At 40.6% G+C, this 137,976-nt stretch overlaps 9 protein-coding genes across 18 annotated transcripts in view; 2 read left to right on the top strand and 7 right to left on the bottom strand.

Moving 5' to 3' along the window:
* Positions 1-6,335: 6,335 nt before the first annotated feature.
* Positions 6,336-8,656, bottom strand: inab (internexin neuronal intermediate filament protein, alpha b). The gene is made up of 3 exons (XM_041036001.1): positions 7,595-8,656; positions 6,859-6,983; positions 6,336-6,621 (listed from the first exon to the last, which is right to left on the bottom strand). The coding sequence occupies exons 1-3, from the start codon at positions 8,639-8,641 to the stop codon at positions 6,336-6,338; spliced, it is 1,458 nt and encodes a 485-aa protein (XP_040891935.1). The 5' UTR covers positions 8,642-8,656.
* Positions 8,657-11,509: 2,853 nt separating this feature from the next.
* nt5c2b (5'-nucleotidase, cytosolic IIb) lies at positions 11,510-32,578 on the top strand. Of its 2 annotated transcripts, XM_041035634.1 has the most exons (19): positions 11,510-11,707; positions 12,679-12,760; positions 13,359-13,478; positions 17,971-18,044; positions 23,082-23,199; positions 23,560-23,655; positions 23,741-23,832; positions 23,943-24,000; positions 24,613-24,706; positions 25,996-26,049; positions 26,208-26,291; positions 26,451-26,492; positions 26,662-26,769; positions 27,452-27,518; positions 27,598-27,768; positions 28,057-28,108; positions 28,446-28,506; positions 28,734-28,910; positions 29,247-32,578. In XM_041035634.1, exons 3-19 carry the CDS (start codon positions 13,378-13,380, stop codon positions 29,511-29,513), a joined length of 1,716 nt encoding a protein of 571 aa, XP_040891568.1. In that variant the 5' UTR covers positions 11,510-11,707; positions 12,679-12,760; positions 13,359-13,377; the 3' UTR covers positions 29,514-32,578. The 2 variants fall into 2 exon arrangements, with proteins under 2 accessions (XP_040891568.1, XP_040891567.1); XM_041035633.1 differs by lacking the exon at positions 12,679-12,760.
* Positions 32,579-36,987: 4,409 nt separating this feature from the next.
* cnnm2b (cyclin and CBS domain divalent metal cation transport mediator 2b) lies at positions 36,988-72,053 on the bottom strand. 7 transcript variants are annotated; one of them, XM_041036197.1, is made up of 10 exons: positions 70,556-72,041; positions 46,273-46,416; positions 45,287-45,428; position 43,942; positions 43,219-43,386; positions 41,725-41,818; positions 40,573-40,635; positions 39,149-39,151; positions 38,403-38,581; positions 36,988-37,269 (listed from the first exon to the last, which is right to left on the bottom strand). In XM_041036197.1, exons 1-10 carry the CDS (start codon positions 72,039-72,041, stop codon positions 36,988-36,990), a joined length of 2,562 nt encoding a protein of 853 aa, XP_040892131.1. The 7 variants fall into 7 exon arrangements, with proteins under 7 accessions (XP_040892131.1, XP_040892134.1, XP_040892130.1 ...); XM_041036200.1 differs by lacking the exons at positions 39,149-39,151; position 43,942 and having other exon boundaries at positions 36,988-37,071; positions 37,135-37,269; positions 43,219-43,388; positions 45,291-45,428; XM_041036196.1 differs by lacking the exons at positions 39,149-39,151; position 43,942 and adding an exon at positions 40,446-40,482 and having other exon boundaries at positions 40,623-40,657; positions 41,731-41,818; positions 43,219-43,388; positions 45,291-45,428.
* A 1,243-nt stretch (positions 72,054-73,296) lies between these two features.
* as3mt (arsenite methyltransferase) lies at positions 73,297-77,913 on the bottom strand. The gene is made up of 11 exons (XM_041035219.1): positions 77,715-77,913; positions 77,487-77,535; positions 77,065-77,192; positions 76,821-76,971; positions 76,328-76,464; positions 76,157-76,226; positions 75,927-76,008; positions 75,711-75,842; positions 75,032-75,171; positions 74,805-74,927; positions 73,297-73,855 (listed from the first exon to the last, which is right to left on the bottom strand). The coding sequence occupies exons 1-11, from the start codon at positions 77,729-77,731 to the stop codon at positions 73,748-73,750; spliced, it is 1,137 nt and encodes a 378-aa protein (XP_040891153.1). The 5' UTR covers positions 77,732-77,913; the 3' UTR covers positions 73,297-73,747.
* Positions 77,914-79,079: 1,166 nt separating this feature from the next.
* wbp1lb (WW domain binding protein 1-like b) lies at positions 79,080-94,272 on the bottom strand. Of its 2 annotated transcripts, none has more exons than XM_041035793.1 (4): positions 93,937-94,272; positions 86,569-86,671; positions 84,497-84,658; positions 79,080-82,725 (listed from the first exon to the last, which is right to left on the bottom strand). In XM_041035793.1, the coding sequence occupies exons 1-4, from the start codon at positions 94,021-94,023 to the stop codon at positions 81,905-81,907; spliced, it is 1,173 nt and encodes a 390-aa protein (XP_040891727.1). In that variant the 5' UTR covers positions 94,024-94,272; the 3' UTR covers positions 79,080-81,904. The 2 variants fall into 2 exon arrangements, with proteins under 2 accessions (XP_040891727.1, XP_040891728.1); XM_041035794.1 differs by lacking the exon at positions 93,937-94,272 and adding an exon at positions 88,513-88,664.
* A 421-nt stretch (positions 94,273-94,693) lies between these two features.
* poll (polymerase (DNA directed), lambda) lies at positions 94,694-100,085 on the bottom strand. Of its 2 annotated transcripts, none has more exons than XM_041035791.1 (9): positions 99,997-100,085; positions 99,181-99,325; positions 98,706-98,859; positions 98,400-98,517; positions 97,888-98,226; positions 97,541-97,714; positions 96,648-96,776; positions 95,811-95,979; positions 94,694-95,708 (listed from the first exon to the last, which is right to left on the bottom strand). In XM_041035791.1, the coding sequence occupies exons 2-9, from the start codon at positions 99,293-99,295 to the stop codon at positions 95,347-95,349; spliced, it is 1,560 nt and encodes a 519-aa protein (XP_040891725.1). In that variant the 5' UTR covers positions 99,296-99,325; positions 99,997-100,085; the 3' UTR covers positions 94,694-95,346. The 2 variants fall into 2 exon arrangements, with proteins under 2 accessions (XP_040891725.1, XP_040891724.1); XM_041035790.1 differs by having other exon boundaries at positions 94,695-95,708; positions 98,706-99,003.
* A 171-nt stretch (positions 100,086-100,256) lies between these two features.
* Positions 100,257-102,873, top strand: dpcd (deleted in primary ciliary dyskinesia homolog (mouse)). Its single transcript, XM_041036353.1, has 6 exons — positions 100,257-100,358; positions 100,954-101,034; positions 101,142-101,266; positions 101,436-101,569; positions 101,736-101,838; positions 102,386-102,873. The coding sequence occupies exons 1-6, from the start codon at positions 100,295-100,297 to the stop codon at positions 102,488-102,490; spliced, it is 612 nt and encodes a 203-aa protein (XP_040892287.1). The 5' UTR covers positions 100,257-100,294; the 3' UTR covers positions 102,491-102,873.
* A 2,290-nt stretch (positions 102,874-105,163) lies between these two features.
* On the bottom strand, positions 105,164-108,370 carry fgf8b (fibroblast growth factor 8 b). The gene is made up of 5 exons (XM_041036330.1): positions 108,312-108,370; positions 108,170-108,206; positions 107,377-107,557; positions 105,710-105,816; positions 105,164-105,460 (listed from the first exon to the last, which is right to left on the bottom strand). The coding sequence occupies exons 1-5, from the start codon at positions 108,368-108,370 to the stop codon at positions 105,164-105,166; spliced, it is 681 nt and encodes a 226-aa protein (XP_040892264.1).
* Positions 108,371-134,498: 26,128 nt separating this feature from the next.
* The window catches only part of slc2a15b (solute carrier family 2 member 15b), a 12,834-nt gene continuing 9,356 nt past the window's right edge, over positions 134,499-137,976 (bottom strand). The window contains exons 10-12 of the mRNA XM_041036418.1: positions 137,407-137,482; positions 136,029-136,156; positions 134,499-134,726 (exon numbers count right to left, since the gene is read on the bottom strand). Coding sequence (XP_040892352.1) covers positions 134,499-134,726; positions 136,029-136,156; positions 137,407-137,482 — 432 coding nt within the window. The remainder of the gene's footprint in view (positions 134,727-136,028; positions 136,157-137,406; positions 137,483-137,976) is intronic.

Here is a 137,976-nt window from a genome sequence, read left to right as displayed (position 1 = left end):
ACCATTGGTGTTCCTGAATGTACACTACCCAAAAATTATTCCAGTTGTATCTACAGGTGCCTGAAGAAAAAAGCCAACAAAAACACAAGATTTTCCAAAATATTCTCAAGTGGTTTGAAATTTCCAAAGGGCATGTGCATTTTTTACTAGCTTCATCTCCACGGTGACGCTTTGTGCCTCCAGTGCATGCAGTGCAGCATCAACAGCAGTCTGCAGAGCTTGTCTTCTGCAACTTTTAATGTACACAACGGTGCCTCAATTAACCTTTCTCCTTCTCCACCTTTTGATAAAGCCTCATCCTGAAACCTAAAAATACCTATAGTGCCTTTTAACATTTCATCAGATGTTTCCTTGTATAACAGTGTGTTTAATCACTGGAGGAAGTGATCAGTCACAATTTTCCACAGTTGCAGAAGGAATAAGATTCACTGCAGAATGAAAAAAAGAGAAGAGTCCTGGTGTGATGTGTTTTAAATATAACTTGTACAACTTCTCTGGTAGTTTGCAGTTGTACTGTAGGTATTTTTGTATTTTGGTATGTATTACACAATCCATGTGTATGTTTCTTTGTACTTGTTAAAATCCCTTGAAAGATGCAAAGACTTGGCTCTGCCTGCATTCAGGTGTCAGTCTCTTCTAAATACAACAACGGTGCAAACTGGATACAAATACAGTATTTGTATTAAACACTTTGCATTTACTAATATTGCCAACATTTCAAGAACCTGTCAACATGTACATGTATAATATAAAATTGAATATTGATAAAGTGCCACATCTAGCTCAACTGATCCTTGAGAAGAACAAAGAGAAAGAAAATCATGGAGCACATCTATACTAGATTAAGTCAGTTAACCTACGCTCTATAAATCCAATCTTTAGACCTAAATCAGATTATCTTCAATATTGGAAATATTTGAAGAACAACAGTGTCCACAGCACCACATCTTTTTTTGATTAGTGAGATGGACTTTCTATCTAACATAATGCTATTTCTCAGGTTAAATACCCCAAATAACACTCCATCCATCCTCAGTGAAGTTCAAACAGAGGTCAGGGAGAAGGATACAACCTTCCTCTTTGTTCAAAGAATAATATCTTCCTTCAGTCTGTCTGTCGGCCTGTCTGGCTCTGCTGGCTCTGTCTCGTCTATTATTAGCAGCAAGGAAAAAAAACACAGCGATGGCTTGGTTAACAGAGAGCAAGCCACGTCACACATGGGGCCTGCCTCAAAATGATTCAGCACTTTCTGCCAGGCAAGGACACAGTGTGAAGGGGTAATTTTCTAATGCAATTTTCTCATCACAGAACAGAACAAAGAAATTGGTGACTTTGATTGTCACCAAATTATTTTTAGTTGCTGCTGCCACAGGTTTTACAATCATGCAATTTACACGTAGGTATTTAATTGTCTATAACTGCTCTCTTTATTTTTGTTCTCTGTCTGCTTGCCTCTGTATCTGTGTACAGCCTTTGCCTCTCTTCAGACCCCTTTGTCTGCCTGTCTGGACGAGAGCGGTCTTTCCCCAAGGCTGCTGCAGCACAGCAGGATGCTAGCAACAGATTCCAAGGCAACAGCAGCAGCAGCAGCAGCAGCAACTCATAAATTAACACTTTGTTTATTGGTACAAAGACTGAGATGTGTATAACCACCTGTCACTGAGTCAAGTGCGAGAATGATTCCTACCAACAATGCATTTAAAGGCATTTAAAGAAATAGTCTGACATGTTGGGAAAATAGCTTTTTTTGATATCAATTTCATCTCTGTACATCAAAGTAGCTCAGTGACATGTTTAGCCAAGCTTTCTTCCAGTCTTTATGTTTATCCAAAACACAAAGACTGGAAGCAGCCTGCTCTGTTAGCTCCGCTTCCAAAACTTCATAGCAGAAATTCTGATTTACACGCTCTTTCTTCTGAAATGTGTCTGAAAAGAAGACATTGTTTAATGAGTAGTTTGGTGACACATTGTTTTACTGAAATACTCCAAGACAGTGCATTGGATGCAGGAGTGCTAAAATTTTGATTTTATAACTATTGTCATCTGACAAAATCACCACACGTAGGCTAAAGACACAGACTGTACATAAAAATGTGAAAGACTTAAAGACGATGGCGTGTGTGTGTAAAGTCACCCACATTCACACTTTAAAATGTCTGCAGAGCCGACACCTCGATCCTGTGAGGAGGGATGGCTTTGATCCGCAGACACTGACAAACAGGTGAATTTATGGCCATGACCTGCTCGCTCCACAGCGTGATTCTCATTTCCACCACCATCACAGCCCCACACAGACACTTATCACCAGACAGAACATAAAACTTGCTTCTCCCTCATTCTCCTTTATCCCTCAGGATAGAGAAGGGAAAAACATCCAAAGGAAGGATTGCCACAGTCAGAGAGGAGTGGGCATGTACAAGTGATATTTATTAACCTCTCAAATGTCTTTACAAAGTAATGATGTGCATCCAAACACTGTTGAAACCCATGTAAGTTTATTCAACATTTCCAAAGACACCAAATATGTCAGTATTTGGTGTCTAAGTATTTAATATTTCACTTACAGCAAACAAATTAGGTCTTCAATGAAGAGTTGAAACAAGTCTTAACATCACGTATATGTGATGCTGTAAGTTAAATGATGGCAGATTTTCCAACTTGAAAGCTACACGAGGTAAAAACTTTTCTGTCTAATGAATTTTAAGGCAGGTCTTTCTATTACTGCATAAACACTTTTTACATAACGCTGTGGGTGTGTTAAGACAAGAATATGTGCAATCATTATAGATTGACACACTTGAGAAATCAGCGAACTGCATCATATGCTGATTGCATTGGGACTGAAGGCTAAACATGCTCTGATAGTTTTCAGTAGCGATAAATTTCAAATTAATCCCAGCTCGGACAGAGCTTCTTAAAGGAGGTGATATTTTATACAGGATGGTAGTTGGTGCTACTTTGCATATGTTTTTATAGCCTCATAATAATCTCATGTGTTCTCTATGGTCATGAACAAGGGGCAGGGTGGCTAAGGTGAGACTTAAAATAGAAAGTTGAAGCACTCTTCGAGTTTGAAGCAAGAGTAGGGAGGGCTGTTTCATAACAGGGCTTTTACAGTGGCACTTCACTGGATGGCTCCCAACACACCTTCAACTCAGCAGCATTGCAGAGGTATAAATCTTTGAAGAACTGCAACCTGCGTCACACATACATACCCAACTCCAAGGCTGTCCCACCCCACCCAGTTGGTGCTCAAGAGGAGAGATAGGATAATCAGAGCTGGGCGATCCACAAGGCCCAGGGTCTTGTGGTCTAGGACTCTGTGTGTATTTAAGTGTGTGGAGCAGCGGCAGAGGTACAAAGGTCAACATACAGTACAGCAGCAGGTAATCCATCATATCTCTAATGCACATCTGCACTGTGGCCCTGATAAGCAAAAGGGAAAAAAAGGATCTCCAAGAAAGAGGTCAAGGTGACATAGCTTTTCAACCCGCACTGGTCCAAGGTGAAGTTGACTTTTACAGATACATCAAAGCATCACAGATATTTCCCTCATTTCATGTCTGAAAACATGAGACACTGGCTCAACACTGACCAGCACAAGCAAAACGACAATGTGGCTTTTCTTCAGCTGCAGACTCTACGACATCTACTGCATCATTTCAAGGCTGCAAAAGAACGACAACCCAGCACTTTGAAATGTAAATGGTTTTCATAGCAGGTGCTATCGTTTCATATCCCAGTCGTGCTACAGAAGAATAGTATGTTATAATCATGTGCTCGTGTGCTATCACACAAATTTGTGAATATTGTTTTATTCATCCTGTAACAAATTCCAACTGACTGATCATCATTGATCGATGGTGCAAGAAGGACAAAATAGCAATACCACAGTGTGAGATACAATAATAATAATAATACACAATGAAATCATGTGCACCTCAGTTATGTCAAGTCTTTATTGATATGGTGTCATACAGCAATACAGAAGTAGTAATAACAGTAAAGAGAATAGCATGTCATCTACATTCAATCCCTATGCTTTTGTAGTCATGGTAGCACTAATAAACGCTAATAAAGAGATAATAAAGATGAAATACCTCACTGAACAGAATCATACACATCAAACACATGGCCAGAAAAAAAAGCTGCTGGTGGTTTAAGGCATTTTACATCCTACAGTATTTGTTTAATGGCTAAATCTTGCTTCTTGGTTTAGGACTGGTGACATACTGATATCATATTTTCAGAAAATTCTTGCTTTTGCATGAAGTGGTGTTGCATGTGCACTTAGAAAGGTTTGGCAGTGCTGTAGTAGTTGTGAGATTTTTTTTTTCAGACACCCATGAAAACTCTTTTGGTTTACAGTGGAAAGATAAAGGCTTGACAGTTGCAACCATGAACCATTCATCCACTGTTACAGCTGTTCACTATAAAGTGATGCTTTTAATTCTAAGTTCTTGTACTTCTGAGATTTTTATTCTGCTTGACACTGGAATTCAGTACTCCATAAAACAAAATGCCCAAACTTTCAGGTTTGCTAACCCCCCCCCCCCCAAAAGAAAATTCCAGTTATGATAGGCCACAGTGTAGAGATACAAACACACTTGCTACAGTACTAAGATACTTATCACAAGCCTTAGGTAAAACACCAGGAAGCCAATCCAGAACAGTCTGCTGCACAATCAGTAGTCTTTTGTTTTCATTCTTAGTGTGAGTGCAGATGGTCAGGGCGAGGCTCGCCGTGACCAACAGCAACAGAATAAGATAGCTGTGTTGGAGTTGGCAGTGCACAAGCAGAAAAGCAAGCTACAAGTCGTTCATACTGGAGGATTTCTACTGGTGAGGTTGTACTACAACAGACGTTTTATACAGTCATGGCCACAGTTAAGAGAGAGGTCAAGTTGTTTCAAACACATCGTGGTCTGACACGCTCTGACTGAACTTGTGATGTATTTTGAGTTTTTGTTGGCATGGTTTTCTTCAGGCTGAGTGATTATGATATGGATTCTGGGACTGAAATGTGCTTTGGGCATCATCAATGGCACATGGGAAAATGTGTTAAATGTGCATACAATTCATCACACCCAGATGGATCATACAGAATCTGAGACAAGAGAAAAACTCTTCCTCTTACTTCTCCTATCGGCAGCATTTTTGCTTCAATTCCCTTTTCCCCTTTCCTAAGATTTATAACAGCAGTCTACAAGCACATGTCTATTACAGTCAGTAATGAGTGTGAATGATGATGCTCAGCATTGTCAGTGGTGAGAAGGAAGGCACTGGCCAACCTCTGAACTCAAGCATGCAAGCATGACATCTACACACACCATGCAAAATTATGCTCGATAAATGTTTGGGTTTTTTTGTTTGCTTCAGGTCTTCATCTCATTTAAAAAGCTAAAGTAATTCACTCTCGTTAATTAAACTTCACTGGGAAATTAAAAAAGGGTCAGTGCTCTCCTGAGGATGTTCATCCTCTTTTATACTGTTGTCATGCAGAGCTGACTTAACCACAGTCAAACCACGAACACGCTGACTGCAATTAGAAATGTTGTGCAAGAAGAGATTTGAGCAGACACTTTGTTTAGAAACTCCATTTTTCTGAGGAGACCAAAAACTAATGGCTCAGTAAAACACTATTATATATTACTGTTTATTTTGGCTGCTTTTGTGTAGTTGTAGACTGTGTGCTTTTTCACTAAACTGTCATCATCATGTAAGGTTTTATTTGTGTCGTGTGTGTGGATGCAGAGAGAAAGAGAGAGAGTAACTGATACCGGCTGATGTGTTCTGAATCTTTTGTCCTTTAAGTGCACACAGTAACACTTGCACACACATGCTTCCTTTGGAATGTGTTGAGAGTATTTCACAGCTCGTGGTAATAGTGCATGACCAGAGTTATTATCCACTGTGTGTTGGTATTACATATTGTTCCTGCTACCTAAGTGCTTGTTGTTGTTTGATATTGAGTTTGTGAAAGAGAAGAAGAGAGAACAGATGTACTGTGGTTTTGTCAAGAGTGATGGTTATGGAGTTATGATGGGTTTCCTTTGGGGAACATAATTGGGGGGAGGGGGGAGGGGGGGGGGGGGGGGGGGGTACAAGGAAGAATAAACCAACATAAAACAAACCTATAAAGCCTGCACTGTATTTCGGATGTTAGAAATTAGTTACTATGCTTCTAATAAGAAGGCAAAGCAGGGCTATCGTCTGAGAGCCCCACAACTGCTTCAAGTGTTAACGCTCAAGGTTTGTTTTAGGATGGGAGAAAAGAGAGAAGTTGCAGGATAGAGGGAGGCTTTAGGGGTCAAGAACAGGCTTACAGCAGGCTCTTAGTTTTTCTGATTAGTGGGAATATCATTGGAGTCTTGCTGCTTCTCCATCTTCTTGGTGGTGATCACTGTCTCCTCATAAACTGCATGCTGGGACACCTTGCCTCCAGATTTGCTCTGCTGCTGCTGCTGGTCCTCATCCTTACCCTCCTTCTTGGAGCTCTTGCCAGAGCTGGTGTAAATGCGGGTCTGGTAGTTGTAGCTTTGCCCAATACCAGAGCTCACAGAGGGGCCGGGATAGGTGATGCCTGTCCCAATGCGGGTCTCCTCCCCTTCCAGGAGTTTCCTGCAGAGATGATGATATGGGGAAGTGTTTAGAAAGAATAAATAACAAGCTATATGGGAGGAGAAGACATGTAAAGAAATGGGTACAGTCATTTAACAAGGGAGGGTGAAAATGTTCCCCAGCAGAAATATCTATTTGTGTTTTTAAATCAAGCTCTTTTACTTTCACATTATATATGTTATTATAATGAACAATAGGAGAGTTGTCTTGGAAAAAACAAAAACAAAAATGACCTACCTGTAAGCTGCAATTTCAATATCCAGTGCCATCTTGACATTCAGCAGATCCTGGTACTCCCTCAGGTGACGAGCCATCTCGCTCTTAGTGGTCCTCAAGTCATTCTCCAGCTCTACCATGTTTTCCTAAGGACATCAGGTCAGAGGTCAACGTTTTTTGAAAAATATTTTTGGCTTATTTACAGACGCAAAATGCTTAAATGCTTAAAAAGATAAATAAATTAAAATAATAATAATAATAAATAAAGTCTACATTTCTTGCAGGCGAAAACTGCATCATCCCATTCAAAGACCTTCTATTGTTAACCCGTGCTTTGTGTCGCTGGGAACTACGAATTGTTTATGGGCAAAATGGGCTGAAATTACTGTCATATAAATACATATAGATTATTTATTTATTTATTTTTTGGCAGTTCTGAATCACAAGCAGCACTTGAATGAAATGATTCATTTGGAGCACAGACACTCGGTGGGCGTTGTCAGACGCAGCTGCTGAGCGGGCTGTTCCAGGGGAATGAATTTCAGCACCACGGACAGAGCCCGAGCGATTTTAGTTCGTCTCTGACATTTATAGTTCGTCAAATAAAATAAATAAGTAATAGTTTTTAAAAAACACTATACGGCGTATTCGTTTCAAAGTAAATAAACTTTTATGATGCTGAAAATAAATGGCTGAAATTCTATATCATGATCCTTTTGATATGCGGTTAATCGGTCATTAAAAATTAAAAACAAACCTGGTAGTTTCCAATCTCCACATTGTGCCTTTCCTCCATCTCCCGGAGCTGCTTTTCCAGAGACTCGTTGGTTCCCCTCAGACTCTCTATCTCGATGGTCCTGGACTGCAGCTGCCTCCTGAACTCGTTCACTTCTTCCCTGCTGGCGCGGATGGCCTCGTTACTCCGGTTGGCCTGCTCCGACAGGTCCGCAAACTTGGTCTTGTACCACTCCTCGGCGGACTGCAGGTTCTTGGACGCCATGGACTCGTACTGGCCGCGAATCTCTTTGAGGGCGGAGGTGAGATCCGGCTTGGACACCTCCATCTCCACAGACACCTGGGCAGCCTGGATCATGTCTGTCAGCTCGGCCACCTCCTCTTCGTGCACCTTCCTGAGGAAGTTGATCTCATCCAGGAGAGATTCCACCTTCTTCTCCAGGTCCAGGCGCACCATGGTGGCATCATCCACATCTTTCTTAAAAGCCTTGAGGGTCGCCTCCGCCTCCTCCCGGGCTCGGAACTCCTCTTCGTATTTTCCCCTGACTTTCTGAAGGTCGTCTTCAATGTTATCCCTCTCGATCATCAGCTGGGACTTCTCCCCGTTCAGTTCTTCGAGCTGGGAGCGCAGTTCCCGGATTTCTTGCTGGTAAAGCTCGGCCAGGCGGGACGGCTCGGTCTGCCTCTGGCGCAGAGCGACCAGCTCCGTCTCCAGCACTTTGTTGTGCTGCTCCAAGTTGCGCACTTTCTCGATGAACATTGCAAAGCGGTCGTTAAGACCTTGCATTTGTTCCTTTTCATTGGTGCGGATGATTTTGAACTCATTGTTGAGGACGCTGCTCTGTGTCAGGTCGAAGGTCTCCAGTGGCATAGGCGAGAAGGAGCGGCCGGACTTTCTGCTGTAGGAGCCCAGGGATGAAATGTTGGTCCGGGATAGAGAGGAGGACCGGTAACCTCCCCGTGAGGACACGTTCATCGGTGTCCGCGATGGAGAGGCCGCATAGCGGGGAGAATCGCCGAAAATCCTCCGGTAAGAGGAGGAGGAGAAGACGTCAGATCCGTAGCTCATCTTGGCTTGTATGGAGACAGGGCAGACCAGTGGGCGCGTCTCCTTTTTATAGGGGGACCAACCCAATCACTAATTAATGCCCGCTGGTAACATCCGGACCGATCCGTTCCAGATGCGTCAGGTAGTCCGCTGTTTATACGAATATATCACTGATAATGCGCTAGAGATGGATTTTCTTATGTGACAATTATTCTACATTAATCCTGATATTAGTCCAGATGTGCGCAGTTGGCACAGGTCTTCGTGTGGAGCAGATGGAACTGTCCTTTTTGGCGCAGTGGTGATGCGTCAGTGTTTGGTCGCTTGTTGCACATTAAACAAAAAAAATATTATACTGAAATGTTCCACCAGAACCAAATCTCAACCGCGATCACCAGCCTACTTTTCTATAGCTGATAAAACTATGAAAAGACGAGATGCACCTCTAACATTTCTAAAATAATCCCAACCTAAATCCTATTTCACATCAAGTCACGTACAAGTGTGCAGTGGTGATTTTAGGCAGAAGGATGGCGGTGCACTTTTCCTTAAAAATTCATTTTTGCAACTAGTATTTAGTATCTGGTAATACTACCTTAACTAATGTTCTCTACAACACTGAAGTAACACTATCCACAAAACTTCCTCTACATCTGCAGATCAGCTGACTTATGAACTTAGAAGTTCTGTTTAAAAATAATATAACATACCTTATATAAACCATTGATTAAAATTCCTTCCGTATCCAACAAATTATCTTAAATTAAATTCAAACTTACTCTTAGTAGTTTGCAATCACTTGTTTTGTTTGTTGTGTGGTCTCAGATCCTTTGGAGAAACAGCTTCCCACTGACAGGCCGTTGCTGCCCTCTGCTGACAAATCACAGCACACTGCAGGCAGACATTAATATTTAAAATGTGCAGTCTGTTAAGTACATGAACTACATGACAACCTGAAGTACACGAAGGCTTCTGGAGGTTTGGATGAATGTAAATGTAATGACTCATGAATGGATATGTATGATGACTCAAAGACGTATGGACCAATTTCCCATGAAAGACACGTGTATAACAAGTCATCCCTATCAGAACATTCTGGAGAACATTCAGTGGAGCCTCAACAGGCCAGGTGAAGATAGATGTCAAACCTCAAAGGGATTTTCTCACTCTTATGTGTCCTATTTCAGGCCAACAGGAGTATCAGAATTTAGCTGAGGAGCTCTGGGCTGAAAGAGCTGTGTATTTCAACCAAACACTTTATGATCACACACAATGTTCCAGTTTAGTCACTTGAATGCCCCAAAACTGCCCTTGAGATATTTTGCCCTTCTATCAAAATCTGTGCTGATATCAAGAAATGTTGTAAAGTCTGTGTCACAATGAAATGTCGCCCTGGCAGAAGAGGCACGTAGTTACATGAAGCCATTGTCTATAGAAAACACTGTACACTGAAACCTTTCAGGACAAATCCTTGTTTGACTTTGTGCTGTGGAATCTGGAAGCCATGAATGAAAAATTGTTGCAGCCAGGTATTATTATGCTACTTTATCTCTCTCATGCATTACAACGATTCTGCTCTGATAATTCTGCTCAGATGTTGGTCTTTGGTAAAAGATGGGATGTGATGTTTTTTAGTGTTCTTGGTTGAACCTAACCTGAAATATCTCATTGATGGAAGTAAAACACATTTCTTTTGTTTTTGTGTTTGTTTGTTTTTTTATATAGTTGTTTTTTTTGTAACAATGCTGTCCATTTGGACACTGATACATTTTCAGCTGCTTTGGCACTCTGCTCCAGCAGATTGTGTCTAAAATGGAACAGTGACTGAAGTGAAAGCGTTGACTTTTAGCGCAGAGGCTGGCCGAGGTTGTTCAGATTCATGGGGTAAATACAGTTATAGCCTTTTTATGTACTGTATAGTCCCTTTCATTTTCAAACAGTATGGAAGGACAATGACAGGGTCTGCACTGTTTGCTGAATATAGTGTCAAATTAAAGTTGAAAGTCACCACATTAACCTCAGAGTCACTGGTTCACTCCAGACATACACAAAGACAGTGTCGTCCAAAGACTCATGGGCTGCACTGTAAATACACTTGCTCAAATGGCTGTCACTGTGTAACATTACTGTATGGTTCTATTAATGCAAAGTTAAATCACCTCATTAAAAAGTCTTAAATTCAATCTACTCATTCTCCTTTTTGCAAAATCCACAATCTTTGAATATTCAAATATTTGTCATTGCAGCAGTTTAACTTCCCAGTGTTTGTCCATTCTCAGTGTGTAACAGAGGTTTCAAGTATCCACATCACACAAAGTCAGCTTGAAGATGAGCACAGACCTGCACAGATGAATGTAAAAAATAATAATAAAAATAATAATAATAAATAATTAATTTAAAAATCCTACATCTTTCTGCTCAGGGAAGATCAAACATCCCAGTGAAGTAACAATAAGCAAAACACATTTTTGCTTTGAAGTGGGTTATAAATAAAGGATCTGAGTACTTCATCCACCGCTGCTGATATCCATAACAAAGTAGATACAACATTTTTCCCCACATAATCTACACCTGTCATCTCAGCCTTTTGAAGTTGGATTATAGACAATTTTTTTTTTCATGTATATTAAATTGAACGAATAAATGTCAGTAATGTAACAACATTTCAGCTGCAGATCCCTGAAGCACTCCTCCCGCTGAGGCAGGCTTCATTCTTGTGACCTAATGAATAGATGTAGGTATTTCTCAGCACTTTGATGGAGTCCACTGGCAAGATGAGAGTCACGTGGTGTGTGCCACGTCGACGGATAGTCCCGCCTCCTCGTGACAGACAGGAGTAAACACCGCCCCCCAACAGCTGGCAGCACAGAGAGAGAGAAAGAGAGAGAGAGAGAGAGAGACAGGAGAGATCAGGCAGAGCAGGCACAGTCATCTGCTGCTTGGCTTCACAGTGTACACATCACCTCTTTGACTGCAGCTTTTTCTAAGAAAATTCACATTAGAGCTTTTTTTCTCCGACTTTTTCACAGCTCAAGGCGCATGCTCAGACTAACAGACGGTGCAGTTGTGTTATTCAGGAACTCGGAGGTGAGTACAGTAATGCCAGTCACAGCTAAGCGCAGAGAAATCTGCCCTGGCTGTTTGTGGCTTTTGTTGTTGTTGTTTCCCCCCCCCCCCCCCCCTGCATCAAAGCCAGCTAACCCGTTAGCTGTCTTTGCCCCCCGACCACTTTTAGCTGTCCTTCTCACCAGTGTCAGAGAAGACAAGAGCAGGACAGTGGCTGCTTTGAGCGGACCGTTAGCTAGCTTTTACAGTTCGGCAAATATCCGGACGTTGTGTGCGAACAAGGGTTTTTGTTTGCTGTTAGCTTGTAAAGATACTTTCGCAATAGCTTAAGCTGGGGTCTCAGCGTCCACCGTTTTTTTGGTTCCGTTCAATCGCCTTTTAGATTCATCTATTTACAGGTGAATATAATATTTTAACATAAACGGTATCCTAAAAATGAGGGACAGTTAACGCTCCGTGTAGTGTTGTTGCAGCAAACGTCGATCCACTCTCTCCCAAGACTGACCCGAGGCAACAAAACCTGTTATGTTAAGTTATGTTTAACTTTTGCTTTCTATTGCAGTTTCCAGTGTAATTGCGCAGCTGTAATGAATGTTTAGCTGTGAATCTTTCCAAACCAGAGCTCCCTTCAGACCCCATTGGACCCATTTCACACCGTGGGCCAAGGTGTTATGAAGGCATTAGCAAAAATAAATAAATAAACATGCAGCAGAATGGTTGAAAATAGGTCTACTCTCTATCAAATGTGTTATTTCTGTCAAAAAAAATAATAATACTCATACTATCATGGAACATGAGAGTTCAGAGTGTTGTTTACTCTTCTGTAAAGCTGTAAAGTCAACATTAAAGACAATGCTTTGATACTCTAATGCAGTGTCTGTGTGGCTCTGTTGTCAGTGCTCCTCTGCCTCAACATGCGAATCTCATTTGCATTTATGCTGGCACTAAAAGAACCAGTAGGCTGACCTCTGCCTTTCCTTCCTGCGGCCCAGCCTCTCCAGTGACAGTAGGAGAGTTACTGAGTGTCAGCATGGAGAGGAAAAAAAAAACCATACTACACTGGCTACTGAAAAGGCAAGGCCAACACTTGGCTTACTCTGCACTTACTCTGCACACAGGAGAAATTCATGAGACTTCTCCTTTGGTCTAAGCTTTTTTTGTGTTTGACTTGATGCAAACAGGGATTTCATCATATGTTATTTTTGTAAAAATAAGCCTTCTAGCATAACAACCACAGCTCATGTTAAACTGTTTCATGTGCTTCCAATTCAGTCTTGCTCATTGCTTTGTTCCTTTACTTTGCCCTGTGAATGAGAGGGGATGTTTTTGTGCCAGGCTGTACTGGCACAACACTGTTCATTAGACAGACAAGGGTTGATCTCAGTCATTTGTACTGCATGAGCCCCACTCGTCTGACCTTTCCCATCCTCCACTCCCTTACCATTTCCTCTAAGCTTGAGGGCACCACAGGAAAACCCCTGACTGACAGATGACTATCATATTGTTAAGATTTACTGTGTGGTGACAGTTCATATCTCCTCACTGTCAATGTTAGGCACAGCAGAGATATGTTTTTACTTGAATTACATTTCGATTATACACTAACTCTTGTATATATATATTTTTGTTGACAATTGAGCCCCTCCATATGTGTTGATTCTTTTCTCCTCAGACACTGAAAGTTTTTAAAGATGACCACATCATGGAGTGACCGCCTGCAGAACTATGCAGACTTGCCTGCCAACATGGATGGCCTGGCAATGAAAAAATACAGGAGAGAGCCCTACCACAGGTAAGAAACACATGTGGAGGTGGTAGGGAAGGACCGACACATTTCTGGTTACTGTAGTCATATCCAGCCGGGATACACCAGCATTTTTTGGCATAAATTAAGGGAAAAAGAGTTGGCCTTTTATCACAAGACTGTCATCCAGAGATCGATTTTACACAAGGACAGGACATAGAGATGCAAAGCCTGCGGTAAGAGCACATCATAATGGATCATTAGCGTAGTCATATATACAAAACACAAAGGAAAACAGGCCCACTCGGGGGTCCAGACACCGCTAAACAAGAACTGCCATCATTACTTCCTTGATTGAGTCAGATGTGATATCTCCTTTTAATCACCAATCTACTAAACTAACACCAGTTTGTCTATATTTAAAGTTAACCACCACAGCTTTCCTTGAATATATAACAGGGGGTTGGGCCATATGGGCTATGGATATAAAGTCACTTTGCATGACTTTGCTAATGTCATCATAACATGGTGAAATGTGACTGATCAACTAAATAACTTGACTGTTATATATGTCAACACTAGGGCAAGGACTTGGACCCAAATGCACGACCCCACAGACGTAATCAAAAATAATAGTTTTTATTCTAACAAAGTGGCAAAACAAGGATCACCCATAAAGGGGAAAAAGGCACAAAAACAAAAATACAAAATGCGAACGCAAAATCACTCTTAGCGAGGAGAAACAGGGATCAAGGAGCTAAAACCAAACAAGAAACAAAGTAACAAATACACAACCTGAGGATACGATGACGAGAGGCAAGACGAGGAACGAGACAAGGCAAAGGATATGTGGCAAAGGCAAGAGACAGAAGCATGAGAGAAAAACGACCTAACAAGAACACAGGGAAACGACGAGACTTAAATACACAAGGTAAGGGGCAACAGGTGAAACCAATTAGGGCGGGGCAATCACAAAGGAGGGAAACAAGACAAAGACAGGAAGTAGAACAAGACAAGATACACGAGGACAGTGATTTCAAAATAAAACAGGAACTATAAACAAAACTTAACAAAGTAAACAAGAGTTCAAAAGTCCACAAAAGAGTTCAGAACATAAAAGGATTCCCCAAAACAGCCCCCTTAGGGCTAGTCATGACAATATAGTTTTTAGTTTTACTGGTTTTTACTCGGACAGTAGTGAGCCAACATTATCGTAAGTTTCTTATACTATTCTAAAGGCAAGGCACTTGATAATCATTAATTATTAAGGATTTTTGTAATACCGCAGGTTGTGTTTATTTGTGTTATTGCTGCTTTACATTCATATTCCCGCTTATTAAGTGTTAAAAAGCCTTGAACAGGCCATTTCTCTTAGTTTTATAAATCTGAACTTGGTTATAAAAGCAGGTTATGCACATAAAGCCAGTTGTGTCTTGGGTGTGGTTTTCTGGCTCTTATGCAAACTCCTCTCAGTCTCATGGCAAAATGTCAGCAGACTGGTAAAGTCCATATGCAGAACGATGCTGATTACACTGTTCTGACCCTAAGTTGTTTTATTAACTTCTACAATGGGAGACCACTGATACACAGCCTTGTTTCTGTATCTGTTGACTGGAAACGCTCTGTAGACATACTGGCGGATGTAAAGGGGAATTTACTTCTTGTCAGAGTTATGACACGCATGTTGTTGTTCAATGTTTAACACACCCTAAGCCATGTGTGTCCTCTGGGTACTGCTGTTCTTCCACTCCATTATATAACACGCTGTGCTCACAGGGTTTATGAAACTGTCATTCATCTGTGTGTCATGTGCTGACATAAGTCAGGACACACGCAAACAATCACACGTGCCAAGATAAGAGAGACACAAAGATAGTGCTGAGCTCACTGAATGTATTTGTGACAGAAGTTTAGATTCACTGAGGCTACTTGATCTTTTTAATTGATTGATTGATTTTTTTTTAAATGTAAGACAACCATAACGCTGACCTTTTGTTCATCTCACAGACAGACAAAGACCAAACTTCAAAGTAAGAGCTCAGCTGAAGCAATACAGCCTGATAGCGAGAGCTGTGTATCACATAGCTGAGGGCTGACGACTCTGCCCAGCGCAGATAAACTTCCTATCAGCCGATTCACTGTCTACATGAGATTAGAGCTCAATGGAAAAAATCTGTCAGATTGTTTCACAGCTGCGCTCAGATAGAGTAAAAGTCGTGAGGGATTCTATTGGAGGTGTGGCACGGCCCATGTGGGCTATTTGAGGCTCTGCTGTTATCAGCGGGGACCAAAGTCGAGGCTGACTACAAGTCACCCCCACCCATCCACACCCACTGTCAATATGGGTGAGCTTAGGAGAGGCACGACCCTACTTATCATTTATGGCTGTCCTTTGCTACACCTCCTACAGGCGTCAATCCTAAGGTCACATTTGAAATGACAATAGCACAACAAAATAGAAAAGATTTAGATTGAAATCCCTCACTGGAGAGGGCTTATGTCCAGTAATAATCTGTACTGAATTCTTAATATTGAAATTTAAATAACACTGGAATATTTTAATATACATATTTCACGATTTCAAAAACTAGCATTCTCCAGCAACTACTTAATATTAATTCAGTTTCACAATCAGATGTTAAATGATCTTTTTTTCCTCCGTATAATAAATTAATGTAAATTAAAAAACGAAATGAGATGATCTGCTGCCCCAGTGAGATTCATCAAAACCTTAAAACGTAATCCTCTAATCGATAATGAAAATAGTGGTTGCAGCCCCACTACTACTGTACAGTGATATTAGCAGCTGTCGCTTGGTTGCAGGGGCTTGCTTGATTCTACCTGACTTGTGATTGTTCTGGATGTCTTTGAGGGCCCACAAACAGCATGCTGCACAACAACAAACCTGACTGACAGCACACAACAACAGAGAATGACGCGGAACGGCCACAATCATTTTTGCAACAAGTGAGAAAATTTCTGAATGGCAAGAAAGCAAAGAGAGGGAGGGAGGGGGGGCATTGTTTGTGGGCCAGAGCTGCCCTGTGTTGCTGGAGCAGGTCAGACCAACGGAGAGTCAAACTGAGGTTTAATTTCGCACAGAATGCATCGCCAGACGTCTGCTGGGCAAAGATCTAAATGGGAACTTGTTCACTATGGATCAGCTGCCAGGTATTTCACTGCTGATTTAGAGATGGGTAAAGATAAGAAGGGCATTGAGACAGATTAATGATATGTTACCTTGCAGAGTCAGTGTCTGTTATTTGAGTTATGAGCTCATGAACCAGATTATTGTGCTAGTTGTGAGTGATGTAACCTTTTTTTTTTTCAGTGTGACTTTTTCCCCCTTTATCTTCTTACATCTTATTTCTAGCTTGACCAAATATTGACTTGTGTGGAAATATTTCAGAACACTGCTACAGATTCAGCTCAGTCGCAGATGTTGAAGATAAATTTTGTAGGTCCGTGCCAGCAGTCGAAGTTAAGCTACCAGTGTGTGTGTGTGTCTTTTCTGTGGAAGCCGTGTCAGCCAGGGTATGCAAACATTGTCTATCACTGTGGTCACAGTGGACCCCCAGTCTCCTGACTGATTTACGAGTGAGGACAGTAGAGCTGTTTCCTGGAAGATTGTCACGCTCAGGTTGAGTTTGTAGGGTTTCACCATCCCCAGGTTTAGGGTTTTGCTAACATCCTGTGGTTTTACCAAGCATCAGACAGAAGGCAGGTGGTTTGACATCCCTCAGTGATTTTAAATTCTTGTTACCTGAGTTCATTGTCGTGCTTCACATGTGTGTAATCGTATAGTCCAGTTTTAATTACACTTACTGATACATGATTAATTGAAACATTTATTTAGAAGGTTGTGAGTACTTCCTGTTGATGTCAAATGCAAAGAAATATTTTGTCTCTCAATCTGACACCATAAACTGTTAAGTACAGTTGTGATATTCAGTGTTTCACTTTCACTTTATGTCCTAGTATTTTCAGGCGTTCTCACCACTGACCACCCAAATTGTTACACATCTTTAAAAAATAAAAAAAACTTTTGTCATGTAATTGTTTTCATTATTTAAAATAAAACTAGCGAACTATGGCAAAAACATGGGTGAAAACCAAGCTGTCCCTCTAATTGAATGAATTAGTGTTCAGTCATTGCTTTACATGAGTTCTATGTTTTTTCCCCTCGTTAGGTTCATATGGGTTCAACTTGTAATTATATTTTCATCGGCTCTCAGGCACAGTGTGAAATCAAACAAGACATTAAATGCCACCGATTTTGACTTAAGCAGAAAACTGACTTGCTGATGTTAATGAATTTTTTATGAAAGCCCATAATTTCAACTGTGATATCCAGAGTTATGAATGCAGGTCATTCAGCTGTGGACTATGTCATGATATCTTAAATCTTCTTCTTTAAATTGCTAAAAACTACTCAAACTTGAAAATTTCAGTTTTTTTTTTTCTGCTGAAATAAATGTGAATCCAGTTGTTGAAGATTGTATTGCAACTAAAACGGTTACCTCAACTTGTTTTTTTCCAGAGTGTTTGTCAACAGAAGCTTGGCAATGGAGAAGATTAAGTGCTTTGGCTTTGACATGGATTATACTTTAGCAGGTAAGTTGATACACATCATCTAACCTATCACCACTAGTGCTAAAAACAGTTTCTTTTGGTTTCTGGCTTCTAATATTAAGCTCATCATTAAGACATCACTGGTGTTATTTTCAACAACTGACAGGCTGAATAATACATTTCTAAATTCAAAAGACAATCAATATATTAATTAATAATTAAAATAATTGTTATTTCCAGCCATATGCACCTTCACTGTCAGAGTTTTGGTATGCAGGTCACTAGTGCTGCATAGCAGCTCCTCAGTTTACATGGATAGTCCTTCCTTTTGTCGTATTGATAATGCAGACTTATCAAAAGGAGCATGTGTCACTTGATAAATTCACACTGACTGAGCTAAATTATAATCGCACCTATGGAGGTACACTGAAGTGGAAAGAGGGAAACAACCTTTTGTGAATATCAGAGTAAATTTAAAAAATGAAGGAATTTATTTACTGATTTGTCACCTTTGGAGTCTGAATAGCAAAGCTTAGTTGTTGAATTTCCTTCGCCCTTGTGAGTTTCACGTAGATGTTAAAGTCTACCCTGTTCCGTCTTTTCAGCTCTATATTTGGCACCCCCCCCCCCCTCCCCCACCCCTCACAGAACTGCAGCTTATTGTCAATAAAATATTATTCAGGTCAGTGCCAGTGACACGTTGAGCACACTATAACACTCACATAACAAAATGTTAAGCATATATCATACTGGTACATACTGTCAGTTGCACAGAGGTCTTTTTCCTACTGACCAGTAACCAGGCCAGAAATATCCAGATTTTTTTATGCCACTTTACTCTGTGACTCAGCTCCAGTTTTTGGCCTCGCCATATCTATAAATAAATCCTACCCTCAGCTTTGAAAAGCAGTTCACGTTTGTTTGTTGAGTTCACCAGTGATGTCTCTCCTGAGAACGGGGATCACTTGTAGTCCCTCTCTGGCCCTGCTCCACTATCACGGTTTAGAGTGCAGGAGAGTTTATGGACGGTCAGCTGTTGACATGGCTCTCTTTATGGGCGCTCATAACTGTGTGTTAATGTTTGCTAGAAGCGTGGCTATCATGTATCGTTGGACGGTGTTCCGTTCGACCACAGATATGCTTCATCAGTTCCAGGGAGCTGGAAGATTCACAGAATATGGCTGCTGCTTAACCACAGCAACTCAGGCGACTGCAGTATTTCTTTTTAGAGGGTGTTAAAAAGTTTTCTTCTGTTATCTTAAATATTTACAACTACAAAAGAAACAATTTAATTTAAAGATCAGGGAGAAAAATCCTTAGGTAGAAATTGTATAATTACAGCTAATTTGCTTCATTAAGACTGTGTGGGTGTTGTTTAATCTGATTTGACTGACAGTGCTTGCACCAAAAGCAAACCACCCCACAGCCATCATTACATTTTAATTCAAATGCTGCTAAGTCCTCACTGGAGCCCAGAAATGCGTGACAATACAATTTTTCCAGCTGAGCCCCGCCCGCTCCAAACCAATGAGAAAAACACGGACAAAATCACAGAAACCTCTCAACTGAAATAATCAAATCTGTTTGAACTTTGACCGAGACTTTTGTGTTCATGTAGGACTCCACAGCTCATAGTAAGTTTGAGGAAATATGTTTTGAGAGCTTTTGATATGTCTGAGCATCTTAGTTTGTTGTGTGACGCATATCTTAGAAAATGACTGATCTAAACTCATCACCGTATTCGTTTCAGGTTAGTAACTGTAAGCCCTTTGTGCTTAAACACTTCAAACTGTTACATTCACAAAATGTAGGATTTTGTAAACTAAATCAACATTGTGTGAGACAACATTGCCTCATCCGTTCTTTGTACTTTTACAGGGAACACATAATAGCCTTTAGAAAATGTTTCTCAAACACACATTTAGGCCCAGATTGCACTGAGAGCTACACACAGTTTTGTCCTAGTTTTCCAACAGACTTTTGGCTGGAATGTAGGTCCCTGAGGCTGTGCATTTTTCCACAACATGCTTGATAGTGTCACAAATCTGTGACAAAGGCCTACATTTGCATACCGGTGGCCACAGATAAATTAAGATAGTTAAGGTGGTTAGTTTTTAATTTAAATTTTTAGGTCGCTATGTGACATGGTTTAGATAACTTCTCTGCCTGGGATACTTTCTATGATTTGAATTTAGGGGTCTAATAGCAGGAGGGTGGGGGTTGTTTACATGTAGGCCTGAGGTGACCCGGCCTATAAACTCTGGAGAGACACCACACACCTCAGCAATTGGAGCAGCGGGATATAATTATCTAGCAACAATGTCGTCAGGGATACAAGGTAACAGATCCCTGAAGCTAAAGCCGTTTCTCGCTTTCTTCTTAGCTCGAAGTAGACGGTCGCATGCGTGTGTGTCTGCGCGTGTGTCTGCGCATGTGCATGCACACTCTGACAGCGTGAGAACTATGAGAAAGGGCTTACAGCAGGGGAGCAAGGACCCCTGTAAAACAGAAATGCAAGAGAGTCAAGGACGCAGTAAGCAACAATAACACCACTTCCGGAGTGCACACAAACGTTGTAAACATGAGCTTTCAATTACATCTGTAGATAAAGTGTGCTTTGATGTCTTATTTACTAAAACATGGGACCGTCCATGACTGTAGCCTCCAGTGTGGCTTTCATGTGAAAACAGGTCTACAGATCACTCCACAGACCACCGCTCAAGCAGTGACATCTGAAATAGTGAAGAACGTCTAGAATTACTTGTGAAAAGAATCCACTGTAGGCCATGGTGTCATGTGTCTGTGTGGAGTTTTTAAGAGGAAGGCGGGGTGGGGGGTTGTTTGTCAAGTTGTTCCCATGTGAAGTGGTTTTAAAGGCACTGAAGTCACCTCTCTTACAAAAAGAAAAGAAAGAGGGGGGAAAAAAGGAATTTTCAGTTATGATCAGTGTTTGGTTCCACCGTGCTTTTTAAGGCCTGTCAGTGTTGGAACAGTTTGGTTATTTCCCATAAGAGATTTTCTGTATTTTGAGGAGAACCGAGCTCCCTCAGAAAAAGGTGACTGTCAATCAAATATGGTCAAACAACGCCCTCATAGTTTTAAATGAAGCTTATTTACTCAATTTGAATTTTAAACTTTAAAAATTTCAAAGCTTTGTCTCTGGTTTTTACTTATTTATTATTAGCATAATGAATATTAAATTAATATTAAAGGTTATAGAAAAACATGTAAGGTGTGAAACTTAAGTTTTGAGGGGCTTTAAATACATGTTAATGAGATCGTTTTAGTTTAGTTTAGTTTTTAAGCTTATAGACAAACAGTTAAACTGTGAAAGTTTTGAAGAGCTTTACTGTTTTTAGGCCTGTACTTACAGTAGTTTCATTCAGCAGAGGAGTTGTAGCATAGTCGTTAGTGCCTTAACTTTGGCCAATATAGCATTACAGGAGTTTTGTCTAATTATTATGTAAGAAAACAACTCCCTGATCCTAAATGACCAGCCTGACTCACTTTTATATAACCTAAATTGAGACGTGATTTAACGTGTCCTAAGTTTATAGGTATGGGTGGTAGTACCACACTGGTGTCCCAGGGTCGCGTGTTCAAAAATCCATCCAGTGAAGTGAAGAAAGAGAGAGTGATGATAGCAAAGGTGACAGGGAGGCGAAGCAGCTCTTAAAATAGGTTTCTTTGTAGTGCCTCAGAGCTTCAAGAGGAATATGACAAGGAGGAGGAGGAGGAGGAGGAGAGGCAGTTTAGTTGGTGTATGCTACTGCTCTGGGCAGAGGGCCCAAACCCTCAGTTTGCTGGGAGACCACAGCGGGGGGGAGGGCAGATTGGGAGGTTTGGCACGGGGGTAGGAGGGTTAAACTGCAAGAGGTTACGTGATTATAATGCAGAAACAAGCTCAGGCTTACAGAGTAGGGTTGTCAGCAAAAGGACAAAGCTTTACTGAACCCAAATTTTCCTGTAACTCAGTGCATACTCATTATGCTTCTGTGTATAACCCAGCATTTAACCAACAACCCAGCAAGTGCACACGCGCACACCTTTTGCAGAGTAGGACGCAGATGTTTTCCTGTTTGTCCTGCAGAACTGTTCCCCCCACTAACTGTCCTCTATCCAAGCATCATCAGCCAATTTTTCTTCCCCTCCTGGGGCCTCTCACCACCCCACAGGGAGTGTAGAGTGCAGGCAACAACACAAGTGCATTCTTTGTTTCGTATTTATAACATCTGACATATTCTTTTCCCAGTGTCAAATAGCATTTTAATCCTCTGCAAGCCTTTTCTTAGCCTAGCATCAGCCTGTGTTTTTATTTTCAGAGCCTAGCCTTTCCTCAGTTCAGTGGGTAGATATCTGGCACAGGCGGCGACAGAGGGGGACGCCCACCCACAGGGTGGGGGGGGCGGGGGGCACTCATACATCTCAGCAGGGCTCATTAAAGCCGCTGCTGAAAGTCGAACAATTTTTCTTCTTCACACCTGATCTTATTTCTTTGTGGATTTGTGTGCGGAACATCTAGGCCCTTGTTGATAGCAAGGAGAGGGAAGGGTAGTGTGTGTGTGTGTGTGTGTGTGTGTGTGTGTGTGTGTGTGTGTGTGTGTGTGTGTGTGTGTGTGTGTGTGTGTGTGTGTGTGTGTGTGTGTGTGTGTGTGTGGTGTGAGGTGGGTGAGGGGGGGCTGCAGAGTGAGAACATGTTGTTAGCAAAATAGCGAGACAACACCACAGAGTCTGAAGTAAATGGGAGAGCGACTGTATGTCAGCTGTGTAACCACCCACAGATAATGTTCCTTAACATTATCTGTTTGGCATTTTTGCTTGATGAATGATGATGATGAGATTAATTGTCTGAGGATAAGATAATTGATTGACTAATTGTTAGTTTACAGTGACTAACAATGGCTAATGATAAAGCACACACCAAAATTATCAGTATTATTTTCTGTCTATCATCACACACCAGGCTTATTAAAGCAGGACCAAAACAACTGTACAGTTGTTTTAAATATTGACACCAAAGCACCACGTGTTTTTTGGTCTTTTTATAATCTCGTGTCTATATGTGTGTTTCATTTTCAGTGTACAAGTCACCGGAGTACGAGTCACTAGGCTTTGAGCTCACAGTGGAGCGACTGGTTTCCATCGGTTACCCCCAGGAGCTGCTCAGCTTTGTGTACGACCCATCCTTTCCCACCAGGTCAGACCAATCACACCCTAGCACACGGACATCGCGGTGGCAGTCAGGTTAATTAATGGCAAACTGCTGCTTCTGTTGCCTCATCTCTTATCATTTTAGTCCCTTTAACCTTCTGACCTCAGTGGATATACTAAGTATGAGGGACTGGGTGAACGAAAGCCCATCACCTGTTCAGAGCTCAGTTCCACTCTGACTTTATTTGGTGGGAAAAAGCTCCCTGTCTATCCTGATAAAAAATGCAATCATATCACACGTGACACCTGTTAAAATACCCATGTTATGATGAAAAGATAAGGTAGAAAAGTTAATTTCATTCTGTTTTGTAGACTTAAACAATCTTTTCTTTCCTCCTACTTTCAGGGGCCTTGTGTTTGATACCATGTATGGAAACCTGTTGAAGGTTGATGCCTATGGTAATATCCTGGTCTGTGTCCATGGATTCAACTTCCTCCGAGGGTGAGCGATAGTAAATCGTAAACACCGTCTGTAAACTTTTCAGTTAATGTACTTCATTCTTACATTGTATGTTGTCTTTTCTCAGCCCTGAGATCCGTGAACGGTATCCAAACAAGTTCATCCAGAGAGATGATACAGAGCGCTTTTATATCCTTAACACACTCTTCAACCTGCCAGGTAAGGTCTCTGAACACTGAGCAGAATACCACAGGACTGGTTAAGAGAAATTAAATAAGTAAGAGAGAACTTATTTTCATCCATCCAAATAATAAAGTTTGTCTTCACAGAGACCTACCTCTTTGCCTGCCTAGTGGATTTCTTCTCCAACTGTGACAGATACACAAGGTAAAAAAACTCTTATTTACATTACCTGTCATGCAACAAGTTTCTGGGCACCGCATGGTGACACAAAGACAGTTGCAAGCCAAACTGGGTCAAGAGCAACCCCTACAGCATGGGAGGGTGCAGGTGTCTCAGCTGCTAATCTCAGCTAATTGTTTTAAAATGGAAATTAAATGTCAATTCAGTCAAAGAACCCGTCGGCTTTTCATTTTCTGTAACAACGATTAATTCCACTACTAATTGTATAAAAGCATGGATTCTTATCAAAATGAGACAGAAATAAGAGAAGGTTTCACTAACGATTTACAGATAATGAAATCTTGATTTAACTAAGATATAATCTTTTAAATGTTACTGTAAGGAGATGTAATAATGGCCTGTAAATTTGTTGAGAATGTAATCTGGAATGACTGCATGTCCTTTGTCCTCTGAAACCTGGTTGTTGGTCTTTTAGGGGGAGAATGCTTTCCTGTTTGACTGGGGACCCCTCCAACAAGGGAAGGCTATCCCATTTAAAAGCAAACAAAAAACAAATGTCACGTTTTTGAAAACCTTCTGTAAAGATGTGGCCTGTGCGACGGCTGTGTATGTGTGTGTGTCTGCTCCTCTCCCCAGCTGTGAAACCGGCTTCAAAGACGGCGACCTCTTCATGTCCTATAAGAGCATGTTCCAGGACGTCCGTGATGCCGTTGATTGGGTCCACTTCAAAGTAAGACACCTTTGATGGCTGATGATTTTAACCTCAGAGATAAGATATTTCTTTAGAAGACATTAAGGTAGCTTTCAGGCCTGTAGTTTGGTTCATCTGAATTTTTTTTGCCTTTCAATTCTGGTCTGGTTTATGTTCACGCTGACTTTCCACTAACTAACCAAGAATAAGCTAAAGCTGTATGCACTGACGGGTCACTCACTGACTGACTGGGCACTTTGTAGTGATGTCCTGCATCATCTCGTTCCTAATACGTACCTGAACGTAGAAGGAATGACAATAAAGTTATCTGAATCTGAATCTGAATCAGCGCTACATGCAGAAATCTTTGGTTATCAGCATTATTAGTCAAGACTGCAAAAGACCTCATATCATAGCATATCTTAAATAGTGATGAACAGATCTAAATATTATTATATTAATATTCTTCACCCTATTTTTTGGGAAACTGCTCAAATAAAGTAGGTAAGTCGGACACAAGCTCAACACACCTCAAGGAAAAATCCATATTTCCAACCACAAAATCCTGTGGAAGCTTTTTTTAGTCTGTACCAGAGTTTGGTTGAAAGTTTTCACATGAGCATAAACAAACTCAGTTTCATGAGCAAACACACCAAGAGTTCAACTGAACCGAGACCAAATAAAAAAAAGTGCACTGGGACAATGGATCAGCACAGGATATCAGGATATCACTCAGCCAATATCAAACAAACTTTGCATGTTACATTGTTCGAATCAACACTAACCGGATGTTGACAACAGATCAAAGGTCAGGAATCGGTCACCAAAATAACAAATAGAGGCTATTAATATCCATGATACTTAAAACTGCATTGCAAAAAAAAAAAAAAAAAATCCATCTAAAACATTTGTAGTGGACATATGTTTTCGCTGTCAGGCCAATAAAATCAAAGAGCAGGGCTTTGGGGACGTCCCTCTGGTCCAGTGGTTGGGAAGCAAAACTTGTAGGTGAGACCTTCCCAGTTTGACTCTGTCCAGTGACCTTTGCTGCACAGCACAACAAGTTGTGTTTAGAGTTGTGTTTCATTATCAACCGACAAACATGTTGCTTAAACATCACTGCTATTACACATCCTGTGTAAACCACAGCTCAAAACCACAAGTTCCCACATGTTCTGTGGGGGTGGTCACTGATAATTGTTACTTAACTTGGTACTGAATGGATAGATTTGTTTTTATGCCTCGAAGTTAAGACGCTGATATCGTTATGTAAACGTCTAAATGTTGATCTGCAGTGTTTAGTCTCACTCCTCCTCCTCGCATTGCAGGGTACTCTGAAGGAGAAGACTGTTGAGAACTTGGAGAAGTATGTAGTGAAAGATGTAAGTAATTAATATTCATTAAGGACGCCACAAGTGTATGAACCCAAACACACACACACACACAGTATCACACATTCTTGTTGTACTCTTGTGTGAAGAGGCTGCTTTTGTAAAGATGCCTTGAGCTTCAGTCTTTTCTTCTCCTCTGTTCCCACCAGGGGAAGCTGCCTCTTCTCCTCAGCCGAATGAATGAAGTAGCCAAGGTTTTCTTGGCTACCAACAGTGACTACAAATACACTGATGTGAGTATGTGTGTGCAGTGGTGGTAGATGCTTCACTGTGTTGGGAGAAAAAAAAAAGATCCATTTGATAGAATTTCTACTGTTGGCAGCACTAACAGCTGTATTCAAAACACTGCTGAGCTTCAACTGACTGTCAGCCTGTGTGTTGTGTTCTCACAGAAAATCATGACCTACCTGTTTGACTTCCCCCATGGCCCCAAGGTAAAACGCCCCCCACCCCCACACACACACACTTTCCTTTGATCGCACCTTGAAATGTGTTGAATATACAGGTGAAGGTGAAACACGTGTTTCTATGTTCATATGTATAACTCTCTGCTTGTGTTTGTCTGTGTGTGTGTGTGCATGTGTGTGTTTGTATCCACCACAGCCTGGTACCTCCCACCGGCCCTGGCAGTCCTACTTTGATCTTATCCTGGTGGACGCCAGGAAGCCACTGTTCTTCGGGGAGGGTACGGTGCTCAGACAAGTCGACACGGTGAGCAGACAGAGAAGACATTACTAATAGCTGCGTTGCATGTTAACACTAACATATCCAGACATGTCACGGCCCAGTTGTGTGTTTGCTTTTTAACCTGATGACAGTCTCGTCATAAATGCAGAAGAATCGATTTAGTGCATGTGCACAAGGTGACGTAACATGTCTGAACAGGATTGACTTTTTTGGTCATGTTTTCTCATGTTTTCGCACCTTTTGTAATAAATTGATTCTTTTTTTTTGCATCTGAAACCTCCTCTATTTTTTTGCCTATTTTATGAGACAACCTCCCGACACTACCTCTTGAAAAGCCTGGCATCAGGAGCCCAAACACTTTCACAAAACAATAGCAGCTTAATAATCTGACAAAAGTAAAAGACAGATTTTTGAGAACTTCTACTCTGATTTAGCTTCACTTGTGATTCAGTTCAGAGTGGCAAAGGCTGAATTGATGTAAATTGGCAAAATAAAAAAATTGTCTCAGGATCATGACTTATTATGGGTGGTTTTAATTCCCCAGGATTGCAGGTTACAACTGTTTAATTTTATTTTTAATGTTTTAATGTTAAAACATAATTTTATGTATGGCATGAATTGCCAAATAATTGAATAAATTTAAATAATTTTATTGTGAGTAGGTTCAAACCTCTCTCCAACCTGTCATATGTTTTCTTTATTTCAGACAACAGGGCGTCTTAAGATAGGAACCTACACAGGACCTCTGCAGCATGGGATAGTCTATTCTGGAGGTAGGACTATATTTTCTTTCAGTCATTCATTCTTCGACGTTGCGATCAGCTGTCTGTAGTAGTCGTGATTGTCGTTTAGGTTCATCAGACATTGTGTGCGACCTCCTGGGAGCCAAGGGGAAGGACATAGTGTACATCGGGGACCATATCTTTGGAGACATCCTCAAGTCCAAGAAACGTCAAGGCTGGAGGACGTTCCTGGTCATACCTGAGCTGGCCCAGGAGCTGCACGTGTGGACCGACAAGAGCTGTGAGACAAACACATAAACACAGAGCTGCACACACAGTGATATGTGGAAATACTAGTTTGACTGCATGTACATTTCCGTTCATGTTGCATTCAGCAGGGACCTGACCCAAAACAGCAGCTGCAGTGTCAAACTTGCAAGTTTAAAGAAAAACAAGGCAGTTGTACTTAAGTTAAATTCAATAAAGATCATACAATCAGTTCAAAGTCAAAACTCAGACTTTATCCACTGCAAATGTTGCACATAAGTGGTCAGGAGACAGAGATTCACTCTCTTCTCATGTTTTCCAGCTTTATTCGAAGAACTTCAGGGCCTGGACATTTTCTTGGCTGAACTCTACAAGTAAGAACTGTGACCTTTATCCCCGCCTCCCTTCCCTTCCCTTCACCAAACCCCACCTCCTTACTCAGCACCATCTCCTGCACCAGTTCTGCTGTCACTGTTTGCACTCATGCGAGCACGTGTCTGAGAGAACAACAGGGTCAATAGGGTAAAGTCTAACGGGTCGGTCCTCGCATGCCGCCTGATTAGCGGGTTCATTGATGTTATTAATAGCCTGGCAGGCCTCGCTGTCGCACCTCTTTGACACGTTACCTTTCAGCAGACTGGTATCAATACCCTCCCTTTCCCCCAACCTTTCTCTCGACCTCATCGTCTTTCTCTTCCCGTCATTCCTCAGACATCTGGACAGCAGCAGTAATGAGAGGCCAGACATCAGCACTATTCAGAGAAGAGTCAAGGTACATCCTTAATCACCTCTGTTTCTATGACAACAGGGGACCTGTCCACATGCTTTTAACACTGGCTTCCAGAGACGACCTAGTTATCTATGCACACATTTGCATAGTATGTAATCATTGACCAGTTCTTTCAAGTTATACTGTACTGACTCCACCAACACCTGTAATAAAGATACTACACTGTTTAGGGTAAAGCTACTAATCCTTTTATCCTTCCTGCCCTTTAGAAAGTGACACACGACATGGACATGTGCTACGGCATGATGGGTAGCCTTTTCCGCAGTGGCTCCAGACAGACCCTGTTTGCCTCCCAAGTGATGCGCTACGCCGACCTGTACGCAGCCTCCTTCATCAACCTGCTGTACTACCCCTTCAGCTACCTCTTCAGAGCTGCACACGTACTGGTGAGTATCTGAATGTAAAGTCAGGGAGTTGAAAGATTAGCGGCAATACTTCTACTTCACTGCACTCATACAGATATAAGTGTTGTCTCTTCCCAATTAAAATTCTAAATCTTCACAAGACTTTTGGATCTGTAGACATTTTCCCCAAGTCACTGGTCATCATGAGTCTCATCCACCTGTCTCGTCCTTCCTCCTCAGACCATAGAACATCAGACCTCTGTTACTGATGTTATAATATTTGCCCCCTTCATGCTCAATTCAGTCTCATATTCGAAGTTCTGTCATTAGCATTGCCAAGTTGCTATTGTCTCACATTTTGTCACCTCCTCTCCCCAGATGCCCCACGAGTCCACGGTTGAACACACCCACGTGGATATCGACACAGAGTCTCCTCTGGCCACGCGCAACCGCACCCACTGCAGCGACTGCAAAGACCTGGAGTGCAAACGTAACCAGCTGACCCGCTCCTTCAGCGAGATCAAACCTCCCAACCTGTTCCCCCAGACCCCCCAAGAGATCACTCACTGCCATGATGAGGATGATGATGAGGAGGAAGAGGAGGAAGAGGAGGAGGAAGAGGAAGAAGAGGAGGAGGAGGAATAAGGTGGACATAGAGAAGAGAGCCACGTTCCTGCTCCTGCCTTTCTATGTTTCCCAGTAGAGTCGGGTAGTAATCTTTCTCAAAGAGAGGCAGAGAGGAAAAACATCTTCACTGTGTGTGTGTGTGTGTGTGTGTGTGTGTGTGTGTGTGTGTGTGTGTGTGTGTGTGTGTGTGTGTGTGTATGTGTGTGTGTGTGTGTGTGTGTGTGTGTGTGTGTATCAGTACTGTATGCACACAAACAAACACACACATACACATACTGGAGATTTCTGAGGAAAGTATGAAGGACCAGAAGTTAGACAGATCATGACTATGAATTTTAGGTCCTTCAAATCCAGCTTTTCCAGCTTTGTTATAAAAAGAACATTTAATAGTTTTTAATTTATTTAGTTTCCATATTATTTTTCCATCAGGCAAACAGAGCACACACTCGTGTAAACATCACACACTATTTTTCATTGTGTTTTATAAGCTGATTTTTAAGACCTGCTGGTGGAGTAAGTAGACGTACTCTTTAATCCACCAGATACGGTCAGTAAACTGTAGTTTTAATCACAACAGACTGGCCGTGCTGACACGGTATGCACATTATAATCAAATGAAATCAATGTTTTAGTTATGGTGTCAAAAATAGATGCACATACTGTATCAAAACAGACAAGTTTTTTATGCAACATGGGAACAACATCTAGTTTTTCATCTGTTTCATCTTGTCCGTTTTCTCGTCAATATAGAGGAGTCATGTGTTCTAACCTGTACGAAAGGGTGTGTGTGTGTGTGTATCTGCCAAAGTAGGCTCACGCAGACCGTCGCATCCTGAGTGACAGTAAGCTAAGAATCCACTGTGTGAAGCTGAAGCACAGGAGCACTGAAGCACAAGCCAGCATTAAACCGATCAGTAACCAGATGCAGTTTTTGTTTTACGTTTGGTTGAGAGAACGTGGTGCACAAATGGCTGTTGATATTTTGTTACCAAGCAACAATGAGGATGGAGTACTGTAACCATAATTTATGCCGATAGTCTGTATGACAAGCCTGAGCTACAGTAGTGTTTCTGTAAATAGCCACCAGGTGAATGTTTATTTTGCCCTGTAATGAGTTCATGGCTTAAGGCCACGAGCAGCTAACATGCAGTATTTTCTCAGCTTGGTTATTTAGGAAGATGAAACTTTAGTATTGTATTTTCAGAGGCTTTTATTTTGATAGGGGGATGTAAAATACAAGTACAAGTTTTGACCAGTTCAAGCAAACTTAAAGACGTGTGAGGTGATTTTTTTCTTTTGTCAGGTGTGTGATAGGGGTGTGAAAGTGGCCTCTATGCAAGGAAGTGAGGCTTTTTAGCATGTACAGTATAAAGCTCAGTTCAGTTAGTCTACCTGGCTTCAGACTGTGATAAGCCTGTTCTGTTTATGTGTGTGGAGGGGTCGAAACATGTTGGTGGTGTGGAGTGTGGGGAGGAGTGTGTACAGTATTCTTCAGTTGAACACTGTCAAGTGACCATTTCATTTTAAGTCTTGGTTGAAGCTGTGTTACTAGTTGAGAACTGGATGAAGATCTCTGAGTTTAAGCACTTGAAATGCCCTTCAAAATATGACTTCAAATCTCAAGTATTTCTTTCTAACATTAAGCACCCATGAATGAATAAGCAACAAACAAAGGTTAGGTATTATTTATTAAGAGTTTAACTCTCAACGGCTCAAGTTTATCTGCCCTGTCAGGACTGTGTGGATGTGGTTTGATTTCGGTGACAGTATGTACGTTTCCACCCACCTGTTTTTATGCAAAAAAAAAAACCCTGAGTGGAAAGAACAGATATTTGATAAAATGTCAAAATAACTTTAAAAAAAAAAAAGCATCAAACAAAAACATCTGTGCGGAGCAATGAAGAGACGCTGCAGTTCTTCAAATTACTACACAAAACAAACAGACGCAATGTTTCCATCACATTTTCCACATCATTTTTGTGGTTTCAGGTTTGACTTCTGCTCTTCTCTTTGCCTCTGAAGAGCAAGTTCTTCAGAGGTTTAATTTAATTGCAACAGTCGTGGATGGAAACGCACATGAATTCACATTCACATTTTGGAACTTAGTTAAAATTTGTGCTAAATTTAGATGGAAACTCGGCATGTGACCAAACAACTCACCAGCTGTCACCAAATCTGGATTCAAATGTTGCTAAATCCTGATTGGTGCAAGAAAGTATCTGACATTACATTTCTAACAGAGCCCCTCCCACTTCAAACTAGCCAGAGGAGCACAGAGGAAAAATAAAATAAAAAGAGACTCAGATATTTCTCATGTGAAATAACCAAAAGCGTTCAAACGTCAGAAAACTCTGTGTTCCTGTAGGATCTGTCGCTCACAGTGAGAAGCTGATGGAGAAAATCAGCTTTGACGTGTCCACGTGTCCAAATGCATCAGTGTTAGCATTCGAGACACCAGGAGAGCTACCTGAATTTCAAACATGGTTACTTGATCTTTTTTTATTTGTTTTCTTTTTTATGTCAGTCTTGTGTTGGCCCGTTCATTTAGGCCACAAAAGGGAAGGAACATGCCGTCTGCTTTTTTTGCATCATTATTTTTGGTTTGGCTTGATGTGATGTGATGTGGAGAGAAGTGAATGTGTTCAACTGCGACTTTATTAACGATTCAGTGGATAAAACCTTTGTAGGACATTAAGAAACATTCTACAACTCTTTGTCGTCCCCACCTTTTTTTTTTTATTACAAATGAAATATTTGTATTCTCAGTTTTTACTTCTGTTTCTTGAACATAGAATAATGGATATGCTACATGAGGCAGCTGCACTGCTAATACGAAATAGTCGACTGTCTTTTCTTTGCATAACTTGCATATGCATGTGATAATGAGAAAGCATATCCTTTCTGCCACGGTGGCTATGGTAGCATTGGTTTTACTTCTATGTGGACCGCATCATTTTTAGAAAAATCATTTTGGACATTTGTCATTGTAGTTTACACGAGGAGGCAAAAAAAAACTCTAAACTTGTAATAAATAAATAAATAAATAAAGCTTACAATGAATGGAAACGTGAGTAGCATGTTAAGTAACGTAACTACAATGTTACCTGTAGTCAACACCATGAGGTTATTTTTATTTTTCTAAGCTAGTTTTTAAATGGTCTGGATTTACAGAACTGTAAATAGACCTTTCCATTTCCTTTTCTTATCATTTTTTTTTCCAAATAACTTTTTTTCTGTGTGTGTGTTAATTTTTATACCGTACCACAGGAGTCTGTTGGTCCGACTAACTAAAGCCTTGTGAACAGTTGCAGCTCTTTAGTTTTTTTTTTTTGTTTTTTTTTTTATCCATTGTTGTGATTCCCTGAAAGAATACATGTTAACCACAGGTGCCAAAACTGTCACCTTTCATTTTCTAAACTATCTTCTGTTTGTATGCATATCAATCAATTTATGTTCTCCTGAATAGTCTTTTGTTTGTTTCCAGAAATTACCCTACAGACTGTACATTGAGGTAAAATACATAAAGATGTAGAATAAAGATAGTTTTTCATATTTCTTCTTGATGCTCTTTTGTTCAAATCTTGCTTCTGTGGATCAGCAGTTATCTTGAGGATACTTATAATGGACAGTGTTCAAGGACAGTGATGACAAATCATTATAACTTACCCATCAGGGGGCAAGTCATTAGCAACAACTTTTCTAATCTTTCTTAATTCACTGCTGTTAAAGTTGGATGACATTATAATTTAATGGAGGGAGGGAGAGTGTGCTACAGTGACATTCCCTGACTCAGTATTTTGCCTCACGGTCGACCATCAAATACTGAAAATATACATAGATTTTTGTAATGTTACAATATGTGGTGTATTAAAATGGTGCTATTATTGAATAATAACACAAAAATATTTTATTTCTACATATATTCTGGCCTGTCAGCAGCCTCTTTGTTGACATGATTCACTGGATTGTGATGCTGCTTTTCTGTAGCTTTAAGTAAATTTGCTACTGGTCATACCAGACCAGTGTAAGGCTGTAGCAACAAAACCCTTGAGTGTATTGAACTGAATGAGGCAATTTTCTGTTGCTTATATACTCAACTTTAAATTTGTTAGAGGAAGATTGTGTTTTTTCTTCATTCAAAAGTTGCACAGCGTCACATTACATCACTATTGGTAACTGTATCGCTTATTGTAACTAAAGCATGAATGAAGCCTCATTAGAAAGCATTCAGACGCAGCACCGCTTCAGATTGAGAACACCGAGCCACCAACTGTCTTGTCTGTTAATCATTCACTTTTTTATTAAACCACCAGCTGGAGGAGGCAATGGGAACGTTGTCTTCAGGTACAGGAAGCATTATGGACAGCACGCGGGTACAGTAGCAGCATTGGGATGCACAGAAGACCAGTTAAACACAGGCTTGCAAAGCATTCACATAAATCGAAGGCTGATCATTCAGCAGATGACGGCGTGTGGGAGAAAACAGTATGCATGTGTTCTGTAGCACAGAATATTAAAAGAGCTCAGTCACTGCTGATGCTTCGCCCAGTGTTTTCTATTGTGCGTTTGGACTTTTGAATTGTCGCCATGCTTCTCGCTCTCCTGTCAGGCACTGAGATCCACTGGCTTGGAAAGCAGAAGAGTATGAATTTCACAAGCTCAGTTTTACAATCTGATCATCATTCATTGCTTCGTCTCTGGAGTGATTGTCCCTGCAGAGCAGAGCGGGCCCTGCTGCATAGGAGCACTTTCAAGTAAACAATAAACAACAGCAAACACAGCTGCAAACAATGCAGACGTACTCTACGTCTGGTTATACAACAGGGACGCCCCTCGTGGCTTAACAGATGGAAGGGCTGTGTGTCTGTATGTGTGCTGTTTACAGAGACTGTTACATACACACACACACACCGATGCGCACGCACACACACACACACACACACACACACAGACAGTGAGTTACATGAGGAAACAGCGACCACCAGTGGCTACAAACCGCAACTGCATGTTAAAAGAGATTCAGCTTTAGGACATGTTTATGTTGCCTGTAATGAGGCAAACTGCCAGGATACAGTACATATAGTGTTAATGAACAGGCCTGGAAGTGGAATCAAAATCATTTTATAGTCAAAAGAGTTAAAATCTACACCCCAGTAGATATGAATTAAACAGAGGTATGCTAGTCTAAGGAGGAAAAATTTTCAAGCACATCGTAAAACTCATTCCTGTGTTTATGAGGTAAAATAATAAGGGCAGGAAAGTATTAAAGAAAAAAAATTAAAGGAATAGTTCAACATTTTGGGAAATAAACTTATTCTTTTTTTTTTTTGCCAAGAGTTAGATGAGACTGTTGATAACACATGTCTAGACATTAAATATGAAACTGGAGCCAGGAGACGTTAGCTTAGCCTAGCATTAAGACATGGAAAATATATGGAAACAGCTAGTCTGGCTCTGTCCAAAGTTTAAAAAAAAACAAACAACAAAAACACTCACTAGTTACTTCAGGAAGTCAATGCAGCTGGCCAAGAAATAGTCTGACACATAACCAACTGTAAAAATCCCAACTTGGCCTTTTCATAATTTTTTTTTGTATGGATTAAACAAACAATATGTAACATGCAAATAAATGTAGATGTCAAAAATCAATAAGTTGTAGTTTTACTGGGGGTCAGTGTTCTGGACTAGAGTAGTTTGAATTGTGATCTGAATTAACTCAAAAATTATTATTAATCAGTACTGGTTATAATTTACACTGTGTGGGAAGCCGAAACAACTAAAGTCTCTTTCACATTAATTGCTGTCAGAACTGAGTGGGGCAGGCTATAATCTGAAGACTCACATGGGGAAAAAAAAAAAAAAAAAAAATCAGTCATTCATACACATAAACAGTGGGAAAGCGTAGCTGTGTATCATTCATGGACACGTTTAATGTCGAGGTTGCTTTTTGTGACGTTGATGATGCTCAACATGTTAGATGAGGTCATTAATACTGTGCAATTATCAAGTTTGATTATGTGTAAAATTGGCAAAAAAAAAAAAAAAAGACACATAACCTCCACATGCGTAGGTGCTGTGTCGGCACTTTTACATACCCCGCCATCCAGTTAAACCCCACCCCAACCCCACCCTCCCACTCCTCACCCAAACTACACTGTGGTGACAAGTCTAGGCATCATAACTCCCATATGAACGTATACTAGACGTGTTTGAGGTCAAAGGATGCAAAAACATGAAAGAGACAAAAAGAAAACAGAGACTGACTAAAGACAGTTTTGCTTGTGGATGGCTGCAGTTTAGCATTTTTCATAAACAAATATACATATACATACAGTACATACATACAAATATATCTGTCAATTTATAATACAGTGATTCTTTTATTTATAATCATCTCTTAAATAAATCGCGGTTCATTGCACTTTGTTAAAATAATTAATTATATGATTTCTCTTAAAGGCAATAGTGTGATTTTTTTTTTAAAGGTGAAAAAGATAGTGTACCATAAGCCTGATTTAGGATAATAGTAAAAATAACAAGATCTGTAATATACATACTGTATCTGTAAAAGACCCTCACCTCCTCATATACATGAATGGATGTTCATCTCCATATATGTAGCATGTCCTATTAGATATGACACGTGTGCCCCCGTGCACACCTCTGTGTACATGCTCGCACATGCTCGTATGCCAGTTTATGTCATATCATGTCTCCACGCGTACATATATACATACAATATTATAAAATAAATAAATACAGGAAAACATTCTTGGTTCGTGGTTTAACGGTTTATTTCAAAGCGGTTTTTGGTGCAGTCTTTGACCAACCGTTGCTCTCTGCGTGTTTGGGTTTGAGTCCTCGCTGATGGGATCAACAGTCGACTGAGCCTCCCTGAAAGATGCACAGGTGGGGAAGTTTGTGTTGCAGTAACATTTGTGTTTGTGTGTGTGTGTGTGTGTGTGTGCGTTTGAATGTGTGCAAAAACAGTGAGTGTCCAGTGTAAGAAGAAGGGACCAAAGTCTTTGGCCTGAGGAGAAAGTACAGCAAATGTTGTATTATGTGGTGTGTGTGTTTGTGTGTGTGGTGTGTGTGTGTGCGTGTGTAGGGTAAAGGGATGCAGGGTTTGCATGTACTCTGTCGTCCTCTAGTCCAAGTCACCGCTATGAAAGTGTCAGATTGTCCCAAAAAAGAAGCTCAGTCACAGGTACTGTCCGAGAGCAGCCTCAGTAAGAGGGTGTAGTACAGCAGGGATTCTGACAGCGTTCAGGTGGGGGGCCTTCAGGGTGACGCAGCACCCATCTTCCCCACCGCCCCTCCATGAAAGGGTCTCACTGACTGACTGACTGACTGGGGGCTACTGGTTGGAGCAGAACCCTCACTCCACCCGCCTCCACTTCCCCACGTTCCCTGATCTCCATCCATGCCACCGCTCCGTATGTGTCCAAGAGACAGGGTGGAGGGTCTGGGTCTCCACCGGGCTCGGTGGGGACTAGATGGGTCCCTCGTTGTGGGCGCTGTGGTTGCTCCTGCTGAGGCCCACACAGTTCTGCTGCTGGTTGAGCAGGTGGGACGTCTCGTTGGCCACAGCGATGGTCACAGCAGGGGTGGTGCTAGTGGTGCTGGCTGTGGTAGTGACGACGGTTGGGGTCTCCACTCCATCGTGGAGTTCCGTCAGCGTGAGCTCAATCTTAGTGAATTCACTGTCTGTGGACTGGGGCGTCTTGTCCATCCGTGATGCCATCACGGCGTTCTGGTACTGTTGGCGTGTTACCTAGGAAACAGCGAAGATGGTGGGTAAACATGAGTCTGTAAACAGTGGTTTGATAAACCAATTTGCCAATAAGGACAGCTGATATTGTTTTTTATTAAACAACAGTCAACCAATCATTTTCATCAGAGTCCATCACGATTGTTACTCCTTGAACATTACTATATAAATATATTCTATAAACGTTGTAATAATTTTCTAAATACTTTAACAATCTTTCAATAAAATCAATAGTGTTTCCCAACTACTGCAAAGCAAAAGAATCTTGATGATGAACCACTGTATTTTTCCTTGTAAAATGTAAAGGTGCTGTGGATCTAGAGAGCCTCTGAATGAATAAAGAAATAAATCAGTGCATACATCAAATCAAAGCAATTCACTGAACAATGAAAAAAAGAATTGACTGGTTCCCACATGAGTCATCTCTTCATCCTGAAAGGTTCAGGGAAACACTCATGGACAAAGAGACATGAGGTTTTAGCCTATTTGTGCCACAACAAGGCTCCAGAGCTAGTTAGATTCATGTGCGTCTCAGCAACAATCAAGTTAAAACAATAAACTGACTAATAAAACAGCTATTCTGGCCTTCTGGGGGCAGCAGAACAAATGCACAATCAACTTATAAAGTTGTTCTGATGAAACTGTTAGCAAACAGTTGCTTATTTACACATCTGGTAGAAATGGGTAAGCATTGATTTGTCATGATTCCATCCATCTAATGAATGTAAGTCCGAGATTCACTCTCTTTTATCTCTGTTTTTGGTCTCCACCAACCTGAACCCAAACAGCACTAATGAGAGCTGAAAGTGTGAACCAATAAATTAGATTATTGCAGCTTTAAATTTACCAAGAAATTTTTATTGTATTCTCTTTAATAAAATTTTGTTTCCTTTGGATTCGATTGGTTTATTAATAAATAGATTTAATTTGTCAACTGTCAGTCTTTTTTCTAGTCTTAATCCCTGTTTCTACTGTCCAAAAACATCTATTAATTAACACCCTAAAAACATTTAAAAGACTCTTCAATGCTTCAATAACAAGCATCTCCGTGTTGATATTATACATACACATCGGTCAAACCTTTAATGGTATTTATACACACAAGTTATATTCTGCTCACTCGTGTGCGTTCTCACCTTTATATACTGCAGGTCTGAGCGTGCTCTGACTGAGTAATCAGGTACGTAGATCTGCAGGAAGGAGTTGAGCTGGTTGTTGCTGCTGCCCAGAGTCGGGGTGATGGCGTCTATGCGATCACCCCTGTTCAGAGAGTCTGAGTGGTTGAGTCCAAATGGCCGTGGAGGAGATTTATTTTCTGTATGGAGGTGAAAGAGAGGAACATGAAAAATGAAAAAAAAAAAACAGACGCCAACTTGATTCGAGTCTAGACAATGAGTGTGCATAGATATTGTGCCATTTAGTTCCCATCTCCATGGTGCAAAATTAGTCAACCCAATTCAGTTTTACCAGTGAAAAATAGTATAAATAAATGAGACGTAAAGTCCTATAGAGTTGACATGTTACTGCATCTTGCACCATTATTAGGGAACCCTTAGAAAATTTAGACAAATTTGTTATGTATCATCATGTCAGACAAGCTGGAAACACAGAAAGAGGAGCTTGATAAGACCCGTTCTTCCCAAGAACAAGAGCAAAATGTGTGTGATGATTTCTTATGGGCAGAGCAGAAGAGTGACAGACATTTGGCAGTCTTTAACATCTCTATTGCTCATATATAATATATCTTAGAGTTTATATGACACATGCTATTGATACATACTGTTGTTTTGTCTGGTAAGATGCTAATCATCGCAGCTATGAGAACAGGACGTTATCTATTTGGCCATATTTTGGTTACAGACACTAAAGCTCTGTGATGTACCTGCTCTAACCTTCTCACAGTTTGTTGTGAAATTAGCTGAGCTGCACAACAGCTTCGTCAGCACCTAAGATCCTGTGTATTGGTGACATTTTTCCAGGTCAAGTGTGTGATATTAGCACAGACGCTTGCTGTGACGATGTATGGAAATCTCATTTCAACGTGAGTCTTTAGGTGAGGGGAGTCTCATACAGTCGGGAATGAGACCGGTGGTCTCCACAGATGCGGCTTCCTTCTATGAGCTACAACACAGAGAACCTGTTCGTTTTTTGTGTGTGTGTGTGTGTGTGTGATTTTTTTTGTTATTTTTTAATTAAAGCCAGATTATGTTTTCCACTTCTTAAAGAAGCCTAGTGAAAATCACACACAACAAAGTGGAAACGGCTTGGCCGAGGCTAATGCTACTACGCTGACTGGAATGTATGTAATCCCGTGTTGGAATATGTGTGTGCGTGATACGGAGTGAGACGCACAAACAGCGCACGCGTGTGTGTGTGTGGACTGAGCGCAGTGGGCCAAAGACTTGGCATGTGAACTCTTGTGGATTAGTACTCCACTTTCTAGGGGCCGCAGGGCCCAGGTCAATACAAAAAAAAAAAAAAGGCAGCGCATGTCAAGAATACACACATAATGCCTTTACGTACACACGGATACACACTCAAATGTATGTGTAGCACCACACTGGACAAAACAGAAACACATTAAGAGGTGCATTGTGGGTCACTGCTAAAGACAGAAAGAGAGCGTATTTGTTCAACTGCATTTCCGGATACATGTGGGTGTGTTTGTGTTCGTGGCAGCACGTCCGTAGTTATGTGTGGAGTGTGTGCGCTCTGTGTACATGCGCCTGTGCGTGTGAACATGTGTGTACGTGTGTGTCTTTGTATGTGCGCTCAGTGGTGTCCGGCAGGGGGCTGTAGCTGTAGGTCTTGTTTATGTAGTCGGAGGGTTAAAGGTTAGGGGCGAGCGGGGCGGAGCCTGGGTCCGCTCTGGGGCCTCCAGTCTCCAACACCATTCAGCCACTTGACTAATGGCTCAGGGGATGAGGGTGTTAAGTCTCGATCTGAATCTGTTCTCCTCTCTCCCTCTTTTCTTTCACCTACACACACATGAATATACACTACATGTTGCATTCAAGTACAAACAGACTTTCAGGCGTGCACACATCAACACGGTCTGCCACAACGTCACCCAAAGCAAAAAAACAAACTACTCATGCAGGCAATGAAGATTAAATTGGTAAAACACACTCATGTATGTTTACATAAAGCATGCGGGTTAAACTTTGCAGACAATCTACTATGCAACATTTTGAATTCAGCAAAACGTTTTTTGTTCTCAACTGTCAGATTAGTCAACAGGATGATTTTAGTGTTGGTATTAGATGTGAAGATGTGTGGATGTATAGACAGAAAGGGCCACTGTACCTGGAGATCCTGCTAATGATTCAGCCCTACTGACCACAAAGGTACGAGACAGGGACAGAGGGACTTGGGGAAGAGATGAGAGAAGGAGCAAAGAAGGAAAGAAAGAGGGGAAAAAAAAGTCTGTCAACAGTGAAAAATAATCAATTCATGTCCACAAATTGTAAACTTTCTGGGATCAAATCTGCTAGAAAAGCATCAGAACGGCACGTGCAGATTATAGCCACCTATTTCTCTGTATCTGTCTTTACTGCCGTATTGAAAGGTTAAATCAAAGACAATGCACCATCTACTGCTCCATCATGTTGAATCATTAAGTATTTGATTCCTGATTTCTGCCTGCTGGGCGCCTACGCACACACACAGCAAAAGGTTATTCTACTTTTTCACCAGTAGGTGTCTCTCAGATCCCACTGCCCAAGTGAATCAGAATAGTCGAGAAATGCTGAATAGTATTGTAGTTTATGAATGAACTGAGAGGACTGAGCGGATCACTAGGTGACGCTTTCTCATGATGTCACTGCAGGACAGCCTGGTCGGTCTCACAACTGTTGTTCATAAACATTCACTGAAGGAAATTTAGGCTTTTGATCACTGAAGCTCATAAACTGATGTGTGCTTTGCTGGCTTGGCAGCGTGAGGGCAGACAGTGGACACGTCCATTTCCACAGGATTTAAGACAAAGATGAAGCTGAGATTGATTTCACATTGCATTTGGCTTTCACCAGGATACAGCAGTAAAGTTAATTTGATGTACATTGCTGCTAAATGATACACAAAGTAATATTTACTGTACAATGGGAATGTTTGCGACTAAAACTGGATAATTAAAAATAATTAAAATTATTATTATTAGGCTGATATGATATCTGAGTTTTGCAGCTGATACAAAAACAGTAAAATCCTGTTAAAACCCTGCAAGAACTTCAGCTAAATAAATTCAGATATCAGCAAAATCATCATGTAAATCAGAAACTGTCCGATCAAAAAATAAGCGAAACAGAGAACAAAGCTAAACAAGTATTTGATGCTAGTTTTTGGCACTTGACAGTTTTTTTTACTCATGTGTAACTGACAAAGCATTTCATGGAAAGGAACATTCAAAGAAAGTGAACAATCATTAAAAAGATAGGATGTATCAGTCAGAGGTCTCACCTGGAGAGGCTGTCAGAGACATCATCCCATAGAAGGAGAACGGTCCCGCTTCAAACTTCATCCCCTCTTTTCCTGCCTCCACCTCCACTTTCCCCTGTGACAGTTAGAAGCAAGAGTTATCTCCAAACACTAACAACTTCACAACACATTACATCTCAAATATATCTTCATGTCCACATATTAAACCAATAATAAAAAGTTGGACCTTTCTATCTAGGATTTCCGCTCCAGCTTTGTGCTTTGCATTTCCACTTTCACCCTATTCAGAATCTCAAATATATTTATTCACCCTACCCTTCCTCTCCTTTTTACTACTTGCAGAAAATCCGTACTCTGTTTAATAGCTCCCAATCTGCTCCTAAGCCTGGTCTCAAGGGCAGTGACCTTGCACTTGTCCAATCTGGACCGCATTTGATCTGAGGCTACTACACAAATTGACTTAGTGGACTGATAGGGGAAATGTAAGTATGTGAACGGTGGTAATATGTTTGGAAAAATCAAATATGTCTTCCAGCTGTAGTGTTTTCACAGTGGAAAAACAACCAAGACTTTTAGCTCCAATTCAGCGCCGATGATTTGGGACTTCCCTGGATCTCAGACCTTATGACAGACTTCATACATTGGGTGGGAAGACTCTAAGTTGGCACCAGCAGCATATTCAGAGACAGAGCAGACACTGGGACCAGTTTTCAAAGTGTAAGGCTACATGAAGGTCAGCAGCACTTGTTTTGATCTGCTTTTGAATAAATAATTGTAACTCTATCGCAGGATTTCTGCAAAGACAGGACAGGGAGAAAGGAGAGGGATGCGTATACCACTACTGTTATTCTGTTGGTGTTTATATTTAAAAAAAAACTTACATTTGAGGAAAAATGCATTAAGATTTGTTAAGAAATTTCCAGTGATATGTTCAATGCTTTTCATGTTTTCAGTTTCTTGTACACTAGCCAGTATGTAAGTGTTCTCTGTAATAGTGTATCTCTTAGATCAGACATTTGTATTACTAATGAGCTGTTTATCTTCAGCATTGTTGTGTGTTTTAATCCAAACTGCCCTGCAGTACAATCATACCACGCATACCTTTTTAGGATACGTGGCCCCTGTGGGAACAAACCCCTGCGGTACAGCTCTGTTAGATCGATGGCTATTCTGTGAAAAACTGTGGGACTGAGGAAAAACAATAGCTTGTGGTACTAACAGCAATGTGTTAGTACACTAAAATGTGTTTTGTGTAATTTATAGTGTGGTTTAGTTGTGTGCAGCTGTAACGATAACACAGGATTTAAGTTGTAAAAGAGGAAAGAAACGAGGAGGAAAAACCCACGCAGCATGAGCTACATGACAGGAAGAGTATGAGCTACCAATACTGCTGTTTAATTAATGATAGTTTGTTCAGTTTGTGCTGAGAATCCTTTTAAATTCAGCCCACAGTGTGTCCGATGTTGGACGTTACCTTGGAACATATCTGCTCTGTACCTCATCAAGTCCACGCACCTGCAGAATGAGGATGAAATAATCCACGGGCTTGTTCCTGTGGAAGAGGTAGTGCTCTGCCGCCCGCTTGTTCTTCTCATCGTATTTCAGCTCCTGGATGACGTTTGGGTGCTTCAACAAGCGCAGCAGAATCTTTTCGGACATTTGCACAGGTGCGAATGGTTCGACCTCTGAGGAGAGAGGGAGAATGACAAGGGAGGAATATTAAGCATAAACTATATCCCAGCAAATAATGGATACACTTCCTTTTACATAACGAATGAATTCCAATTTTCAAAATAAAATGCCAATCCTTTCTTGCTCTAGTTTGAGACTTTACTGATTTTCTGCTTTGTTTAATTATAATTTACATGTTTCTTTTGGGTATGAATGAAACTTATGAGTGGTTCAAATCTGTTGTACGAGTTATGTATAGATAATTTGTCTTTCTCCACAAGGGAAAAACACTTGTTTACCTTAAGAATTATAATGACTGAATATGAAGTATCATATATGAATGAATATGAAGTCAACTGAAACAAAAATAAATTCTCCTAAAAGTAAATCCTTTTTGTTTTTTCTGCTTTTATTGGCACATTTTAACTTTGTAGGTTATAAACTAGAGTTAGGAAAATTCTCCCACTCCTCTCACTATTATCACTTGACTGTTGCCCATCGAAGCCATGCACCACTTTGCTTTAGCAAGATGTTATTTTGCATCTATGTTCATATTAAACCTTTCACTCTTTATTTCGGTTACTGCTCTGTTGTTGGCAGATGTAGTCTACTATTAATATTGTCTAATATTGATTTCTGAAAGCTGGATCTGAAGCTCTGTGATGGGAACTTCTTTTTTACTCGGGTGTCATTTTTTGTGAATGAAACATGCTCACAAACTGTGGAATGAGGTGGAACGAGGTGTCATTTATGCTCATCATAAAATTTTACAAACGCACACCTCCTCATAAACAGGTGCCGTTCAACAGGTTGAAACAAACTTTCATATGAGCAAAACGAAAAAAGAAAAAAGCATGAGAAGTTTGGGATAAGTGTTCTTGCATTCGGTCCAATATGTTCCTTCTGTTTTTTATTTGTGGAGTTTTTATTTACTCAAAGTCTACAGATCTTGTATGTTACTTCACTTGACTACATCTAAAAAAAAAAAGAGAATCAGAATGACCACTGGTTTCAACATTTTGTCGCAGCCGTAGTTTCAGCGGTTACTGCATACAAACCTCTCTGTACATACGAACCTAACCAAAACTTTTAAAAGATGTATCCTGATCGTGACTGGTCTGCTTCAACCACCTAATGGGCCAATCAGCTCCTTGAACTCAGCGGCGGTGATATGTGTCAGCTGGCTGCTGGCTCCACCACCAGGAACTAAACTCCCTAATAGTCTTTAGAGGAACTTAATCAACGCTTAGCTGCTAGGTCAAAGTTCTAAAGCAAATCCATCTGCAGTGAGGCATAGTCAACTGCTGCTGCTGCTGGTGTAGTAGTACTTGGATATTCTTCTGCCTGTTCAGAAATCCATTTCCCAAGGGAAAGCGGGTGAAATATTTCACATTTTACACTAAGTATGTTGACTTGTGTGAGAACCCCGATCATTGGCCAAAAATGCTGGACGTGATGTCACTAAGGAACGAGTGTAAGCAAACAGGGTGGTGTTTTTAAAGCTGTGAGCTAAGATCTCAACATGTATCCTTCAGTGCATGACATGCAAGCAAATAGACGCCTGCTTTTTTTTTTTTTTTTTTTTTGGATCCCTGCACAGTCTGCAGAGACATCCCGTGCCGCGCTCCCGAAAGGCCTTCCACCTCTTCACAAACACACACACACATGCATACCAACACGCTTGTTGTGAGTCCTCACACAACTCACTCCCTTACACACACACACACACACACAAACACACAAGCAGATACTCATTCTACACACATACTCACTCCTCCCTACACCCACTTGCCCAAAAATTCAAAGCCCATACGGGCATATGCACACGCAAACAGCTCACACACACACACACTTTCCCCACAGTGAGGGGCTGAGGGCACACTGGGGGAAGTCAAGCAGCAACGCAGCCCACTTGCCTGTTGCTAGGAAACGCAGGGTAGCCAGCAGAAGCTGAGGTGATATTTTAACCTTCATTTCATTGTCGGTAGGCTTGAAGGCCGAGAAATCCTGCTTCCTTTCTCGATGGGTGATTTTCTTCTTCGTCTTGTTGTCAGCTGAGGAGGGAAAATTAAAAGTCAGGGGCAAGACACAAACTGAAACCTTTTCTATAACAGTAAAAGGTCAACCCATACCACTCCACAGACACGGAGCTCGTCGTCCTGGGTCATAGGGTGACTAAACTTGAGTTACCCAAAGCTTATTGCTTTTTCCAGAAACGTAGCTGTGGCGTCCTTCTCAGAACTAAAGGAGAGCTATAGGGGGCTACATTGTTAGCTTACCACATTCTTAGCATTACTTAAAGCCATATGTATTAGGGCAACAAAAAGACTGGCACGTACTCCATGTCTGCTTTTACTGATACCATTAGGGGTGTAACAGTACTGTCAGTTCAAGGTTTGGTGTGAAAAAGTCAGAATGAAACCAAAGTTTGACTGTAAAAAAAAAAGTTTCTTATTTATTCATCCTTGGATGTAAAGTGATAAGTTTCACCACACATTTTTAAAATAGATTTCTTTGTAGATTTTGGTACAAAATAAACACTTTTTTTTTTTTTAATGGAATTGAAATTTTAAAAAAAGTCTAAATGCAAAAGTCCTCCTCAGAAGACTGAGACATCTCAAACTGCTTGTCAACATTTTCAGACAGCAGTTAACCTTTGACAGTTCATGTGTCCGTGTGTTAACTTGTTCTCTCTTTTCTCTATACCCATCAGTCAAAGAAATCACTTTTCAAAGTATATATATTAAAGTTCCTCTCATTTTCCTTCCCAACTGCTGAACTTGGATCAGTTTACAACAAGTCAACTGGATTTTAGCCTGGGGCTCTTACTTTGACAGGCTGGTGACACCTTATCTTTAAGTCTAAGAAGTATTCAGTAGCTTCATGAAGGGAACCTACTGTACAAGTCAGTCTCGTCCAGGATCTCTGACTTGATGATTTCTTCGATAACGTCCTCCAGGGTGACGATACCCAGAACCTCATAGAAAGGGTCTCCCTCGCCCTCGTTGTTCACCCTCTGAACTATGGCCAGGTGGGATTTTCCTAGCAAAACATACACACACAGATAAACAAACATAGGCTATAAAGTTAGGGTCATATAACAATAAAGAAAGTTAAATATAGGTCAGGCAGTGATGGGGGAACAAACAGGCGGGGACACACACGACTATTTCCACCTATAACGTATCACAGATAAATACTATACATGGTATTTTATACTAAGAAAATGAAAAGGAAACCTAAATCACTCATCTCAGATAGTGTTGTGGCTGCTATGACACTGAGGCTGTAGTATGAATTAGAGTCCAAATCCAAATCACACACAGGGCAGGAGACACAAAGAGATCTAATCTCCTTATCAGTTAAATGAGCAGGGATGCAGAACAGGGTAGTGTACAAGTGTTGACAGTGCCAGCATACAGATAGAGAGAGACAGACAGACTGACAGAGAAACAGGCCCAAATTTCATCATTTGAACCCCCTTAGCCCTCCCTCCTTCCACATCTGTGTTCCCAGGACCCTCCTGTGTGCTGTACCATCTGAAAAAAAAAAAAAAAAGAAACAAACTGCCGTGTATGCAGAGAATACTGTCAGGCAAAACACTAAACAAATTCTTTGCCTTTTCTCAGCTTGTGATCATTTAAAAGGAATTTTCCAGAGGCCCAGGCTAATATTAGCCCCTGCAAAATGAAGTTTCCATTCCGCCCCGGCGATATTCTCACCGAGCGAAGGAACAGACCGGGCGAAGCCTCCGCTGTGTGATCAGATTGTCTCGGAATGGGCCGTTTGCATGCAGATACACCTGTGTGTAAATAATGGAGGGCATCAGTGTGCACGTGTGCATGTACGTGTATCAGAGTGCATGGGTGCGCGACCGTGTGTGTGTGTGTGTGGTTATTTTTGGAGAAACACAGGTACATCACAGAGTCAGTGCTCAGATGCTGTTTCAGCTAATGTTGGCTGCTTTGGTGCAGACAAGCACAGGCTGAAAGGACTTCTGGGCTGATCACCAAGAGTGTTTTATTGCACTGCAGCTCACTGCTTCCTCACAACACTATGACAGCACACTGATGTGCAGTGTACAGAGCCTGAGAGTCTGAATGTGGGAATGTTGTGACCATTAGATGCAGAATTGATGCTTTCAACAAATTTACTCAGGTTACTCCTAACAGGCTGCAAGGGTACCATCCCCAAAGAGAGGTATTAATAATGTAAACACGGAAATCCACTAATACAAAGAGTCTGCAAATGGCAGGCAGCACTCCTGCCAGTCCGGCCCTATTTTCAAAATGTCCAATAACAGTAGAAACTACTTATTTCTATTAAGATGTCAATGACAACTTCAGCATATTGCTTTATCACTGAGGGGCTGGGTTTAACTAGGACAAGCACAAATGGAGCCTTGGTAGGTTAAAGCAATCAGGCCGCTGAAGTCCTTGAGCAAGCAATTACTCTAAACTTCCCAGGGAGGGAATAGCAAATGGAGTGGCCAGCACAGCACAGTGAAACAGATCAATGATCACTTCCTTCTCTCTAATGGCATCCACTCCACTCACATCAGGTTTATAAACAGCTTCTGAATATAGGCTTGTAGGCAAAAAGTGTCGACCTTAACGTGTGAGCTGAAATGATCTGAGCGTGAAAATCCAGAAAATATCAAGATATTTTTGTATCAAATAACATCACAGTCTTTTGTATTTGTTTGTTTGTTTGCCATTTAAAGGAGTGGTGTGACATTGTGGGAATCCATTTATTCTCTGTCTTTCAGCTTGACAGTTACCGTCAATAGTTGGCTAGTTTAGCTTAGCATAGAGATTGAAAACAGGAGGAAACAGCAAGCTTAGCTTTGTCCAGAGGTAACAGTCTAAACAAAAAGCGAGCTTTGCACTGATTTATTTTAATACCTTTTGTATGGATGTAGTATTTTTCTATTGTAAAACTGCAGTTCTTACCTTGTCCTTCATCAGAGGAAGAGGGACAACCAATCGGAATGTGTGTCAACATAACCTCACCTTTCTGACACTAAACGAAACCCGACCTCCGACCTTCATGTAAGCCAACTGATAAGATGCGGAGGGGATCACACACAATCTACTCTGCTCTTCAAGCAGCCATGTGCACACATACACTGAGCACACACACGTAACAGCACAAGTCACTTGTTTGACAAGTTAAACTAATCCCATCAGGATGTTTGTCCACATCAAGAACACTGTCCCTCACCTCCTTCCACGGAGGAGGTTACTTGGGGAAATATTAGAGATGACCTATTGTAAGAGCTTTAACAGAGGCCACATAGGTCACTGGTTAAAAAAAAATGCATGATACTCAGGAAAAAACTGAATGGGAAGCTTTTGAAATGACAGAGAAAAGCATGTTTATGCAAAGTTTAACAGTGTTTGTTCTAGAGTCTGTCCCATGGGCTGCAATGTAAGGACAGCAATTTCACAAATTCCATGGAACAGACAGCAAATGGAAAATCATACACCCACTGTTCATGTTATACTGTTCTGTATATTTTACACAGAAGTCATTAGGCATGTTTTGAGAAAATATTTTTCTAAGTTAGAGCTGTGGCTCCAGGGACGACAATGTTGGTCAGTTGGTCAGCCATTTGGTTCCAAAGAGAAATTTCTCAGTTATTAGATGGATTACATTTTGTGCTCAGAGGACGAATCTTTAAAGACCCTTGGTTTTTCACTAAGTGCCACAAGCAGCTCAAATTTATTATCCGTCCTGTGACATAAATTCACATCTTCTGCATGGGCTGGGACAAAGTTTGGTTTATGACTAAATACCTGCAGAGCTAATGACATTCCCAGCGCACTTTATGTGTTTACTTTCAAATGTTATCATGTAACATGCTAAACTAAGATAGTGACCAGGCTAATATTACCTGCTAAACATCAGCAGGACCATACGAATGAATTTTAGGTAAATGAACATTAAAAGTTGCCAGTTTAAGAGTACTGTGCTCAAACTGTTCTTCTGGTGTTGTTGTCTACACACTGAAAAAAATGTTTCGTTGAATTTACTCAATTTTAATGTTGAAAGTGGTTGCATTCAATACATTCATCTAAATCCAGACATATTTTTTTAAGTTGGCTGTACTTAATACAGCCAACTGCTTAAATAATTTCAATTAAATTATTTAAGCAGTTTCAGCACAACAATTCTGAGTATTTGTTACTCTGATTTCCTTAGTAATTCTGAGCCCATGTTTAATTTACTTAAATTCATTATGTAATTCATATATTGTGGTTAGCTAATTTGTTATTGTGCTTTAAATTAAATTGTTTTATTCTACATATGTAAAATCTTTTAATTCAATTCACAATTTTATTTAAAACAGTCAAAATGCATATGTAGATGTGGGGGTGGTTGAGAAACCCTGTATACAACAGTGAGTTGTGGCAGTGTGGAGCAATTCCCAATTCCATTTTGTTTGAAAATAAAATGGAGTCTTGTTCAAAAACTCCACAGTAAAAAATGCACATTGGGCCAACCAGAAAGATAAAAGTAAGCAAAAAGGGGGGGGAAAAATCTCAAGAGCACTTCTCAAGAAGAATCAAAATAATACAGAACAAAAGAATTCGCTCTAAACTGCCTTTCTGGTTATACCCTTAAAGTTTGGGCCCATGGCAGGAGCTATAATCTGGAGCTGTGTTCAGGAGCTGTGCTTCTCTCCTTTAGGCTCCGGCCACCACAGCCTCCTCACTTTTATACTGGTGGACTGCACCAAGAAATCAATATCAATTATCTCTTCCAGCACACTTACAATACTCCCAATACTAAATAACATATTATCAAATAGAAGTTCAGTTAAACTTACTTGAAAAACACATATTTCTTTTTAAACAAGATACTTACACAGGTAATTTCACCAAAAAAGACAAAACACCCCTCCCACTCTACCACACTTGGTTTCTTCCCCTGTGAACCCCCCTATTTAACCAAATGGACCGCTCCAGCTCAGGTTTGGCTGTTCCTGGTCTGACAGAGGAAGAAGGAGACAGGTCAACACAATTTAAATTCAATAAATCAAATACACGATCACAGTGTGACTTCTCTCCTTCACCCCCTCCTCCAAATGTTCATACCACACACATCACCACCAGCACTTCACACCAGGATCAACATTCTGATAAAATCTACCTGAGAAAGAGCACATGTAAGGCACATGTGCCTTACTTTAGTGCACGGGGTCTCCCTGTGACAGTAGCATAAAACAATTTAATCATTTTGATTCTTCTTGAGAAGTGCTCTTGAGAATTTTTTCCTCTTTTTTGCTTACTTTTATCTTTCTGGTTGGCCCAATGTGCATTTTTTACTGTGAAGTTTTTGAACAAGACTCTAATTTTGTCAAATAAAATGAAATTGGGAATTGCTCCAGACTGCCACAACTCATTGTTGTATACCGGGTTTCTCGGCCACTCTCACATCTACATATGCATTTTGATTGTTTTAAATAAAATTGTGAATTGAATTAACATATTTTACATAATGTAGAATAACAATTTAATTTAAAGCACAATTTAATTTAAAGCACAATAACAAATTATGTAACCACAATATATGAATTACATAATGAATTTAAGCAAATTAAACATGGGTTTAGTTAGAATTACTAAGGAAATACAAAAAAGTAACAAATACTCAGAATTTTCGTGCCGAAAGTGCTTATATAATTTATTTGAAATTACTAGTACAGCCAACTTAAAAAATATGTCTGGATTTAGATGAATGTATTGCGTGCAACCACTTTCAACATTAAAATTGAGTAAATTCAACGAAACATTTTTTTCAGTGCAGTCTATCTAAAGTTTAGTTCTGCTTCTCTTAATACTACAGACACAAACACACACACACACTCACACTCATCTTCCACACAGTAGCCCCACTCCAAATCGTTTTGTCTTGCAGTCCCACAAGATGAGTGCATACTTTCCAGTTTCCCACAAAGACAAAATACCACACGAGCGACAGAAAAAAATGCAGCTTCTGTCTTCCATAAATATATTAGGAGACAATGACAGCCTGTTTATTCATAGCTCCTTAGCTGCTGTTATGGCAGTGGTTTTTGTGAGGGGGGGGGGGGGGCTGGAGGTAGAGTGGGGAGGCTGACCCTCTGGACCCTCTGGAGCCTGGAACTTGGCAGAGGGCCTCGGGGAGAGTGTGTCCTTGTGAAGACCAGTCGTCTGGGGTCCTATAAGCCACCACTGCTGCCTGACATCTGGGGCTGTCTAGCTGGGCTGAGACTGAATGCATGCTGGGTAGTCCAGCACACAGGCACACTGCACACATCAGGGTCGGGGGTCAATTCACTTTCAATTTCATCCATTAAAGCAGCATGTTTTCTTGGTGAAAAACTGGAACGCTTCAGTCATTAAAAGAGTCTTGTATGCAATTCCTAAAACATTTCTGAGAGTAACAGCTGTGTTATTAGCCCTGTAAATGGCAGTTTCACTTTACATTTGTAATTGAGTGAAGTCAAGGCACACATACATACACAGAGGATTATTTTGTTTCCCTTAACAACAAAGCGGCAGATGACTAAGGTACCAGGAAGTGCTTAATCTCACTGAGGAGACAGTCAGGGACCATAACATGTTTGTTTAGTTAATGTGTTTCAGTGTTTTATTAAAACACCGGCTCTGAAAGGATGACGATGCACTGCAACAGATCCACTGCACAGGGTCATGGCCAACATTTTCAACTCTTGCATTTATTCATTTATATATTTCTTAATTTTTCTTAGGGTGAAAATATTAAAATTATAAAACAATCAAGTTTAAATAAAAGTCTACAGCCATGCAAGCAGCTCAGAGATGCTGGGCTTAGGTGCAGCAATGCTAACATGCTGATGTCAAGCAAGTACGTTCACCACCATCTTAGCTTTCTGCAGGTATTTCGTCATACACCAGAGTATTGGACAAATTAAAATTCTGACCCGAAGATGGCGCTAGATGAAGTTAAAGGCTCACCAAAATGGTTATGCGGGCAACATCGCTGTTAAGAGATTTCCCTCAAAACCCCATGGTGGCGCTAGAGTCAGTGAGCTAAAACGTGCGCCAGACAAAAACATCACATCTGTGTGGAGTAATACGGAGACTGTAATGTTCCTCGAATTACTACGAGACGAAAATAAATGCCATATTTCCTTCATGTTTTCTACATTGTTTGACATGGGCTCTTTTAACTCCTCTTCTCGTTATGCTTCCTTATTCTGCCAAAGTTTAATGGCACCTGGCTAGCAAATTGGTGGCCCCAGCTGTTATTGATGACCCATTTCCTAATATCCGGTTGGATGGAAACTGGCATTAATGGGGCTTTTCTTCTGTCAAGTTTCTGGAAATTCAGTTAAAATTTGCACCACACTTGGATGGAAACCTGGCTAATGGTAGCTACAGCCATGCTACCCTGGTGTGTGGAGGCTCCAAAGCCAAGCCTGAGAACCACTACTCAGGCCTTCAGAGACTAAGCCGTGTGCTCTTTTCCACCATTCCCAGCTTATTTATGGAATGCAGCTTTGTCATATTTTTCCATAGCGCAATTTTCCCCTATAAATAGCCACGTAAGGCTCGGAGAGTTGGGTTGGGAGTATGAGGGGTCAGTATCTGTTCTGGACACTCATCATTGCCCCCCTCCCTGTCTTGCTCTCCTCCTATTTTTCCAAATATTTGAGCACTGACAAATATAGTGCAATGTTAGGGTGATGGGAACTCATTGGATGGTCTTTCTTCTAAATCTACCTCCAGTGAAAAAAAGAAGCAGAGTTTCCAGGCATTCTGACCCATTTTTCCATTGACATGGACAAAAACTTTACCCTGATGCTGGTAACATGTCGACTATTCAGAGCTTCTTCATTTAAATAAACATTTAGTCTGAATACACAGGCAGTAAAATAACATAATCAGATAATATTTGGCCGGTATTATCTGGAGAGCAAATATGTCTGTCTGTATGATTGTGTGTATAAGTGTTTGTATATCCTCCACAAGTATTCTAGACAGATAAATAAAATTCCTGCTGAAATTCCTGCTTTTTTTCTTGACCTTACTCTCATGTCAATAAGAAGACATGACATGGAAGAACTCAAGAGTGAAACAGTTACCTGTAGACGCTTGAAAAGAGCGAAGCATTTTGGGGAAGCTGGGGTTCACCTGACCAACTGCCCTGAGTACTCATTAAGATATTAAATATCTAATATCTGACTATGTTAATGCTAATACTATCTAATGCTTGTTTACACATTGTCATTCAGCTTTACCTGGAAATTTTACAAAGCATTTTTCAAACATACTGAAACATGCTTCTATGGCCGAGAAGTAAGCAAATGTTACCAGGGCTTTTTTTTCTTTTTCACTACAAACCTGTTTCCTGATAGGAAATTAAATCAATCAATCAGCTCTTTTGCCACAGCAGACTAACACAGTGTTGAGACTTATGAGGTGTGGCCATCAGCTCCTCTGTGTGTCTCTGTGAAAGATGGAAAATGATGAAACCCTTCTCTGCGTAAACCTGCAGATGTTTACATGCATCTATCATTCCTGTCTTCCTGGTTAGTTGATATCCCTTGATATTCCAGAAACCTGTGATGAACAAGGACACTTTTGGCGTAGCTACACGGCGGCAGCATGCCATTAAGTGTAGTTTATCAGCAACAAACATTATTCTGACAGCCATGCAAAGAGGAAATCTGAATACAGTAAGCCACTTTCTCTCTATTCTCACTTGAAAGAATACACAGACAAACGTTATGGTACAATGGGACTAAAGATCCAAGATAACAAGATGTAATGATGTTTAATGTTTAATGGCAATAATGTTCCTCAACACAGAAACACAGGAGTCACCTAGATAAATTACCAATGCAATAGCATTATGTTACTGGAGCTTTGATAATTAAAGACAGCTTCTAGTCTTCATGTACCTTGCATCTGGATGAAACCGTGAGAAACACTAGTGTCAGAATGTTTGTGCTTTTTCCTGCACAACACTGTGAGAAATAGCTCTAGAGCCCAGACTGTATAATATGTAAAAATCCTTATTTCCCAACATATGCAGTGTAATTATCGACATGATGTGGAAACACACTCTTATGTCCAAGACCACAGAACTTCATTTTCTTGCTGAATTTTCTAACAGCTGAGAAACACAGACATGAAATTCATTTGCACACACACAAACATACAATTCAGGCAGAGATAAAGAAGACTGACCAACCTAAACAGTCCTTGATAAGCAAACACATGAAATTACAGAGGACATATTGTATGTGGTGACAATGATGTACTTTATGCCATCACATTCATTACCACTGTTACAGGTGCAAAATTTTACTGCTGACACCAAATGTGCCTGTGTGGATACAGCCTGGAGGCTGAAATGACACTGCACTGGCCTAAGAGAGCCTGTTTTACATCTGTTTGAAGTATCTGATGGACTGAAAGATGTTAGATACCTGAAGTGCCGTAACACTCTGTAATGCTCCCACGAGCCTCTGCAGTGACATTACATTGTCTGTTCTCTTATAAAATTCAGCTATAATGATTTACAGCACCAAGGGAGATTGATTCTTATTTTAAAGGGGCTTATATGAAATGTAGTCGCCCCACATGTACTGAGACAGGGTGGTCCTGTACAAACACAGTCCTGTGCCCACAAAGTGATAAGCTCTATACACTCAGTGACAACAGAAATCATCTAGTTCATTGTGCCTGAAAGCAGACAGCAGATAGTGTCTACCTGCTCACTTATTCTAACTTTTTGAAAAACTTTATTTTAACTCTAGGCAGCTGAAATGCTCCCTAAAGTGGACTTATTTCTGTGTGACATCAACCACTCTGGTGTTTGTGTTCAGTCACTGATGCTTTGCTCCCTTCACCTTGGATGGCCTCTGGGTCAAACAATACAGTTAGCATGATATGGACTAAAGAGGGTAACGCAGAAACGTTAAGTCTGCTCACAGCTCCGAACCATCATTAAGAGGCCTTGGTCACAAGATCACTCTGCTGCTACTAACCAGTGGTGTTTCACTACACACACACACATACAGTACAGCCACACACACACACACACACACACACACACTGCTGGAATGACATTGTTGTTCATTCAGAGAAGCAGCTTGCTGTCGTAGCTGGCTGCGTTTGTTGTTGAAAGGTCCCCTGGGTGGAGATTCCTTTGGGCCTCAGTCATAAGGAGAGGCATCAATGGGAAACTAGTGGGGATAAATGAATGGGCCTGTGGTCAGGTGCTGCTCTGTTATGTGAGTGAGTGTTGCAACTGCTGAATGGTGAGCACATCATACAGCGATGACAGGAACTGGGGGTGTTTTAAAGAAGCAAAAACACATGAAGGAAGAATTCAGCTTGTTTTAAGTTTCTGGGTGAAAAAATGTCTTTACACAGCATTTCTTTTAGTACAGTTTACACCAATGACTTACTAAATACTAAATATTTCTCTAAAGCTGGAATTAAATGTGATGATTACGTTTCACCATTATTCTCACTGACTTCTGCTATGTTTATTTTGTCCAGTTTGGAGGTAGCTGTAGGTCGGTATTAGTTAAAAGAATGTGTGCATGCCAACAGAAAGCAACTCACATGGTACACACAGTCTATCAGTGACAGACATACATAATACTTACATAATACCTACTCTTACTTACTCTCTTTAAAGCTCTCTGTGAAAACTTGACGCAATAGCGACACCCAGAACATAAAGTCAGAATGCATAAACTGCAGTTTGTTGCACTTTGGATAAGGTGTGCTATCTAGTGCTTACAGATCTCATCACATTGACAAACGGTAACAACTTTAGTTTCTTTTCATTATTGCTAGAAAAACAAAGCACTTCCTGTGTGCCAATAAAACTTTGTACCAGTGTACTATCGACACTACAGGTCAGAATAAGCAAATCTGGAGGGTCCTAAGTGATGCCAGAGGTTTAACAGTTTAGGAAATACACTTCATTTCTGAAAATGAGACAAGAAGATTGATATCAACACTGAAAAAAATGTTTCATTGAATTTACTCAATTTTAATGTTGAAAGTGGTTGCACGCAATACATTCATCTAAATCCAGACATATTTTTTAAGTTGGCTGTACTAGTAATTTCAAGTAAATTATATAAGCACTTTCGGCACGAAAATTCTGAGTATTTGTTACTTTTTTGTATTTCCTTAGTAATTCTAACTAAACCCATGTTTAATTTACTTAAATTCATTATGTAATTCATATATTGTGGTTACATAATTTGTTATTGTGCTTTAAATTAAATTGTTTTATTCTACATTATGTAAAATATGTTAATTCAATTCACAATTTTATTTAAAACAATCAAAATGCATATGTAGATGTGAGAGTGGCCGAGAAACCCGGTATACAACAACGAGTTGTGGCAGTCTGGAGCATTTCCCAATTTCATTTTATTTGACAAAATTAGAGTCTTGTTCAAAAACTCCACAGTAAAAAATGCACATTGGGCCAACCAGAAAGATAAAAGTAAGCAAAAAAGAGGAAAAAAAATTCTCAAGAGCACTTCTCAAGAAGAATCAAAATAATTAAATTGTTTTATGCTACTGTCACAGGGAGACCCCGTGCACTAAAGTAAGGCACATGTGCCTTACATGTGCCTTACATGTGCTCTTTCTCAGGTAGATTTTATCAGAATGTTGATCCTGGTGTGAAGTGCTGGTGGTGATGTGTGTGGTAAGAACATTTGGAGGAGGGGGTGAAGGAGAGAAGTCACACTGTGATCATGTATTTGATTTATTGAATTTAAATTGTGTTGACCTGTCTCTTTTGTTGCACTTCTTCCTCTGTCAGACCAGGAACAGCCAAACCTGAGCTGGAGTGGTCCATTTGGTTAAATAGGGGGGTTCACAGGGGAAGAAACCAAGTGTGATAGAGTGGGAGGGGTGTTTTGTCTTTTGTGGTGAAATGACCTGTATAAGTATCTTGTTTAAAAAGAAATATGTGTTTTTCAAGTAAGTTTAACTGAACTTCTATTTGATAATATGTTATTTAGTATTGGGATTATTGTAAGTGTGCTGGAAGAGATAATTGATATTGATTTCTTGGTGCAGTCCACCAGTATAAAAGTGAGGAGGCTGTGGTGGCCGGAGCCTAAAGGAGAGAAGCACAGCTCCTGAACACAGCTCCAGATTATAGCTCCTGCCATGGGCCCAAACTTTAAGGGTATAACCAGAAAGGCAGTTTAGAGTGAATTCTTTTGTTCTGTATTATTTTGATTCTTCTTGAGAAGTGCTCTTGAGAATCCCCCCCCCCCCCCCCCCCCCCCCCTTTTTGCTTACTTTTATCTTTCTGGTTGGCCCAATGTGCATTTTTTACTGTGGAGTTTTTGAACAAGACTCCATTTTATTTTCAAATAAAATGGAATTGGGAATTGCTCCAGTCTGCCACAACTCACTGTTGTATACAGGGTTTCTCGGCCACCCCCACATCTACATATGCATTTTGATTGTTTTAAATAAAATTGTGAATTGAATCAAAATATTTTACATATGTAGAATAAAACAATTTAATTTAAAGCACAATAATATATTAGTTAACCACGGTATAATTATATAATGAATTTAAGTAAATTAAACATGGACTTAGTTAGAATTACTAAGGAAATCAGAGTAACAACTACTCAGAATTTTTGTGCTGAAACTACTTACATAATTTAATTGAAATTACTCAAAAAAGTAATTTTTATTACTTTGTAATGTAAGTGCTTATATAATTTATTTGAAATTACTAGTACAGCCAACTTAAAAAATATGTCTAGATTTAGATGAATGTATTGTGTGCAACCACTTTCAACATTAAAATTGGGTAAATTCAACAAAACATTTTTTTCAGTGAATCTCATGTCTGTGCACTACGTACAGAGCGAGTCAGGAGGTGTTTAGCCTAGCTGAGCAAAACGATTTGAAGCAGGGGAAAACAGTTCACCTAGCTCTGCCCAAATAAAACGACTACCAACATCTACTCAAAAAGAAATATAAAAAACTACAATGTGTTGGGACATTAAATGCATTGAACCTTTTTCTTGATTAACAGTGACTGTGTGCACATCCCAAAGTCGTCACAGTGATGTTGACAGGTTTGGTACCATTGTACCTGTCACGTGTCTCTGTGTTGTCATTAGTTTATGCCAAATCTACTCAAACATTTTTTTCCCTTTCTTTTCCTGTAAAATGTTAAATATTTTTGATGACTCATGCTGAATGTGGGGGCGCATGCATAACTAATACATAATGATGGAGGAGGTTAGTTAGTCGCCCAATTCACCAGCTCATTTATCATCATGTCATTTCACATCACAAAAACCCACACTTGACCGTTAGCTTGAAGGTGTGTGTTTGGATGTCAGCTACCAAAAACTTTGCTCACATTCCCCAAAGAGTGAGGGTGAGGTCTAATTTCTTTCTTCACCTCTTCCTCATCTTCTGCCCCTTGATCTATCAGTACAGGAGAGCAAAGTGTGGGTGGAGGCCAACAGTCCTGTACAGCTCCATGTCTGTGTACTGCACCATATTTGCTAAACCACGTCCACTCTTCCAATCATATTTGAAGGATGTGATTTTAATCCCTCACATAACTATTCAGTTTGAATCAAACATACATTATAGACAATTCACTGCAAGTTTAGACTAAATGCTTCTTTACATTCTGAAGGATTGAACTGAAACACAGGTAAAAAGTATTCATATGTGTGTTCATATTTTACTATGCAAATGTCGCCATAGAGAAAAGAATAATTCTAGGTGAATTTGCTTGTACATTTGGCACGTTTAAAGTTAAATAAAACAAGATTTAGCTTTCCTGCCAGGTTGCTAGTAGAAGCAAACTGTGTGTGTAGAAGGCACTTGATTGTTTATGATTCAAAGATACATAACCAGTTTAATTCACTTCATATTTTTGTAATCTTTTACAAGCCCATATTAAAAGTGTAATACTGTATGAAAACAGCTGTGCAATAAAGCACTGAGATGTGTAAAATGGATACACCCACTAAGCATGTATTTCTTTTTTTAAATGAAGCTTGAATTACCTGCGTGCAGCAACAAACTTTAGGAGGGAATGTGAACAAAATCATCAGTAATGATCTGTCACACAGCACCCTCACTACTACAGCTGAATCATTTGACGCACTCTACACTTGTGACACAGAAAGAGGAAGCTAACTTAACACCTGAAAACACGCATTTTTGGCACAGAGTACTTGGAGCTTTAAAACTCATAATTAATACCTCAATAAAAACAATTAGCCGGGGCGAAATCCTTAAAGCTAGAATGAGCTAAGTACTCAATAAAAAGCTCCCGTGCTTTGTGCAATAAGCTTTGAGAATGTGGGTTGAAACCTGAAAGAATGTCCTGCATCCTTGTGTTGTTGTTTTTTTTTTTTTTTTTTTTTACTACATCACTCATCCACACAGAATCATCAAGTTGCTAAGGACAGTGATTAGACTTCTTCTTTATTTATTCTCAAACATGGCTTTATAAATCGTCAAGATGATGTCCAGTCAAACACTTGGTGTCATCCAGCTAGACAGCCCCTGTTTGGTGAAGATATTTCATAGTGTGTTTGTGGTTATAGAACTAACTGATTTTAGTTTTCACCTTTACAAACTGTAGCTTAACACATTGGTTAGCATATGTTAATATATCAGCATTTTAATAAAGTATTAAAATAAGTTAGCGGTTAAATCACAGTTTAAAATTCAAAAAATCAAACATTAAAGTGATGATTAATCACGATTATAACCGGTCAGTCCACTTGTCTGCCTACGTTTGCCTTAATTAAAATACTGCAACCCTGCCACAGTGGAAAGATGTGAACAGCCTGGAGCAAAGACTGTCAGTCAACACCACATGGTGTTAATGCATTTCCTGGAAATGATCTGAAATAATTCCCCTCAAACAATCAAGGTCTTGACCCTGTAATGCTCAAATGGCCATAAACACTGAGAGTCCCTTCTGATTACTAATTAACCATTACTCATAAAATTGCACTAAAACGCTGACTAAAAAGCAACTAAAATACTTTATAAGCCTAAACACACACAGCAGAGTCGCACACTAAAATCACCATCTGCAATGGAAGCAAACAGGACAGGAATAATAATTCAAGCTGGAGGGTCAGCTGCAGATGGGGTTAAGACTTGGAGGCTGAATCTGGGTCTGGAGGGTCAGCTGGAGCAGTGGCAGGGGCCTGCAGCCCATAGTGGGGCTCTACTAGCAGTTTCCCCCCGTGCTGTTAGGTGGGAGACACCAGAGAGGGAAAAAAGGGCAGGCATACCAAGAGAACTGACTGACCTAAAAATGCATCTGTGCATTTAGAGAAGAACCACATAAACAGATATCTGGTTTCCACAGAGTTTATTTCTGCATGTGGATGTGGCGCAAAAAGATTTAAAACAGTGTTTTCAAACTGCTTTTTTCCTTGTTTACACTTACATAACACGTCTCATCTGTGTCACATGTGAGAAAGTAACCTGAATCAGGCCATTTTTTTTTACCACGCAGTGTAAGAGAAGCTGCTAAAAGAGCTACATGTGAATCCAAGTGGTTATTTAAGATATTAATATGTACTTTGTCTACTTTATCATTTTGTAAAAAAAAAAACCAAAAAAAACAAGAAAGAACAAAAACATGAAAACAATTAACTGAAAGCTGTGATGCAGCTTATTTATTCTTAATATAAATCTTTTTTTTAGTTGTTAAATGAGGTCTATTTCAGGTGGATTTTCCCTTAAATATCACTTTAGCAGTGTGAGGGCATGAAGTGGTCACATGTACTTTTGTGAATTACACTTCATGGCCCATTGGGTTTTGCTAATAAATGCTTAGGGGTGGCTGGTGCCAATTTCTCAGAAACCAAAACAGTGGTGTGAGAATTTTCCAAATGTCCCCAAAAATGACTGATTAGTTTCCCAGAGACTTCTAAAATCCACCAACTTCCATTAATAATTAAATCATAAGGCATCTTTTAAGAGTAAGTATAAAGTCTTGATGCTCAATCCTTTTTGTTTTTATTTATTATTAATGCGTTTTACATGGCCAGCTGAAATGAAACACTACCACTGCTGAAGTCTCAGAAAAGTAGGCTCCATCAGCTGATTGTAAAAAGCGCTGGTGTCTTTCGGGCCTGTGAAGGGCCCGTCTCGGGCTTTTCCTCCTGCCAGTAAATGGAGAGACGGACAGTGTGCCCGGTGTTATCAATGAAGCCAGCCTCTTGGCTCTCCAAAAAGTGCAGCTTGGAAGGTGTCCACGGCAGGGCATTAGGCCTGGAGGTTTGTGTCGTTTGTAATTTATAACACTGAGGGAAATGGGCAAGAGGACAATATGGAGAGAAGAGGGAGAGAGGGAATGTGGGAGGAGGGGGATGGGACTTGCTGCACAAGCAAGTGGCTCTGCTTCCCTGAGTGTGCTGCACAGAGCCTGGTTACCAGGCTGACCAAGCTGGAGGGCTTTCTGTCCCTCTGTGAGGCACAGCCTGAATGGGCCTTATTTTTCCTTTCGCTCAAGTCAGAGTCAGACATAAACTCGATAAAGATATAATCGTGCATACATACATAGTTGTGGAAATGCAGAGTAAACTAACTGAAAGAGGAAAGGAGTGTCTGAGTTCAATTCTTAATTTAAAAACCACCCGTATGCACTGTACATGTCTCACAGCAGCTAGTAGCAGCTTTACTGTACATCACAGACTCAGAGGAAATGCCAGTAAATCAATGTTTACTGCTTTCATGAAGAATAGTATCCCTACCTCCTTGTTTCATTATGGTACTCTACCTCTGGAGCTCAGTAACTTAACCACAGACACAGACTTCTACTGTGAGAAAAATGGGCCTGATTTTCACAGGTAACCTTGTATTTTTACAGATTTGCACATTTTCAGCCTCTGCTAATAAGACATAATTATCACTGTAACACAGTGATCATCATCATCATTCTTCTCCTCCTAATCATCATACAGGGACACTAATTGCAGCAATTTCCCTTCATTTCATAAGAATGACATAATGCACAACACCCAAATGACCATGATAATATCTTAAAGACATAACCACAGTGAAAACAAACACGTCTGACATTTTCCTCTCATCAGAGGCATAAGGAAAATGGCTTTGTAATAAAGACTATATTACTGATTTTTTAAAAATCTGAATCAACCTTTACTGCACTTCATTTAGAGAGACTAGATCTGCCATTAAACATAAAATGAGCATCTTTAAGATGCCTCAACTTGATGACATTACAGATAAAGTTGCTTTGTGAGACATTTTGATGTTAACACTGTGGACTGAACGGGACTGAATTAATTTTCATCGCATTTTTAACTGTATTTTCCTTTAGAGTAATGACATTTGCCACTAGATTCATGATTGCCGTGGGCCATTCAGTCAGCACTGTGAGCATAAACATCTTCCACAAAGCCTGAGACCACAAAACTAATAAAGCAATCTTTAATGCCATCACTATATCAAAAAAAAAAAACTAATCTGACCATTTCATGTGTTTTGTTTTTATTTATAAAAGAATTGTTTAAACTCAAATTTAAAAACTAATGAAGTTGCTCACTGAGGTGACTTTTTTGTAAATGTGCAGGTCATATTTAGTCTGTGTTCCACAGCTGTTTTGGTAATAATGCTCCTATCATGTCAATTATAAAGCCTAAATACCCAGTTAACACCTCGGTCCTTCATAAACAGGTCCTGTGTGATCTCTGTTTTGGGAAACAGCTTATTAAAAGGAGCGTGGGGGTGGCTGCATTCTCAATTGCGTAATAACAAATTTTGCTCAGTAGTGCATGGCTACAGATCCTAGGCAACATGTGCTGGAAGTAGACTCAGCTCCTTAACTACATCCACAACACAAAACTACCCAAAGCCTTTCTTCAGGAACAGCCATCATCAGAGGCCACCAGAAATGAAATGAGTCACTAATGAGACTACGGTCAAGCTATTAAGAAGAAAAGATGTGATCTGACATGTACAACTGTGCCGGGGGGGAAAAAAAAGTAGCCTTTGAAATGTGTGCAATATAGATATTTTAATCACTTGACACAATAGGTTTTACTGTTACGATTTTACTGAAAGAAATTCTGACCAGAAGTGACCTAAGTAATACAGTAATACCGCTATACTCGTTACAATAAGTGCCTCAGATTTATCCTTCCTTTATCTTAGCAGGCATTCATAAAAGCCCATTGTTGCTCTACTATAATCAGCCTTTAGATACATCACTGTTTCATACAACTAAATCTGTCATACAGAGGCAAGAGGGCAAGATCACAGAGGTTTAGATCAAAAGAAATCCACACCATTTGCTCTTCAAAGTGATGTTTCATTACATGCAATCTTCAAGGCAGCGGGGACCCTTTTGTGATTTGTGATTTTTTTAGACTGTAGCATGTTCTGTTTTCTGTTGCACCTTTTGTTGGTTGAACACAGGTTTGCCAAGTGGGGCAAATTTGAAGGCTGAATCATTTTCTAACTATTGCCAAATATAGCGAGCTGACACTGTGAACGACACTGTGAACGACAAAAGCAGGAGTTGTAGGGCAGTGCTGCGCAATGGCAAAGCCTACCTGAATACAAGCTAGGCTACACACAGACCAAATATTTTACCTCTTCACCTAAGGACTCACAGCACTGGAAGGCAAATCAGTCCCACTGCACAAAGACGGCTCCGGTGTTTTTGAGTTAAAGTTGTAGTACGGGGTGCCGGGAAGAAAATAAACGTAAAGAAAAGTAATAATGCCAGATCAGACAGACTTTGGGAATGCACTGCACCCAGATTCACACTCAACTGTTGTACTAATCGGGTCTTAAAAGCCTACTCCATGTTGTACCAGAATCTGAAGAATGTAGGCCAATTCAAAAGCCAGTCCTTTAACACAACAAACACAAAAGTTCAATCCAAACAATATCTAAATCACCAAAAGTCAATTTTGCATTTACATTATAACTGACTAATATTTTGAATAAATGTGATTTATAAAATATTAAATCACATGTGGAATTTCTAGAATTAGCATACTCTATAATGCCGCTATGTTCAACACAAGCATCCTATATTCCTACTATATTAATGGATTTATTGCTTCACACCCTTTACTACAAACAGCATATACTGTACATTACTGCTAGGGATTTCCTAAAGCATACTAAAAAATGTTATTGATTGATTTTCTACCTTCAAGTCCACCACTACTTTTCATTCATGTGTATGTGTACAATCAATTCATAGAGACTTTGAACTCACTTTGAATCCATCACAGTAAACATTTCATCCCCTTCATTTCTTTGTCAACATTATATTATTGTGGTACTGACAGTTGATTGAAGGGAGGATGCATTTCCACTTAAGTATATCATAAAAGTCTGAAATTCTGGAAACGTTAAATGTTACAACATCTGTAAAGTTGCACTAATCAGTATTATTCTATAACAAGTGAATTAAATCACTACATTTAATGTGGAAGGAGTCACTTGTAGTGATGAACCCGGAAAGAATTATCACCCAGCTCTCCAATTCCACAGTGTTTTGGCATCTTTGAGCTTGTTTTGATTTCTGACCAATGATTTCCGCTTTGATCAGCCTCGTTTAAATCAGACAGCTGTTTTCAGTGACAAAGCTCAGACGAACCCACTGTACGCACACCTGCCCTGCACCAAGCAGCAGACAGACACAGTTAGCAACTAGCTGGTGAACAAACAAGGAGGAATGTTCAGCAGCTAAACCACCAGATATCTCCCCAGGTTTGAATGGAAGTTCAGTATCGACTTACGTTTACCAGAAGGGCAGATGAATGACTCCAAATAAATACTAATGTTGCTACACGTCTGCTGACTGTGTAAATAGGAAATGATTTGCAAATACATTCAACACAACAACATTGTAGGGTGATGATATGCCCATGTGGGTTTCAGCTGGTTCAACTGCTTCAAAGTCACAAAACAAAAAAGAAAAAAAAACCTGCAGCTTTAAACTCACCAACAGAATTAAAAAAAAAACTATCCTGTTAGCAAACACATTACTATACACTGCAGGCCTAACTGTAACAAAATGTAGAGACAATGAAATTGTCTCTCTGTTGGATCACCTACAGTACTTCCACAGACTTTCAACAAGCCTCTGCAAAACTATGCTTTGGAAAAAACTCTTGGCAGTGAAGTAAATTATTCATGATTTTTAGTAAACGAGCTAAAACATGCAAAACATCTTGTGTGCTTCTTTAAATTCAGAGTCAAGAGCACAACAGAGAAAGAGTTACCATACAACAGGTTGCTACAACAGCAGTTTTTGTTTTCTTTCATAAAGTGCTGCCAAATGGGTTGTATTCAGTGCATATGAAAACACTTAAACAACAGAAAATTCAGGTGCTACTTACAGAGAAGAAAGCTTTTATATGTTTACATAAACTAACTTTGTAGTGAGGCTTAAGTGCAGGACAGGTACTCAGATAAATGAGCACAGAACACAACTGATGTGATATTTAAAAAGAACAGTAAAATAAGAAAATACAAAAATAAGACATCGTCCTTTTAAAATGAAAATGTGTTAATGTGCTCACACACTATCCTATACTGTTTGTAACCTGTACTTGCCACATTCAGTACTCTTGTATCAAAATGACATTCCCCACCAGAGAAAATCTACTACTAATGCCGTCTCCTGTAACATGAAGTATAGTGAAAAGCAGACAACCTTTGATTCGAGGTAATTAGTTCTGATAAAGTGAGCGGCTGGCAGGAGAACTCTTGCTGAGTTCAAAGGGGTGTCCCTCATCAGGAAACATTAAGTGTTCTTACCAACATGATGCCATTTAATCCCAACACTTGTTGCAGCATTAGCACCAAGGGTTACCAGGCAAACACTCCCAACACGCTTTCTAGACATTTGCTATGATACGCTCCACACAAACACCCAGAAAGAATAAAACCATTTAAAGCAAAACACAAAACTGCCGTAAGTATTTCAATAAGGCCAATAGAGAAAAAAAATGACTTTCACTTTAAGACAAAGCACTGAGCAAAGAGACCGTGAAGGCTGTTGAATCTGAATTAAGCATAGATTGGCCTATATTGCAGCAATCGGGGAACTAGTTCATGACGTGCCAGGCCTCATGTAGGCTCTCTTACACTGGGGACCTAACTCTCAAACGGTGAAGCTTATGTGCGTTGGGCTATAGAACACTAGCTGAACACTAACGCTCACAGACCTGTCACAACATATGACACCTTATGTTTCTCACAAGTTTGAGATAAGAAGAACTGAGTTTATGTGTCTGGAGGAAGGAAAACAACTGGGGGGGAATAAAGCATTCCTTGCTTTGGCTGGGTTATGTCCCAGTTTCCCCCTGGACTCCCATATACAAGTTAGGCAAGTGGCCTGCCTTCCCCAGGGGCAGAAAGCACAGTGTGGTGGAGAAGAATACCTGTGCATAACCTGATTTGAGCTCTGCAAACATCCATACAGTTGATCTCTTCCTCCTCTCACAAGGCTGGCCACACTGCTGCATGCGAGCGAGTGAATAACTTTTACTTTCAGGAATATCACACATAACTCGAAGTCAGAAGGGCAGCTAAATTCCTGTTTCTGACTCAACTACTTGGTTTGGTCCCAAATGGCACGCACTGACCCACTCATTAACCGGTAAACCTGCAGCTTGACAAGCAGCCCCTGGATGACAGTAATTGTTGCAATCGCAGGCAGAGAGCAATTAATGAAGGGGGTCAGAAGTTTCCAGAAGGGTGTCTGCCTAAATTAAAAAGCTCCCGCATGAATCTGACTGTAACCCCTGACCTAGGGCCTGGGTCGAGCCATGTAAAGCATAAGCATGGGCACACAGTAGAGATCAAGATCTGACTTCTGAATAGGTTTCTTTCTATTTCTGCTGTTAGTGTTCAGAGTAGATTAGAAGCCTTCATGAATGGAAGAATGAGTATTACAGTTATTACTCCTAAAAAAATCACAACTGCACAGAGAAAACACTTTGTCAGGAAGTTCAGATCCAATGCAAAGCAGCACCAGCTGCTCCAACACAGTCCCTAATATGAGCGACATATTGTGGGGTTGTTCAGGTTCTGTAACAGACTCCAGACGACTATGCAGCTCCGCAAGCGGCATCAAATTAATTAACAATGACTTACAATACAAAGCACTTTGAACTGAGTGTGCGCTGCGAACAGAGCCAGATTGACAGGAAACTTTGACCCCGCAGCCCTCCCTACAACAGTCGCTTATGACCTCCACGAGAAGCTGAAAGGCGAATTCCCTCTGGCACAGGGCCAGCCACAGAAACACTCTGCTTCAGAACTACACCTATAGGATGAAGTTTGTTGGCAATATAATGAGAGCCTGTCATGTGTCTGTCTTTTACTGGCAGAAAACAGAATTCACAAAATGGCACTAACTCCAGTAAAAACAGAAACATTCCAATTAACTTGCCAGCTGATTTTAACTTCAGTCAGAGATGGACTACGTGTTTTATATAAACATCAGGCAAATGTGACTTGTTGAGCAAAGATTCATTTATGATTCAGACTGGCATTCAACAGCTATCAGCCAAGGCTACATGATTTGGACAAATTAACATCAAGGTGATCAGAAGTAAAACTTATAGAACTTATAGAATCACAGCTGCTAGTGTGCAGGATAATGCTAAAGATTTGTGTGTAGTAGAAAACACACCTTTCTGTCCATGCTCAGTTAAGGACTTTAAACAGAAAGTGTGCACAAAGCTGGATGACTGACAACATTAACTCTAATTTAAGCATCTGTTACACTGACTCCATCCTGCACCAGGACCCAAGGGAAGTAAACATGAATGTCAGGTACGAAGCCAGCAAGTGTCTGGGTTAAAGAAAAGATGACCTGATGCACTGGGGCATGTGGCAGGAGAAGGGGCAGCAGAAGCACACACACGTTTGAGACCTAAACAACACCTTGGATGGAACCGAAGGAGTGTCTCTTGAAAACAAACTGATTTTGGGAATTAAGTTCATTACATAGGTGTGTGGTAGGACTATAAGTCTTGCACACAGTCTACAAGACTATTTTCAAATGTTCTTCCATACAACATGACTTGCTCCACTATGTTTAACAGCTAATTTAGTTTACAATACTCATGTCATGTTGGCTCCTTTAAGAACAATAGACCTGATTTCCATATTGTTTTTTTATTACAATATGCCTCTATTTTAGAATAATATTCAGAATAGGTGTTTTTTTGTCAAAATAAGTGATAACAATGTGCTTGCACACTCAGAGATCTCCTGTCAGTCTCTGAATTAAGGTTTCAGCTAATGGCAATTATTTTCTTAATTCATTTGCTAATTGTTTGTTTATAAAATGTCACAAAGTGCATTGTTATTCCCCAGTGTCCAAGGTGTCGTCTTCCTGTTGCTCATTTTGTCCGACCAGCAGTCAGAAAGATACTAAGTTTAGATACACATAAACACACAGGTACAAACAAACCTAAAAAAGTTCGACATAGTCATTAACACCCACTGAGCATCTTGAGCATCAGATGTTTGTAATCAACTTTAACATGAAATAAAATGTAATAAAAATGAGGTAAGAGGTACAGCAAGGGTGATATTCTGTAATGTTATTGTTGTGGTACTATAACATGGGACAAAGCTGTGCAGTCTTCCTTAATACTTGCTTTACTCAGAAAACTTGTGCATGTCTGTAAATAGTCAGCTGTGATGAAAACAAACCCCCACCCCACCCCCAACTAGTACATTATGTAATGCTAATTTGGCATGGAGAACTACACCTAATTTCTGGTAATGGAGCTCAGTGATTTGTTCTCTCCCCCCCCTCCACACAATTAATCCTATTAAAATAAAGTGAATATTCTAATGAGCACGCAATGCATCAATCATGCTTTTTTTCCCCATTTTAAGTCTTAATAAATCAGCTGCTGAACAGGTGTGCCTATGTGTGTCCCTCCTATGTCTACGTATTTGGCCATAAAGGAAGAAGAGATTTGTACCAAATTTACAAACACTGCCAGGAAAATCTCAGTCAGAGGCAACAATAGAGAGGGGAGGGGGGGGGGGGGGCTATGCAAAACATCAGGTAAACCGTGGGTGAGGTAAACATCTTTCTCAAACACCATGCGCATACACACACAACACATGGGGGGCTCGAGGGTGTTAGAGGCTGTTATTCATTATCCACACGACTGCATTCCAGGGCTGGGCAAAAAGGAGTTATCGCCACCATCACTCAGAGGCAAGCACAAGAGAGGCAGAGAGGGATTTAAGCAGGTTCGCAAACATGATGCCCCCACCTGATAACCTTAGCACTGCCGTTGCACCATTCCCACATGTCCTAATGCATTCACAGATCAGAGAGAGAGAGATGGAGGGAGGGGGAAAGAGTAATAGAAAAGTAGTAAAAAAAAGGGGGTGAATGAATGAGAGGAGGGCAAGGTAAGAGGAGGAAAGCAAGGCAGAGAGCAGGAGGAGAGAGAGAGAGAGAGACCGTGTGAACATTAACACTGAATGGAAGCGATGGAGAAAGATAAGGACGCCTCCTCAGCCCCTTCACAGGAAGTGACCAGTGAGGCTGTGGCAAGTGCACCTCAGCACTGATGTGGCTGCTTCAGTGCTTTGTAAGGCAGGCCTGACAAGAAGTGCCAAAACAACCCCATCCTCCTCCTCCTTCTCTTTTTCCTTCACTACCTGGAATTTCTTGTGAAATCTTGAAGGGGACAAGCATTCCTCCTCCTCCTCCTCCTCCTCTCTTTATTCCTGAAAATCAGGTTTTAGACATTTTGGATTCTCTTACATATCTATAGACCTATAGAACAGACAGAGCAGCACAGGCATTCAGTGCAGATATAAGGGAAGAGCTGTGGTTCCAAGTATCATACCACCTGACATACGATTACATAACTCACCTGTCTATCCTGCCTCTTCCAAGGGGGAAGGGTGGACAGGTGAAAGGCCAGCCTGCTTGTGCAATCAACTTTATCACTTGAGGGTCAAGAGAGCTCTCTGACACCTTCTATGGTGAGCTTTTCAGAATAATGAACATAATGTCATGTTTAAGTGTAAAGACATGATGTGATTCTACTGAAAACGTTGCACACTTACAGTAAATAAAAGAGAAATATATGCGGTGTAACCAGCTGTCTCACCTTTTTTAAACTCCTCCAGCATTGCATCCAGCTTGGTGTCATTGAACACAAAATGCAACGGGTGGCTGTAAAACTTAGTGATGGTTTTGAGCGGGGTGCAATCATCCGGGTCCACGAAGGCCAGGTCCTTGACGAAGAGCAGATCCACTATGTTGGACCTCTCGCCCTCGAAGACCGGGATGCGCGTGTAGCCGCTCTTCATGATCTCGGACATGGTGTTAAAGTCCAAGGTGGCATCCCCGGGGATCATGAAGCAATCTCTCAGCGGAGTCATCACGTCCTCCACGGTCTTAGTCCTGAGCTCGAGCGCGCCCTGGATGATGTTCAGCTCCTCCTTCACCAGGTCGTTGTAGGGGTCCGTGACGCGCAGCATCTCCAGAAGCTTCTCCCGGTTGTACACGGTTCCTATCTCCTGTCCGAGCAGGTAGTCCAGAAGCTTGCTCACCGGGTAGGAAGCCGGGAAGGTGAGCAGCATGAAGAACTTGGTGAGGAATATGGTGTTGGCACCGACCGCGAGGCCGTGTCTGGAGCAGATGGCCTGGGGCACGATTTCTCCAAAAATGACTATTCCAATGGTGGACATGACCACCGCGATCAAACCCGAACCGGCGATATCATCCAGCAGGATGGTCAGCGTGGTGTTCACCAACACGTTCCCCAGCAGAAGCGAGCAAAGCAAGTAATTCCCTTGGCTCCTGACCGGCTCTATTTTTTTGGCGTAATTCTTCTCCCTTTCCGTGCCGCAGTTCTGGACTATCTGGAGCTCCATGGGGTCCAGAGCCATGAGCCCCAGGTTCAACCCGCTGAACATACCTGACAGGCAAAGCAACATGGAGATGAAGATGACCTGGAGCCAGAAAGGCAGCAGAAACTTTTTCTCCTCCACCACTATCACTTTGGTATCATCCCCATCGTGGTAGATCCAAGTGTTCTCCGTCCACGGGTCGTGCATCCCGGCCACGGCCGGTGTGGAGGTGGCGATGCAAAGGTAATACGCTTTACTCCTCTCCGTCTTTCGCAGAGGTTTGACCTCAATTTCAACTATTCCGGAGGTCTTTCGATTCAGGATGATGTTAGGCAATATAATTATATCCGAAGTCCTAATGCCGCAGGGATGCAAGCCGGACGGGTCCTCTTGGCTCTGGTTATCCCCCGAGGAGCTGTCAACGCTCCCTACCGCCCGGCTCCGCTCATGTTCCGTGAAAGCAATTTTGGACCAGGTCTCGTTGTTGATGTTCTGCCCGTACACCCTCAATTTCACCCGAGAGCGCTCACTCACCCGCAGGTACCCCTTATCCATGAAGGAAATGTCGTCCGTGTCCTCCAGTCGGAGCCCTATGATGACGGTCTCCTCGGACCCTTCCTTGCCACTTGTCGGGGCGACACAACAGCCAGTGACAGTTAAGAAAATCATCGCCAAAGCTCGGACCCGGTTAAGTGACGCCATTTTTGTAGCAGTGGGTACTTGGGATAACGGCTCTGCCATATTGATAACCATTGGCAACCAACCTCCTGAATGAAAAGGGCTGTTAAAAATCAGAGCCAGTCGGAGTCCGCCTTCATCTCCGCCGAGGGTTGCCGTGACTTGTGCATCGGGACCTGCTCGTTCCCACTACGTGTCCGACACTGATGACTCGCGAGCGCAGGCTTATGGGCCAACTCGTGCCTCCCCTGATGTCCCCGAGACAGGCGACGGCGGCGACCAATCAGGAGGTGCCGCCGGCCAGGGGGCGGGGCGGCCGCAGTCTCCTTGGCGAATCAAATTCCAAAACAAGTGCACCTCATGTTAAGAGACGGACAGGACTCTACTCGTGACTTCTTTTTTAACATATATCCCACTACAGGAGATAACCAGTGTACATGATTATGTTAGAGTTTGACATATCAGTGAGGATAGAGACACTTTCACAATATAATCCAACACAACTGCAATAAATACAACCACCTAATGTGACATTTATCTTCAGGCAGTCAGACGGGAATTTTCTTTATTCATTTTATTCTAATTTCACTGCGTAACACACTTTGTGTAAGGGCGTGCTCATGCATCTGTGTCTCACTGGAGTAACTCGAAAATCTTTCGCTTTTAAGTCGTGATTCCCGAACTTCCCCCCCCCCCAAGATTTGTTTTATGACCCCTTAAAATAAAGCACGACCAACTCGTGATCTCTCCTCACAGGTATATTAATGCCTTTAATTTGGATGTGGAGGAGTTGCAAGGAGTTCAACCAAATATTTTTTTCGTTCTCAGATTGTTTGAGAGATTTGAAGAGGCCCAACGATGTGACAGTATTCTGTATTTCAGCAGAAAAGGCAAAATAAAAAAAAAAAGCTTAACTTACTATATAATAATTAATTATGTAATAGTATATACTGATTTCTTATCCCCTTGATCATCTTTGATCACTCAGATTTATCTTGGGACCCCATAAGGAGTTCAGATCCCCAGACTGGGAATTATTGCCATTACAGTGTGTAGTGATTCAGAGACCAATACTGAAGGCCTATTTTAAATAAAATATGCATTTCCATTCATTTGTGATATTGTTCCTAGTTTAAAAGCACTTTATGCAGTGCTGGTGTAAAGACCCACAATATGATATGCACAAAAATGAAAAAGGGACATTCAATTGATTGAAAATATTTATTGTCCTTTTATAAAAATAAACAGATAATTAACATTATAATACTAATAGTAGTTAGAAGAGCAAATCTCACACTAATGCAAATCTGTCTAAAACAATCAGTTAAATTAGAGGTATTCTAAGAGAAGTAGTATTATTTGTTTGACAAGGGTGGAATAGTCAGGATTCAGATGTTTAAAAGTGCAGAAAATACACCAAAGGATTATGTACTGTCCAATATTGATTGCCAAAGTCTTTTACTTATGCATCATTATTGTATGAATAAATTAAATTTAGTCTTTTCTGTTTTTCCCCCAGAAGAGACTGAGTGGGAAGTGTGCGTAGAACATCCATAACACACATTTATGTCTAAGCAAGATTCATTTCAAAAGCTGAAATCTCAGTCATTTAAATGAATGTTAAACATTCAGGTTAACTGAAATGAAATGTTAGTAAGTGTCAACATACTGACACTGCATGAGGCATAATTTATTCACTACATCTGAACTACTGTTATTATGCATACACAGTATGATGCTGGGCCTGCATTTCTCTGTTCTTCCCACCATCACTTGCAGCAGGCAGCAGACTGTGTGCTGCAGCACCCCCCTGTGGCTGAACCTGGACTTTGCTTCTCCAGCTGAAGGACCAGCTCGAAAGGATCTACAATGCCTGCCTGTACCAACAGTTCACAGAGGTAGAAATCATTAGGAGTTTACAACCCACATGTGGTTTCCTAGTATTACATAATAACTGCACTTCATCCGAGACAATTGCAAGGAACATAGAAAAGATTCTTATTTTCCAGCATTAAACACCAATTAATAAGATGAAAATCCTGTCTAAGAGGAGAATAAAAGTTGTTGTAAACTGAGCTTTTAAATGAATGTTTACCCCTGGTGTACCGCTCACTGTCTCTTATCAGACACTGGTTGTTCATTAAATCAGCATTTCACAGTAGCTGTGCTTTAAAGAACAAGACCAAAGGCTTTTTATTGCCATTATCACCAACTAGCCATGTGGATTGGAATAAAGTATCTCAAGCCTAATTTCAGTTCAGAGGGTTGGTCTAAAGGTTAGACCAAGGGACAGATTTTGACAAATCACTGAGATTTTTATTTTTTTTTAAATCTACCTCTTCTTTCCAAAAAAACAAAAACAAAATGAAAATCTCTCAACAGCAGAATTGAAGTGTCATGACTGATCAAAGGATTAGGGTAGTCATTGAACAATGTATAGTGGTGTTTGTAGATGCATGTGTGTGTGTGCACAGAATGACCATGAGAGCTGATAAGATGGCATTCCACTAGCTGAGAAGAGAACATTCCTTCCTGTTCAAGGTTCCCCAGCATGACTCCACAGTCTGGTTATGACTCCAAGACAGCTGCTTGACCTTGTGCGTGTGGATGTGTGCGTATGTATGTTTGAGTGGGTATGTGAGTGTGTGTGTAAAAACTTGCAGCATGCTTCCTTTTGCACACATGCGCGTGTGACTGTGTGCGCTCTGGGCTATCTGGGTGTGTCGCACACTTCAAAGTGATAATACATACATACTGACAACTAGTGCTCAAAGACAAATCGGACAAAAATATTTTCACATTTAAGAATTTAGTTGTGACACTGACCTTAGGTTTGACTCCACAGGGCCCACAGGGGCCTCCAGGTGGCTGGAAAGTGAAGTCCTCCGCAAATCTGGAATGTGTCAGGATGCTCGCCAGCTCTCCATCCACCTCCACCACTTCATTGACCTGTGAAATACAACCACATTTGACAACATTTAACATACAGTGCATGTTCAGAAGACATTTAACAGCTTGAGCTGTACTGCAGGTACACTGCAGGATCTACAGACCTTGAATGTGTACTGACAGTCAAACTGGAAGCTATCATCTACTCCAGTAATGCTCCCGTTGTATATGACCTGACAGGGCTTGGTGTTAGTTTTAGGGACCTTAAACAGGCGGTAGGTGGCAGAGACAAACTTGAAGTTACCTGTATTGCCAGAGCAGATAAGAAAGCATTAAATGAAATACAACAGTCTATAATGTCTTGCATGTCCTTAGGACCTTAACCCTCAGGCTGGGTTTGATGAATACAATTAGCATTTAGTGATAACTAAAGTTAAGCAGAAGCCGCCTTTAATGTGTGTGAACCAGAACTAAACATTAACTAGAGCTTTGCTTGGAAATTTAATCTAATTTTAGCTTTATAAATCTAAATATTTGTAATGATGTGTCATTGTCACATTTTTTTTATGTATGTAAACCTAAATCTTATTATTACAGTCAATAATGAATACTCAGCAAAGATCACAAAATGAAGCATACTTAAAAATAATAGCACATATATTAAAATTACACAGTTTTGTATTTGGTGTTTATATACATAAACGTTTCGTACAATTTCTTGTATACTAACTGCCAGAGTAGTCCACAGACAATATTACTGTGGTTTGTGGTTTAGAAACAAGCACATAAGGCAATACACAAAAAGAAATAAATAAGCCACAAAGAGAGGAAATAGCATCAAACCCAGAATGTCCTGCAGTTCTTTGTTGTCCACAGTGATGACACTGGCTGTAACCAGCCGTGGGGTGCTGAAGCCCACTTCCTCAGCCAGTCGCAGCAGATCCTTCCACCAGAGTGCTCCGCCAAGACACTCGCCTGCCAAGACAAAAACACACTCTGATACTCTGGCAGGTGTGTGTTTGATTGTTTTTACGGCAGTAGGATATTAATCTGACACACCCCATAGCACTTTGTGATTTTTAATTTCCTCTGTTAGTCTTCCACTGCTGTAGACGTCACTGAAGTACAGTTCACCACCGTCCTATTGATCAACAGAGGGACAGTATATGTAGTGAGTATCAGTGCAAACACATTTAATGGTTTTTTTTTGCCTTTTGTTATGGTGGTGTTGTCATTTTTGTGAGATTTTATTAAAAAGTGAAGCCAAAGCTCAATCTATAGCAATGTACCTTGAGTACACTGTAGGCTTCAGCCAGAACTCGCTTCTTGTCTGGAGAGAGATTCACCACACAGTTGGAACTGTGAAAAGTGATGGCAGAAAATCAACATTTCAACACAATTTCTATAGAATTGCATAACATTAAAATAAGAAACAAAGAAAGCCAAAACAGATATCGTACATGATGATATCGAATGAGCTCTTTTCCAGACCAGTCTCTGTTAGGGCCTCGATGTAGCCCTGGACAAAATTGACATTGGGCTTCTTGTAGCCAAACTCTTTCATGTGGTAGTCCACATATCTCCTGGCCACTTCAAGCTAGAAGAGAACACAAGCTATCAAGTCTCTCTGTTGGGGCCACATTTGATTTTTTACATCCTTGTGGTTCTGTGCCTATATTTGGTTGCTGTTTGCTTAGCTTACAGCAGCAAAGCATAATTTATTGACCGCACAATGAATTTCTAGCAGTACACACACACACACAGGCAGAATTTTGTCTTTCAAAATCCAGACTGGGAAAGATGTTGCAAACAAGCCAGTAACAGCCTTCAATGATGCCCCCACTTTGGGCTATTTTTGAGTTTACCATACATCATTTAACCATTGGCATGCAATACATCAAAATGCTAATGCAGTCAATCAGTGAGCCATACTGTGATGTTGATGTACAGCACCTGATCCTCAGTCATGTCAATGCCAGTGACATGGCCATTCTCGCCCACCAGCTGACTCAGCATGTAGCAGTCCCTCCCACTTCCACTGCCCAGGTCCAGTATCCTGCAGCCCTCCAGACACTCTGGCACCACCAGACCACAGCCATAGTACCTAAAACAAAACGGAAACACAATGGAGGTATCTGTGAATTAGTTTGTTGCAGTGTGGATACAAGAGCAGAGAGTGCAACAGCAGCCTACAAACCTGGCAGTGACTTCAGGGTGCACTTTCTTCAGAGCCTGACGGATGAAGGCAGGGATGGGCTGGGCTGGAGACACACAGGCGTTACTCTTCAGGTCTGAGGTTTTCTTCAGCACCTGGCCATAATAATCCTGCTTGGGCAGAGACAAGCTAGCAACAGTTTCTCCTCATCACCCAGCGGGATGTCATTAGTTAGCACATTGTAGGTGGGTAAACAGTGCAAAACTGACCAATAACGGGCCACTTTAAAGCTGTATTTAGGTCTGTGAAGACTGGAGAGCCACTGAACAGCACCACTGAACTACACCACTGAACTACACACTCAAACATTCTCCGTGTCTTAGCTAGCTAACTGAAGCACGTAAGCTAGGTTATAGCGACCACCCTGACACGTATCATTAGCGATGAACGTTATTCATTATTACCTTGACGTCCACGTGAACGGTGCTGTCAACGAAGCCTTTTGCACGTGCACTTAGAAAACAGAAGTTATTAGTTAGCGACAAGTTAGCTTCAAATTACACGTGCGGTAGAGTGCTTAGTTAACTATTTGCTAACTTAGTTGTATGTTTAAAGTTATAACGTATAAAATGACTGTTACTACCTCAAGTTAACGTTACGATACAGAAAACACGTTGTTAGGCAGTTCTTACCTGTTTTGCTCAGCCATTATCTCGGGTGTTTTAAAGGTCCGCAGTATGTAAAGGGCGGCTCTTCTCTGCACAGTGCTCTGCTCAACGCTAAAGGTCGCTTCCGATTCGGCAATTGAGGGAAAAGTTATGGGAAACTTAACTGAGCGACCCGATGCTCTGTTTGCTGCTCCTCTGACTGTTGTGAAACTGTGTTCGACATTTCACGTAAAGCGCTTTAAGGCCGTCAGAAACCAATGTTCACTCTTGTGAGACCTTTATTCTGTTTGTGAAAATGCAAAGAAGGGAGACACTATACTCAGACTCAGAGTCAAATCTGAACTACAGTATACCGGAGCTACTGGGGCTTCTGCTTAACTTTAGTTATCACTAACTTGCAGCAGACACATGCAAGAAGCCTCTATATGGCTACAAGAAATGTTTACAGGCTGTTATTCCTGCCATTATGCAACTTTTTTCTTTTACACTGCAACACTGGACATTAAAGAAAACTACGGAAGAGGATTAGGGCCATTAAAAAAATATTTTTTAAATAAAAAAGATTTTTTTCGGGGGTGTAAGAATTCTGATTTTTTTCTCAGAATTCTGACTTTTTTCTCAGAATTCTGACTTTAATTCTGACTTTCAGAATTCTGAGATTAAAGTCAGAATTCTGAGAAAAAAGTCAGAATTCTGAGATTAAAGTCAGAATTCTGAGAAAAAAGTCAGAATTCTTACACCCCCGAAAAAAAATCTTTTTTATTTAAAAAATATTTTTTTAGTGGCCCTAATCCTCTTCCGTAGAAAACAATATTCTGGTTCTATAAAATTGGTTAATTTGCATTTATTTCTGAAGATATTCTGAATTATGGACTTGAAATTCAGGGGTGCCAACAATTTTGGCCAAGACTATAAATGACCAAGATGTTTTGATTTTTTTTCAAAAGGTAAAAGTAACTTTTCTTCTTTTGTTTTGAGGTGAGAAAGACGAGATCTTCGTGACAATCAGAAATGAAATGGAGAGATGAGGACTTGTACAGTAAATTTCAACCAACAAAGGACATGTTGTTCTTTTTTTTGCATTATTCACAAATAGAATAAGTGTCTCACAAATCTGTTTTCAGACAGTACTGAGGCTTTACCTAAAATTTCAAACACGAATCAGAGAACATTCAACATTGTGTCCCGTCATCGCAAAAAAATGAACACAACAGAGTGAACAGCTGACTTCCTGCTTGGCAGCACACCCTGTCCCTCACTGACGGAAAAAAGTGTGCGACAATTTTTTAATTTTTTCTTTTTTTTTTTGGTGCAAGTATTGAGAAATGCAAGAATACTTCTTCAGTCCGTTATGATGTCCATTAAACCACAGACACAACAGTTGGCGTGAATTTTAAAGAGTATGTTTATTGAACATACATCCATCTTGGTAGTTGTAATAAATGGCTTATGATCTGAACATTCAAAGAATATGTGCAAAACCACCTTACACACACTGGTGAAGAAAGAAAAAATGTCTTTGGCAAGATGCCCCTGATTTTGTTAACAAATTAACTACTGTAGCCTATTGTTAGTCACATGTACCCTTCACACATCTTCAGGATAAGAAGTTAAATCTTTTCTCTCAACAGAAAAATATAATAATACCCATAATGACAAAAAAAAATCTGTTCATAATAATAAAGCTAATGATTTCATAAAAACAATGAAAGCAACTATTTGGTTCACGTTACAGAATATTGTACTCAATTTGCAAATATAAAGTGGTTTTGAAATTGTATACAGTTTGAATAACTTTTAGAGGATTCAGCCGATATGAAAAAATAGCTCATCTCCGTACTACATGTACCACATTTACATTATCTAGTTCACAAAAAGCATTAACATATAAAGCACTTTACAGTGTGTTCAGGCTTTGATACAGAAAGTTCAAATGTTACAGTTGAATTGTGCTAGAAATTTTGGGAGACATTTTCTGTTAGATTGTTTTAGTGTATATATATATATATATATATATATATTCTCAGAGAGACCGATGGCTATCTTGTGCTTTGCAGACATTGCAATGTGTGCATTTTTGAGGGTGCTCCGAGAAAAGTCTGAAAAAAAAAACAAAAAACATTTCCAGTGGCATGTAGAATCACTACTTAAATTCAGAGAGTTGGCAAACGAAAAATTGTACCTAGCTTAATTTGTGTGTTCATTATATGATCAGCGGCATTTTTTCGTGGCACATTTATCACCAGTCAGCACCTACTATTACAGCTCCTCTAAGGTTTGGATTAGGAGGTTTGATTTAAATGAATCTCTTAGAGGTATTTCACGCTTATGAGTCTTACACAGACGATATGTTAATGGAACTGATAACTTTGATGATTTAACTACTTTTTTCTCAGTGGTTTTTGTTTTATATCTGTGACGCAGAATTACACATATTGCTTGTTAACTTGTTGTTTCTCACATCTTGTACATCCTATAATTTTTTTTTATCATAAAAAAGCATGCTTTTCTGAAATATCCTGTTGTGCAAACTCTTTGTTTTTAGTAGATATTCAGATATTAAGAATAACCAAGGACAACTATCAGACTGCTGTTTCATGACATTTTTTGATTCTTTGATTCCTCCTTAATTTTTTTTTATCTAAACCACATTCATTTTTATCTCTTCTCATGCCTCATTCCCCAGTGAGGTATTTTTCCACTCACTAAAGGCTGCAGCTGTAAATGAAGTTCTGTTCTAAAACTGCCCTGTGGGGTTAAATACTTAATATTGTAAGTACTGTGCTCACAAGTTCTTCTCCTCTCAGATTAAATAGCACAAAGGCAGACGACTGGCAGGATCACCCCTGGGTAAAAATCAGTTTACTGAAATGTTCTTTCATGGACTCTTCAAGAAGGTGTTATTTATGTTTAAGTAATGAATACAAAAGCTGAAGAGTGGTAAAAGTTGTGCTAATATGAAAATCCAACATAAAGACTGTAAATGTTTCTCTATTTTTTAAAACTGTATAGCTGGTGATGGTGGTAATCTATTGAAGTGACTGACACAAAGGTTTGAGGTCTGATGTTGCTCATAGCAGTTGTAACCTCTAAGAAGATCAATATTCGTTTCTTGGTTTCAGTACCTGCTTTCTGATGGTCTCTCAGTTTCACTGAAGCTTAAAATTTGTTCATCAACATTCTGCATTTTTTGGGTAGGCACATACTACAAACATTCATTCCATTAAGTTTAAAAAAATGACTGTATACAAAGTGAATCTGTTGCATTCCCTACTAACAATTCACAGAGGTCAATTTCTTACAGATATTGCAACAAAACACTTGGAAACTAATCACGTACTGCAATTTAAGACTGAATTTCTGAAAAAAAAAAAAAGCATTTTGTTTTGATTTTATAGCTAAAAGCTTCATTTATAAAGATAAATACATTTTGTGCAAAATACAAACTGCTCACATGAATTTCTGTTAATGCACTTATACTCCTCTGTCACTAGAGGGGCAGATAGAAAGCAACAAAAATGGACACAAGGCAGAGCGGTTTTTAATTGCTGAAAAAAAGCACTTAAGAAGCATGAGCCTAACAGGATGTCCCATACAGTCTTGGTCTGGTGTCCCTGTACAGTATCAGCTTGCATAAACACACACTGTGGTAAATTCCACGTTGCACTTATTCAAAATGTCCCTGCTCTGTGTGTGTGTGTGTGTTTTTTTTTTCTTTCTACATAAACAACGGCTTTGCAGAATTGTTGCAAGAACCCAGCGAAGAGAGCTGGTTTCATCCTAGGCAGTCAACACCCTGTTCTGACATCACAGCTTCAGTGATCAAGTCTTTGACTATGTCAGTAGCTTCCAATCATATGAGAGGGATATCTGATGGATTGTCTGTGTGTGTGTGTGTGTGCGCGTGTGAGAAGTCTCAATTCCCACAGGCTGTTAAAGGGCTCTTACTGCCCAAATATGACCCAAAATACACAGGTTAAGGCCACTGTTCCAGTGTGGGGAGGAGCAGGCTTTCTCAACCTTTGGATCTCACCCATTTTTAGTTGAGATTCCACTTCCTGCTCCCACACCTGTTTTATCTAAGATGTTCATAAAAATACTCACTTAGAAAGCTTTTAGACATAAAACACTTGCTCAAATACAAAAGCACATGCCTCCATGTCCTGTCCTAAGTGCTCTCCTTCCCTCTTTGACAGAGGTGTGTCAGCTGCGTCTCAGCCCTGCGGCTCAGTGCTGGTGCTGTGGTGTGGCCCCTCCTGCTCGTTGATGGTGTGGAGGAGGAGGCACACAGGAGGGTGGAGTGAGCCGCTGCCTATCTGGTGAGCCGACTGAGGAGGTCCTGAAGGCCCACGTGTGGCCCGCCTCTCCGGCCCGCCCGGCACCTGCTCCTCCTCTACGCTGAAGGAGGCCCGATGACCACAGCTGTCGCAGAAGTCGCCCGCCTCTTCCCCCTCCTCCTCCTCGTCTCCCTCGCGCCCCAGCAGGCTCTCTAGCTCCCTCAACTCCTTGCCTTCCTGGCCTGTCCCTCCTGCTCCACTACAACCGCTGCTCCCACGTGTGCCGCACACACACACCTCAATCCCAGAGTCCCCAGTGAATCGCCTCCTCCTTCCATTGGGGAGTCGATCTTTGTCCTCAGAGCAACCCTCTGACAGGTCCTTCAGCAGGGGGTCCTTGCAGGACTCTTCCCCATTTCCGCTTCTTTTCTCCTGGCTGGTGAGCCCCTCCCTATCTGACAGCAGTATCATGCCTGAATCTTGTTCTGTCTGCATGGGCTTGCTGTCAGGCTTTGGTCTAAAGTTTAAAGTGGGAGGTTGTGGCTCCTCTATGCTGGGTCTACAACACAGACTGTCAGAGACTTGGGGCACTGGAGTGGGCTGGATGGTTGGACAGTGTCCCTCCTGCTGCTCAGAAGCCAGTGGACTAGAAGCCACTGAGGATGGGCCTGTGTGTAAGGCACTGTAGGGAGGGGGAGGAGTCGGTGGCCGGTTGACCACCTCTTCATAGTCAGGCAGGAGGTAGTTTGGCAGAAACCCTGAAGAGAAGAAGGTGCAAAAAATCAGCTCTGAGTAGGAAAAGCATACATTTGCATATGAGCTGATAAAAATGTACATAAGTAAATACGTTTTGCAAGGCAAGCAACAATTATTTGGGTTAGTCTTTCTTAAATAAACATGACTGTCTGATCTCCTTCAAATTGTAGTGTGACCTCGCTGAACTTCCTAGGCCACTATTCAAGCATTCCCAAAGCAACAGGGGGAAAGTGTGACAAAACAAGCTAATTTCTGGGTCAGTTCTGTGCTGACGGCCATTGCAGCACTGTGCAAGATGGTGTTGCAACACTGGCAAGGTACCAAGAGAGCAACGCTGGCCGTTTCCTGAAAACTGGGGCATGCAAACAGCGAAGGTTCTGACGCTGTGTGAAACCAGGGATGGATCTCAGTGCAAACATTATATCTGAGCCAGGCACCACCACTATGAGTCAGGAGCCACCGCTCTGCCTGTCACTAGTTTTATATACCTCAGTTTGATGGAACTGGAAAATATTGATGAGACATTATACTTGCAAAAAGACTAAAATTACCACCTCCACCAACCAGTCCAGTTGCAGTTTACATCCATGTCTGTCCAGACTCATATGATATATGTAGTGAAGACTTTGAAGGAATTCAGTGAAACGTACTAAATTTATTTTTGTCATAATTAGAGAGTGGATTTTTGAGATAAATGGGGTCACTGTGACCTTTGACCTCCAAATTCTAGTCAGTTCATCCTTGAGTCTAAGTGAACATGTGAAATTTAAAGAAATTCCCTCAAGGCGTCCACGAGAACAGGACAAATGGACAACGGACAACCTGAAAACACGCAGCTGTCGCAGCGCTGAGGCATAAAGAACAAACAGATGTCAAATCAGTTTATCTACACATTGTCAACAGATGTGCACTGGTTTGAAATGAAACTTTCAGGGTATCAGTATATGCTATTGTATTACTACCAGGGTAAGAATAGTGTGTTCAGTGAGGTGATATGAAGCAGAGCCAGCTCTGGCAAGTTCAAATGAGAAGCAGGACCTCCCTAAAACAAATCTCAGACTTAAAGAAATGATAAAAGTACTGTATTCATCAATTAAATGGACAGCTTTATTTTTTTACTCTGTATTTACTAATGTAGGGCACTTAACATGCATTTATAAACAACACTGATAAATATTGAATTGACTACTACTTCACTGACAACTTGGTACTGGCCGATTTATTTAAAGCAGCAATAACTTTCTTTTTTTGCAGATATTTGCCAAAACATGCCGTAAACACAAAATTGACAAATTATCACCTCATAAAGTTGCCTAAAGCAAAGAGTTGCCTATTTACACATCCAGTACACACAGTAACATTAGCATTCATTTAGATTGGAGTTTCTGTCCATCTGGCAAATGTACAAGTCCAATAATCACTCTCCTTAATGTTTTGGTCTCCACCAACTCCAGAGGGAGATATCTGGCTCTTTAGCAACTAAATACTCCTCTATGTTCAACACCTAATTGCAAATGTTTTCTGTTTGCTGTTGATGCTGAGCAGATTCGCATACAGAGCTGCAAACTTAGAATATTTTACTCGATGTGGGTGGAAACAAAGGTTTCTCTCTGAGAACAAAGAGACTAAACCAGAACATTAAAGTTGCAGGTCATAAAAAGAAAACAATGAGCTGAAAGACAAGCTGCAGAGTTGGGTAATAATTCTCTGTGGGTTTGTCATGTGTCAAATGTCCAACATAAAGTGTTATCATGAGCCGGTGGTAGGTCTTACTGAAGTAGAAGGGCACAGAGGGGTAGTTGTGTGCTTCACGGTAAGCTATGAGGTTGATCTCGTGCTGCCGTTGTTGCTGCTGCAGCCGGTGTTTGGTGCGGCGATGGTGGCACACACAGCAGCAGCTCAAAATGAAGATGATTGCCCACACCAACCAGAACCCTACAGCAGGAAGAACCAACACAGACATGTTGTATTTACAGAGAGGATAAAACGTGTTGTTTGATATTTTTAAATAAACTGATACGGTGATGAACACATTTACACAGGAAAAACTGTGCTCAACGATATTCATAATGTTTAACTGTACTAGCTTGTAGTGATGTAATATACAGTCCCTGCTGCTAACACAAACATAACACTGCAGATCAAATACTGCCAACATTTGGTTCTAACACAGTGAAATATTCACATGGCTATAGACTGTATGTATTGCATTATGCATTTTATGAGAGAATTTAATTCTATGCTGTTTAAACTTAACCGTCATTGAGAGGTCCAAGTTCATTCTTATCTCTGGGACAAAACACTGACAGATTTACAGTCTTTCCCAATTCTTTCTTTATGGAGCAACCCCATATATGACACCACAGCTGTATCACATGCTGAACTCTTGAGTTCTCTGGTTTCTCACCCTGGGAGACATTTGTTCATGTTTGTAAATGTTGACTGGATTGTTTTAGTCCAACCTAGCAGGAAAATAAAAGCCAAAAAAAAAAAGAAAAATAATGGGAGCCATTAATTTCAAAATGTTGAAATTTTGGAGGACAAGAGTAAGAAAATACATTTAGAGAAAACTCATTTACACAAACACTCCGACAAAACATTCCAGCGCAATTTGATTGTTCAAGAACATTTTGAGCTTTTTCAATATGGCACCAAGTCCTGATTTTCTTCAAAGGAATTATTTGTGAAACTCTCCTATCTAGAGTCCAGTCTAAACAGCAGCGGGGAACCAAAACTGAGTCAGGCTTCAAAAACAACCCAGTTTGTGTTTACTGTGTGTCTGAAATACACAGGCCACTACGTTGACACAGAAAAATGTGGGGAACTTCACTTCAAGGACTACAGGGCGAGGCAGACTGTGTCTCTGAGAAAAAAAATATCTAAATAATAAAATAATATCTAATCTAGGGGCCCTATCTTACTGGCAAAAAGTGGCGCCAAGCGCGACACAAGTGTCCTTGCTAGTTTCAGACCACACAGTTGTCATGTCCCGTCCAGCACCCACATTATTTAAACAGCAAATGCACTTGCGCCCATCTGAGCACCAGTGGGCACGTTGGTCTTTAAATGAGGTGGGGTCAGGTACACTGCAGATCATGAGGCAGTGGAAAGCCAACATGTGATTGATTAAAAAAATCCTGGTCTTAAGTCAGCGGTGCAGCACTTCATCCTCATCCTGAACCATGTGCCTGATGCTGTGACCTTTCTTTCGCCATTGAACAAAGGAAAAAGTATAAAGCATCAGGACAACAATTTTTTCTTCAACCTAAACACACATCACATAACTATGTGTTGTATACATGTCATGGCTAGATAACATTTCTGTCGAGTGCTTTCAACAAGCCATTTGTGTATGTTTCACTGCCATCAGATGGTGCTCTTTTAAATACTCTGACTGGTTAATCACCATTTCTATAAACCACCTTATCTGGTCATGAAAGTAGCCCTTTCGCTAGCTGTTCCATAATTTCACCACAGTTCGTCGTCACAGAACAACACGTAAAGATAAGTGTGGATGACACAATATTTCAGAACATAAAACTTTTTCTTCCATTTCTCAGGACCAGGGTTCTAGTCTACAATTTTCTGCATCACCCTCTCTGCAGCTCTGTATTTCAACCCATATGATCTATCCTATTACACTTTTCCTTGCTCCTGGATCTAAGGTGAATATCACTGCAGATAATCACTGTAGTTCAACATCACAAAGGGTAATTCTTCCAAATCTTGTGTATTAGTGCCTGAACAGGAAGAGAGAGAGAGAGAGAGAGAGAGAGAGAGAGAGAGAGAAAGGGCGAGAAGGGGTAAAGAACAAAGATAAGGAAGGAAAAACAGGATATACTTACACCACAGCTCATAGTAGTAGCTACAGCACTGAGACTCTCCGCAGCAGTGTCCAGACTCACAGATGTAGCTCTGGTTGTTCACACCCTCACAGTGCAGTAGGCTCTGCAAGACAAGCAGAAGAAACACTTTAAAAGGAATGTATTATCAACATCTCAACTTCTAAAATAAATAAAAGATTGTAATTCTGGGGAAAAAGAAAGAAAAACATCAGTTCAGTCAGCTGTTTTTAGAAGCTATATAACAAATTAAGTCGAGATCATCAGTGTGTAATAAAGGACTGAATAGTGATTTTAACATAAATACAACATATTACACACATTATGTTTCTTTCTGCCACTAACTACACAACCCAGTTAAGTGTTCACCGAGCTGGGGAATGATAAAAAAAAAGGTAAACTAAGGCTATAATATTGGCATTTTTGTCAGTGTTTTTGAAAAGAGTCTATCAGCATTTATGCGTTTTTGTCACAGAACATCTGCATCATTATTTCTCGATCTATCTCATTTAAGTCCTTACAGTCTTAGGCGTCAGTGTTTCAGTCTTAAAGCTCAGTCTGGTACTGATAAACCCCAGATAAAAACATACCAACTACTAGAATCCATAGTGTTCCTTACAGCCCACATGACCGAAGGCACTTGAACTGAGCAACTAACTGTCTTTGCTGCAGCACCGTGTTCTCCTTCACGTGGCTATGTAGCATTAATATAGCTGCTACGGCATCTGTTTAAGAATTTCTTAAATTCTTGTGCCCGCACAACTGTAAAATAAAAAATTAAAACAAGTATCTACTATTTTCACAGCACAGGCATTTTGAGTAGTGAAGGCAACTATACTTTGTTTTAGGGAGCTCTGGAGCTAGTTTGTCTTACTAGCTCCAAACATTTTTTTTCACACTACTGAAATGTGCAGTGTCCCAGTTTCATATGTAGCATTTCTAAACAGGTTTAAGTAGTATGCTAAGTAGTGAGTACACACTGGAGAAACAAAAACACTGTGTAATCAAAGATAGTCAGTTTTCATACTATTTTTTTTTTTTTTTTGAGTGTGCTGAACACTGCTGTCCTACAATGCAATGCAAATGGGAAATGGAGACACTATTCCAAGCTGCAAAAACGGAAAGTAATTTGGCAAAGGTGTTGAAAGAGGAGTAAATCTTTGTCTGTTTGCTATGGTAAAGTATCTTGATTTCATATATTCTAACTGTAAAAAAAACAGTACACTATAAAGATTAGCATATGCTACATCTTGTTTACGGTTAGTTTATAGTATAGAATTTGGATGCTGCAATTATTTTTTACATACCAAGCCCTGGGCTTTGATTCAGAATAATAATGATAATACTGCAGATATCTAGTAGACAACATTTATACTTAGCTATGGATCTGGAGTAAACAAGTTCTAGCCACTTGTGCTGGTAAGCTGCTAGAGTTTCATCAGTGTTTAAGGCCCATATCAAGTGCAGATTTTTGAATTGCAGCCAGTTCAAAACCACTCAGTATGTTGCCCAAGATCTAATGCACAATTTAAACTTAAAAGTTTAGCTGAGAACTAATGAGAAGTTGGAAAATGTCAGAAGGCATAACAGTCCACTTTCATCCAAAATCAATAAGGCACTAGTATCCACTGCAACATTCTGTTACATGCTTTAACTGCCAAAAGACCAAACTTGCAGCTCTGCCTGGTCAAAAGTTAGCATTCCTAAGCACAGTACTAATTTCATGCCAATGCAAAGTTAAGTTGCAAAGGACACAGGCTAGATGGTAATCAGATCAGATAGATCAGCAAAGAGCCAAAAGACAAGGGAGCGCTGTAATCAAAATCCTCGCAAGAGAAAGGTCTGTGGATTTTTCCAGGAAGATCCCTCAGATGTTTTCTTCTAGATTGGCTTAATGATTAGCTAGCCATAGTTCTATGTACTTTTTTCTTTCTGTCTATAGATTACCAGTGCAGGTCCCAGATTGAGAGGCATGATGATCCAGGGTCCAAAAATCCCAGACAAGTCCCCTGCACCTCTTGGGTCATTATCCCATTAAAGAAAAAAGTCAAACAGCTCTCAAACATACTCTGCCTCCCTGCCTCTCTCTCTCTCTCTCTCTCTCTGTCCACCGTACCCACCCACAGCCACACACAAACACACTCCCTCACCCCACTCCAATCCAGGCCCAAACAGTGGACAAGGATTGCTCTACGGAAATTTCCAAGCAGCCGCAGAGAGCGAGCTTCTAGCTGGGCCCTAGGTGCATGATAGTAAGGCGTGCAAATCGGTGAGAAGTGTGTGCTGAGGCAGAGAGAGAAGGGCAAGAAAAGCCCTGAGAAAGTCAGACACAGAGCAGTAACACAGGAATGATTAGTAAGATGTGACACACCAGATCTGCACAAACCAAACTGCTGACATTACATGTGGACACAACCTCAAACCTGACAGATTAATCATTTCTCATCAGCTGTTTCAGCTTTATCAGCATGACATTTTTTTTAAAAAAAACTCCAGCCCAACACAGAGGGATTTAATTCTCTGTAATAAACACATGATGTTCTGTTCCTCCACTCTGTCTCTGATAACTTAAGCTGTTTTCATTGGCTCACAAACTGTTCTGCACCATATGCTCTCCACTGGGCAGGCTGGGCCCTCTTTGCAATTCAATACAGATAACCATCTAGTTTGTTTGGGTCTTCGGTCTGCGCTGCATAAAGATAACCGTGTACTGAAGGAGGCTGGGATTTCACAAACGGGCCTTTCATGCAGAAGAAAGTGCTCTGTGCATCTGATCTTAAACACGCATGTGACCACACAAATTAAAAATAACTTGTCTTGCTGGAAAAGTGACAGTCAATCCATCAGACAGCTGAACCTGAAAAATATCTAGGTCATCTGAGACCATTTCTAACTGTCAGTACTTACCCCTCCTGACAGACAGTGACCAAGTAAAGAATCTGGACAGACTAGATTCCTCTGTCTCTGACCCAAACGGGCAACAATGAAACTATCCACCTCTCTCATGCTGTGCTGCCAGATTAACGGCGGGTTTGGTTACCGTCCCAGAAATGATTGCTGCATTAGAAAATAATCAGCCTTAATAATGAGAAGCTGTTGAAATGAGCAGACAATGAGAACTGTTCAATAATCCCCTGGTGACTATAGAATACTGCTCCAGGAGATAAGTGGCTACAGTTCTTAGTTAATTCTTGACTGCACAGTCAGAGTTGATCCACTTAGTACGGGCGTGCAGGACTTGGCAAGTTAGCCGATGCACGCAAAGACCTCGTTGACCCCTTCTTTATCACCCTGTCCTGCAACAAAGAAAGGTGCTCTTTCATAGTCATCAAGGTTACGTGGAACAAAACACTCCTGACGTATCGGTACCAACCGTTAAAACTACACATCCCCAAAGGAACGTCTTCTAAATTTCAACAGCTGAGGAGGACAGTTTAACCGGCCAGTGAGCTGATGCATTTTATCTCAGTTACAACACATGTTTGCCAGCAGCTAAATCTTCACTTCAGGATACAAGACTTAGACAAACTCCAGCTGTAGCTACTGAATAGCTATAATCTAGCTTTGACACAGAACTGTTGTTGTTCAATAAGAGTTAACACTAAAATTGTCAGCATCCTGAAACCAGAGGCCTCAGGCCTACCAAGACAAGATGAGCTACAGCGTGCAAGATTTATCATTTACTTAAAGCAGCTACAATCAGTATTGTTGGCTGTACATCGATAGCGAGGCCAGCTTGACAAACGCAAATGTCTGTGATCGACTGAGTGATGAACTGACTGGTCAGCCTGCTGAGTGTTGGAGTTTCCCCATATTCCACTGTTCTATCAAACTTAACTGGTATGAACAGTTTCTGTTAGGTCATCAGGGTATTTAGAGGCAGTGTTTCCAACTTTGCCTTTGTCGTTAGATTTACTTACTTTTCAGCAACTTTTTTTTTTTTCAAAAAAGCACCTACAAACAATCTTAGCTACTTTCTGTAGAAGAGAGTAGCCAGTGTTACCCAGTGAGCGCGGCCTCGGGCTTTCCCTCTGCAGACACATCATTCAACCGACCACACAGCAGCTGACAGACATGAACGAGCCTTTAACTTTCTTTCTGAGTCATCATTTTACAAGTAAATATAGCCAAAATCACAGCACAGGCGTTATCTGTTATCTAACTTATGTGTATGGTGGGTTATCAGGACCACACTGTCTTACAAAAATCAGGAACAGTGGCAGACTGGAAATGGCTTGGAAGTGACTGCTGTTTTAATGGGAAGTTTTTCAGCCACTATTTCATACTTGTTCCGTTGTCTGACTACAGAGACAGAAAATCATGTAAATGAGAACAGTTTTACTGGGAATTCAGCTGTATTAAAATACTGTCCATGTGAGCAGAGAGAGTAGGAGAGAAGCAAACAGATAAGGGGCTGAAACTGGCTGAGACTAGGCAGAATGCAAATGTGATGCACTGAAATAATCAATATGCTAATTAGTGTATTATATCATCTAGCAACATTTAACGACTTTTCAATCAGGCTATAGCTTCTTTCCATTGAATGTAGTAGTTTACAGTGGTTCCACGACAGTTTTCAACTATGTTGATGTAAATTTTGCACATTGATCATAACAGGTCCAGCCATATACTAGGTTTTGACCTAGTAGTAGTTGTTATAATAACAATTAGGGTTGCAACTATTAATCATTACCATTATTAATAAATAGTGTGATTATGTTCTCAATTAATCAGTGTATCTTTTGGTCTCTAAAACAGGCAAAAACTGTGACAATGTTGCACAAAATGACGTCTTTAGATGCCATTTAACCCACAAATATTCAATTTCCTATGATGTAAGACCTAAGACAAGCACCAGATTATCTCATTTGAGAAACTTTACAAAATCATAACTCCAAATGAAAGAAAATGTTATAAAATAACTGTGCTGGAAGTATAAATGAGTGCCAGTTCCTCATTTCACTTTAAGAGGGTGATGATATGTCAGTGGTTTCTTTTTGGGACAACAGCCCCTGAACAAATCTCAGTGGCAGAATTCATATCAGCTGGAAAGTCCAAAATGGTCAAGATTCGAAAAAAGCCCAGCGGCAGTCTTCCTGAAAGCCCTATGTCAACTACACTGATATAGTCATATGACACCTTAATCTTCATTCTCACGACAGGGTACTTTTGGTTTGGTTGGAGTGTGAATGTGACCTTTCTCAAACATTAACCTGTATGAGGTGTTCAGACTGTGAGCTGCTGATGAAAACACAGCTAATGAGAAATATTAACCATAATGTCTAAAAGTAACAGGTTACCACTGATTATCATAATGCCATGACATTATAGCTAACACTGCATTGTATGGAGTTTTAGAGAGGTAAATGCAAATAGCGGATATTACTTAGGGCCATGTGATGTAACTTTTGTCTCCCAGTAACCAGGGGCTGTCAGCCTTACACACACCACTGAATGACATACTGATATTTCCCAGGCATAATTTTGCTATTCAAGTTCTTCTCAAAATAAAGATAACGGCAAATCAGCGCTGCTTCATAACTCTATGGTTTATGCATACATGCATGCACTGATAACAGCCAGATACAGAATGTGATACTGACTGTGATAACAACAGTAACTGGAAACCCATAACAGAAACCCAACTTAGTCCATTTGTTTTTGATCCTTGTGCCTTGATGTTCAACTACAGAGAAACTTTTAACTTCAGCACTTACGTGAACCTTCAGAGATATCTTAGCACATTAGCTACTGATAAAACAAAGAGGGTGCTATCTAGTTTGAAAAGACTGGTCAGGGTCTGATATGGGCAATAGCTGAATTGTTTTCTCAGGACAAACAGAATGACAAGTATCTAATATTTACAGAAATGGCAACACAACACCCTACAAAGCAATGGTTGACATGCTTTGGGCCTAGAAATGAGTTGATGTGGATGTGGTCAAAAGGAAAGGTAGTGCAAGCAATGATAATGGTGGCTTAAATCTAGATTATTAAGAAAATCATTTGAACTTTGTATCAGGTGATAATTTATACTGAGTCTAGCTCATGAAGAAGTTGCTCTGATGCATCCTCAAGTTTGTGAACAGCAAGAATGCAGACTGTTGTTTTTGCATCTCTTTACTCACACCACAGGAAGTCAAACAAATAATATGCTTGATATAACATAAAACTAAATCTGCTGTGCTTCCATATACAGTAATAAACTAGCCTTACTTAGTGGTTCACAGTTTGTTGGTTTCACACTCATCACTTCCTCAACATATAAGTGAAGCCACTCAATATCTGCTTTTGTCTGCTTTTCAAATAGACCAGTACCAAATACAAAATACATTACAAGCATAAATTTGTTCATTTGCAACACTTAAGCGTCATACAATGAAGATCAATTCCAGAGTAAATGTACCCTATATTACATGAAATTCAAATGCTGACAAAAAGCAGTGCTTGATGCTGACTAATTACGGTTACCCACCCACTCAAATTATACATGCTCTTGTGTAGTCGTACGAAACAAAACAATATGTAATAATGCAACCACTGTATGTCTCCAAAACACACAACATTAGATTGAGAATTTGAGAACACACATTTAAAAATATCCCTCTCAGCTGCTGCAATCAGTTTTGAGAATGGAAAATTATTTAAAGCTACTTTTCTTCTTATTGTTTTTTTAGAATCCTAAATTTTAGAATTTAGAACCCCCCCAAAAAAAGATGAAAATCTGAAGACTGAACTTCATTTTCTGTTCTACATAAGATGATACACCAACACACTGTAACACAGTAATAACTGTTTGAAAGACATTCATATCTGTAAAAGATAAAACTGGGTTTCTTCCTAGAAGTAAATTCTACGGATACTGTCAACACACTAGCAATAACATCCACTATCTTAACACAGATTAGCTGTTAGGTTAATTAACTAAGTTAATCAACTCAGTTAATCACGTACTTTCTGTTTTGCTAATGCTACCTATGCTGTTTACAGGTGTGGCTGCATTCATACCTGAAGAACTGCTTTTGTTGTTTATGCAACTCACTTCTGGCTAAAATGTCAACCCTCTACCATAAACACAACAGAACAAGGCCCTGACTCTGACTGTCCCTTTACTTCAGCTGTGCTAGGTACATTAGCCACGGCAGCTACCAGCCGAACTTAGCAAGCGTGCTAACATCTTTCTTGACAGCACAGTACGAGTTAAAGATAGCCGATATCTAACAACAGCAGGCATAACACGCTGCAATGGTGATTGGACTTGTTGCTTGATAAACTAATACATTTCCAGTTGGACAGTTTGCTAACTTAGCCGGGTAACTAGCTAGCTAACAGCCCTGTGAGAGAGCCTTGTTTTCAACTGCTCAGCCTTACCCTGTCTACTGCGGACTCGGTGGGGGTGACAGAGCCAACGGCGTGCAAAAACAATCCCATTTTCAGAGCCGGACACACGCCTCTCATTCCTCCAAGAAGTGGCTACAGCTACAGTAAAAACACAAGCATCTAAACACTGTTGTTCACAGACTGTGTCCGAATATCCTCAACTAGTATTCGGCCTCTGTCGCGCTGAGAGGCCGCTCCATGCGCCGCCTCCTCTGCGTACAGGACATTTCAACAAGGCACGGTGCTGGCGCAACTGGTTGCTGTCGGTGCCACTGGCTGATACAGCTGTTACACAAGCCGTTCCCCCAGCACAGGCACTCCGCCTCGCTCTGCCGGGTGTGGCGTGGTCACCTCGACCCGATCCATGTGCGCAACGTGATGGGCGTACAGTTGCGTGGATCGCAACTGCTTTTATGGATTGACCCGCGATTGGACAACCCGGGGGAAGAAGCTGACCAATCACTGATCGGTGCGTCTCTAGTGCATGGCTTTATTATCCTCCTGACATCGTCCTCTGTATTTCAAGGGAACGCATGTTCAAAAGACAGTCATGTCCTTCCACATGGTCCACTTTCCTTTCCTTTTTCGTTCTTTCTTGCAATGCTATCCACCCTTATTAACCCATGTTCGGTGTAAAAAGTGTTAGAAGTCAAAAGTCAGCTAAATTTATGCCCAATTTGTCAAACTGATGTCCAATTCTGAAAAAAAAATGAAGGCACAGGAAGAGATCTGCTAATACCTTTCAGTATGCTTTATTATCATTACTGATCTGTCATAAAATATTTTGTATCAAGCACTTACATTAAAATGTCATTAAGGGGGCAGTTCACTCAACTTGCACAATCACCTATTTTTTCACTTTCCTCTAATGGCATCTAGCTCCGCAGATAGTCTGGTATTTACCTGCTGAGATTTGGAGATATGCACCTTTGAAACTTTCCTCAAAAAACTTTGTATAATAAAAACTTCACAACAACATATTTTTAATAGTGTTCCTAGCTTAATCCAGCTGCCTTCTACTAAAGAAACCGTCCCATTTTTAAAGGCTCTAGAAATTAACAACCAAACTCCACTCACTGTGTTATATTGGGCTCGCAGTGGAAGTTTCAGAGGTGAACATTTTGAAAACCTCAGCATATCCAGTGTAAACAACCTGATGGGACAGATATAATGAAGATTAAGTGAGAAAATATGTTGTTTTTGAGATGTGAGTGGGCATACCATTTTATCTGTGGAATAAAATTAGCATTCAAGTCAAACAGGGCTCATATGTGATCTGTGGAGCAGTAAAACATTCTTATAATTGGTTGTTTGAGCATAATTGCAGTTTCTCGTTGTCATCATTCATCATCATCATTATTTTTCTATAAAACCAGACATGGCATTATAATTGGAAAATCATCACCAGTCCCTTTCATGAGGCTGCCTGTATGGTATGCCTAAAAGACTAAAAACATCCTTTTCCGTCGGCGTAGGAAGTGGAGTGCCGCCATACACCTTCAAGTTTCCCTGACGCATCACGTCTTTGTTTAACGAGTGCTCTGATAGACTCATGTTTTTTGTCTTTGCCAGGGCTCTCATTGAGCGGTTAAAGTGTGCCGACCCAGTGAAATACATGAGAGAACAGGCAAATTCATTGTAGGGCACGATGATGATGTCCAGCCTCCGATGGCGGTGGCCGGGTCCTGGGAGGCGGCACACACCCATGTATTTCTTCTGCTCTCCATTCTCCTCATGTGACACCAGGTCATCTGTCAAAAACCCTTAGAAAAAGAAAAAAAGGTTCTTTCACTTTCTCTGAGGGAATGCAAACCTACAACTAAGACATGGGAAAATCCCTTCCACCTGAAAAAGAGGGAGCTTACCACTGTCATGGAGGGTCTGTAACACTTTGCTGAAAACGCCCTTGTGGGACTTGCCATCAGGGTGAGATATAAGCACATCAACATCTCCACATGTGGCTTTTCCCCGACGGTAGGAGCCACATGCCATTGCCACCAGGCCTGGATCTATAGCCTGGACGGCATCCCTTACCTGCACATACCCAGAAAAACAAAAGGACAATATAGAGGGTTAGGGTCATCTATGCTAGAGTGATGGAGATATGTTAAATCTTTGTATTCTCAAAAACTGAAGAACACAGTGCTTAATTTGTATGTTCCCTCTTTTTACTGTCTTTCCCACTGGCGAACAACTAGGTTTTTACCTGTTCCCAGCCAAATACTGGGAGGTAGGCTCACTAAAGCGTCACATATTATTCTGACAAGCCTGAGGGAGTACACATGCTTTAGTCATCTGTCTCTGCATTTTCTATCTGGCAGCTTTGAAGGAAAAAGAAAATCCAAGTAATACTATCTGAAAACAACTAGCGCTGTACTCAACGCTCTGGAGCGAACAGGTATCTGGCTAACTTAAGGTGCAGCAAGTTTAAGAGTTAGTTTTCCCCTCTGGGATGCTCCACTTTGTGAGAATACAGTCTGGTTTTCCCATTATAAAGCAGTCAAGGAAAGCTGACACAAACTTTTTCTTTCCTACTTTAAGCCTCCTGCTTCCAAATTTCTGAGGGTTAGAGGGGGAATTCAGAGATATCTCACCTCTGTGTACACTACTAAATTTTCTGAAATGGTGTAAGAGGCAAACATATTTCAGTCTTCATCACAAAATGGTATATGTAGCTGGGGCGACAAATGAAGATGCATTACCACTTTCTCAATGGCTGCTGCTTCTTCTCTGGGCATACGGTCTAGAAAGTCATCGTAGTGCTTGAGTCCTATTTTCTGAGTGCTGTTCAGGTGGGCTTTTGTGCGGATGTCCTCCAAAGTGCGAAATCCCTGATATACAAATAACATAAAAAAAAGGTGAAAAATACAATGTTATATGTTAGACATTTGCTTCATGTCTCCTTCTTTCCTTAGTTATTAATTTAAATTAAAGCCATAAATAACATACCTGATGGAAATCAACTTTCTAACTTGTAATTTATTCATGAGGTATTGTTTTACCGAATAATAAAAGCCTCAGCAGAAGAAGCTCCAAATTAAGTCAAATACTTACTTCTGATACTTGTCTTTTGAAACTGATATTTATATCAATATTTTAGAGTTCAGAAAAATCTGGTTACAACCATATTAACCATAAATATTTTTAAGGCATAATATAAACAAAGCTTTTTGATAACCCTTTTGATAAGAGCTGTGACAAGATAAGTATTGAACGGGATGTTTTACAGTTGAAAAACACAGTGCTCATTAATCTCTGGTGAGCAAATTGTGTCATGGTCACATTGTTTCTTAATTACCTCTTTGGCATTTCTGGACTGCAATTTCTTGTTCCTTAATTGAATGATGTATACGTAAATAGCAGTGTACAGTCAATAAGCTAAAAAATTGGCACCGTATCAGTAAATAAAACAGATTTGTCCCAAATGTAGCTAAAAGACGAAAGGTGGAAACTGTAAGTTCAGACTACAGACATGAGACCCATATGTTCAAGCATAACATGCCTACAATATATTAGTCCTATGTGTGTGTGTGTGTGTGTGTGTGTGTGTGTGTGTGTGTGTGTGTGTGTGTGTGTGCGTGTATGTATGCCTTACCTGCTGGTACCACAGTTGCGCAGTCTTTGCTCCTGCACCCCAAATGTTAGTGAAAAGCTCCAGTACTGGCACAGCCTCCCCGATGTGGTCTAGCTTCCGGAGATGACCACTCTCCATTATCTCATCAATTTTATCGGCCATTCGTTTTCCGATTCCTGGAATCTGACAAGCCTCCTGAAATAATTGGAAAAAAACCTTTTCATTTAGGACTGAAAATAAACTAAATAATTCCAATACTGTGCACTAAAAATAATCTGTGCACTTCATCATCCAACAAAAACTACTTGCTACTAAATATCCAACACCTTACCAACAACATAATATGAAAAGCATCTGTGCTGCATTACCTGATATGATGTAACAGGCTTGTGGTAACTCTTCAGCGCGTTGACAGCCTTGGAGTAGCCAAGCGCCCTCCACTTGTCCCCCTGGTGTGTGTAGGCCTTAGCCAGCACTTCTAGTTTGTCTGTGATGTGCTTGTTGAAGTTATTACTTTTGGACTGTGAGGACTGGGCACAGACCCACTTCCCCGGAATCGCTTTCTGAGCAGCAGCGTCTGTACTGGGGTTGAGGCTTGGGCCAGGAGTCTCCTCTTTGGGGTGTTGTCCAGTGATGAGCGCTTCCAGGTCTCTCTGAGAGACATCATCTTCTTCTCCTCGCGGTTCCTCTTTGGTACCTGGTGCTGCCTAAGAGCAGGATTTAAAGTAACAGTGTAACAACCATCCAACACACACAGACTCACTGTTCGTGTATTAGCGTTTATCCCCAGTTACATGAAATGATTACTAAGTGAAAGACTCCTAAACTCAATAAATTACATAGGAAATTTGTATTTTCTTCACATAACCTGGCAACCTACCATGTCTAAGGTCTCCCCTTGTTTGGTTTGATGAGACTCTGGCTCTACAATAGCATCTGCAGCAGGTTTGACATTTGGCAACTCTTCTTTCATATTTTCACGTTGTGTTTCAGAGTCCCTAAGTGGATAGAAAATAAAAAGATGCATAAAGATTGATGACTCTAATCTACAGCCACTGAATCTGTGCAGTGTATTAACAAGTACAAGTCTATGTCACAAACTGGAAACATCATGAGATACAGATACAGTTAAGAAAGGCTTTCAGACATAAGCCTTCTTGTACAAAAGTGCAAGTAGCTCATTCACCTCTTGGGTAAAAGAAGGCTGTAGCTGCTGACGTCTAGCAGTTGTTTCTCACTAATGCACAAGCTCACCCAAGTGCACTTCACCAGTTGGACTCCAGAGGGCATACAATCCACTTTCAGTAAGCGCAGAGCCCTGTCACTGTCCATGCTGTCATCTACAACAACATGAGTGACACCGGGACACAGTGAACTTTCTGTCTGTCCTCCATTCTGCTGAATTTGTCTTTGAAAGATCTGGCATCTGGCATTTCCTATTCCAGAGGGCAGGATGTACACTGTGACATCGTTAAAAGTGTTTCCTGAGGCAGAGGAGAGGAACAGATTACTATGAGCAAATGTGTTGCATCGTCTGGCTTCTACTTTTGTGCTAACAGGAGTTATCTATGTCTCTAAACTACAACATTTATGTATTTTCTCCTGCCTCTATGTTCCATTTGTTCTACTCATTCTCACGCACGTGCACACACAATTACAACCTGTGACTTCACATTCATCAGGTTTCTTCTTTAGTGGGGGTACATCCTTTCCCTGTAGTACTCTGGCCCTTTTAACTTTGGGGAAGGCTTTCATGATCCCGTGACGAGGTTCCATGCTGTCTGTTAAAGGTGGGGCACCAGTGGCCTGCGGCACAAAGCAGAATTATAAAGTTGTTTATAAGTTTGAGGAGTAAAACCTACCTATAAATATGAAACATTAGCTGTTTACTACCAAACGTGCATTACATCCCATCAATGTAGAGCAGGAAAAAGTGAACTATTCCTCTAAAATGCTGTGGGAGTGGGAGTGGGAGTAACGTAGCATAAAATGAAAATATTCAAGTAAAGTACAAGGACCTCAAAAATGACCCGCAGATTTTGAGTAAACGTACTGCGGCTGATTGATTTCTACCACACTGAATGTTTTGTATTAATTTACGGTGTATTAATTTACAGTATATTACACTTTACGTACATTTAACTAAACTATAAATGTACGACAGTCTGTTAGTTAATTTATAGTATAGTTTTTTTTTTTGGGACACCAATAGCAAAACCTGGGACTTGTTCTTTGCAACAGAAGAGTTAATCATAAAACGAGCTGAGAAATCAAACTGTTTCTCTCACAGTGTAGTCTTAGCTAGCTACCTCTGCTTTATGCTAACGCGAGAAACAGCAAACAGTCGTTGTTTAGACTGTTTCAGTGATCCTTTTCACTCAATATATACACTCGGCTTTAATGCATTTCTACATATGCATATATAATTGCGTATTTGAAGCATAAAACTTATTAAACTGTAATATTTTGGGTCTTACCCCTGTTCAGATGGAACCATACACACAGAGCCCACAGTAGACGGACACTATTAATTCAAGCATTTCACTTCCGGGTCATTTAGTTGGCTTAGTTTGGTTTAAAATTGTAGCAGATTAATACAATTGCGATTATAACGTCTTCACACGAAATTATGTATGTGATACGTTTTTGAAAGATAAAGTGAGGTTAACCATGTACATATATACACACATATACATGTTCTTGTGGGGTTGCGTATTGACGTCGGTTGCTATGGTTACGGAAGTGGTCCTGTGCAACAGAAACATCTACCGAGACATGGCTGTGCAGAGCTGGGTTGATGTATTAAAATCATCAAAGAAAACAGCTTTGATACACGACGGTGAGTGGTAGGGTACAACGAAGAAAAACTGGCTTAAAAACTGACCTAAAAAAAACTATTTATCAGAACCTGTAAAACTTTGCCTAACGTTAATATATAGTTATTTTCAGACTGTTAGCTAATGTTAGCTAACATTAATGTTACTAGGAAACAAGCAGGTGGTGATTTCTCATCAATAGAACAATGTCTGAAAAGGTTGTGTCAAAAAAAGAAGAGGTATAGTGTGAAACACTGCTCTCGGTATCTTTAAAGACTTGCTAAGCATCTTGCTAATTGTGAGAGCTCTCAGATCTACGAGTCTGGTCTAACCTTCCTGTTAGCATCTGTGCACTATCATTTATCCATTCATGTTTGTTTCTGTTTACAGCAATTACAGCTGCTTTGATTGATCCAGTATTTCATTAAACACTATATGTTGCAGAATGAAAGTAATAATTAATATATTATTTATATAATATTCCTTCTATAATGCTAAAACGTCAGGTTGTGTTTGTACTGAAACGACTTGGCTTGTTTGTGCTAAACTAGAAACACATTCCAGTAATCTTTTTTCCCCAAACTTGTATGCTAATATGTTTCTGAATTCCACCTCCAGGAAAAAGGAAGATTCATTACCTCTTCACAGATGGAAAAGAAATGGCAGAAGAGTATGACTTGAAAACAGATGAGCTCATTGGTAAGCAACTACTTTTGAGTTTTACACATTTGAATGGGACTACTAACTTATAGAATTTCATTCAGTACAGGGAATGAGTTAATGTCTCTCATTTTGGTACATTTCAGTACGAAAGTGGCGTCAGAAAAGCACGCTTGGATCTCAGGGCCAGTGGCAGGTGGAGGTCGGGGAGCCACTCGCAAGCTCTGTGGCATCTTTGGACTCAGATGTGATCAAGGAGAACTGCTCCAATGTGGGTTTTCGTCTCTGTTTTCACTGATTTTGACTCTAGAATTACAGTCGAACCACCACATATTCTCATGTGAACTTTGATTTGTTTGAGTGTACTTTGATTCCTTTGAGAGAAAACACTTGTAATTGTCATATTTTTAAAACAGACTTGAATTTTTCTGTTTCCACAGCCTGTGTTCATGCGTAAAGACACAAAGAGCAGCTTTCAGTGGAGAATCCGCAACCTTCCCTATGCCAAAGATGTCTTCAGTGTTTTTGTGGAGCCATCTGAGAGATGCATCATCATAAAAACCTCAAACAAAAAGTAAATATGCATGAGAACAGTGCTTTGCATGGCCATTGTGTCATTCCTGTGATACGCACTTGTTGCATGTAATCCTTATGTCCTCCCTATAGATGGCACTGTGTACAATACTTTCATCTATACAGTGGTGTGATAAACCTATGACATCCTCTCCATGTCCCCTCAGGTATTATAAGAAGTTCAGTATTCCTGATTTAGATCGCAGTCAGCTGCCATTCGACTGCTCTGCCCTCAGCTTCACTCACGCAAACAACACGCTGATTGTCACTGTAAGTCCTACTGTACAATGAAAAATAAATTGATCTAAACCTCTGTTATAACACCAAATGCTTTAAAAATAAGGGTGCAAACATTAAAGATTGATTCAACCAAAATCAAATATTGAATGTAGGACTCTGAACAGTATTAATTGATAAAGATAAATAATTGCAAAAGTATCTGGATTTTTTTTTTTTTGCAAAGAAAATCTCCTACAAACTACCATCATCCTCACTTGCATAAGATACTTTTTAAACTGTGTTCATGTCCATAAAAGTATAACTTTGTTTATTTGCATTTCGACTTGTTGCACGTTTATTTTATGCAAATCATGAGGGTGAGATGTTGGTGGGTTTTTTTTTGTAGCCCAGTTTCTCCTCTGTGCACCTGTCAATTTTTTTGTCATCCCAACAATATTTTTAATGCACCTAATAATTGTTCTTTTCTTTTTTTCTGCTTGGTATTTTGTATGTTCTTTCAATATGACTACAGTGAAGGATTTGCAGGAGGGAGACAGGGAGAATGTTGAAGTAATTATTTTTCTTCTCTCTTGTCCAGTACAAGAAACCCAGAGAGATCTTAACCCTTGAGCAGGAGCTACTGAAGGAGCTGAAGAAACTGAAGGGGACTGGAGAAGGGGACGTCGACTGCAAAACTCAGTGAACTGTGAAAGTGGGAGCGAGAGAATAATTCTGAGTTGCATTTAAAGCAGAACCTCACGCAGTCATTTTCCAGTCACATGTGAGCTCTACTTTATCTTATTCCTGTGAATCTCTTTTTGAAGAAGAGCTCTTCTCAGTGCCTTGTCCATGGCTTAATGTTCCTTATTATGTTTACTAATGGGGGTCCATATAGTAGAGCTGTTAGTGTTGAAATGTGTCCTGCTTTTCATATTTGATGCAGAAATATTCAGTAAAATGTAATTCCAGTGTTTCTCAGTTTTACAGACAGATATTTTAACTTTGCAGTTGGACCACAAGTGTTTTCCCAAATTATTTCTTTCACTGAAAAATAATTTAACAACTGACATTAAATATTTGTATGGATATTTAAAATTGTATTTTTTGCATCTGGTTACCAAACTTACCAGGGAGCCATTTTGATGGGGGTCACATAACCTACAACCCTCCTTTCATTGATGTCCTTGTAAAACACTCAAAACACACAATGCCTCATCCCTGTTCGTTCCGGGGTCACTGTTACGAGCACATCCCATTTGTGTTAACTGAATACCCGTATGTTCTTTGCATGTACTGGGCCACCCTGAAAGCCATTACTGAAACTAGTGTTACCGTTTCCCATTACAGGAGAGGGTCACTCTGACTCCACACACACACAAGTTAGAAATAGGTGCAACTGTTGAGTTTTGCTCCAAACTGATGTAATATTGTTGTCTAAGAGAGACAAATATAAAGTCTGTGCCGCACATCTTTGGCATATGGGATTCTGCGTATATATATGACGTACAGAAAAAAAAACTAATTGTATTGATCCTTGTTTCAAAATATGATTTGTCTTCTTTTTCTCAAAGTTCAATTAAAAAAAAAAGAGGTCCCCGTCAGAAATACTTAGACAGTGGATAAAAAAAGAACAGTGCTGTTTAAAAGAGACAATGGCATTTAAATATAGATTGTTTCAACCTTGTGATTCCTTGCATTTTTTTACCACTTGTCCAAACCCAGAGAGCAAGTGCAAAAAGCAGAGACAAAACCACAGGTCTCTCTCACTATTGTGCTTTGTCTTCTTCCAGATGGAAAGAACAGGAATACAAGAAAACATTTTAAAAGCAGTCTGCCCGGTTGTTTTGCAAATTCTTCAGACGGACTTGATGGAACTTTGACACGACAAAAATGCATTCATAAATACTTGATTAGGTAGTGTTTGTCCAGTTGGTTTTTTTTTTTTAAGACATGCAGCGCTGATTCTAAATGAATGTAAAATGTAAAAAGTGTCTCCTGCAGAGCAGATGCATTAAATTCCAAGCGTTCATTATAAGGTCTTAATTTTGCTAATTTTCTTAAATGCTTTACAGTCTTCAGCGCTCAAGCTGCTGTCAAAACAAATTCCTATGGCAACAAACACCAACTAACAAATTGGACATCCAGCTCAGGCATTGTGAGAGCAGCAGAGTTCCTCTGTTCAGGGTCTTCTTCCTCCCCTGTCGTTTGGCCTCTGATGGTCATGCTCAACTGCTTCTGGGAAGAGGGTTTCTTTTCTGCCTCCCTTTCACTCCCGAATGCCTCTTCCCAGCCATTCCCCCTCTTTCAGCCGATGCCACATTTTGCCACACAGGGCCTGATGCTTTTTCTGCAACCCCTCAACTCCCTCGCCGCCCCCCCTTACCCCTCCCTGTGTGACTGGCTTCTTTTTGATAACTGACCCCTCCTCGTGTTATTATTCGAACCCACTATTGTATAACATGCCCTTTTATATGAGGTTTCACAAAGGGCCCATTTGATCAGAGAGTTACGGTGTGCGATCGTGAGAAATGCAACTACATGGTGGTAACCTTTGTTTGGACCAAAATGGTGGGCTGACCTCATCGCTTTTAATGCATAGCTCGGGCCATTCAGGCCCAAGTCTCACTTGCTGAGCACATTGAATTCAGTAGCCTGTCACAGATATTGCCCCTCAGTTATCTGGGTCTCCAGCTTGAGGAAGAGGAAGGAAAAAAAAACAACTGTTTTTTGAGGGCAACCAACGTTGTATGCTAGCTTTCCATCCCACAACAACCACACAAGAGAAGAGCCAAGCAGGATGTGAACGGATTCTTTAGTGGTTTTAATATACACTCTACAATAAATATTTCCATCATTTGACGTAATTTACATTTTTACAGTAAAAATATATTCATATATGTAGAAAAAAAACAGGTTAAAATTCTCCAAAATGGCCTCCTAAAGGCAAGATAGCATGTCAACTGAGACTCAGATGCTGTAACCACAAGAAAATCCACAGATAGCTGCCATGTCTAGCTTCATTGTATTCATTTCTCTTTTAAACATTCTTTGTTGCTGAGCTGGTTAACTTCTAACCCAAGGTTTTCCTTTATGTCAATGCAGCTGAGCCCTTCAGCCCTTTAATTGCCCCCTGATTTAATATGAGAAAAAAAATCTTTCCTAAAGTCTGTCTGAATTGGAAATAACTAGCAGATTAGATAGTCAACGTTTACATACAATCCAGTACAAAGAATTACATAATAAGTCCACAAAAATGAGGCAAAGAGTGTATGGGCACTTGACTGTAAAAGTTGATTTTGCTGTCAGCACTTGTTTTCTCTTGTAGTGGTTCTTCTGTGCTGGTTCATCCACAGTTCTCCCTCAGTGGTTTCAGTCCTCAGCGGCCCCCTGAGCGCTGGTGATGGGAATGTTTAGTCCGCTTGCTGAAAGGGTGCACGGGGACAGGGAGAGGAAGAACATCAAACGGTCTCCTCTCACTCAGCAAGTGCCCCCTGGGTAGACGCTTCATGAAGTGGGCCTCCCTCTGATGCTGCTTGGTCTTGGAGGCCTTCCTCGGACGGCCCTTGCGTGTGAAAGCCATATACCAGCCCTCGTACTTGGCGTTCTGGAGAGCCGTGTAGTTGTTTTCTAGAACAATCTCGGTGAAGATGCAGTCTTTGCCTCGTCCTTTCCTCTGCGGAAGAAAAAAAAGGGGAGAAGCTGAGATACTTTGGACAATTTCCAGGAAAGAGGAAACATCGTCTTGAAACCTCAAGAGGGCGGCTCAGACGAATCTCAAAATCTAATTAGCTCTGGCTTCGAATATGTCTCAACAATGTGTTGCCATAAGCTGCAAATCTGGAATAACATTTCCAAGAAACAGACAAACTTCAAGATGTTGCTGTACTCTTATGCAGCCACAAATCTATGAATTCCAGATTACCTTGCCGATCAGCTTCCCCCTCTTGTTCATGCATATGTAGTATCCTGTCTTCACCCCTTTAATACGAACACGACTTCCAAAAGAGTCTGTCTCCACCTCCAGTTTAGCTGCACAGACAAAACAAATCACAAATAATGAGATGACACAGCTCTGACATGGTGCAGGCATGCAGATTATGATGTTACAGTGTGTGAGACAAACGAGCTTCTTTCCTCTGAATGTATTCTTTATGTGCAGTCGAGACTGTAATAAACTGGAATTACATCATGTCATCATTAAATGGCATTAAATCGTTTTGAGCAGATCATGACCAGGGAACCAGAATCATGAAGGTAACATATAAATTTTATGATCCAGCAGCCACCTTTAACAAAGCATGCAAGCCGTCCAAAATAGCATCAAATGATAGTGATTTCGCACGGCGTGATTGTTGTTGAATGTCTGTAAATGCTGTGCTGTGATGCAGTTCAGACTGGGGATAAAGGAGAGTGAGAATACTGCGGTCAGGGACACAGCCACAAGCACAGAGCAGCGGTCAGATTTGGGCCGGTTACAAGAGTGACACCCACTTAGGATGTGCAGCCAGTGTGTGCATGACTGACTCTGAGTGTGTGTATTGTGTGTGCGTGTGTGACTGTGTGTGTAGGCAGGCAGAAATTTAAAAGACAAAAGAGCACACAGGAGAGGCAAGGAGAGGAAAAGGTATAAAGTGAAGATGCTGACTTCACCGCTCCTTATAAATTGAGTCATACATTGAGTTGTAAAGCAATGAAAATTCCTCATAAAATCAGCCTCCAAAAAGCAGGCAGCAGGCACAGAGAAGTGGATGGATGATGGTGGCTGTGGTGGAAAGATGGCTAGACACACCAAAATCCTTTGGTGACAGTCATTCTGCTCCCTTCAAGTTTAAGACAGTTTTTTTTCCCCTGGTTGAAGTAAAGAAAAAAGTCCCTGCTGAAGTCCATCATAGCAGGTGTCAAGGTCTTTCTAGACCACCAACACACTAAAGAAATAAATTACCTTCATAAGGTCATAAAAGATGGCAACACTGATGCCACTGACTTTGTTTACAATTTCTCCTACTGTTTCTCCTGGCTCACTCAGTTTGCCTGCTGGCTGCCAAAAACGACATAATTTATACCGCTTTTCAACGCCGCACCGCGCACCATTGAATTTAAACTATTCCCGTGTTTGTAAGGTGAACATGTTTCGTATTTTACTGTTTTCCTGAAGTTTGAAACCATTGAAATGTAAGAAACGATGGCCTTTAGCTGTCATCGCTGTTTGATGGCTCTGGCCGTGGCTACACCGGGCTGAAAGAAGTGAAGTGGCCTCATGGTTTCGGAGACAATAAAAACTGCTTTCCCCTCTGAACGGATTAACATATGTGGTCCTTTGTTCGGTTATTTGAAACTATATTTAAATATGTAATTATCCAGGCAGAGCCACCCCAGGGGAGGTTAAGCTAGGCTATTAGCAAAGCGTTCAAAAGTGAAATTACGTGACATTTTCCCGTGATACCTTGCGTATCTCATGCCCCCCCCCCCCCCCTCGTCTCGCCGCTTACTGAGACCTATAGTGGTTTAATTGACATCCATTGTGGGTTTTGTAATTATAACACACTTTCCTCTCAGCTGGCTCTCTTCCTCGGTCCTTTTTCATCTTACCGTGTACCGCTCCGTCGTCTCCGTTGGCGTTGACCCTCTTGTTGGCCAGGACCTGGACGTGTTTCCCGCTGGTGCGGCTGTACAGCTGGTAGGTTCGGGTCAGCCGGCGGCTCGTCCGGTCCGACAGCCGGCTCTGCTCGGTGACATGGTGCTTGAAATTAGGAGGAGACTGCACGGAGTTCTGTCGGACGATATGGGAAACACATGTCACGGAATACGAAATCACTTTTTAATGTCGCAGAAATTTTACTTTGCAACTCAGGAAAGCCTGAAAATATTAATGTCAACTGTGAGGAGATGTAAAGCTTGACAGTCAAACAGCCAAGGTCCTTCTGGCCCACAGTTCATCATGTCATTTATCATATTTAAATAAGTCATCCTGCTTTTTCTCTCTTTTCCCCACATTTTTTTCATAGATGTAACTTTTTTTTTTAGAGATGCTTTCATGGACCCTCGGGATTGGCATTTCCCTTTGATATTTTTTTTTTCTTTTACCACCGATGATCTTTCGCCCCTTCTTGACTTCTTTTTTTTTCTCATTTCAGCATTTCTCCATCCACATGTGTTTTAACAATTACTTTTTAGGCTGCAGCTTACCTCTTTTCAAGATGTTTGAATTGTTGCCAATTGCCAATAAAATGTTTTCATTGTTATTGCAGCCCATTGCAGATGTAGAGACGGTGTATTATAAGCTGCTGCGCATGGCGCCTGAATACCTGTTAAGTTTTACTTAGTAAATTATAGAACTTAACGCAACATTCGAGATTTTTATTGAAGTGAAAATGTGTGTTACCTGTGCATAAAAGCAAAGCGCCGTGAACTGAAGTAACCTGTGGAGGAAAAAAGAGGGGAGACAAATTGAAAAGCTGCAACCTGTTGCTCTTATTCAGTGAGTTGCATAAGCAGCTGTAATACCTTGACACCTCTTTACTTACAGATAACCTAACCTCGATGTTCTCAGCCTCATCTTGTAATAGTTCAAATATTGCTTCATGAATACTCCACTGATTCGGTGCTGGAAGCTCTCGGAAATAATGTTCCTCCTGGTGGGGATGTCAGCCCAGGTTTGTGCCCCTCTTGTAACACATAGAAGGTGATAGCCGTGACAATTAAGAGATCCGAAACTGTCAAAGTCCCATGCGGGTAGAGGATCCACTCTCCACTCTACTGATACATGAAAAAGTCCCCGAAGATTTAAAGGCGGTGCGGTGCCAATCCAAACTGAAAGTCCGGAGAAAGTGTCGCTGTCACCAAACCACCTCCACTAAATCCTCTTCGTGTCAATCACTCACTCAGCAATGAAAGTCTAGAATAGCGTTTCAAGTCGCAAGAAATCCCCTTTGACTATCTGTGACACAGCAGTGGTGGTGATTTGGATTTTTACGCACGGATTTTTACGCATCAGCGCTGAGATGCGCACTGGGGTTTTCCTAAAAATAAGTGATTAAATTTGAAAAAAAAAAAAAATTTTTGAACGAATTTCATGAGTGACAGCACGGATTTATTTGGTTTCTGTTCAGTTAAATCAGTGATACCACAGCTGTCTCTCTCTCTCTATAAGATGCGCAGATAGTAAAACTCCAACACAACCTTCTTCCCACACGTGTATTTCTTGTGGTCGCCTCCAGTCCACATACAGCATCTGTCTCCCTCTACATTTAAATACTTTAACTTGCGGGAAAGTCAATATCCTCGGCGAGAGCAGGCGGAGCGTTCAGGCTGGAGCCAATTTGAAACTGAATACTTGTTAAAACACTTTGCCTGCAACTTCTTGCTTCCAAATCCATAAACACAACATTCATCATTTAAATGTATATAATTAAACAACCTACAGGATGAAAGATGAAAATAGCCTCATGATGAAGAGAGAAACATATTTGTGGGTTAATATTCAGGTTAGATTAAAAAAATCTATTTTCAGCATGTCTTCCAAAAATGTTTTTACTGAGTATTTATTCAAAACCATACACATTCATCTCATTCAGCACATGTCATTATATTATAGTATCTTCATACATGTAAAATCACAGTGCACTTGTTTTTCTATAAGCACAGGCATCCACATGGAAAAATTCCCTGGCATGTACTTAAGAAAATCTACAGTTACATTAACTTATTCCCTGACTGCAGGTTAGAGGTTGTTTGGTGGTCCCTCAGGACAGACCTTGATGTACTTTTTCATCCTACATATGTAAGTAATATGTATTCCATGTGAACACATGACACAAAATGGTTTTCACATAACATCTAAAGCCTTTGCCTTGGATACAAATGCTCTCTCGCTCACAATCATTCTTCCATAACTTTTCACAGTCCTGGTTTGATTTTCAAAAAGTGTGTCCTGGGCCTGGTGTGCTACTTTCACAGCATGGCTTCATACACTACATCATGCAATTATATCGTAATTACTCTCTGTGACAACAAAGCGGCAGGGTTTCCTTCAAGGGAACATGACTGTTACACATTCGTCTGATAGGGAAGAAAAGGGATGGTTGGGATACTCTGAGCACTGCCTTAACTCTAAACTTCCTCAGTTGATGCTTCTTTTAATCCAACAAGTGAGGACAGTGGATGTGAATTAAGATTTTAAAGCAGCTTTTTTAAAAAAATCTTATAATCATAACCCCATTGTCTACATCTACACACTCTTACAGCTAATATGATAAATTTAATCTAGATTAACTCTAGATTTTGTGAAACCCTTAGAAGGAACATTGTACTTCACTTGTGTTACAGTGTCTTTCTGTTTGGTTTTGTAACAGAGACATGTAAGATGTTTGCACCAGATTTTGATGTTAAATTTAGTTTAAATAAGTCGTACTAAGTAGTTTTCGTTCAGATACTGAGAAATGACTGAGACTGAACAGGCTGGACCACACAAAATGGTGCAAAAACCTCAGGCCCTGCCTTCTAAATCTCTGCTGCATATCTGAGTCCTCTTGACACCACAAGTGAAACTAATTTTAGGGGACATCAGTGCCTTGACACGAACGCTAAATCAGAACCGAAGTGCTAATCTAAAGTATAGGTTTACTGACTCCAAACCTCAAATCTGATTACCGTCCTAATGAGCCAAAACCGATTTTTGGACTTCGACTCTTACCTGTGAGGCTTCAAAAATGCAGGCCCATATTCTCTGTGTGAAGAGTATGGGAAACTTTTGCACCCTTCACACAGAACAGCTGTACAAGAGTAAAATATAATATATATATATAATTATGTGAGTTTGGTCAATGTCTTAGCTGTAAATCAGTCATTTTAGCCAATGCAGGGGATTTAGGGGGTGAAAATGGACCTGCCTTATTAGTTCCAGTGGGACACGGCAACAAGTGATTTTGCCACCTGGAACAAATTCAGCACTTTGTTCTTTCATATTTTGACCCCTATGAAGCAATGATTGCACATCCTGATATGAAATCCACATGCATGATAATTAAAGCTGTTGAATGTTTTTTATTTTTATCATTATTATTTTTTTTTTTTATGACGGCCACACAGTGACTCATCAAAAGTATGTGCCTGTGTGTCTGTCTGAACCCTCAGATTAATTTATGGGACGTTTAAAGAAAATTTGATTAAGAAGCGGAGGAAACCTGGAGTCCTCTGGATGGTTGGTCTCTATGTATTCAAAACCCATGGTGGTCTTCTGTACATAACTCAAATTTAAATTTCTTGAGTTAAATACACACATTGTTCTATAGCAGAAACTTTAATTTTTGCTCTCTGATGTCACTTAGCGTACTGGAGCTCATATCAAATTAAAATTGATTGAATAAAGTTCTTATGATTCTACAGTGCAGGTTATCAGTGTAGGCATTTGATGGAAATCCTTAATGTTTATTTTTATTGTTTGCCTTTTACAGGCCATAAAAGTATGAGCTGGTAACAGACGGCCAACTTGTATTTCTGTTTCATTCAAACCCTGCAGATATATGAACCAAACCTATCCACTAAAATGCAAACAGACAAACAAGGCTCTTATTTTGGTAAGCACAACACTTTTTCATTGCAAGATGGCTTTTTTTTCTCCCTAACAAACTGGCCAGTTTGGGTCCTTGTTTGCTCTTGTCATGGCCTTAAGTCAGGTCAGCCAAGACCAGACAATGACAAAGTCATGAGTCTTTATTGCTAGGAGAGCTGTCTACAGTATTTCCCACATTTTCAGTGACAGTTGACAATAACAGACAGTGGATACATTTCAAGAGAAGAAGCTTGGGAAAGAAGTTATGATCATTGCAATGACTTTGCAATGACCTGTAAATGTGTATGATCATGAAAAATGCCTATAGGATATTAAACTTTTTTTCAAGCCTTTTTTTGTGAGCACTTTACTTTTTTGTGAGAACTTGACTTGTTCATTTGTGATTCTATAAGATCAGTGTTTTGTTTTTCTCTTAATCAGTAATTATTTATTGTTTGTGTGGCAGTCAGTCATATGAAGAGAATGAAAAGCTTTGATAAAACTTCTCTTGGACAGAGAAATAGCACTAATTATGCTGAAAAGGTGGCACTTGCAGTGATACAGAAAATGTACCTACAACCTTAAAGAATTAGTGAGACATTTTGGGAAAAAGGTTTATTTTATTTCTTGCATAATGAGAAAATTGATACCATTCTCATGTCTGTCCATTCAGTATAAGTCTATGCCGGTTGCCTGGAAACATAATGGGGACGTTGTGACTCCAGGAAATCACTGCACTTAGCCAAGAAATAGTCATAACCCCCAGTAAAACCACAAAATGTCATTTTTAAGTCTGAGTTTTAGCTTTTATTAGACAAACAAGATACAGTACGTTAATTAGTGAGCATCAGAGGTGCTGGTATGTGTACTTTTCACATTGGGACAGAGCCAGGCTGGCATTTTCTCCCTTGTTTGCAGCTAAGCTAAGCTAACCAGCTGCTGGCTGTAGTTTTGTATAGAACGAACAGACACAAGAGTGGTATCAGTCCTCTCATCTAACTCTTGGCAAGAAAGTAAATAAGGCCATGTCCCTAAATGCTGAACTATTCCTTTACAAACAACTTCTTAGTCTTAGCTGGGTCTTCTCACATACAGTGTCTGCCCCACAGTCTTTACTGCTTCAGAAAAGTTGACAGAGAACATTTGGTTCAGTGCTATAGAGTCGATACATCTCTTTGACTTCACTACTGTCTACAACAGCCACTTATAATCAAGAAACACTTCCATCTCTGCAAACTTAAATGACATTTGGTTAAGGTGACCTGTCAGACAGGTTTGGCTAAATATTCTCCAGACTGTACATGAAAGGTTCCTTCTGAAACAGGATCAAAAGCTATCATTTTTTATTCTAGTTTTTTACATACCAAACTGTCTGCTGCCTCACTCCTGAGATTCTCTAGTGACCAGCTTTTCTGGCCTCCTAATGAGTTTGAGAAGACTTGATACACGTCCAAGTTTTGCCCCAGATCCCCACTCTTTTGCCTTTTCTCTTAGGTTCCCAATGCTGCTTTTCTCATTTGGATCACAGCTTGCTAATACAAAGCCTTGGTATCAGAGAGTGAGGTACAAAAACAGCAATCACAGGACGCTGTGAAAAAAAAAATGGGAGAGAGGAACTTTTTGGCAAAGATGCACATTGGTTATTCTTAGAAGAGGAGTGACTGAATGTCTGAAAAGGCCCCAGAGCAGACTACCATTCAGTGAGAGGTATTATTCCCCCTAGCTAATGCGAGACATAAAAATACACACTCTCGCATAAGGCAGAGCCAATGGAAAGGTAGACACCATAGAGGAAGAGAAAAAACAGAGCCACAGAGGAACACGCACAGAATATGAGACAGTGTGTGTGTGTGTAGGAGTGTGTGTGTTTGGTTGGAAAAAAAAAAAAAAAACGTGGGATGTTGCGATTCTGAGTGTCATCTGGTAGCAGTGTCACTCAGCGCCAAAACCTCAGCGGTTTTTTAGAAGAAAAACTTTTCAACCACCTGTTGTAATTATGCACTGCTGCTTTGGTTCAACAGCGTGAACCACATAATGTGCCTGTAACCACATCACCACACCATTAACTTACCTTGAACTGGCTCAAGAGTGAGCTGGCTCACAACTGAATCACTGGAAGTTGCAATTTGTTCCTGGTGCGTTTGCAGGATGACATGGAGGATTAATGGCAAACATTATACTAATGGACTTAAAACATTTAAATTCTTTAGTGACATTGTTTAACCCTGTGAGACCTGAACTATGAAAGAATGGTCAGAAAATTCTAATTTTTCAAATATGAACTCTTTATTTGTCCCTTTGACAAAATGTAAAAAAAAAATAATTAAAAAAATAAATTCTAATTATATTTTTTGTTTGTATCACACATGTCAAAACATTTGGAAAAGTGAGGGGGGTCCACCAGGAGTCAGTATACGAGCATAAGAGTTCATCTAAAAGGGTTAAATGCAAAGTTTATGCTTGATGGTGATGCAATGAGTCCCAGAAATGTGGGTATCATATATGATACGTACGGGCTCACAGGGTTAAATTTCGATTACAATTTAACTGACAATGACAACTGCCAGGAAAATGGTTACCACCCTTAATAAATCGCCCTTTTAGTGGACCATTTGACCCCTGACCTTTTGGAAAACGTGTGCATGTGATTTATTTGTTAGTTACTTAAATTTACAGTTACATACTTGGCTTTTTGTAGAAAAACCCTTCATTAAAGACATTTAACCTTGTAAGTGACTTATTTGCTTTTACTGGAGGGTTATTAAAAAATTGGAAACTCTTGCCCCTTTATTTTTTACTTGCATAACATGTATAACTGCATACTTATTACCTTTTACTTACCAACATGGCTGGATTAACTCGTTAGGGGTCCCCAGGGCAAAAATACTATGTTGGGCCCCTACTGAACCCCCACCTATCACCCTCTGTCCAATCTGTACCCTGTTACCTCTGGATTCCTATTAAGCCCTGTGCAAGCAGTCCTACTGGAATAATACTTAAGCTGTACTAATATCACTGCACACAATTTACTGTGTATAGTGAGTAAAACAATAGAACTCTTACATTCATGATCCATTTGCAAGACAAGACAAAACTACAAGATTACCTAATAATAATAGATCCCCTGTAGTTGGTATTGTATTTTAGTGGTGCATAAATAATGTACAATTCATCAAATTACTCAAACCAATTGATATGCTGTGGTGCCCCTCAGGGTATGGGGCTCTGGAGCAGTCACATGCTTTGCCTAGTTGGTAATCAAGCCTTGTTTCCTGACATTTATAAAAGCACACTTGATGGTTTATTACTCTTCATTAATGACATTAACATTTATCCCTGCCAGACTTGATGCTTTAACAGAAATAGAGAAACTACTGACACTTAATTAATGACTTGACATTATTAATGGTTACAACCTGAATGCCCATTAATGGGCTATAACTGATCTATAAAACAATAATGAATAAAGCCACCAGTTTCAACATATAGACCCCTTTTAAATAGTGACTTTAAATGGTGGCCGCATGGGGAGACATTCTGGACTCATACAGTTATATTATTATAGTTATGTTCTTGACTCAGTGAATATTTTGTACATCTTGCATAACTTACCTATAGATTTCACATGCAGAGCTGTCCTTGACATATTTCTAGCCATTCCAGTCATCTAGTACCCAGTTTGTTTTTAATGAAATGAGGACAGACAAGAGGACATTACCTGTTGTCCACTGAAAAGAAGTAATAACTTAGCTGGTACCTGGAGTTGTTCTCATGAATTCTCTCTTATTTTTAATCTGTTCTCATCTTAGAAATGAATTTGGGCTTATGGAAAGACAGCGTGAGTGGGACAGTAATTGTCCTGTACTGTGCCATTAAAATGAGGTAATCAGGATGGGGGGAGGAGGGTGTTGGGGGGTTGGATTGCTGTGTCTGTCTACCTTTCAGTCACTCGAAGAAGCTCAGTCACACGGTGATGATTTGGTGTGTGTGTGTGTGTGTGTGTGCGTGTGAGTATGAGTGTGTATGTGGTGGCGTCACAACACCAGCGCCTGAGAAAATTGTTTCGGTGAGAAAATTTGGAAAATCAAGTCAAAGCTCTGGCCACCGAATGACGTTTGAAGTACTTACTCATGTTTGAGCGGAGCGGAGAGCTTGAATTACTTTTTAACTGGATGAAATGACTGTCTGGGAATGACCCCGGCGTGTAGAAGTGATTAAGGGGACCCGATTTTGCCATAATCCAAATGTGTTTGCATAACGACTTTGAGTGGTGTTCTGAGTGATATTAAATAAAGCTCTTTGCTGAAGCTTTTAACAACGGTTGAGTATAGCAGTTCTGTTTAGCTTTTTCACATGGTTGGCTTGTTTTTAAGTATCTAAACAACAATTTTATCCTTCAGTAAGTCTTAAATTAGTCATTTGCCCTTGTCAGAGCAGATGAAAATGAAAGCGATGAAGATAAAGAGCCCCACAGTGGCATCCCCATTAGTTCCCAAAGAGGTGTGTGTGTGTGTGTGTGTGTGTGTGTGTGTGTGTGTGTGTGTGTGTGTGTGTGTGTGTGTGTGTGGTGTGAAGCTCTGGCAGTGAGGTAGAAAGCTGCAAAGTTGTCGTTGGCTCAGTCCAAGCGGTCTTCGTTCCCAGAGACTTGGATGTTTCCCCCGTATTTCACCCCATAACCCCCCACCCCGAATGGAGCGTGATTTACTGTCTTGTAAACACATAGGAAGTAGCATTGAAAACGGTTTAACAAAGTCAATAAAAGCAGACATCATTCCTGGTATCAGGGGGTGGTGAGGGGGAGGTCTGGGGTGGCTGAGGGCAGGTATCCTCCCTTCCTTCTCTGGTTTCCCCCTCGCTCATCCATCTCTCCATCTCTATCTTTTCTCCTTGTCTGTCATCTGTGTCCTCTGTTCCTTCTCTCCCTCTTCTTTACATTTCTCTTCATCCCTGTTTTCATATCATCCTCTTTTCCCTCCTCACCCTCCTCCAAACTCCCACCTCCTTCTCTCCCTCCCTGCCTTTTTTATTTCATGCGTTGGGCAGTGGACAGCCAGAGCAATGGCTTTAACAGACCTACCTGCAGGGCTGCTTAGGGCGGCTCTTTCATCTGGGCTCTGGAGAAAGAAGCCCCCGGCCCTGAAACAGCTGTGCGGACCTGGGAGTGAGAGGACCATGAAAAACGCAGAGAAGAAAGAAAGAAAGGAAATTCAATGGTCCTCCGGGAATCATACCTCCCCATGCCGCTCTCTTGCTCGTTTTCTCCTTCTCTCTTTCTCTCTACCTTTATCCTCCTCAGTTTTGCTTTATCTCTCTCTTGCTTGCTTGCTATCTAAGTTTTCCTATGTTTAAGCGATACCATTTGATACTCCAGCCTTCTTAGTTGTTTATTTTCTTAAAGTCTTCTCACAGTTACACTTTGTCTCTCTTTAACCTGAACCAGCCCAGGTTTAGATTCACAGATTGCTTCTGCCACAGATGATCTCTGTCACCACTAAATCATCGAATTACCTGAAAATGAACTGAGATGCAGGATGAAATCCTGGGCGTCAGTGAAGGTCAGTGATGGACAGAAAAAAGGCCAGGAGCAGTGCCAAACCCAGCTGTGAGAAATTTAATTCAGGAAATTAAACCTTCATAGTCTCAACCTGACAGAATTGAAAAAGAGCATAGGTATGTTTTTTGCATTTTTACCTCCACCAGGGAGGCTATGTTTTCACTCACGTCTGTTTGTTGATTTGTCTGTTTGTTTATTTGTTAGTAGGATTACAAAAAACGTACTGAATCGATTTGTGCCAAACTTGGAGGAGGGATGGAGCACGGGCCACAGAAGGACCCATTAAATCTTGGTGCAGATCCAGTTAAAGGGGCAGATCTAGGAGATTTTTTAGTCACTTTCTTGAACATTGCAAGATTTTTTCAGCAATTTCTCGGGACATAATGTTTGGATCTTGATGTAAAAAATTAGATATTTATGGTGTTGAGATCTATGAGTTTATACACTTTGGTGCAGAGCCTGATGATAATCTGGATCTGGGGAAGGCCTTGGCAGAGGTATGTGCTGTACTGTCATTCTAGTTCTAATCATAAAAGGTTTGGACTGAGTGTTTGTCTGTAAGATTTCCATCTACACATCTAAGTAACAAAGTTAAGATCTTAGAGTTTGGGAGTGCTGTATAGGAAGGCCTCCAGTACATCAGGAGTCTGTAAAGCTTTACCTGAACTCAAAAGACATGCAACATGTGTCCGCTGTCACAAAATTTTTTGTATAACTACAATTATAATTCTAACAAAAAACAAGTGAACTAAGTTTCACTGCTAAAGTTTATTTTAAGCTTGGTGCTTTCTAGGTTTAACTTCATGCCCTTGTTTATATTGTCCATAAAAAGCCATATTAATTCTTATCTGCAGTGCACTGTTAAAATTCATGTCATCTGTGAGTTTTAAACAAGCATTGTTTTTATCAATCCAATCCCAGATGACAGTGGACGAGAGGCGGGTTACACCCTGTATGACTGTATATGTAAACCACAAGCTATCATGTTAGTGTGGCAACACTGTCACCATGCTAACCCTGGTTTCGGGCTCTGTCGTGCACAGAAAGAGCGACATGAAACAAAGACGGATGGACAATTTTGTCATCTATACTACTGATATATTTCAGCCTCAACTTCTGAAAAACAAGAGAGAGGAGCTGGAGTTTTGGAGCTGAACGTAATGTCCCTCATGCATCATCACCATCAGTCCACTCTGTGGTGAGATCACCGTCCTGGTTTTAAAATTCCTCACACTCCTCCAAGAGGTGGGATGTAATATAAAAAAAAAAAAGAGCAGTTGGTGAGAATCTGTACCATCCCCATGGGCGCTGCTCAAATATCTTCTCAGTTTTATAACTGCTCAGTTTTAGGCTTTAATCCTATTGTTAGCCCTCTGTGCATACCAGCCACACTGTGCCTGTGTTAGCTGATTTGTTTGTGTTGAACAATGCTATGACTTGGGCTCATGATTACTTTAGATTGCCATAAGTGTGCAGTTATGGCAATCTAAAGTTGTAAGATGTGTGTCTTTAGCTGATGTGTGTGTGTGTGTGTGTGTGTGTGTGTGTGTGTGTGTGTGTGTGTGTGTGTGAATAAGTCATGTATGCAGACAATGAATTTGGTGTAATTGACTTTCCTTGGTGTACTGAACCTATAGCTAACACATGCCATGTGTGGTTTTTGTGGTTGCATCACTGATGGACATTTATTCCAGTTAAAATCATTTGTGAGCCACGTGTGTTTAATCTGTGCAAAAACCAACCAGTGGAGACTTTGTTTCCTTCAGTTTTTATACAGATTTAACATTATATTAATTAGTTTTGCTTTAGAGGTGCTGATAGACAGATTACTATAGAGACTGTTAGAAAACCTTTGGACATAGAGCCAAGCCCAGTCTTTATGCTAAGCTAGTTTACAAACAGTTGGCAGCAGCTTCATTTTTACAAACATGAGACTGGCACTGATCTTTTCATTTGACTCTTGGCAAGAAAGCTAATAAGAGTATTTAACAAAATGTTGAACTACTTCTTTTAGTTTATTATGCCTCACAGGAGATGCACATTTATTATTAGTATCATTTAGAAACATGTTGCTACTGTTAATATGCTTTGTACCTTAAATGTCTTTTCAACATAATCTTCTTCTTAAACAGGATTATATATAGAGAAACATCAACGTACACCAGCAGCATTTAGAGTTTTCATGTCATTCATGCAAAAAATATAAAAAATTACAAAAGCACTCTGCGACTACAGATAATTTCTGTTGTATAAAAACAACATCAACAGGAGAATAAAATCTCACGTTTTCCATTCCCTTACTGTCAAGTGTTCTAAAGGCCACTTGACAGAGGGGACTTTAATAGTATCATAACACTTATGGATTAGTATTTAAGTGTTCCAGCAGCACCGTTTCCCCCCTCGGTTTAAAGCCAACTTTTGAAGATGTAAAAAACTGACCTGTGAATCACCTGGTTGTTCTTTCTGTCCCTCTCTCCTTCCTATTCCCCACCCTTCCTCCCCAGGAGAATCCGCACAGTGAGAGGGACCACAAAATGTGAAGTCGGTGAAGGAAGATGAAGGGATGTGAAATATGGGGTTGGGGGGTGGTGCACTGGTTAACACAAGGGGCTGAGTATGGCAGATAAGAGTGAGAAAGCAGAGGAGGAAAGTCCACTTTAAAGCAGGGAGTGAAAAAAAGTCAAGAGAATGGACGGAGCTGGTGTTGAGTGCTGTTGTGTTTGTTTAGTCCCCTTCAAAGGCAAGCTTAATTATTTTACCATGCTGTGCCTGCAGAGACTGTAGGATTCATGGGCTGCTCTCAGAACCTATCTCTTCCAAACCAACCGAGGGCTTAACCCTTTGTCCCCCACAAAACACTTGAAGTGTTCACATTTAAGAAAATATAAAGGTTTAGATGATTAACCCAAACAATGAACATATTCATGAAATATGACATTTTTTTGTCAGTTTTGCATAATTTCCACTGATCCACTTGTGACTGATAAAAATGTCTCATGCCGTAACACAACAGGAGCCAGCTGATGACTGCGCACACGCTTCCTGTCCAGCCCAGAAAAACATCTTCAGAAATATGAATCACAGTTTTAGGCTGGACTGATGCTTGCTGCCTGCAGAATAGTTTGCTTTTCACCAGTGGGTGCAAAAAATCTGAACAAGGAACAGGTCTGCAACAGTGTCACAGTACGTAAAAAAGTAAAAAGCTCCACATACAGAAGCCATTTAAATGTTAAAGGAGTCGTTCAACATTTTGGAGACATACACTTCTTCTCTCGCCAAGAGCGAGGTGAGAAGATCAGTACCACTCTCATTCTTTGTACAGTAAATCTAAAGCTGGAGTCTGCAGCAAGTGAATTTGGTTGTGTACTGATCGCAAAAAAAAAAGGATGTGTGGAACATTAGTAATGACTTCTCTGGATGCCTTCTCAGGACCACAAGATTATCCTCACTGCTTGACGAATCCATTTTGTCTTTTCACAACAAATACAACAATGAAACACATTGAACTCTGTCTGCAAGGTTTCTGTGTGGGTGGTTTTGGAGCATAGAGATTTTCATCACATAACTCGTACAAACGTACAAGAAAAAGTCGGACTTGCTGAGCAAAGGCCTTAACAATACGTAATTATTCCTTTGATGACAAAGCAGCACTGTGTGCACACACTGACCGGTCTGCTCATTAATGTTTAAATCTGTTATCACTAGACTGTGCTTCTGCTAAAGTTAGTAGTCCCAGTGGTTACCCAGCTGCCCTGCTAGCCAGCCTAGTTGCAGTGTTGCTCTCATTACTCTGTTGAATCGCTGGATTGGTTTGGGCTCTATAAATGTGTCAGAGTAGAGTCCAATAACCTGTTTAAAGTCCTGACACATGGTTGAGAAACCAGATTTTACATTATTTCAAGTTCTTTTTAATTTAAAAGATGTGGTAAAGACTTACATTTACTAGATATTTGACACATTCATAACACATCTATGAACACGCCATTTAACATCTGTAATACATACTCTTCAGTACATCTGGGCTATAATAATTTAGACGTGACTGCAGCTGTACTGTAACTTGCCTGAAGATGTGTACATTAGGAAAACAGCCCATTTTGAGATAACAAAATGATTTCAAAAAGAAGCTCTTATCAGTTATGTAGAGATGTGATGTTTTAGTGAATAAAACCCAGGGATGAGGAGCTTCATAGGCGTTTACTTTTAAATGGCACTGGTAGTTTTCACTCCATTTTTACAGCTGCAGTATCATGTACAAAAGCACGAGGATTTAGAACATTAAAACTTAGTGACTCCTTCAAATAAATTGTATTACAGGAATAGTGTCAGTGATCTTGTTCACTCAGTCCTGGCGAGCACACAGCAGATCACTTTACATCAAATGGGAATGCCACTCACTTTAGGAATTTATATGTATTATTACTATGGTCTAGACAGACTAGGACAGATGTCATAGAGATGTTAAATTGGACCTGCTCCATAAAAGAATGAACTATGCAAGATGGTGAAGGTGTCCGCAATGAAAAAAAGTGTATGTTAAGCCGGAAATCCTATTTTTCTTATAGATCTGAAACTGACGGTCAGGGAATTCCATTTTTCCCAGCTTAGTATCACTTTCTCTGAAACTGAGTTGAAATAAGAAACAACACTTAAGTATAAAACAAGGCAGGTTGTTCCAGCACAGAGCAAAGAAATGCATTTATTTAAGAAATTTTAAATGTTTTTTTTTTTTTTTTTTTATCAACCCTGTTTTTAAGAAAAATATATTTTAAGAGTCCTAACTAGATTAAATGACTTGTAAGATTTCCTGCGGTGTGACAGCACCTAAGGTGATTTCTCTGGGAATACCATTTTCTGCTTCGTAACTACCAATAATACAGACTAAAGCTCGTTGGGGTATAAAAAGAAATAAATACTCTGAGGACTCACAAAGTCACTCCTTCATCTGCTGAGCAGTTCCAGATTTTACTTCCCAATGGCATCACAGCCTTTGGGTTTTGTACTGTGGTTTTCTGACCACTGAGTTGACCATTGTTACATAGATTGTATTAATAAATAATATGAACCTATTAGATTAAACACCATTACAACAAATTCCAAGCTCACATATGTGCCTCACCTCAGAGACCTTTTATTGTTTGCTCTAAAAACTTATGAACTCCCTACAGCTAATAACTTTATGTGATGTCTTGAAATTAGGACTAGAAAGAAAACATATTAGTACATATTAGATTTATTAGGTTATAGTGAGTTTTGGAAGTTACCTTTTTCAACTTTGTTTTTAATCACCAAATATCAGAATATCGCTCTGAGTGAACAGAATCCCAAAGTCCAAGTCCAATTAGGCAAAGTGAATTTGAGGACAGCATTACTTTTAATCCAAAGGCCCACGTTTAAGCCTCCCTGAATAACAATAAGCATTTGCCCTGATGAAGGTCTTCCAGTTCTCTGTTTCTAACTACTCTCTGAACAACATCCCCTTTAGGAATTAACATGCAATCACAAAAAAGGAAAACTCATCATTTCACCGCTTAACTAGACAGCATACAAGTTTCTGCTGGACAGGGAACATAAATAACATGATGGTAAATACAAATACAGATGCTTCTTAAAGTACAGTAGGAATTTAAAAAAAATATGTGAACATTAATAAGGAATCATAACTTTTCTTTATTGGACGCACATTTGATTTACAAATTGAAAAGACTTTCTGGTAAATTACAATTTTATAGCAATATCAGGGGATGGCGATGTCAGTCCATTGGTCGGTTGGTCCAGTATTTTATCTCATCAACTACAGGATGGATTGCGATGAAATTTTGTCTGGACATTCATCGTCCCCAGAGGATGACTCTTAATGACTTTGGTCATCCCCTGACTTTAACTCGAGCTCAACATGTGGTTTTCAGTGAAACGTCTGGACAACTGTTGGATGGGTTGCCATGAAATTTGGTGCAGATATTTATGTTCCCATCAGGGAGAGTTGTAAAAACCTTTTTCCACATAGCACCAACATTTTAATTTGTCCACAATAATTGGGTTTTATAACCAAATGCCTAGAAAACAAATGATATTCCCCTCCGCTTTATCTGTACTTCGTGTTTAGTGCTAATGATCAACATCAAGCATGCTAAGACACTAAACCAAGATTGGGAACATAGTAAATATTAACGTTAATGCTAAACATCAGCATATTAGCGTTAGCACTGTGTGCATGTTAGCATGCTGACATTAGCATTCAGCTATGCACAATCCCGCTGTGCCAAAGTACAGCCTCACAGAGCTGCTAGCATGGCTGTAGACTCTCAGTCCTGTACATCTTTCTTAGAAACCCTTTTGTCATTGCTCTCAGACAGGAACATTATCTACAACACTACGCTCTGAAAGCTGCCATCTTTTTCCACCAGCTCTCCATGACAAAACCAGGCTCAATATTGCAGTAAAAGTCACTGTAAAACCCGACAGTTGCATCATGGAAACATGGCCCCTCTGCTCCTCTCTCTGTCTTCCCATTTCACGTCTCTATCTTTCCTTACTTTCTTCCTTAGTCTCTTTTCTGTCTCTAATTTTCTATCTCTGTCCTCTATGTCCGCTCCCCCCTTACCCAAGCGTTCTTTCCTGTACCCTCCTCTCTCCCATATTCTCTCTTCTCCTACCATTTATCTGTCTCTCACTCCCTGCTGTTACTTGCCCCTCTCTCTCCCCCCCCCCCCCTCTTCGTCTTCCCTGTTCCCCTCTTTCCTCTGTAGTCTGCAACCTGTGGAACCAATTAGACCTTGTAAGTCGGGGCCTTTTGCCCCTGTCGTGTGGTCGGTTTAAACTGCCGCTCCAAAAGGACCTCGCCTTATAGCGCGACCACCACCACCTAGCCTGCCTCAGTGGGTGGGTTTGGGACGGTGGGGTGGGGGTGTAGCTATGTGACCGCAGGAGCTCAGGGACCACCAAGCCTCTTTTGAACCCCTGTCCTCAGTTAAAAACGCAGAATGCGGGGTTGACTTGTTTTAAAAGAGAAAAGATGAGAACTAATGGAAGCTAGGATTTTTGTGTCAGTAACATGAGAAATAAGCTGGAAACGTTTCATCAAATTCATCTACTCCTGGTTCTCCTTCTTTATCTTTTCTTAGCTTACTATGTTGCAGGGCAGTTAGGATACGGTTCATCGTTTTTTTAGGGGTAAACAAACTCCTCTTTTAGCACCAGACCGTCTCCTTTCACCCTCTTTTCACCCTCACCCCAACTGCCAGGAATGCTTTTAACAATTCACTGTCGAACGCAGAGCAACATGGGACGCTGGGAGATTGTCGCATTCCAAAGGGGAGCGTTTTTTAGTTGCTCTTCACGTGTCAATCAGCGACACTATCTCCTTGTCACCCCTTTTAAACCCCCCTGCTCTAAGACACACAAACACCAACTCTGTGAGCCTGCAGCCCGCTTTGCTGCGTCTCAGTTTAAGGACACAGTCGTCGATGTGTTAAGAACCTAAGAATGCAGGCCTTATGGCGGGTGTAGGACACACAAACATAGTTTTCTCAGACTTCACACAAAGGACTCTTCCACCGCCAACATCTGTGATGTGGGTCACTGAGGAGCACCTTTCCTCTGGTGACATACACAGAGGAGCAGGTCTCTTTTAACAAGGAGTCTCTGAAAAGGAAAACTGAAACTGTTGGTTTCCAGCCTCCTAACTCATCTCAGATAGTTTGGTTTTTTTCCCCACATATAATGATTTTGTGCAGGTTCTGGGCCAGGCTCTTAATTTTCTGATTCTTTTGTACATAGAAAAGATACAAAAAACTCCAAAATCAATCAAAATATGCAGCTGCTATTTGTTTTTGTGGCTTGATCTGAAGCGATGAGCAGAAAATTAGGTCACAGTGGGCAAACACACACACACACATCCTCCCCCGTACAGTTGGGATAACAGTCCTGGTGAAATTCCTTGGCACATTATCAGTGTGTTGAAAGCACCTGACTGGTATGTGACAGTGGCAGTTAGTGACAGTTCTCATTTAAAGTGGGGAGGGGGGGTCGGGTGGTGGTGGTGATGGTGTGGCGGGTAAAGGGTTGAGCCATTTGATACGAGTCCTACTGAATACTTGACAGGAGTTGTCAGTGAGCCGAGGGGTGGGTGGCGCTTATCGATCAAACACCCCTCCTGTCTGCCACGCTGACCTTCATGTCCTGAGGAGGGGTGTTTGGGTGGGGAGACTGTAACGGGAGATCGGGGTGGGTGTTTTCCTTGTGATTGCGAAAGTAAATTAATTACAATACCAGAATTTATATGCATAGACATTTGTGTGTTTATGTGAATGTGTCCACTCAAAGTTTTCAAAATGACTGTATTATGCAGCTTATACAAGATTCAAACAGGTTAATGTAAGCCTAAAAAAATACTTTATTTATTACTTTTTTATTTAAGGAAAAATGGATGACAATGAGCTGTCTTTCACTTGTATTTTGTAAAAATATCGATGCATAATTTAGATTATTAAAACTTAAATGGAAGGAAAAAACTCTGCTTCCAGGTATAAGATTTATGTTAAACTGTGATAAAGTGTAAGGAGTAAAAGTGAAGAAATTAATTTGTCTGTTTAACAATGCATGTAATGCTACGGTATCAGTGGTTTAACTGCAACACATACTGATGCTGTAGCTTTTTAAAGGAAGGCAACAATGTAAAAGGACATTGTGGGGCTGGTGTTGAAATTTTTGTTGCCCGTTTTCTCTTTTGAAATCAGAGACATCACCAAACAAGTAAAATGTTCGAAAACAGCAAAAAACAAAAAACAAAACAAAACAAAAAAAAGTTAGTTTCCCAGAGCCAAACATGGCATGTTTAAATAGCTTGTTGTGTCTGCCCTACAAAAGTTACAAACAGAAACAAAGAAAAAATGCAAATCCTCATACCGACAAGCTAAAAACAGCAAATAGTTGGCTTTTTTCCTAACTTATTCAAATTAAGCTCAGGTTTCAGCACAAATACCAACAAACTGAACACTGATTTACTAACTTCATGTCCATGTAATGGAGAGAAAATAATTTATGAATCTAAAATAAATTCAGCCAACACATTCCTCCTGTTTGTCACACTGCCTTGTTAAATTCCGGCAATGCATCATACCGGTATATGAGCTAATGTTCGTTTTTATTTGTTATGCCTTACTTGCTCTGTAAAGTTACTACAGCTGTCAAATAAATATAGTGGAGTCAAAAATACAACATGTCCCTCTGAAATCTAGTATTCTTGTAAAAGTATAAAAGTATATTAGAACAGAATAAAGAAAGTGAAATACTTACTTACTAGTAAATAAGCGAGTACAATGTTTAAATGTTTAAAAGTGTTCAGTCCTCTCAGTAAATGTGCTTAGTTGCTCTCCACCTCTTTTCCCAAACCCAGCCAATTTGGCTTTGAACCAATCACAAGCCTGCCTCTCTGACCTCCAGGCTACAGCTGCCCCCGTTCACACGCACACTGCATATGAAAATCCCTTCACAATTAGTATAATTATTTCACATTCTCAGCGTGATTCACCAATTTACAAAACCTGGAGTCTGACTCTAACATTCAAAATCACCATCACGCCACATGCTGCATGAGCCCTGACAGGATCTACAGTGATCCTGAAAACCATCTTTTTAAGTAATTCTTTCTTCAAAATCTGTCTCACTGCCACAGTTTATTTTTGCTGGAGAGGTGGACGCCGTGCATCAAACCAGCAGCATGCAAAGGGCTGCAGGGAAAAAAGTGCGACAGAGGGGACACCCAGTCATCTTGTGGTTGACCATAACCAGTGTTTAGCCTGGACAATCTTTGGCCACTGGTCATTACAGCACCATGCTGGGCCCACTGTACTGCTGTCAAAACACTGTGCTTGGCAGGGACTGCACATAACAGACTGTGACTGGAGAAAATATGTGTGAGCTTAAAACTGTAGATTTGCTATGGATGTTTTGAACTTCTGATCATTTCTGATGAACCACTGACTTGCAGGATGTCTGTCTCCACCTCTTGGTTATGTGAAAAGCAATTTAGCTTTTTTTTTTTTGTTAAATCAAGTTAAAGTGCATGAGTGTGAGGGAAGCAGCAAGCTGACCATAATAGGATCTGATGTCTGGTTAATTGGCTCCCCCTACTGTCTCCTGGGTTCTTCACATCTCTGTGAGAGCTCTGCGCTAAGTGACTTTACGCTACTGCAGAGGAACAGCGTTAAACCTGAATTTGCAATCAACAAGAGGATTTGAAAGCTTTTAGATAAATATTCTCCATCACATCAGGGCTTCTCTGCACACACTTCTTTATAAGCCACTAAGACACTTCCACACGCTTCTCCCTCCCTCTCTCCTTCCTGATCTATAAATACTCTCTCATCAGCAGAGGTTGGCTGTGAGAGGCGTCGACCCCGGCCTCTCTCCGTCCAGCAGAGCAGTGATTTATGGGGGCTCAGGCTGGCGCTAACCTTGCACTTGGGCCCTGGCAGTATAAATGATGGCAGGTCAGTGGCACCGTGGATGGAGGGGAGAGACTCTCTTACTCCACCTCCGTTTCTCTCTCTTCCCTCTGTCCTGTTATCAGCAGCGTGATGGAGACATCATCATCATCTCCTGGGAGTATAAATAGTGCTGGATCAGGTGACAGTGCCAGCCCTAGCCTTTGATGGGAGCTTTAATTTCATGCCTAATTTCTCTCGGCACAGAAAGGATCGATGCTGCCCTGCTTGTGCTCCCCATCCCTCTGCTTCCCTCTGCTGCAAAGACAGAGAGCAAAGAAGGACAAATGCTCACTGCTGACTGATGTGCACACGCCAGGACATTTAGCTTACCTGTAAACACACATATGTACGGACATCCTTCACAGGGCGCAAACATGCTGACAAATACAGACAAATGACAGGTCAAGAAGCACATGCCGAGATCCTTTTCTGCACCCACAGACGACTTAAACAATCAATGCAGCAGGAACAGATAGCTTTGGAAATAAGAGCAACAAGCAAAATATAGCTACCCACCTGTGTGTGTGTGTGTGTGTGTGTGTGTGTTACACATTGCTATGGTGATAAATATAAGCCCTCTGTCCCCGCTCGCAGCCCCAGGGAGGCATTGAACTCTAGCCCCTCCATAATGACTTTGTCTACCTATCGATCCGGCTATGATCCATGTACTGTAATTCTTATATCATCAGCCTCGGCCCAAGCAATAACTCCAAGTCATATTTCGGGGCCTCCCGTCCACTTGACAACTTAATGATGCAGAGGTCCTTGCCGAGTTTGGACTTTTACCCCCGCCTCGTCTTCTCCCTCTCTTTTCCTTCTGCTCCTTCCCCTGCAGGGCTCTAATTTCTCCTTGTTCTTTCAGACTAATATCAGCGAAGACACAGAGAGGCTGTTCTCTCTAAGGACTTCCCATTCTGAACCACGTATCTTCTCCCTTTCACCTCTGCGTGCTTGCAGTATAGCACTGGGTTAGTGTCTGGTACTGCTGTGCATCTGTCTCCGATTTGGAGCACAGCCCCTGCAGGCTCCTGAGGAGACTCAGGCGTCCCTCTTTAGACCCTGCTCTTTTTCTCCCTTTGAGTCTGGGCTATATTTCATTGTCACTTCAACCCTCTCTTCCTAGCCTGGATGTAATAGTGAAAGATATATGGGCCCCTGCTTCTGCAGCCTTCTGAGCTTCCTCAGCCTTTTATAAAACACTGTCAGAGTGACAAAACAGCAGCCCTTGGGTATTCAGGCACAGATGCCCCATCATCTCAAGGCAATTTCTCAATATCCTGCGCTGATCCTTTTAGCAAAGAGATAACATCTGGGTCCTTGGACAGGATGAGTTGGAACAGTCATCCTGGACAGAGTCGTAGCTCATCTCTATAGCTCTGTCTGCCCATGAGCCATAGGTTGTCTGTCAGCTCTGTTTTTATAAGAGCTGATTTAGGGGGCAGCCCTTGAATCCTGAGCCAACAGAAAACCACGGGAGCGTGCAGGACCGATCCAGTGCTGACACACCTGAGCTTCAACCTGTCGGAGCAAGAATTTGCCCAGACATTTCATAATCAAAGGATAAAGACAGAAGGGTATGTTTTGTTTTTGTTCATTACTGTCGCTGTTAGAGAGACTCTAATGATGTTCCACCTGGCCACAGAGACACATAACAACCCTGTACCTCTGAGACATGGCCCTGATTGAGATGTGAGTAAAAACAGAGGAGGAGAGGGAGAAAGGGAGGGAGCAGATGGGCTCTGCAGACAATTAAAGCTGCATGTTCTGTTGTGGTTCCTCCACTTTGTTCCTGTCACTCTCCTCACTCAGCCTTACTTGCATCTATCTTACATCTATCCTCTTCTTTTCCCACTGCATCTACCTCTTTTTTCCTTCAGGCTTTCACAATTCTCTTCTCAATCTCAGTCTTTCCTTCCCTCTTTGCTCTTCTCCTTCCACTTGCACTCAAAAGACACACAATCTCTATCTCCTCTCTCCTGCGCTCCACATCTCTGTCTCTCTTTCTCTCTCCTACCACCCCTTCCTCTCCCCCCCAGCCTTAATTGGGAGTCAGGGAGAGCAGTGGAAATCGCATTAACGCGGGCCCTGCCTGGGTGTGCCATCCATCTTCTTTTTTATTACGCCGCGCCGGGGCTGCCTGGGCGCTGCCGTTCGATTTGTCACCGGCCTCGTTCGCTGATAACAGGCATTTGTCATCGCCTTGCCTCCCTGTTAATGTTATCATCTCCTCCCTGACAGCCGCCCTCCGCCGGGGAGCGCCGGCGACAAAGCACATCCGTCAAGCGAATATTTCCACGGCTAAGGGGACCGCACACTGCAATAAGCCACATTAAAGCACTTATGAAGGGTGCAGGCCGTGCGCATGTGTGAGTGTGAGTGTGTGTGTGTGTATCTGTGTGTACACACCGGTGCCGTGATGAGCACTGGAGTGTGCGCTGCGTGCGCATTCACATCCGCAAAGCACACACGCGCGCGCGAGAGCGTGTAGTGCGCTTGTCGAGGCGAGGTGGGGGCCGACAGGGAGAGGAAGAGGTAATTTGTTGCAATTAATTACGCAGTGAGTGTGGCTTTGTTGTGTGGGAGAGCATTTTATCTGTTGGAATGCTTCCTTCGCCAGACTGTGATGCTATTTGTTTGATTTATAGCTTCTGCCCGCCCGAGGCGGAGTGAGTCTGCGTGTGAGTGTGTGTTTTCACATGTGCGCAGTGCTGTGGCATTATCCACAGAAATATACTGTAGTCTCGGTGACAAGGAGCCCTTTGTTTGAGAGTGACGTTACATATGAACAGCCACACGGTCCCTTGCTTGCTGGCCTCTCTCTCAGGACTGAAAGTCTTCTGTCCATTTGTCTTTCAGCAGCAAATCAACATCACCAGAGGTTGACCTTCCATCGCCCAGTTTGCCTGAAAGTGCTGTGACACCCAGATTTACTGCACCACACCCCAAAACAATCCAGATATAATATGCACCGGCGTGCTCGACCCTCCTCCTTCTCTCCCTCCCTCCCCCTCTCTCTCTCTTTCTCTCTTTCTCTCTCTCTCTCTCCCTCTTTCCTCTGTGGTATCAGGACAAGCAGGGATGTGACAACATTTATCCATTCTGCCTCAGTTGGGGGTTTGCCGGGCCCCTTCTGTAGGGGCTGACAGATGGATCAGCCAGCCTGAAGGCAGCGGGAAGGGGTGAGAGTGAGCGGAGCGCCACTCCCCCATCCTTCAACATACTGTATGACTCCCACATTTGCCATACAACATCACATGGTACGGCAAAGTTGCAGCCCTGGCAGAGATCTGCAGCCGTGAAGATGGCTCTGTCACCCGCTAACAGGGCAGTGCTACTTCTGAGACTCTTCACATAGTGATCACAGTTTGAGCTGAATCACAAAACTTCTCTTAGTCAAACATTTCATTCAATAATGTTTCATTTACATGCTGAGGACTGAAGTGCAGGTCTTCAGCAAGAGAGCATGGTGTTGTCTTTATTTGTTGTGGGAACCAGAGACAGAAAACAAGATTATGTTTAATAAACAGTATCATAGATCGATATACCTAAGAGCTGCAAGCTAGTTGATTGGTTGTTTCTTGTCGCTTACAATAGAGGTGTAAGACATTTAAAGATGTATTTTCTTTAGGCAATCAGAAGGTGACATATTGTCTGATCTTGAGCTACCAGCTTCCAATCAGTCACTCCCCGAATGAAAAACTCTTTATGAAGGGTTCAGAAGTTGTCTTTATTCATGTTGATAAATGTTTTGCCTTCTTTGTTCTCCAATGGTCAATTTGACCACTTACCTTCTGCAGAAGTCCATGTACAGAATGAACATTTATAACGTATGACCATTTAATAATAGATCACCATCATTTATTGATGCATTGTCATCAATAGAAGACATAGATGCTACCCAAATTCCTTTCTCACAACTAAAGGTTGTTTTTAAATGTTGTTGCCCACATTTTACTTGGGTATTTGGTTCATGATGTATGGGTGTTTGTGCTGTAATTGCAAGTGTTATTTTGCTATGTTTATGGTTGCTTTTGGTGTAAGGCAATAAAGCCAGATAATGATATTTATCTTTATTTTAATTTTCTGTGTACGGAGGCAACTTCCAGTTATTGGGGTCACCACAGCTAAATGAAAGTGCAGTAAACACAGGCCCCAAAAGAAACTGAAGTATTATGGTAGCTCAGAAATGCTGCTGTGTATATCTGGCACAGTAGGGTAAACTTAGAATATAGTTTACTGGATTTGAACGTGATTTTATTTTGCTCTTATTTTTTGTGTGTTTGCTTGTGATTACAGCAGAATAAATAAGAAGAGACAGATTTTCATGTTCAAACATCTGTATATTTTGAACAGTCTTCATTTTATATCTCTCATTGTTACTCCACCATATATCATACAAAGTGGCCTTGTAAAACATCCAGCAGTTAAAAACACCTGAACAATTTTGTACAGCTACTTTGATGTGAAATATTGATAAATTATTACTCTTTGACAAGCTTTACATACACGTGCATATATTTGGACAAGTAATATGAAATGACTACTACAGTAGCCACAATATCCAGCTCTCTTACGTAAAAAGAGACATAAAATCACTGAAAGATAAAAAGAAAGACAAAAACAAACACAAACTCAAGTTCTTGGTAAAGACATTCACCTTGAGCTCAACAGTGTAAACATGCAGGAACAGTAAAATATTTTAATATTCGCACAATGTCTCATGATCTTTAACCACAGACGGAAACATGAGAGAAATGGTTTTTATACCTCCCGTCAGTACACTGATGGAAACAGTACCTCAGAGTTACTGATATGTCACTGAATACACATATTTGCTCTGTATTGAGCAACAAAAGGGAAAGAATTTAACACTGAATATGAAGTGATGGGAAGACATGGGATGTTTTCAGAGGAAGTGGAACTAATACAGAGGTTAAAACATCTGAGATCACTGTGAGAAAGACCAACTTGGCTTACGCAAAAACACTGTAAGACACAGAAATGGATTAAAATGTCACTGATGGTTGATTTGAAACGCATGACCGCATGAGGTTTGTCTCACATAATGTACAGGAACTGTTTAAAACAGGAGTTATTGTGTGTGTAGGAAGTCATGACTGTGGAAGAAGAAGCCCACATTTCCTTGTGCACTGAAAAAATGTTTCGTTGAATTTACTCAATTTTAATGTTGAAAGTGGTTGCACGCAATGCATTCATCTAAATCTAGACATATTTTTTAAGTTGGCTGTACTAGTAATTTCAAATAAATTATATAAGCACTTTCGGCATAAAAATTTTGTTACTGAGTATTTGTTACTTTTTTGTATTTCCTTAGTAATTCTAACTAAACCCATGTTTAATTTACTTAAATTCATTATGTAATTCTTATATTGTGGTTACATAATTTGTTATTGTGCTTTAAATTGTTTTTTCTACATTATGTAAAATATGTTAATTCAATTCACAATTTTATTTAAAACAATCAAAATGCATGTGTAGATGTGGGGGTGGCCGAGAAACCCAGTATACAACAGTGAGTTGTGGCAGACTGGAGCAATTCCCAATTTCATTTTATTTGACAAAATTAGAGTCTTGTTCAAAAACTTCATAGTAAAAAACGCACATTGGGCCAACCAGAAAGATAAAAGTAAGCAAAAAAGGGGAAAAAATTCTCAAGAGCACTTCTCAAGAAGAATCAAAATAATTAAATTGTTTTATGCTACTGTCACAGGGAGACCCCGTGCACTAAAGTAAGGCACATGTGCAGCACATGTGCCTTACATGTGCTCTTTCTCAGGTAGATTTTATCAGAATGTTGATCCTGGTGTGAAGTGCTGGTGGTGATGTGTGTGTGTGGTATGAACATTTGGAGGAGGGGGTGAAGGAGAGAAGTCACACTGTGATCGTGTATTTGATTTATTGAATTTAAATTGTGTTGACCTGTCTCCTTTGTTGCACTTCTTCCTCTGTCAGACCAGGAACAGCCAAACCTGAGCTGGAGCGGTCCATTTGGTTAAATAGGGGGGTTCACCGGGGAAGAAACCAAGTGTAGTAGAGTGAGAGGGGTGTTTTGTCTTTTGTGGTGACATGACCTGTGTAAGTATTTTGTTTAAAAAGAAATATGTGTTTTTCAAGTAAGTTTAACTGAACTTCGATTTGATAATATGTTATTTAGTATTGGGATTATTGTAAGTGTGCTGGAAGAGATAATTAATATTGATTTCTTGGTGCAGTCCACCAGTATAAAAGTGAGGAGGCTGTGGTGGCCGGAGCCTAAAGGAGAGAAGCACAGCTCCTGAACACAGCTCCAGATTATAGCTCCTGCCATGGGCCCAAACTTTAAGGGTATAACCAGAAAAGCAGTTTAGTGCGAATTCTTTTGTTCTGTATTATTTTAATTCTTCTTGAGAAGTGCTCTTGAGAATCCCCCCACCCCTTTTGCTTACTTTTATCTTTCTGGTTGGCCCAATGTGCATTTTTTACTGTGGAGTTTTTAACTTTATTATTTTGAATTTTATTTTCAAATAAAATGGAATTGGGAATTGCTCCAGTCTGCCACAACTCATTGTTGTATACCGGGTTTCTCAACCACCCCCACATCTACATATGCATTTTGATTGTTTTAAATAAAATTGTGAATTGAATCAAAATATTTTACATATGTAGAATAAAACAATTTAATTTAAAGCACAATAACAAATTTGTTAACCACAATATATGAATTACATAATGAATTTAAGTAAATTAAACATGGGCTTAGTTAGAATTACTAAGGAAATCAGAATAACAAATACTCAGAATTTTTGTTCTGAAACTACTTACATAATTTATTTGAAATTACTCAAAAATATTAAGTACAGCCAACTTAAAAAATATGTCTAGATTTAGATGAATGTGTTGCATGCAACCACTTTCAACATTAAAATTGAGTAAATTCAACAAAACATTTTTTTCAGTGTGTGTGTGTGTGTAAGTGTGTACTTTGGTCTTTGTAGTTTTTACATGAAGCAGCTGATCTCTCTCCTTGTGGCCACAGTTCCACCTTTTACCTCTGCCATACCAAGGGAAAAATCCATCAATAGTGTAGGTCCATCTCTTCTTTCCTCCTCTCGGGCTCTTACTTTTCGTCGTGTAGGCCAAGGGTTCCATAGCCGTTCATCAGAGCCAATTTCAAATGACCGTTGGGAGTCAGCTCCTCTTCAAGTATGTTGTTCTTGGTGGCAAACATCTGGCTGATCTGCATAAAGGTTTTGTTCTTGGTCTCAGGAATGACGAAGATGGTGTAGATGGCCACTCCCAAGCAGATCGCACAGAAGATCAGGTAACAGTAAGGACCTGTGGCCATCTGTGCAGGGACAACATACAGTGTAAGTTTGATTAAAAGAATACAAATAATCAAAGACAACAAATACTGTTGTTCTGACTTTCTTTACAAAGTAGAAATTGTAAGAGAAGAGAAACAAAAGGAGACAAATATGGAGCCATTCTGTCACAGTTCAGTGATGGTTTCCACCTCAAAACAAGTACTGCTCACTGCAAGGAGACATAAAATTTGAGCAGTGACAGGCAATGGTGAAGCTAATAAATGTGAGTAAAAGCAGATTAACATGAATTTGAAAATATGAAAAGTAGGCTACTGTCGGTTTTATACAAACAACTTTAGATTATATTAACAGATTACCAAGTTAATAGTCAACAGCTCTCTGCTCCTGCTGAAAACAAGGTTAGTAAGAGTGGTGAGAGTAAAGCTGTGGGTCCTGAAACCAAAACAACGAGCTGAAAGACGCTAAAAGGCTCTGTAAAGCAGAGGGAAAGAGCAGAGTTGGGTAACATTTACGTGTGGGATTGTCAGTACAAGCAGCATCTTACATATTACACATAGTTGCTTGAGCCACTGCTAATAGAACAATATTGGTAAGTGCAGCTTTAAGGAGGAAATGGAATATTATAGGGAACTGTTTTGGGGGGAATTAGACCTACAAAATGTATTACTCTTGCTACAGACCCACAGTCAGATGTGAAAACTGTTATCAGTTTCAGTGCAGAAATGGTACAGGACAGGAAGTTTAGCTTTAGCTTAGCACAAAGAAAGGAGGCAAGGGGAAGCTCCAATTAAAAAACACGGCTTTGGAGTCCTCTGAAGCTGTTCTCTCTATGTATCTTCTGTGAAATTAAAACAGAAAGATGAAGGACCACATTATCTCATAGCAAACACGTGTTTTTAAGATCTGTGGTCAGAATTCATGTAGGTTTACGTCATCACTTTCCACAGGACAGATCATTGTCCTCTGGGTCTGTTTACCTGGAACAACACTGAGGACAATGAGGGACAGCAATGGTTGTGATTTTAATCGGTAATATTATTGGTATTTGGGGAGTCACGTCTGTTAAGACAAAACCAGACAGCCTGTATCATTATTGCCCTGTGTTTGACACTGCAAGTGCAGCCACAGCAGATCCTGGATGCCAAGTCAAGATAAGCTCAGGATTCTCAGGGCCAGCTAGCCTAAAGATTCAAACAAACAAAACCTTTTATTTCAAAATCATATGCCAAGAGTCATACGCCTTAACTTAAAACGCCCTTTAAGAGAAAGCTTTTGAATTTCACTGTTCGTGAACGGAACTGAAAGTAGAAGTTTGCTCTGACCTCTAGGAAGGGGAAGACAAAGCCGATGGTGAAGTTGGACAACCAGTTGAGGCAACCGGCCACAGTGTAGGCAGCCGGTCTGTGCGACTGCTTAAACAGCTCTGCAGTGATCAGGAACGGCACACCAGCTACACAAGAAGAGACAAAAATATATTATTTCAGAGGACAGAATCTTGACAACAGCAACATTCTCAACTCCACATACAGTTCATCCATTGGTTTGATCTAACTAGGCATCCTAGCAAGCAGTCACAATACAAATCACAGTTAATCACTCAGTACAGTTGTATGAATCTATTGGGTGTTGTGAAATTAACATCAGTGTCTTCAGTCATCAATTAGTTTATCAATAATCCCACTCAGGACTATTCTTTGGCAGTCATTCAAAATAAACACAACATGATAGAACAAATGATAAACATTCCTCAAGCCCCAGTGCTGTTATATTACACTCCTTTTTCTGCACGTACTTCATTATGTGTTCATTATTACAGAGCGATAGATTGACAAGAGAGGAAGATGCTTGTCAAGTTGGCAAAACTCCAACACTGAACCACAAGAAACAGAGTAGCTTAGCCGGGACGTGTGCAATTCATTAGTTTGATATGTAGGATCTATGAAATGTTATCTTAGCTTTAAACACACAATTCTTCATTGTTAGAAGTGAAAGCTATGAAGGAGTAATATACATTAGTAAAAGTTCTAATGATGAGCTCTCCGACTGATGTCCTCATTATCTGTGCATGATAATTACATAGAAGAAGGTTTAATATCATCAAACCAATAACTAGGCCATAATTCGTCAACATCGGTGGTATGTATGGGCGGCGTCATTGTGTATGCAAGGTTTTCGTGTGGAGCAAACCATATTCATCATAGCTAGCTTATGAACAATGAGCCATTAAAAGTCTAATTGCAGCAACAGAAACCCTCGTCCGTGTGCCGAAGTATAGATTTTGCCGGCTTGACGGATGATGTTATGTAAACCAAATTCGTTCTAATTCATCATCCTCGCAGGTCCACTCAACGTGGCTCCCAACGTTGTAAACTATTGCCTCTTAATTCACTTCACTCAACTCATACGGTGTACAAATGGCTGTGGGAATGGATGTAGTGTGGCAGATATAATTTCCTAATTTACAAGACTAATGAAATACAATATCTCTTCACAGTCAGAGGAGGAGAAGGGAAGGAGGGATGGTGGGTTTTCAAGCTTTGGTGCCTGCTATTGTGTAAGCATCCAGCAGGGAGCAGTGTTAGCTTACACACGGCGCTGCCCAAGTCTAGCACTGTCATGTGTGGATTGGAAAAGTTTAACGCGAGTGTTTGAAAGAGTTTCACGTGAGGTGCAGAGAGTATTCACTTCACACATGTTTACCTGGACCTATGCAGAAGCCAGCAATAATCCCAACAACGCAGCCCACGCTGATGTAGCGCATAAAGGACAGCTGCGCCTGTGATTGGTCAAACAGAGTCATGAGTCTGAAGTCATGAGTTGTAAACACTACAAAACACTACAAAACAATTTGCACAGTTATTCATTATAATAATATATAATTATAATTCAATATAATTCTGATCATATGTAACATAGTACTACTATGATGATTAGTACCACGTGGGTTTGCTGACATTTACTGCATAATTACTTTCTTGTTTGTACCGTTATTTTTAAGTCAATAGGGGTTTCCCAAACTTCACTCATTTGTTTACTGAAGAGAAGCTCTTTGGTAAATGTTTGCCATTTTACTCCCATATTCTTCAACATTTTTTTTATGCTAAATGAATAAATAAATAAAAACAGTGAACGCAAATGTTTACTGAGAGTTTCAAGGGAAACCAATCTAAAAATTAGACGCAGATTTCAGTTTATGTAAATTATGTAAAATAGTTAATGTCCTTAGCCCCATGAAAAAAACATTGCGCTCTATGCCCTATGCCACAATCT

The sequence above is a fragment of the Toxotes jaculatrix genome, chromosome 4 (assembly GCF_017976425.1).
Source record: "Toxotes jaculatrix isolate fToxJac2 chromosome 4, fToxJac2.pri, whole genome shotgun sequence".
Lineage (NCBI taxonomy): Eukaryota > Metazoa > Chordata > Actinopteri > Toxotidae > Toxotes > Toxotes jaculatrix.
The sequence above is the reverse complement of the archived record's forward strand: the minus strand, read 5'-3'. Positions and strand labels throughout refer to the sequence as shown.

What these genes read in the sequence shown, in the direction of transcription:
- inab (XM_041036001.1), bottom strand. Translation starts at nt 8,641, where the DNA reads ATGAGCTACGGATCTGACGTCTTCTCCTCCTCCTCTTACCGGAGGATT. An exon ending in TGGAGATTGGAAACTACCAG is followed by an intron (nt 6,984 to 7,594) that starts GTTTGTTTTTAA and finishes TGATGTCCTTAG; the next exon opens with GAAAACATGGTAGAGCTGGA. An exon ending in ATTGAAATTGCAGCTTACAG is followed by an intron (nt 6,622 to 6,858) that starts GTAGGTCATTTT and finishes TCATCTCTGCAG; the next exon opens with GAAACTCCTGGAAGGGGAGG.
- nt5c2b (XM_041035633.1), top strand. Translation starts at nt 13,378, where the DNA reads ATGACCACATCATGGAGTGACCGCCTGCAGAACTATGCAGACTTGCCT. An exon ending in CGTGTGGACCGACAAGAGCT is followed by an intron (nt 27,769 to 28,056) that starts GTGAGACAAACA and finishes CATGTTTTCCAG; the next exon opens with CTTTATTCGAAGAACTTCAG. An exon ending in CTATTCAGAGAAGAGTCAAG is followed by an intron (nt 28,507 to 28,733) that starts GTACATCCTTAA and finishes CCTGCCCTTTAG; the next exon opens with AAAGTGACACACGACATGGA.
- cnnm2b (XM_041036195.1), bottom strand. Translation starts at nt 72,053, where the DNA reads ATGGTTATCAATATGGCAGAGCCGTTATCCCAAGTACCCACTGCTACA. An exon ending in GCTGGAGGAGTTTAAAAAAG is followed by an intron (nt 46,417 to 70,555) that starts GTGAGACAGCTG and finishes ATGTTTTGCTAG; the next exon opens with GAAAATCCCACCTGGCCATA. An exon ending in CCTGCGTTTCCTAGCAACAG is followed by an intron (nt 43,389 to 45,290) that starts GCAAGTGGGCTG and finishes CTCTCTCCTCAG; the next exon opens with AGGTCGAACCATTCGCACCT.
- as3mt (XM_041035219.1), bottom strand. An exon ending in AGCTCATTCGATATCATCAT is followed by an intron (nt 76,227 to 76,327) that starts GTACGATATCTG and finishes CACTTTTCACAG; the next exon opens with TTCCAACTGTGTGGTGAATC. An exon ending in ACTGTCAGTACACATTCAAG is followed by an intron (nt 74,928 to 75,031) that starts GTCTGTAGATCC and finishes TGTATTTCACAG; the next exon opens with GTCAATGAAGTGGTGGAGGT.
- wbp1lb (XM_041035793.1), bottom strand. Translation starts at nt 94,023, where the DNA reads ATGAGAGGCGTGTGTCCGGCTCTGAAAATGGGATTGTTTTTGCACGCC. An exon ending in CCGAGTCCGCAGTAGACAGG is followed by an intron (nt 86,672 to 93,936) that starts GTAAGGCTGAGC and finishes CTTGTCTTGCAG; the next exon opens with AGCCTACTGCACTGTGAGGG. An exon ending in CTCTGTGCCCTTCTACTTCA is followed by an intron (nt 82,726 to 84,496) that starts GTAAGACCTACC and finishes TCTTCTCTTCAG; the next exon opens with GGTTTCTGCCAAACTACCTC.
- poll (XM_041035790.1), bottom strand. Translation starts at nt 99,295, where the DNA reads ATGGAACCTCGTCACGGGATCATGAAAGCCTTCCCCAAAGTTAAAAGG. An exon ending in CGCAACTGTGGTACCAGCAG is followed by an intron (nt 96,777 to 97,540) that starts GTAAGGCATACA and finishes TTTGTATATCAG; the next exon opens with GGATTTCGCACTTTGGAGGA. An exon ending in ACAGACCCTCCATGACAGTG is followed by an intron (nt 95,709 to 95,810) that starts GTAAGCTCCCTC and finishes TCTTTTTCTAAG; the next exon opens with GGTTTTTGACAGATGACCTG.
- dpcd (XM_041036353.1), top strand. Translation starts at nt 100,295, where the DNA reads ATGGCTGTGCAGAGCTGGGTTGATGTATTAAAATCATCAAAGAAAACA. An exon ending in AACAGCTTTGATACACGACG is followed by an intron (nt 100,359 to 100,953) that starts GTGAGTGGTAGG and finishes TTCCACCTCCAG; the next exon opens with GAAAAAGGAAGATTCATTAC. An exon ending in TCAAGGAGAACTGCTCCAAT is followed by an intron (nt 101,267 to 101,435) that starts GTGGGTTTTCGT and finishes CTGTTTCCACAG; the next exon opens with CCTGTGTTCATGCGTAAAGA.
- fgf8b (XM_041036330.1), bottom strand. Translation starts at nt 108,370, where the DNA reads ATGAAGCAATATTTGAACTATTACAAGATGAGGCTGAGAACATCGAGG. An exon ending in ACATCGAGGTTAGGTTATCT is followed by an intron (nt 108,207 to 108,311) that starts GTAAGTAAAGAG and finishes TTTCCTCCACAG; the next exon opens with GTTACTTCAGTTCACGGCGC. An exon ending in CGCTTTGCTTTTATGCACAG is followed by an intron (nt 107,558 to 108,169) that starts GTAACACACATT and finishes ATCGTCCGACAG; the next exon opens with AACTCCGTGCAGTCTCCTCC.